Genomic DNA, 125,915 nt, shown 5'->3' with positions numbered 1-125,915 from the left:
GCATGACGATGACAATCTCCGTAACGTTCGATGTCCTCTTGGCTCCACGTCTTGTCGACGGGGTCTAAGACCCATTGGGCAAAATCGGCTAACGTGTTCGGTCCCCGAAAGATTTTTTCACGCCCTCCGGGAATCTTGCTGCAGTGAGGGCAATGACTGAAGATAGGTTCTTGAATGCACTTCTCGCACGCTCGATGAGCCACGCAGAAATTAGGAATGTGAATGCCGGTCTCTTGCATGCATTCGAAATCGAAAAAGATGAAATTGCCTTTCTTCTTGTGACCGTCCTCTTTCTCTGGTGGGGGTTGGTATTTTTGCACGTAGCATTCGTGTTCCAAGTCCACGATGTGGTGACAAATGTGACATTTTTTCTTTCCTCGACATACGTGTGCCTTGGTACTATTGGTACGTATGCCTTGTCCACAGGTAGGGCACATTCTCAGCAGTTGACAAGCACATTTCTTCTGTGAACCTTGTGTTTTCAAATGTTGTTGGTAACAGGTAGGACTGACAAACGTGCGCAAACAAGTTGAACAAGGCACTGGTTCTTCGCTCAGACAGGGTGGAGAGGCTAAACATCCTGGGCATTTCCATCCACAATGCTTGTGTTGCTCTCGATTGTTATAACCATAGTCACATTTCTCACAATAATAAACATATCCCAGGAATCCGGTGATACTGGTAATGGTATCGAAATGGTCATCGTGATGATAAAGGTGAATGTATTTTCCGTCCTTAAAATCTTGGCCTCGAAACAACAGAGACCCACGCATTTCTTGAGGGTGCACTTTCAAGGTGTAGCGTGGAGCTAGGGCATCTTGCAATTTCTGCATCTCAGGAATGCCACAGGGTGTGTCTTTGGACAGACCAGCTTGTTGCAACAGGAGTTCTGCTTCGTTTCGTTGTTTGGCTCGGTCCGATTGTCGAATAGTTTTCCAGGCTCTTTTCCATTCTGTCGTGTCGTTCTTGTTGGCATAGGTTCGTCCCACCACGATGGCTCGGGCTAAACACATCTGGTCATGAGGGTTGTTAATTCGGACGAGACTTGTTTTGGTGTTGCGAAGGTCGTCCACCAATAACATCTTTTTGCGTCCAGTCCCTTGAGGAAGAGAGACGTGAGCCATTTTCAGTGTGGCTTTACCATCGGTGATGTCAAACTGGTCATTAGATTGTTGTACGTGTTGAATCTTGTCCATGACTTTGGAAGGGGTTAGTTCTGCGGGTCTGCTAAACTCGATCCAAACAGGGGATTTCAAACCGTCGTGATCTATGGATAGTGTCAAGCGATCGTTTTCTTTGGGTTGACATTGTCGCTTGAGTGCGGTGAGCAAAGAATCCCACACCCCAGTGATGAACCCTTCTGCTTTCTCCAATGGTACGTCGGCCTTGAAATCTTTAAACTTCACCGTGTAGGTGTAAGCCGTGGTTCTAAATTTTCTAGAGGAGCGCTTTTCCGTCTCTCGAATGGAATAGTATTTTTCAGGGTTGACTAAGGGTGACGAACTTGGTTTAGAGGTTTCAAATTCTGGTTCACTCATGTCCTCTTCAAAATCACTGGCATGAATTTGTGCCAAGATTTCAGCTCTGGTACGAAGCGATAGATCACGTTTCTGCCTCTTACTTTCTTCTTCTTTCCTCTCGAATGAATGGGATCGTTTCATCTTGAGTGCAAAACGTCAAATGACTCAAGTGTAAACACCATAGACTAATTTATAGTCATGGCAGACCAGCGTATATAAAAGGGTGTGTGTCTTGTTCTTTCACTATTCATTTCACTCTCAAGCCGAGCACAACGATGGAAGAGACTACCCAGATGGAACGTTTCGTCAGAGCTTTGCGAGGGGTCATTAGAAAATTCTCTTCAGACCAGCCGACGGACTACTCTCCTTCCTTTCGAGATAAAAGTCAGGATACTTGCTATATCTGTCAGAAGAAAGAGCATTGGTCTTCAGAGTGTCCAGACGTTCAAAAAAAAAAAAAAAAACAGGGCTAAAAAAGATAAAAGTCAAGATACCTGTTATTATTGTAAAGAAAAAGGACATTGGTCTCCAGATTGCCCAAAAAAGAAACAAGAGGAGTCAGAAGAAAAGAAGGATTCTTCAGAAGAAGAAAGGGATTCTTCGAAAGAAGAGAGGGATTCTTCAGAGGAAGAAGAGGAAGAAAGAAGACAATTCTATTTAAAAGAAGCAAAGAAACAGGAGAAGAAAAGAAGAAGGGAAGAAAATGAGGAAAAAACGGTGAAGAAATTAAAAAAACAGACAGACTAAACAAGGAGAAAGAAGAAGTCAATGAACTTTTAATTAAAGTGTTATGTGGTGAATTGTGAATTGGATTGTAAAGAATGGATAAAAGAATACATGAATGATATAAGGTAAGTGTCTTTGAGTTTTGATTTTAAAATAAGAAGCTACACTCACGCACTCATACAAAAAAGACACGTACTATAAAATGGTTTGTTTTTTTTTTGTTTTTTTGTTGATTTTTGAGTTATTGGCAAATTGAAAGGCTATCTCTTTTCGAGAAATGTGGGTGGCCCTGAAAAGGGCCTTTTTATTTTGGTGTAGGGGTGAGTTTAACCAATCAACTTTAACTGCCTTAAGCCTTTGCCACGGCCGAGGCCTACTTCTGATGATTGGGTTGAAATCACTAAGGGTGGTACGATAGGCTTAGTCACAGGGTTGGCGTGTTTAGCTCGGGAAGGTCGTATTCTTTTCGGTCGTGATAAAGAAGTCTGATACATATTTTTCAGACTTCTTAACTCCGCTAAAATGTCCAACAGTACCGTAGCCGTTTGATTTTCACCCTCTTGTTTCTTTGCTGCTACTTCTTCTTGTTGTTTTTTTTCTTACCTCTTCTTGTTGCTGTTGCTGTTGCTGTAGGAGAAAAGCTTGTTCCGCTTCCTTTTGTCGTTGCATAAATTTCTCCAATTCTTCTTTCTGTCTCTGTCTAAAATTCTCCACTTGCGGTAATGAAGAAGGTAACGAAGGTTCCGGAACAAATTCTTGCGAGGTAAGAAAATCCACAAAATCCCAATGTACCTCTTCTGAAAGTAAGTCCGGGTTCCCTTGGGCAGTCTCCCCTGCTGGTGCACCCCAATGGATCGTTTTCTGAGTTTCCGTCATGTTGAATCACTGTCGCATAGATTGACTGCACACAAGCGCTAACGAATCTATATAGACCACGTGACGTCACAGACTGCTCTCTTCGGATTGGATGCGAGCTGACTGAATTTTGTAACGCGTGTTCGGATTGGTGAATGAATTCAATCCGTTTCAATCCTTCCTGTACCTATAAATAAGCGCAGTTCACTGCATTGATTCACCTATTCTCGTCGCTTCAAGATGTGGACCACAGTTGAGTCATCCACCCTTGTGTCTTCCATGATGTTTAGGACGGACATGCTCATGTATGTCAGGTCCAAGTGGACTGTTGTTGATAGGACAGATACTAGTCAATGGATGAGGAGAGTTTACATAGAAAGACAAGGATGTCTCAAGAGGGTACTTGTGTATGGACCGGCAGTTAGAAGGAGTTTAAGAAGAAGAAGAAGATGTGACAGATGCCATCTATGTTAATATTAATATTAACATAAACCCAAAGGCCCTTTTCAGGGCCAGCCATATTTCTCGAAAAGAGATAGCCTTTCAATTGCCTACCCCTTTTTTAAAAAAAATTTTCAAAAAAAGAATCCCATGTTCAATTTCCCTTGAGGCTAGAGTCACCCAAGACTTTTTTCCCATGTTCAATTCCCCTTGAGGCTAGAGTGACCCAAGACTTTTTCCCATGTTAAATTCCCCTTGAGCCTAGAGTGACCCACAATTTTTCTCTATGTTAAATTTCCATTGAGGCTAGAGTGACCCAGGGGTCTCTGTAATGCTAATTCCAATTGAGGCTAGGGTGACCCCATTTACTACTAACAGCTGTTTTAGTTAAATATACTTTTCTGGCCCTTCAAATGTATTAATTTCTCTCTCTCTCTCTCTCTCTCTCTCTCTCTCTCTCTCACACACACACACACACACACACACACAAATCTCATGGATATCTGAAGAAGGGAAAGCGATAGAACCTGCATGAGTGTTTCACTCACATTCATTCGAGTCCCAAAAAGATTATCTTTTTATTGTTTATGCTCAAACATTTATAATAAGCACAAGGTATTGTCGAGAGGAGAAGTTTATCTCTTGTATGTCAATGAGAAATTGTCATTTTTATATAAGTACCCGCTGGCCATGTATTACCGCTACTCACAAACAAGATGCCTATCCATCCACTACCTGTCTAACTATATACGTCTACTTACCCTTACTCTCTCTCTCTCTCTCTCTCTCTCTCTCTCTCTCTCTCTCTCTCTCTCTCTCTCTCTCCGGGATGTATACATCCATAAAAGAGAACATGCACGCGTATCTATTACATTGTTGTTTGTCACTACAAGTTAATATTTCCATTTGTCTCGATCACACAATCGTTCGCTTTGTCTCTGTTAGCTCAGGTTTGCCTTTCTCTGTGCCTCGAAGAGAGATAACGCACAGGCAATTATAATGGTCATGTCAGAATTGCCGAGTAGTAGCAGTCAGATTTTCCTGGCTTCGCTTCGAATACCACTTCTGACAAACCGTAAAATGCAAATGTAGTTAGTTAAATAATAATAATAATAATAATAATAATGAGGACTTTGTATAGCGCCTAATCTTTAGAAGCTCTAAGCGCTTTACAACTTTAGACAACACCTATAAGATAAAAAAACATATACTGTTATGCTTACAAAAACAAAAACCATGAAATTAGAAAACAATTAAAAACACATGCTGAGAATATTTAAGGTAGGAAACATTATTCAGTCTTTAAGTTTGTTCTTGCAGTCGAAATAAGTGAGTTTTGAGAGCCCTCTTGAATGTGATCACTGTGTCTTTGTGTCTAAGTTCAGTGGGCAATTCATTCCACCTTGTTTGGCCCTGGTATGCAAAAGAACGCTGTCTTATATGACATAAATTTCATTAGTGGGAATAATGAGTACACGATTGTCAGAAGAGAAGCGTACGCATCTTGCTGGTGTGTACACGTGGTTGACGTCGGATAAGTATGTTGGACTAGACTCCGACAGTGAAACGTAACACAGAGAACAAATTTGTCTCGATCACACAATCGTTCACTTTGTCTCTGTTAGATCAGGGTTGCCTTTCTCTGTAGTCGCAAGAGAGGCACTTCGGCCAGGACACAACCTTACACTCGCAAACCACGACCTGCCACGGCGGTGACTGCGTCTCCGGCAGCTTCACGTTTGTCCACTTCTCCGTTAATGACACCCAGAACTGAAGAGTACTTGGAGACGTTGATCACACCAAGAACTTCTCCGTTGATGACCCCCAAAAGAACTTCCCCAGTGGCAGGACCTTCCAATTTAGTGGCAGTGGCTGCTGCTCACAAAGTACCTTCTCCCAAAATCAAAGTTCAAGAAAGATCGGGCATGTTACAAAGTTTACTGGATTTGTCCAAGCAAGAACTGGCTCGATTTAGTCCGTTACGTACCCCTGCACGACGTGTCATGCCTGTCCTCAAACTAATACGACGTAAAGACAATCAGTGGCGACGCGTTCCAGTATAAAAAAGGCCTGTGACCAAGTCGGGTATCAGTGTTTTTTGGTGCTCCTGAAGACTCAAAGATGTCACCCTCCAGAAAACCCCAAGGAAAGAAAAGGAAAGGACTGCCACCACGTTTAGCCAAACATGGGGACATGTTATCTGTCCTGTCCAAAGCTTCTCCACCCCTACGAAAAAAACTCATTCAAACAGCCTCCAAAGAGGTCATCGATACCGTGTGCGAATGTTGTTTGAACGTTTTGAAAGGCACGATCCCTTTGTCCAAACACCAGAAACAATGCTTAGGCAAACATCGTCACGTTCTTCGCCAAATGGTTCAAAAGAAAATTCCCATTCGTCAAAAAAAGAAGATGTTAGTGCAACGTGGAGGTATTTTACCTCTCTTGTTAGGCCCCATACTGAAAGGAGTCTTGGGAACCATGTTGGGAGGACTGGTGGGAGCAAGATAAAAAGGCCTCGGAAGTTCCAAGATCTCAGAATCGACCCCTGACAACCCCATGGAAGGACGAAAACTAGCTTTAGTGCCTTACAAACGATGGATGGAATACCATCGGTGGCAAGAACAACACACCCCGCATTTACCTCCCAATCCCCATTTGAGCGAGATGTCCCAGTTACAACACGAATTGCAGTCTTTGATGGATCGCCAAGATTTGTCCGAAACAGAGAAATCGCAAAAGTACGGTCAACTCTTGCAACGACTGCAACTCTTTCACCAGAAAGCTTTAGACGAAACAGCTCTACCCACTCTGAAAGATTTTAAGACCTTGATGAAAAGTTCAGCACCATCACCAGTACCAGTACCAGTACCACCAGTACCCGTGACCAAGACAGAAAAAGGAGAAGAAGAGGAAGGGTTTCAAACTCCACCAGAAAAAGTACGCAAGTTAACAACACCACCTACCTCCAGAATTGGATGTATTAAAAAGATGATGGCCACCCCTTCTTCCTCACAAGAGAAAAAGAAAGTAAAGACAGAAGTGAAGACAGAAGTGAAACAAGAACCGATATCCCCCGCTCAGACATCCTTCTCCTCTTCGACACCTATTGCTGGCCGCACACGCAAAGCATTGCAATCCAAGAAAATACCCCAAGAGAAAAAGAGTAGCATCCTCCAAGAGTGGGTGTCTTATTAACACACCAACCAACACAAAAAAAAATGGAAAAAGTCTTAGCCAGCATTTACTACGATCCCTCCCATCCTGCAGGTTACGCAGGAGTTCAAAAATTGTATCGTGCTGCCAAAACGCGACTGAAAAGTCTCCGTTTACCTCAAGTGCAACGATGGTTACAAGAACAAGCTACCTACACTTTACACAAACCCATTCGACGCAAGTTTGCCAGAAGTCGCACCCGAGTGGAAGGCATCGATCATCAATGGCAAGCCGATTTAGCCGATGTCTCTCATTTGGCCAGCTACAATCGTGGCTACAAATATTTGTTTTGTGTCATCGACGTCTTTTCCAAATTTGCCTGGGTCGTACCCTTGACTTCCAAATCGAGCAGCGAGTTAGTGCGAGCCCTGCAACGGGTGTTGAAACAAAGCGGTCGTCACCCTCTTCGATGGCAAACGGACAAAGGCACCGAATTTCTGAACCAAGCTTTCCAAAAAGAATTAAAGAAACGTGACATTCATTTTTTTACCACCGAGAATCCTGAAACCAAAGCCAGCATCGTGGAACGTTTTCAACGCACTTTGAAAGAACGCATGTGGAAATATTTTACGCATCACCACACTCTGAAGTACATCGACATCTTACCGCACCTGGTGCAAGCGTACAACCAATCTTACCATCGAAGCATCGGACGTGCCCCGCAAGACGTGACTCCCGACAACGAAGTGTTGGTGTTTGACCGCCTGTTTGAGCAGCAGGGGGGGCGAATCGGACATTTTGTCCAATCGTTATTTTGCTTAATTATTACTTTCTGCACTCAACGATCTAGTGTCGTCAGCGCCTGGTAAAAAAAAAACGACGACGTCGTTGGGGGATCGTCCAATCGTCATTTGGTTTAATTAACACCTTCTGCGCGCCGATCCCCAGCGTCGTCAGCGTCCGGTAAGCACATCGACGACCGCGTCGATGTCATCGCCCCCCCTGCTGCTAAGTGGTTATTTACAATGAGGGTCTTTATGATCTTACAAACAGAGTGATCACTAACTCCTCCTCCTGTAGATCAATTAGGTTATTTGACTGATCGGTGAGTTTAAAATTAATTCTCGTTAAAAACCGATCATGGCATCGCATATAGACCGGATTAATCGGATTCTCAACGATTAAATATCCCGGAGGGGCTGTTGGTGAAAATGAATAAAGGATATATCCCTGTTGAGCTTGATTTGATTGATTGGTATCCACCTGGTAACTCCCTTCGATAGCATCACACACTAGATTAATTGCTATCACCGATGCGATATTTACGTTGTATGGAGCAATATGCCTACCATCATCTCCGTTATCGTGTCTGAGGATATGAGTTGATGAACTGATAAAATCATTAAGAGACTTTCTTAGTTCTGGCGCGTTGTATCCTGGAAACTTGAAATCAGGTAAATCGGCTTCTGTGATATTATACTCGGTTAGGAATTTTTGTTTATTATCATCGCTGCTATCGGATATTACTTTAAGGATTCGTTCATTGATATATTCCATGTCTGATATAAGTTGATTTAACACCTCAACGTGTTTTTGTGCTTTTGTCTCTCGTAGCTGTTCTAGTTGTAATTGGTAATAATGATTAATTTCGGCAAACATATCAGTGATATTCTTTAAACTAATTACGAATGTGGTGTGCAATTTAGGAGTTTCCCCATGCTGAAAATACCATTGCATGTTATTCCTGTCTTGAAATGCAAATATACTGGGTAATAACGCGTTTTTCATATTATACAATTTATTTTGATAATTGGGATTAATCTCATGATACGATTGCTTGTCCGCGGGGGTTTTATGAGGTGGATTCTCAGGCCATCCTAGTATGGTTCTTATTGAACTGTTATAAATATCAACCATATACCCCGGTGTGCTTATTTCAATCGTCGACGATAACGTCGGTTCATGAACCGTAATAGCGATTTTTGATTCCTTTCCTGTGATCGATTTTATCCTGCGTTGAAATTCTTTATTGATTTGTTCTATTTGGTATGACCCAGTTGGTATTGTAACCTCCTCCCAGTCTGGGGTCCCATCGGGTTTATTTGTCCGTGCAAAAACTAGCGAGTTATTAGGTTGTTGTCCGTTAAATGCGTCCGCTCGGATATTAGGCCAACTGTGATATACTCGCAATTTTGCCAGCGCTATTTCCTTCACTGGAACCGGCGATGGGAAGTTCACACTGAATTCGGGTTTCGTTGACGTTATTGATATCATATTTGTTTGTACCGGAGTGGTGTTCTCCGCGATCCGCTGAAGCAACTGAAACCCTTCGGGGTTCAGTGACATTATTATTATTCGTTGTCTTTAGTGTCTAATTTCAACAACCAGAGTCCATTAAAGTGGTTCCGGCTTCCAGTTGAAAATCCTCGATTTTTGACATCGCGGAGCTATACAACTGGACCATCGTGGAGAATTCAACATCGGATACGAACAAATTATCAATCGATAACGAGATCAACCCGGATAATTTCGAGTACGCGTCGGATACTATTTGATGTTTTACTGTATACTCGTTGAGTTTTTTCTGAAAACACGATGATATCTTCCTAGTGATTGCGTTGGCGACTCCAGCAATTGTTGTCATCGCGGAGACGGCGATTGGAACAGCGATCGGGGCTATTGTGGTCACCGTGGATAAAACGACGCCGGTACCGGCCACTATACCCGACACCGAGTACACGACCGCGTCGATGGTGGTTATTTTTCGGCGGTATTTTTTTATTTTTGCACGGTATTGTTCGGAAAGCGTTTTCAAGTTCGCGGAAAATTCTTTTGCGGTATCGAATCGATATTGATGTGACGTCGGTGATACCTCTGATTCAATTTCCTTGGTGGTCATTTTTATTTTAAAAGAGCTAGTGTTTTTAATTACTTAGATTCGCTACAAATTCCACATACCATGTAATGTTTGCCCCGGTTAGATTTCTATCAACGGCATAAATTGTAAACAGTTCAGTTGCGTTCTTGTCTATAATTGTTGATATTGTATTGTTAAACCCGGATGAACTCGACGATAATATATTAAACTGCATCATTGAAACCAGTGTCAGTCGATAAATACCCTTAACAGTTGCGGTGATATTTACTGTATTCTGTGTAGGAGTCCAATCGAATGATCCATGCCGAATTGTGTATACTGTGTTGATGATGTTCTCATGAGGGGTTTTTATTTTTTCGAGTTGCTCTACTACTCTCGGTAGCCCGTCTTTAATCGCTTCAACATCAGTTCTGATTATTCCTACTTCCCGCCAATGCGCGTCTATATTATTCTTGTTCGCTGCAACATTAGTTTTGATTGTTTCTATTTCCCGTGTATTCTCGGTTATACTTTTTTTGTTCGCTGCAACATCAAGTTTGATTGTTTCTATTTCATATGTATGCACGTCTATACCTTTTTTATTCGCTGCAACATCAGTTTTAATTAATCCTATTCCCCGCCAATACGCGTCTACATTTTTTTTGTTCGCTTCAATATCAGTTTTGATTGTTCCTATTTCCTGTGTATGCGCGTCCGCACTCTTTTTGTTCGCTTCAATATCAGTTTTGATTATTCCTATTTCCTGTGTATGCGCGTCCATATTATTTATGATCGTCGTAACATCAGTTTTGATTGTTTCTATTTTCCGTCCATGCGAGTCTACATTATTTATGATCGTTGCAACATTAGCGCCGATTATTTCTATTTCCCGTTCATGCGCGTCTACACTCCTTTTGTTTGTTGCAACATCAGTTTTGATTGTTTTTATTTCCTGTCCATACGCAGTGATATCATTTATAGTTATTGTAATCTCATCCGGCTTGGTATTTTTTTTACCAAAGAATTTATCAAAGTTGTCATCGATCCTGTTAACATTTTTTCGCAACGGGGGTAAATTGGCCGACATCGCCGTAAGCTCCGAAATAGCATTTTTTATTATTACAAGATTTGGTTCGTCTGCCGTCGGGGGTCCCCGAAAAAAACTATCGACAATGTATTTCACATCGGCGAAATGCGTTAGCGTCGACCTGAATCGTTCTTCATGCAAGTTAAATTCACTACGTAAACCTTTTAACGAATTTGACATGGTTATATAATTGTCGCCAAGTGTACTTATTTTTCCATTTATCGTCAAGATGGATTCACCCGGTTTGAGTCGTCCGTCGCTGGTATACAGCGCGATAGTGTTCTCGGCGGCATCACGCTGTCGTATTAAAACGTCATTCAGTGACACATTACCGGATTTCAATTTACCCTGGCGGTCTTGAAATACAACTATTTCGCCCGGGTCAACACTTGTTAGATTCAACATATCAGCGATTTCATCCTCAATTAGTTTTTTTATGTCGGCGGCGGCCGTTTCCGTGGATTCTTTCAGCGCCGAAACCGGTCGTCCCCAAATATCAATCATTATTATTGTAAATGTTATTCTCTAAAATCCGTTGAGCTTCTACGACCCCACTAGTGTATTCGTTTACAACCACATGAGGTGGTTTCCGCGATGATGAAATCGCCGCGAGTACGTTCAATACCTCACGGCCACATATCGGTGGGTCACTTAACTGCTGTGTTGGCAGCGTGGAATAAAAAACCCGGGCTGAACACGCCCGGATATACCGCATGAACTCTTTCGGCGGGGCTAACCCGTATGAATCAAAATAGACGATCGCACGCGGATCAATCGCGTACGCAACCCAATGAGTTCCCGCTCCGGAGGATCCATCGAGGTTAATTATGCCGGTTTCAATATTCCTTGGTGCCGCCGGTAATTGATCCCTCATAAAAACACCTCTGAAGTTTTTTATCGCTAGCGCGTTTGCGGCGTCTATTAAATCAAAATTAGACATTGGAGTCATAGACTCTTGCGTTAATTAACGGTTCCCGGTAGTCTTAGACCCTTTCCCGAGTACCATGAATACGGGGTTCCCGGTAGTCTTAGACCCTTTCCGGCCACGGGTCGTTTTTTTTGTAGCCTTTCCCCGTTGCCTTCTTTAATGCCATTCCCGCCGCGGTACCAACGGCTCCTAACGCCGCCGCCTTAGCCACTGCTGGTGCGGCCGCGGCAATCAATGCCGGAATCGCAGCTAACAGCGGAAATATCCCACCGGTCTTTTCCATGTTTTTAATTGCTGCGGCCGAGAAATGTATTTGAACACCCTTTTTATTCTTCATCGCATCATTGAAATGTTTTATTTGACGCGCCGTCAATGATATCTTATGATTACCACCTGCCATCTGTGACGGCTTCAGCGTTATTGTGGTTCCACATTGTTTAGCCGACTTTGATCGTAATTTCTTGACTTGACCATCAGTCAACTCTACACTGACGACACTATACGACATTTTATTGTAAACGCGTTTATGCTTTCAATTACATGTTTTCCACTGGCGCATCAACGATTCTCATTCGTCCACCAACACCTTCTAGCAGCATTGATTTATCGCTGAGAATGACAGCAACCGCTCTATAATTGGCACCAGCCGGGGCTATACGAGCTCGGAAGTGTATATCAACGACGGATTGTCTCGTTAAATCAAGATGTTCCAGCGAAAAATAATAAATCGGATACAGGTTTTTAAAATCAAGTTGTGATATTTGCAAACCAGTGTCGACGTTTTGATCACGACCCATATACGACAGTAATCGATGATACACACGTGCGATATGGTTGTCGCCGTAATTAAGCTGTATATCCTCGGATGGTTCCTGTTGTCCGTTTATTCTCAGCGAAACATCCCTGACTCCTAATTGATCAAATATCATATGGCTGCGTTCTTGACTGCCCAATCGTTCCCTATTCTGTAGCGCTATGAATATATGACGCGGGGCTGAAACACCCTGTTTTGATGCCAAGTGCCATGTAAACGTATCGGCGACGTTATCCTCTTTAGCATCAGTTGTTACCGCTAGCCAACTCAACAGCGATTTCCCTCCCTGTTCCATAAATGCTAACAATCGTGCTTCCGTGGTAACTGATGGAGTCAGCACCGGCATCCACAATGCCATTTTAGTTAAAACGACTTTACCGGCAGCGACGCCAGCAGCACGCCATATTGCATTGTTATCATCACCCCTTCGCGTCAGCGCGATTGTATGCTTAGCCCCATAGATAACCTTCCTGACATTTCTGCAGAATCCAAATATGTGATGGAGTGGAATCGCGCATGAAAACTTTCGGCGTGGTCCTTGCAACATTCCTACTCGTGCTGCGAATCCCATATTGTAATTATCGTTAAGACTTTTTATAATATTGAACTCAGCGTTTGGTCTTGCTCTGCGGTCTGGATTGGCTGCTTCAGCCTGTGTGTCAGTTGCGGTATCTCTTTCCACCAGCACGTTGATGTACTGAAGATGATCAGCGCTATTAGCGGTGTCCTTCGCAAACATCATAGATGGGCCCGCCGATCTTGTATAATCATCCGAGTATCTCGCCAACCCAATTATCGTCGTTGCAACATCAACCTCGCGTTCTATTGATTCAATTTCTCGCCCGTCAATAAGATATCTGGCGCTCTCAAATAACGCCATGATACCGTTGTTGACGAAGCCAACTCGAACACGATGGTCATCTGCGTATGGTGCATTATCGGCGGCATTTGTCACGAGTTCTCCCTCGATTTCGATAAACGCTTCACACGGCAGAAAGTATTTACTGGTATCTTGGACCTGAAGTTCAATTCGCGATCGTAGGTCAGGTTGCGCTGCATAATAAGAATAAAATTGATAATCACGGACAGAATCATCCCTGCGCACTGGGGCGTCCATATCAAACGCGGGGTCAGCGGTTCGCGCAAACATTTTATTATTATTCATGTCGGTGTTTTCAATTGAAATCCATCAACGTCGTTTTCGTCGTAGACCACTTCCCGCTATCGCGTTCATGAGCGCGTTGGTTGCCGCATCGGCGGATGGCGAAGTCGCCAACGACGGAGTCGTCGCCGCCAACGACTCTAATTTTTCTTCCACGGCGTTATTTATTACTTTACTGACATTTGCAGGCATCACTGTCGTTGATGGCATTACCGGTGGTTTCTGTTTTCTTTTTGAAAATCTCTTGGATTTCACCAATGACATTAGTTTGTCCCGCGCGGCTGAAAGCGTCTTTCCGGCAACATCTCCAATGGCACTAATACCCTTATCACGAATAACATCAATAGCCTTCATCCCTAATTGTTTGGCTAACGGCGCTACTTTTGGAGCCATTCTTGTAAATAACCCCGCAATGGTGCTACCGAGACCATCTCCATAGTACGCGCGGTAAACAGGCAATCGCGAGTTTACCACGTAGACGAGTACTGGTTTATCATGGTTGTAGTGTATGATCATCCTTATTAAAAACACCAGTTTTCCAATTAATCATCCACGAGCTCTTCTATGAGCGTTCGATATGCATTAATGTCCATGATACCGCCTGCAAATAAACGCTTGCAAATATCAGCGGCCTCATTGATTATTTCCGTAGAGTTATTTCCGGCTCGTTTTCCTCCAATTAGTACCTCTAGCCGTGATATATCACTGAGAACACTACCAGGACAGGTAACACTAGCGTTTTCAAATAGACCACTACCACTCGGATACCCCTCTCCGCTTGTTTTTTTAGAACCAGCTTTTTTTTGACGTTTATCTCGGACTTCTTCTTTTTGCTGTTGTAGTATTTCTTGTTGTTGTTGTTGTATATCATAATCATCAATTCCTTTTCTAAATTCTTTATATCCCAATTCTTTTGTATGCAAGCGATCAACCCCTTTATTCGTTTTATACAACCAATTAACCCAGTCATCTCGTTTTATATTACTGTTTTTATACTCGTCTTTTAAAAAGTCATTTCTTGAATAATAGCTTTGAGCGGCAAAATTACCAAAAATCCTATAATCGTCGAATTTCAGTAATTGAGGTCGTTTTATTTGTGTTATAGCCTCTTCAGTGAGTTTATCTATAAAGGGAACCCCTTTTTGAGTGGAAATTTTTTGAATTTCACCAACATCACCCTGTTCAGAATCATCAATATCAACTAATCGTTCATACTCTCGTTGGGTTTTTATATCACTGGAAAGTTGTTTTATCCGTTGCTGTGTTTGTTCTGTCTCTGCTGCTATCTTTTCAAGTACAGGAAGAAGAGACGCCTCTTTCCGTTCGCCCTCCTTAGGAATATCTCCATATATTGCTCGTTCTGTTGCCGCTGTAACATCCTTAGTCGCTTTAGTTACCGGGGCAAATAACTGTTCACTTCCAACAGCAAAATCAGTTTGCATTTGTTGCCGCGTTTGAAGTTTCTCTCTCACTCTATCTCGTAACGGTATAAACTTTATAAGCGCTGCTAGCCGCTCTCTGGCTAGCCGAGTAGTAAGTGATTCACCTACCATTATTGTAAATTGATCCGCAATTTCAAATAAAATTTTCCGCAGGGTCTTTCCATACATCACATATATATAATGTTACATTTGTATGCCGACTTCGTCACGCGACGTGGGCACAGGTAACTTCAAGCTGAGGCTCCCCACAGGGGTTTCGTCTATGATCCTCCTAATGTTTTTAATCTTACTAGAGATCTCGCGGCGTTTTTCATAAAGCTGCCCGAGTTTTTTCGTATTGTTTCAACGGCAGTGAATAACCCAATGAATACGCTTACGTCATTGCCATACAGGTTCTCATTAATTGTATGTTGTAATCGTTTTATAAAAGAATACTCGCGGGCTAGCGTAAAACGCCCTCGCTTCGATTGTTCGTTTATAGCCTCATAATCGGATAATATTTCCTCGCTGTTGAGCCTATCAGATAATACAATTCCTTGATTTTTTAATTTTGAAATCTCAGTTAATATATTATTGATGTCTTGGGAATCCATATTCTTATAAACATCTTATTTCTAATATCAAAAATTTTATTAAAATTTAAGTTTAAAGTTTAATAAAATTATTGGGGGTCAAAAATGACCCCGTTTTTGTATGGACAGTACAATGCCGTAAATCTCCACTCGAGTGTTGTGGCAGATTGCAGGCATACATGGACAGTACAATGCCGTAAATCTCCACTCGAGTGTTGTGGCAGATTGCAGGCATACATGGACAGTACAATGCCGTAAATCTCCACTCGAGTGTTGTGGCAGATTGCAGGCATATACATATACTTAATTATGGACAGTACAAACAATGACGGGGGCGTGGTTTGCACTCAACCGAACCAAAACGCAACCCATGAAAATCAATCATGGTTGCGTAGTTGGAAAAAGCCAACCGCGCACACTATGAATGATAGTGTGGGCTGCGTTTTGGTTCGTTTTGAACTTCAACGAAGGGGGCTTTATCCCCTCCCCCCCCCCAATTATATAGAAAAAAAAAACATCTGACCGTTTCCCGCCAGGCAATTGCCCGCTGCGAGGCGCGAACCCGTAAATTGTTGACTCGAGTTTCATAGTCAAACATGTTTGCATTGGACTACGGACCGCACCTAACAAATAACGAGTTTTTAAAAAATATAAGCACGTAATGCGTTCCAGGTGAACGCGCATAGGTAACTTATTTACATTGAAACAGACGACTATTTGCAAATCACGTGACAGCATAACTCTATCATGGTGACTTCGTCATACCCTCACGAGTTATCCCCCTTCAAATATGAAAATCGAATTCTATGTCCGTTTTTACTTGAGAAAGCTGTTTCATATACTCGTTCTGCAACAAATCGTACTGAGGCGCTACAAATGTCAAAATATTTTCCTGCCTCATTCATTGACTGAAATATTTTTTCCTCGTGCGTTGACGTATCAAATGATTTGACGCCCCTTGCTGCTTTCGAGTACTTACCAGTCTGGCCTTTTTTAATATTTTCACTCTGAGAGATAGCTTGCAGATTACACAGTCTGTTATTTTGATAATTAGAATCAATGTGATCAATAACGAGACTATCTTTGATCAATCCGTGGAAACATTCATAGATGATTCTGTGACAGAGATATTTTTTCCCTCCAGCAGTAAACATTAAATACCCGTGATTGTTTTTCCATCCAACCGGCTTCTTCAGTCTGCGGTTTCTAACAATACCGTCGCGAGATGCCTCGTAATTGACGAGCAGGGGATGCGGCTGAAATTCTTGGTCCATTTATATAATAATACTACTTGTCTAATTTATTATTTGGTTTAATTATAAATCTTTCAACATAGTCTTGGGGGGTTTTGATGACGGAGTCAGCGGTGGGGTCAATGACGGCGTTTTTAATTCGTTTGTCATAATAGCGTTTTAGTTCCCTGTATCGCTTTCCGCCACAATTAATACACAACTGCGATTTTCCTCTTACACCAACGTGACAAACCAAGCACGGGAGGGGGCCAAGAGAACCATTACGAACGCTTTGTAAATGATACCCGCAGAATTCACCTCTACATGATTTATTGCACGGGGTTATCGACCCAATCATCAACCATTTGCATTTATTCATTATACTATATTCTTTTATTTAAATACTTGTTTTAATTATATGGATGAGTTTGAGAGATTAGCAGTAATTAAGCCCTGGAAAAATATTAAGTTCAATCTCGATAGAGTCCTCAAGGACACACCAAAAGCGTTAATAAACGATAAAACCCTGTTGAGTAAAATACGCGATTGTATCAATGAATTCAAACGTGATGGTGCATCTCATAGTTGGTCAACATTTCGAATTGATGGTGTTGTTGATGCTACCATGAACGACAACCGCGCAGCAACGGTAATATCACAACTTGACGGTAAAAGGTATTTCTTCAGAGTAAAATTCATTGTCCGGGTGGAATCAGGCGATTGGATCATACGTGATAAATTTGAACCAGTTCTCAGCGACAAGAAAACAGTCACTGTCAGCCGCGACTCCAAGCCGGGGTTGTTAACCGGAATTGACAGACCATACTATGAACGAGCGTATCCTGAAACAGCAGTTGTTTATGGAATATACCCGTTAAATAAGAAACCTGATATCGGAAAACTGAAACCGATGAAACAGTCAACGGGGATAAATTGTGTAGCAGAACGAATAATAGAGCATTTTACAAATGCATGTCGAGGAAACAAATTGACTGATTTACGACGTAGCAAAATCAACCAGTGGGAACTAACCATAAAAGAGCGTGGAGCGACCATCAGCGACATAGCGAGATTAGAAACGTCGTTGAGATTTCCAATAACCGTTACAACGATAACCGGTGAAGTATTATACGAATCGAAGTATAAATCGAAGGGAGCCCCAATCAAAATTATTGATCATAACGAACACGCATGGACGCCCGCGATCACAATATTTCCACGGGATAGAACAGTAAAGTATATACCCGAAGAATTCTCCCGGGATGGTTTTCTCGCGGAGAGGAAACTATTTGATGCTATTGCCTACTTGTGTAAAAACGACCCTGTATCAGTGTGGTTACTTCGCAGCGCTGAAAACGATGCGGATACCTTTGATCAGTTTGTAAGACCAAACGGCGAATTATATCGCACTGAAGCATTTCACAACAGGATGAAAAAAACCGCCATGGAATTTGAAGAGCATGATGAACAACTGCTAACAAATTGTTTTACGATTCCATCGGTTGTAGCTCATGTTGCAGCAAGGAAAAATGCGTGGAGACCAACGCGCAAGGAATTTCTGCCGGATGTACAATCCAGTTGTTTGGAATACTATCACGGTGGACTATGGAACACTGAATACAGCCGCGACGCTATGATCTCGGTTGATATGGTTGCCTGTTATCCAGCGAGTTTTCTCGGGTATGGATCCGCCGCTGAGTACTTTAGACGATTTGGACACCCCAGTCATGAAATGACTCGTGTTGCTATTAATGGACCACTGCCTGATTTTGATTTAACCGGATTCGCTCGCATAGTATCATTTGAATTCGCGGCAGGACTCCATCGCTGTTGCTATATTTGGATCGGTAGACACATGGCTGAAAAGAAGTGGCTGCCAATAGCGCTGCTACGGTATATGATTGATTGTAGCATGCTAGTTTCGTTGATTGTCAGTGACGCGATTATATCATACCGAGCACAGACTGAAGTCTGGTTACCAGAACCGGAGCGTCTAGATAGCATAATTGACGAGTCCAGAAAAAACATTGATGCCGACGAGGAATATATCATCGAATGGTCCAGGAGGATATTTAACCAACGAAACCGCGAGGCAAAAGATCTCGGTAGAAGAATAATTGGTAAGTTCACACAAGGTGGAAAAAACCACGACTACAAACGATATTGCTCACGGCTGATTATAGATGACGCAGAATATGATTTCGTAATCAAGGACGCAGTGGCAAAAAATAGATACGTGAACTGCAAAACAGCTTTCTTGTCCAATGGAACGAGGTTGGGTACAGTTGTTACCTACAGCGATGGAGACAGCCCGGCGTATCCACATTTGAGGGCGTCTATGCTGGGTTATGCCGCTATCAATTTATTCTCGATGATAAATAGATTTCCCGATACCGCGGTTAGAGTAGCCGTTGATTCGTTTTATGTTGACGTAAAGTACAAGGAAAACGTAGCCGAGTTTACTAGTCCGGACGAGAGTTGGGGTATATGGAGAATTAAAAATGAAATACGACGCGATTATTCCCCGTCAGCAGATGTCACCGTTGAGAACAACTACTTACGCGGTGATAAATTGTCAGAATGGTCTAATGCACCATCGTGTTCTGATCCAATTTGTAGACATAAAACAGTTTATTTAAGCGGCTGTGGCGGGTCAGGAAAGACGACTCGGGCAATTGAATTATTTCGAACGCGGGCAAGTATAATCGTGCTTACACCGACCCATAGACTAGCGCGAGAGATAAAACAACGAAATGTTGACGCCGTTACTTATCACAGCTTTTTTCGATACAGCGGCGGTGAGTGGACTCCTGATCGAATGGGTGAAAAATTTATTCCTGAGGTTATCATCTGGGATGAGATATGTACTGTTTCGTTAGATACTTTACAAATGTTTCTTGAGTGGTTGCTGCGCGCGAATACAGCGGTGATCATGTGTGGCGACCATGGCCAACCACCACCATTTGTCGGCGAGGGTCCACATGATTGGTTAAGGGGTTTTGTGGACTATTATGAAGAAACCGATACTGATTACCGAGCACTTGATGAACAACTGCGCGAGGTTAAAAAATTAATCAGATTACAGCCGGATAGAGTTCAATGTGAAATAATCCGCGAGGTGATTCCGGAAACGCCGTTAAATGAATTCTGGGAAACATGGAGACCAAACGATTTGATTGTAGCGAGTAGAAAGATAGTCAGAGACACACTTCAGCGGAAGTTGTTTGCGTGGCATAAGGAAAAGTTTCCAACGCGTCCAGTGCCGTTGTGTTATAGACCCGCTGACACACGGCGGCAGAACATTGAAGTTGAAATCCCGGGCCTGACAGAAAAACAAATTCTCGTGCTGAATGATATCGTGCTCGTTGATATCAGCGTCGTCGAGGACGCGCTACGTGCTGATAAATCCCCGTGGACGTTAGGATACGCAACAACAATACATTCCTCGCAAGGATTGACTATCACGGATACAATTGTTTGGATGGTTGATAATCGCATCGAATGGTCGAATCTAGTCTATCTTGCAGTGTCCAGAGTACGGAGGATAAATCAGCTTCGAAGAATTGTTATTGACGAAGCCGGTGACGGAGTCACTGACGGAGTCACCGACAACGATGCTAGCGTCATTGATAGAAAACTCTCGGGTTACCGCCAACAGGATAAAAAAAAACAGCGGCGTTTTGATATTGATGCCGAATTAATAATTGCGTTACGACAACAACAGAATAATCACTGCGCGAGTTGCAATTGTGTAATGCGCTGGCGTTATTCGGATAAAGACGCTCGCCAATTTACCGTGGATAGGATCGATAACAGTTTCGGTCATGTCAAAAACAATGTGAGGTTAACTTGTCTTGAGTGTAATAGACGCAACGGCGCTAGTTAAGACCACGCGGGGGTAATTGAGTATCGTCAGGTATCACTTGTAGTTGCTCGCGAGTAAATCCGCGCTGAGGAGCAGTTGAATCCAGTCTGTAGATCGGTGGTCTACCAGTTGATCGTGTTATCGTTGATATGTTATGTGTGGTAACACTCCAAATAGGATCGGTAGCCCTTTTTTTACCGCCTTCAAGCTCTCCTGGTTCATATAGATATCTCACGGTGACATTGCCGAGAATCGGCTTGGAAACGCTATTTATTTTTGATTTTCCGGGTATATACTCGTATTTAATCGCGTCGCTGGGCTTCATGTTGATTGCTCGGGTAATCTCGTTATTTAACGCTGCAATTACGCCTAGCAACCTTTTGACCCATTCACGAGATCGTTTTTCTTGGATGAATTCCTTCGCGTATTGATATCCAAATAACCGTTCAGCGAGAGTCCGATTGAATCGTTCAACAATTGCCTGATCACGATGTAGCGCAGTATGACCTCGTCGTACCGCGACGCTATGATGTTTCAGCGTTGATAAAACAGCGCCGCGAAATTCACTACCGGGATCAACTTGTAATAGATTTGGCCAGCGCAGAGAACCTCTTTGATAAATTCTTTCAAACGCAGCGGCTACTTCAGTTGCTGACTTTGTTTTTAACGGCTCCGCTTGTTTGTATCGACTCGCAACATCAACTACGGTTAGCGCGTATTTGTAACCGTTGTCATGCGGCAAAAATAGTATATCAGCCTGATGAACTTCATTAGGTACGCTGACATCAAAGCGCGAGAAGTTGATTTGTTTAGGCGGTGGTAGATAAATTTGCCATATAGCCTGTTTGGATAACCAATTAGCCGCAGTGGCCTTTGTTACCTTTGCAGCGCTTGCAAGCTTACCAATTGCGGCCTTCCCCTTCCAGTATCCTCTCGGAGAATAATAGATGGATTCCATGTTGTTATTAATTACCAGCGCCCATCATTAATTTACCTTTCATAGCCGATTTTACCAACCATGAGGCCAATTTTTCTTTGACGGATTTATCAGGAATAGCATTTAACGCGTGAATTAATTTTACGTCCGCGATATGACGCTGTTGCAGATCGCTACTTTTGTAAGCAACATCATGAGCATGACACGCCTTATCGATAGCGTTTATTGGATACTCACCGGGTTTGGGCTGATTTTGATCATCGAGTCTGATATCTAATCGTGTTCCGGGGCCACAGTAGCTATATCCTGGGAGGTGCTTTTCTCCTGGATACTTTGCCCACGGTGTTCCGGGGAGTTTTGATAACCTGGCTGCAATATCACCTCCTCGCTTTTTTTAAAAACATCCCCGGGTTTAATAGAAATAAATCTAAATTTCTTTGTACCGCATTGTGCACACTTACCAGTAAGGGCCGATCTGTTATTTCTTGTTGTAGCGGTTGTCATATCATTTGTGCCAGTACGTACTCTACACTTCACACAATATAGATCCATAATTTATGTATAGAGATATGAATATAATTGATTTTTCGGCGACTAAAACAAGAGAACCAGTTAAGCATGTTGCAGCGTTACCAAACTCGATCCGGATGATTATCATCGGACCATCTGGATCCGGCAAGACGCAATTGTTACTCAATTTAATAATGAGATGGATGAAGTGGGATAAGTTGTATTTGGTTGCTCCTAGCGTAGATGATCAACGATGCTACGAGGTGTTGAAAGATTTCAACGAGAATGCATCAGCGATCGCTAAAAAAAATGTTATTGAGTTTATTACAGATATCAATGATGCACCAGGTATTGATGATATTGATGGCGACGTTAACAATCTAGTCGTGTACGATGATGTTATGTTAGACAATCAAAAAAACCCAGCTAGGATATTTTCCAGAGGCAGGCATAAAAACACTGACGTGATATATGTCACTCAACGGTATACTCAGATTCCAAAAGTAATCAGAGATAACTAATATTCTTGCTGTATTCAACGGCGTTGATACACACACGCTACGAAATATTTGGCAGACATGGTGCGGCGGTGACATGGACTTCAATGTTTTTCGAAACTTTTTTAGTCATGCTCAGTCGACCCCACATGGATTCGTAACGATAAATTTACATGATCCTCGGACACGATATCGTATCGGACTTGACCAAATATTCGGTTAGTTGTAAATAATTTTCATTGTAAATAACCACTTAGCAGCAGGGGGGGCGATGACATCGACGCGGTCGTCGATGTGCTTACCGGACGTTGACGACGCTGGGGATCGGCGCGCAGAAGGTGTTAATTAAACCAAATGACGATTGGACGATCCCCCAACGACGTCGTCGTTTTTTTTTTACCAGGCGCTGACGACACTAGATCGTTGAGTGCAGAAAGTAATAATTAAGCAAAATAACGATTAGACAAAATGTCCGATTCGCCCCCCCCCCCCTGCTGCTGTTTGGTACGTCCCCGACGAGGGCTGTCCCCGAGAAAAGTGGAGAGTTGGCCGCAGGAGATTGGGTGTGCATTGGCAAAACCAAACGCACTTTCGACAAAGGTTACTTACCTAACTGGACGACCGAATTGTTTCGCGTCACTGGACGAGTGCATGGCCGTCATCCTGCCGTCTATAAATTGGAAGACATGAACGGAGAAGTGCTCAAAGGAACGTTTTATTTGCCCGAGTTACAACGTGTCACCAAAAAAGAAGACGACGTGTACGACATCGAAAGCATTCTCGAACGCAGAACCCGTAAAGTGGGCAAACGACGTGTCAAAGAAGTCAAAGTACGTTGGAAAGGATATCCACCCAGTTTTGATTCTTGGATCGACGCTTCGCAAGTCATCGACTATAAAAAGAAGTGACCTTCATGCCCTTTCACACAGCAGAAGCAGCTACGTCGACCACTCCTCCTTCACCTAGTTCTTCTGTGCAAGATTTACAAAAACAACCCTTGTGGGTGTGGTGTGGAGAACGTGTGCCTAAAACGCAAATCGTCTTTTTCTGCCAAATCTTCGTGGTGTATTGTGTCATCGGGGCAGCCATCGCCAATTTGAGTTTGCAACAAGGAGACAAACAATTGTAGACCATTTTATTGAGCAGTTGCATCGGTTACCTGCGTCCTAATCCCTCCCTGAAATTCACCTCGAACGGGAACCCCGGGAACCTTGTGTCCAGTGCCAGTGCCAGTCACCACTTCAATCACAACCAGAACCCCATTTTAGACGGAGACACGCCTCTGACGTCCAGTAACCCCTCGGACAGCCACAGAACTCTGGAATTATGAGTCACCAAAACCAATTTTACTTAACTTTACCCAGTGACAGTTCCATGGAGGTGTTTCCCAAGAACACGTTGTGCTGTTACACGGCCAAATTACCTCAGGCCATCCAGTTAGATCACGAAGCCCATTGGGAAGTGGCTTTAGTAGAAATGATTCACCCGACCCAAGTCCTCAATGTCCTTCCCAATCAAAATTTTTTTGATGTGGAAGTTCATGACGAGCAAATGCAACAGTGGATGGATAGCAATGTCAAATATGACAAGAAAACCCGTACACAAAAGTACACCACCTATCACTTGTTCATTCCCCCAGGCTATTATTTTAGTGGTCAACATTTGGTCAGCACCATAACCTCCAGGTTTAATGTCGTGTTTCTGAAAGCTTTGGAGCATGTCAACAAAAATGTCACCATGGAGTACCACAAAACAGCTCGTCGCTTCTTGATGAAATTTGAACGGAGTAAAATCCTGTCCATTTTATTTTGTCCTGAATTGTATGACATGTTGGGCGGAGACATGGACATGAGAAAGACCATGATGAAGAAAAACGAATTACCCATCGTTTACGACAACGAGTCTTTTAGCAAGTTATTTCGTGCCCCGGTAGAACTGAACCAAGGACTGAATTTGATGTTCGTGTATTCCGATGTGGTGGAGTACAACGTGGTGGGACACACCTCCGTACCGTTACTGCGTGTCATTCCTTTCAAAGTGGATTCTGCCACGAACACTGACGAGGAAGGTGGAAACACTTACCACGTCCACCGCGAATTTGTCCATCCTCACTATTTGCCGGTCAGTAAGTCGTATTTGGACACGGTCAACATTGCTATAAAAGGAGATCTGGGACAAAATATTCCAAACATCAAAGGAAAAGTCACGGTGAAACTCCATTTTCGAAAACGGTTCTCTCACGACTCTTAAGTCATGTATCCAGTGTACCGAGGGTTGCTCGACAGCGAGGACACGGCTTAGGAGACATGTTAAAATCGGCCTTTCGTTCGGTGGTCCCGGTGTTGAAACCGATGGTGACACGCGGATTGCACGCCTTGAAAGATGCGGCACTGACGCAAGGCAAAGAATTTCTCCAAAATGTCATCATCGACAAAGAAAACCCTAAAGAAGCCTTCATGAGGGCAGGCAAAAATGTCTTGCTGCAAACGGGCAAAGACATTTTAGGCCAACGAGAAACACCTATAAATGCCCTGCACGCTACCGAGTCAGGCATTCAGCAAGGACAAGGCAGAAAGAGACGACGAAGAAAACACCCTTTCACCAGACTTCAAGCGAGAAAGGCCAAGAAAAGAAGAACCGTTCGAGACTTAGACGTTTTCGATTATTGAGAAAAGAGACAAAAAAAATGATGCACCGAGAATCTTGCGCTTGTTCCAAGACGGAACTGGATCTGTTTGCCATGCCCCCCACCATGATGACGATGCAAGAATCCCAGTGGGTGGAATTTCACCCCGTCTCCTCACTGACCGATTCCGCTCCCATCGAGTTTGAAATCAAAGGACAGCCCGAAGATTACATCGATCTGAATAGCAATTACTTGTACCTGAAAGTCAAAATTCTAGATAAGACTGGAGGTGCTATAGACGATGAAGCAGTAGCTCCAGTCAACAATTTCATGCATTCCTTGTTCAGTGGAGTGGACTTGTATTTGAATAACAAACTGGTCAGTAGCAGCATGGATACTTACCCTTATCGTGCCTACCTGGAAAATCTCTTGACGTACGGAATAGATGCCAAGAACACTCATCTCAATGCCAGTGTGGTATGGGAAGCTGACGAACCTACCAAGTTTGAAATATTGGAAACTGATGAAAAGAAAGACAACAATGTTGGATTTGTAGAACGAAGAAAGAGAATCACGGGAGCCGACACAAGTTTAGAACTGATGGATCGTTTGCATTTGGACATGTGGTTGCAAGAAAAGTATTTGCTGAACGGGGTGGATGTCCGCCTGAGACTGAATCGTAGCAGTGCCGCTTTCCATTTGATGGATGATAGTGACGGTTACAAAACCAAAATCCTAGAAGCTAGACTCTACGTACGCCGTGTGGAAGTGTTACCTAAAGTGGGAAACGACATCAGTCAGACGTTGAGCAGAACGACTGCCAAGTATCCCATACGACGCGTGGAAGTGAAAACCTTCACCATTCCCAAGGGACAGCGATCCATGATCGAAGATCATCTGTTCCAAGGACAGTTACCCAAACGTTTGATCGTTGGTATCGTCGAGAATACAGCCTTCAACGGAGCTGCCGAAAAAATCCTTTCTACTTTCAACACTTTGGCGTGTCCAAAATCGAAGTCAGTCGCGATGGCAAGACCTTGTGTACCCGACCTTTCGAACCTGACTTTACCAAGAAGAATTACTTGAGATCGTACTTGTCCCTGTACGAAGCCACCGGACAGTTAGGAACCAATACCAGTCACGGTATTACGTACGAGGATTATGCAGGAGGCTACGCTTTGTGGGCTTTCGATTTCACTCCAGACCAAGGCAGCGACGAGGGACATTTCCACCCTATAAAATCCGGTCAGATTCGTGTGGAAATTCAGTTTAAAGACCGAGACCCTGATGAAACGGTGAACGTCATCCTGTATGCAGAATTCGATAATACCATAGAAATCAACAGTTTGAGAGAAGTCATCCTAGATTACTAGAAACCATGGAAGACTGTTATCCCTCTTTACCTAGTGGAGAAACTTTAAAGATGGAATGTGATGAGAATGTGGAAAAAATGTTGTATTTTGAAAAAAATTGTTTGATGTTATGATGTTGGATTATTGTTAAAAATGTTAGAGTTGTTGTTTAGTGTTAAGTGATTTTTGAATAAAAAATGTTGTGTTTTGAAAAAATGCCTTTGTCTTTTGTTTAGCTATAAGAATGTTGGATTGATGCTCTTTCATTTCTTACTATCCCTCTCATGACACTCACTAAACGTTGCGACTCAAAAACCGTGTGGGGGATGTTTTCCTTCACGTCCGCGCTTTGACTTTAAGAACCGGGTTGTTTCCAGTCTAACCATCCATTGTCGACTCATCCTCCTAAGAAGATGTGCTCCAAACTAGCTAAACTCAACGAAGCCTACGTGAATTTGCATAGGGTCAGACACAGTCTGATACCGAAGCCAGAAGAAATAGAGAATATGAGAATGTTAAAAGTCACTGAAGACCTGATAGAAGAGCTCTTCAGAGAAGAAATGAACAGGGAGAAAGAAGAATGGACAGAGAAGTACAGACTTCAGAGACAGCAGCAACAGCAGCAACAACAGCAGCAACCTGAAGCTGACAGAGGCTTTGTCGATTGCCGTATCGACACCAAAGAGTTCTTCTTCTCTTTCCGAAGAAGCAGACCTATCGCCAGAAAGTCTATCCTCAGAGGACATCGCATTCTTAGAAACTAAAAAAGAATGCCATAGCAAACAAAAAAACAGCCCTTTTCAGGGCTACCCAAATACTCTAGAAAAGAAATAACGATCGATTTGCCAATGTGTGTAGGTAGAGTAGTGTGAATATAAACACTAACTCTTTATTGATAGTGAGAGTGTATGTGTTTGTGTGTTTGTAGTGCTCACGTACATTGGTGTGGATAGTAGATTAAAATGATGTCTTTATTTGGTGTTTGAGGTGTAGATTTGAGGTTAGATTGGATTGCTTTGCGTATGTGGATAGTCTATTGAAGTGATTTATAAAAAATTTTAAAATAGTGATGGGTAGCATAAAAAAGTGAGTGAGTGTTTCTTTTAGGTCCGCGCGTTGTTGTTTTTGGTCATGATGTAGGTAACATCAATTTTATGTTTTTTAGGGGGATGTTTTCCTTCACGTCCGCGCTTTCACTATAAATTGAAACTCGCTGGGCAGTCTAGCTACCCTTGTTGATTGATCAACACCAAAAATGAACACGAGACTGTCTAAACTGTTGGAACTTCATGTGCATTGTGGAGGAGGGAAGGATAAGAGAGGAGGAGGAAAGAAGAAAAAAAGAAGAGGAGGAGAGAAGATTATAAAGAAGAAGAAGAAGAGGAAAGAAGATACAAAGAGGAGGAGAGAAGAAACAAAGAAGAGGAGGAGGAAAAGAAGAGAAGAAGAATAAATTTCAGAATCCCAGAGAGCGAAAATTGGAATTCTGAAGCGACATATCCTGCCTCTGCTCTCTCCCCCAAAAAAGTAAAAAGTAACTGGGGGATAAGATGTGTATGTGGCGCCAGGCCTGGAAGGTGCCACCATTAACCAGGTGTCCATTAAAAAAAAAAAAAAAAAAAAAAAAAAAAAACCAGCCCTTTTCAGGGCTACCCAATACTCTAGAAAAGAAATAACCATCAATTTGCCAATGTGTAGGTAGAGTAGTGTGAATATAAACACTAACTCTTTTTTAAGATAGTGTGAGGGTATGTGTTTGTGTGTTTGTGTTTGTACCCGCTCACGTACGATTGTGTGAATAGTAGATTATGGATTTGTTTATTGTTCTTAGCGTATGTGAAGAGTATAGTTTGGGTTTTGTAAGCGCTCACGTACGATTGTGTGGATAGTAGATTATGGATTTTGTTTATTGTTTCTTAGCGTATGTGTTTGTGTGTTTGTGTTTGTGTGTTTGTGTTTGTACCCGCTCACGTACGATTGTGTCGATAGTAGATTATGGATTTGTTTATTGTTCTTAGCGTATGTGAAGAGTATAGTTTGGGTTTTTTAAGTGCTCACGTAAGATTGTGTGGATAGTAGATTATGGATTTTGTTTATTGTTTCTTAGCGTATGTGTTTGTGTGTTTGTGTTTGTGTGTTTGTGTTTGTACCCGCTCACGTACGATTGTGTGGATAGTAGATTATGGATTTGTTTATTGTTTCTTAGCGTATGTGGAGAGTATAGTTTGGGTTTTATTATATGAAATGAAAAAGTAGGGGATGTTTTCCTTCACGTCCGCGCGTTGTTTGGTCATGATCTAGGTAAGATCAATTTTACGTTTTAGGCGGATGTTTTCCTTCACGTACGCGCTTTAAGTATAAGAACCCACAGTATTCGTCGTTCAAACCATTCTGCAAAGAACAAAAAAAAAGAAGATGGCTTCTAACCAAATGGACAAAATACAAACATTACAAGACGTTTTAGACAACTTAGGAATGATGGAGCAGATGTTGATAAGACTGGTTGAAGACCATTATTCCTATAGTCCCCATCGTGTAAAGATGGAAATTAATAACTTAAAAAAGGTAAAGGACAAGATTAGTGGTGTCATGAAAGAGATAAAGGAGGAGAAGGAGGATGAAGAGGAAAGAATAATAATAAGCAAATGGAACGAAAAGATTGAAAAACAAGAAGAAAATGAGAAGAGGAAGAAAGAAGAGGAGGAAGAGAAGAAGAAAGAAGAGCAGGAGAAAAAAAGAAAGAAAAGAAGAGAAAGAGTGTTGGAGATAAAATAAGAACTTGGTGGAGAAAAAGAAGAAACTAGAAGCAGAAGAAAACCCAAAGGCCCTTTTCAGGGCCAGCCATATTTCTCGAAAAGAGATAGCCTTTCCATTGCCTAAATTTAAATTTAAATTTCAAAATTTTTTTTTAAAAAAAAAATCCCATATTCAATTCCCCTTTTCCCTAGACAAGCCCAAACTCTATTCCCATGTTAATTTCCCCTTGTCCCTAGACAGACCCAAACTCTGTGTTAAATTCCCATTGTCTCTAGAGTTGCCCACGATTTTTCTCCATGTTAAATTTCCATTGTCCCTAGAGTTGCCCAGGGGTCTTTTTAATGCTAAGTCCTTTTGTCCCTAGGGTGCCCCACTTAACTACTCCTATTACATTGATGTTTCTTCGTGTTCCTTAATATTTCAATTGTTCTCTATTACTTAACATTTGCATTTGTCTCTATCATTTAATGTTTCCTTTCCACTGTATTTCTAAGAGGGCAGAAAACTAATGGATATATCAGGATGGACAAGCGGTCTAAGGTGCTGCATTCAACTTGTATTAGAATCTCACCCTCATCGACTTCTCTGCAACGAAAAAACTGATAACTTTGTAGTTAATGTTATCATTATTAGAGGCACAATATACAAGTACAAAGATAAAAATATAGATGATGGGAGATTATCCTGTGCTGTTACAAAATCTTTGTTGTTACAAAATCTTACTATTTATTCAATTAGTCGATGATTCTAGGCCTCAACGAGTCCTATTCAGTATGCTGACCTATACGCCCTTCAATCTCTCTATGTGCACTCGGATCTTTGCAATGCATATGTCAGGATGGCCGAGCGGTCTAAGGCGCTGCGTTCAGGTCGCAGTCGGGTCTTCCCGGCGTGGGTTCGAATCCCACTTCTGACAAACTGTTCTTTTGTCATAGAGCAGTATCTTTTATGACTCTAAAATAGAAAACATCAATCTTTCAGCGTTCATGTATGCTGGCATATAACAGCTGTTTTAGCTAAATATTCTTTTCTGGCCCTTCAAATGTATTAATTTGTTATTCTCTCTCTCTCTCTCTCTCTCTCTCTCTCTCTCTCTCACACACACACACACACACATACACACACACATAGACACACACACACATACAAATCCCACGGATATCTACAGACGGGAAAGCGATACAAACTGCATGAGTGTTTCACTCACATTCATTCGAGTCCCAAAAAGGTTACCTTTTTATTGTTTATGCTCAAACAATTATAATAAGCACAAGGTATTATCGAGAGGAGAAGTTTATCTCTTGTATGTTAATGAGAAATTGTCATTTTTATATAAGTACCCGCTGGCGCTATATTCCCGCGATTCACAAACAAGATGCCCATCTATCCACTGCCTGTCTAATTATATACGTCCACCTACCCTTCCCCCCCACCGTCTCTCTCTCTCTCTCTCTCTCTCTCTCTCTCTCTCTCTTTATGGATGTATGCATACATAACATAACATTGTTCAATAACGCTCACCTGTTACATTGGAGTTTTTCACTGTTCCTTTATATTTCAATTGTTCTCTATTACTTAACATTTGCATTTGTCTCTATCATTTAATGTATCCTTTCCACTGTATTTCTAAGAGATAAGGTGCAGAAAACTAATGGATAGATCAGGATGGACAAGCGGTCTAAGATGATGCATTCAAATTACAGTAGAATCCCTCCCACATCGACTTCTCTGCAAGGAAAACATTAATAACTTTGTAGTTAATGTTATCATTTTTAGAGGCACAATATACAAGTACAAAGATAAAAATATAGATGATGGGAGATTATCCTGTGCTGTTACAAAATCTTTGTTGTTACAAAATCTTACTATTTATTCAGGGGCCCCGAGTGGCCGAGTGGTCTAAAGCGCTCTCCGTTACGGATCACTGCCATCTCACCTCTGTCTGCGTGGGTTCGAGTCCAGGATTCGGCCAATGTGGGTATGTGAGAAAGCTTGCCAGTAGCTTCTCGTGGGTCGGTGGTTCTTCCCGGGGGTTTCCCGGGTTCTTCCTCCACCATTAATACTGGCCGCCATACATAGCCTATCGTGTGCTGACAAATGGCGTTAAACCCTACAACAACAACTATTTATTCAATTAGTCGATGATTCTAGGCCTCAACGAGTCCTATTCAGTATGCTGACCTATACGCCCTTCAATCTCTCTATGTGCACTCGGATCTTTGCAATGCATATGTCAGGATGGCCGAGCGGTCTAAGGCGCTGCGTTCAGGTCGCAGTCGGGTCTTCCCGGCGTGGGTTCGAATCCCACTTCTGACAAACAGTTTTTATTTTCTATTTCCTTTAATAAAAATAAATATTTTTTTTGCAATATACAAGTCACATTAATACAATTGTAAATATAACCATAAACTAATATTACGTGTCAAATACATCTATGAACCAGTGCATACCTACCAAGTCTGAATGTATTAATGGAGCAATTTTGTTTATCTGCCAAATTAATCCATCGCATCTCATAACGGACATATCCGGATGGCTTAGTGATTCAAGGCACTGTAAAAAATACGGTAAGATTGTGTCGGCAGGCACAACTTTGTGCTGCACATGTCAGGATGGCCGAGCGGTCTAAGGCGCTGCGTTCAGGTCGCAGTCGGGTCTTCCCGGCGTGGGTTCGAATCCCACTTCTGACAAACTGTTCTTTTGTCATAGAGCAGTATCTCTTATGACTCTAAAATAGAAAACATCAATCTTACAGCGTTCATGTATGCTGGCATATAACAGCTGTTTTAGTTAAATATGATTTTCAGGCCCTTCAAATGTATTAATTTGTTATCCTCTCTCTCTCTCTCTCTCTCTCTCTCTCTCTCTCTCTCTTTCACACACACATACACACACACACACACACACATACAAATCTCACAAATATCTACAGACGGGAAAGCGATACAACCTGCATGAGTGTTTCACTCACATTCATTCGAGTCCCATAAAGGTTACCTTTTTATTCTTTATGCTCAAACATTTATAATAAGCACAAGGTATTATCGAGAGGAGAAGTTTATCTCTTGTATGTTAATGAGAAATTGTCATTTTTATATAAGTACCCGCTGGCGCTATATTCCCGCGATTCACAAACAAGATGCCCATCTATCCACTGCCTGTCTAACTATATACGTCTACCTACCCTTCCCCCCCTCCACCGTCTCTCTCTCTCTCTCTCTCTCTCTCTCTCTCTCTCTCTCTCTCTCCTGGATGTATACATCCATAAAAGTGATCATGCACGCGTATCTATTACATAGTTGTTTGTCACTACAACTTAATATTTCCATTTGTCTCGATCACACAATCGTTCACTTTGTCTCTGTTAGATCAGGTTTGCCTTTCTCTGTACCTCGAAGAGAGATAACGCACAGACAATTATGATGGTCATGTCAGGATGGCCGAGTAGTCGCAGTCACATTTTCCTGGCTTCGCTTCGAATACCACTTCTGACAAACCGTAAAATGCAAATGTAGTTAGTTAAATAATAATAATAATAATAATAATAATGAGGACTTTGTATAGCGCCTAATCTTTAGAAGCTCTGAGAGCTTTACAACTTTTGACAACACCTATAATATAAAAAAACATATACTGCTATGCTTGTAAAAACAAACACCATGAAATTAGAAATCATAAAAAACATGCTGAGAATATTTAAGGTAGGAAACATTATTCAGTTTTTAAGTTTGTTCTTGCAGTCGAAATAAGTGAGTTTTGAGAACCTTCTTGAATGTGATCACTGTGTCTTTGTTTCTACGTTAAGTGGGCAATTCATTCCAAATTGTTGGGACCTGGTATGCAAAAGAACGCTCTCCATATGACTTTGTTTCGTTAGTGGGAATAATGGGTATACGATTGTCAGAAGAGAAGCGTAAGTATCTTGCTGGTGTGTACACATCGGTGAGGTCGAATAAGTATGTTGGACTAGAGTCCGACAGTGAAACGTAGCACAGAGAACAAATTTTATGTTTGATTATGGATCAAATGCTGAGTATGTTACCAAGAAAAGATCTATGATATTAATTATTACGAAGAACTAAAAGATATACAATTCAGACGCTATGAAAGAAAACTTTCTTGGTGTGCTTATATTACGGCCGAAAGCCAGACGGGCAATTCAAACACATAAATCTTTCGTATTCCTACCTCTTATAATAAAAAAATGAGATCATTTGCCTGATTCCTGATGATGCTGTCATTATTTAAAATACAGATCAAATAATACGGTGCATGGATCAGTTTTATGTTGGAATGTATTCATTGGTCACTAATAATGAAAATCGGAAAGGTTCGATTTGAAATTTTGTGATTTCTTACGTATCTGATAATGATAAATATATGTGTGATGGTACAATAACTGGTGATGAACTATATACAGCTATAAAAGGGGTGTCTAGCAGTAAATAGTTTGATCTGGACGGACTGAGTGCTATTGTGTGTCTTGCAATAAATATCTTGATATAGACGGATTAAGCTGTTTTGGAAATTCTTTGATTGTATATACCTTTTGATCATATGGATCTTGACGAGACGTCAAGACCCGACAACAAAATGTGATCTAGTAATCACAATCGAATTACTATATTTATCATAATTTTTCTTCAACATTTCTAAAACCTGTTGCGAGAAAGAAACATCTAAATATATTTTTATTATATTTGTGTTGCATGTTCCTAAATTCCCTATATTCGAAACGAACAACAAAAGAAATTGCTTAGCCTTTTAGAAATGAACTTCGTCTTAAATCATAAATTGTATTACTTTTTCATCTGGTGACATGCGCATGAATATAAGTTTCTGAATGCAACACATACAACAAACAGTCTCATTCTTATAATTATTACTATCCAAAACACAAATCTTTTAAGCATACTTTCAGCAGACCCATACGTTTGATTTACAGAATTTTTGCATTTATCAGATATAGCATCACAAAATTGTCACGAGTCCGATAGCCGTTGAACTGTTTCAAATGGAACATTTTCATTGGCTCTGGTAAGAACATGGCGTTATTTTTGACAGCTATTTACAGCGGGATTGGACAAATTAGATTCAAATCAATATTCAGATGGGTTACAGAGAATGTTAGTCAGTTCTATTTACATGTCAAGTGAGGCTACGACATAGTTGTACACGCTTTGCCCACTTTAGACGTGCCTCTATTGGAACTAGGAAACCTCGGGGGAAAAAGTAGTTCCAGCCTCCTTTAAGAGTATGTTCACACAGGTTCACAGAACAGCTGGGTCGTTTTTCTACTTCTGGAAAAGCGACAGTAAAATTTGGGCTCTTTCTTGAATAAAAATGGATACTCATATGCAAAAAATTAAATGTTTGAATTTGGTAGCAAGTATATCATTTGCTTAAGATAGCTTTTCAAGCAACACTAAATTTCAGACGAATATAATAATAACGACTCTAACGTTGGGGGGGGGGCTGAAACTCTGCTGTCCGAAAAAACATTCCAGTAAACCACACTTTATCCCTTTTTCATATCCTTCTATTTCCTTTTCACTGTGTACTGAAACCACTTCTGATTCACTTTCAAAACCTAACATACCAATTTGGTAAAATAATTTTGTTCCTATATTTCAATCACTGACTTCTGACTTGGCCCCAATATCAATTACGATTGGTTTTCAAGCAACGTCTCAACAGTGTTCTATCACGCGTACCTATTACATTGATGTTTCTTCCTGTTCCTTTATATTTCAATTGTTCTCTATTACTTAACATTTGCATTTGTCTCTATCATTTAATGTTTCCTTTCCACTGTATTTCTAAGAGGGCAGAAAACTAATGGATATATCAGGATGGACAAGCGGTCTAAGGTGCTGCATTCAACTTGTATTAGAATCTCACCCTCATCGACTTCTCTGCAACGAAAAAACTGATAACTTTGTAGTTAATGTTATCATTATTACAGGCACAATATACAAGTACAAAGATAAAACCATAGATGATAGGAGATTATCCTGTGCTGTTACAAAATCTTTGTTGTTACAAAATCTTACTATTTATTCAATTAGTCGATGATTCTAGGCCTCAACGAGTCCTATTCAGTATGCTGACCTATACGCCCTTCAATCTCTCTACGTGCGCTCGGCACTTTGTAACGCATATGTCAGGACGGCCGAGCGGTCTAAGGCGCTGCGTTCAGGTCGCAGTCGGGTCTTCCCGGCGTGGGTTCGAATCCCACTTCTGACAAACAGTTTTTATTTTCTATCACATTTAACAGAAATAACTATTTTTTGAAATATACAAGTCATTTTAATACAATTGTAAATATAACCATAAAACAATATTACGTATCAACTGCCTGTATGAACCTGTACATACCTACCAGGTCTGACTATTAATGGGTCCATTTGTTGATCTAGAAAATTAAGCACAACATCTCATAACGGACATATCCGGATGACTTAGCGATTAAAGGCACTGCATGAATACCGTAAGATTGTATCGGCAGGCACTACTTTGTCCTGGATATATCAGGATGGCCGAGCGGTCTAAGGCGATGGGGCCTAGCTCAGTCGGTAGAGCAGAGAAGGAAAACACGTTTGATGATCGCTCCGTGAATTTTCAAGTTTTTTTCCTTTAATAGACATTTTTGCTGTTTTAATTTGTTACAGGTACGTTGATAAGATTTGTTTGATCGCATTCATATATAAGTGAGATATATTTTGAGTGTGTGGATAACTTTATCCACCACACAAAATATTATTTTCTGTGACAATGAATACAAAGCCTGGTCGTGCTGCACGTGCAGCACAAGGAGCTGACTCACACTCTAATGACACCAGTGGAATAGCTAACAATAAGAATGGCATGTCGAGTAACATCGATAGACAGACAGGAGCTTCTCGTCGTTTTGGGAAAGAATGTACCGTGGTGATTGATGTAAAGGATGTGAAGAAAATAAAGGCAAGTGATATTGTTAGAAGTGTAGAAGAATTAACCGGAGATATGTCGGTCTATGCAGTTGTGCCCAAAGGTGCAAATTTGTATGAGGTCACACTACCGAGTAAGGAAGTAGCATATAATACCTTGTGTGGAATTGATATTGGAAGTGAACACTTTGATTGTACTCTTTTATATTCAGACACTATTATTGTGTCAATTCTTCATTTACCAGCATACATCACAGATGATGATATAAGTATGAAGCTCGGTGAATACGGAGTAGAACTTCTTTCTCCCATTCAACGCAGATATTATCCTGGAACTAGTGTGGCTGATGGGACTCGTTATGTCAAATGTAAATTTCCACAGCAGGTAAAATCCTTGCCTTACAGTCTGAAATTTCAGACTGTCAATGGTCAACAATACTTTAGAGTATTACACAATAATCAAGTTAAGGTATGTTCTAGATGTCTTGATCCGGGACATGTTATAAAAGACTGCCCTGATTTTGTATGCTACAAGTGTGGGGAGCAAGGCCATGTAGCAAAAAATTGCACAAGGCAAAGATGTGAAAGTTGTGGAAGTTTTCCTCTTATGTGTACATGCAGGATATGCGACAAATGCCACAAAGAGGCGCAAACATGTATGTGTTACAGAGAGGCCATTACAGGCATTCATTCGCAAGTTGATGATGATATGAGGGAAGACATATTGGAGTTACAGAGTGACGAAGATGATAAAGAAGAAATTGAGAATGCAAAAAAAGATAATGAGAGTGGAGAAAGTGGGGAAGAAAAAGAAAGAATTGGAGTTGATATGACCAATGTAGAAATAGAATCTGAGGAAGTAAACAACAATCATACAATTGGAGATGGATCGGGGACAGATTCAGATGATGACAGGAAGATGGCTGCAGACGTTGTTGAAAGATCAAACGAATCACGTACATGTCAAGAAAACGGTACTAATATCGAAAATTTCAAAGTAGTACAAAGGAGAAGGAGAAGGTTTAATCCAGTACCTAATATGAAGATGAATAGCATGCGACGAACACCTATGAAGAAATGATCAAACACTCAACATTTTTTAATACTTTCAATACACTCATCATAATCATGGCTTTAAATATTGTATCTCTAAATGTAAATGGCTTGCGTAATTTGAATAAACTAAAGTCTGTTTTAGAAATATTTAAAGAGAAAAGAGGCCATATTTTATTATTGCAAGAAACCTTTTGGGATGATGAGTTTGTTGAAAGTATTAGAGAAAATGAGATTTGGAATGGTGACATATTTTATAGTAATGCTGACATTAGGAGGGCAGGTGTTGCTGTTTTAGTAGTGAGAGAATTGAGAAATCAGGTGACACAAGAAATGATTGAAAAGGGTAGGATTTTACATCTTAAAATAGCTATTGATGATAAAGTGATTGATTTAATCAATATTTATGCTCCAAATGTTGTGAAGGAAAAGTTTAACTTTTTCATGAAGCTAAATACATATTTACATAACAGTACTAGTGATAGCACTATCCTGGCTGGTGATTTTAATACAACTTTAGCAGGTATTGATCGACATAACAAAGCCTTACATATTGATGATGTAGCAATGCGTGAACTTTATAAAATTATTCATGATAGGAATATTACCGATTTATGGAGATCACGAAATCCTAGTACTCGTAGTTTCTCCAGAAAACAAGTTGTACTAGGCGAAATGAAGCAGAGTAGAATAGATTATTTTTTGATTTCCTCAAAATTGCACTCCAATGTGCAAAATATTTATTATGCAGATACATCCTTTAGTGATCATTCTTTTGTATACCTTAAACTAAATACCTGCAAAGTGGAAACAGGGCCCGGATTATGGATATTAAATAACAATGTTCTTTTTGAGGAAAAATATGTACAAAGAGTGAAATCAATTCTTACCGAGGGAAAAACTGACGAAATGTATTTCAGTGAACCACTCATTTGGTGGGATAATGTAAAATACAAAATTAAAAAATTTTCCCAAGTATACTGTACAAGAAGAAATAAGGAAAGATTACAAGAATACTTTACATTGCAAAATAAATTAAAATCATTTTCAGAAAAAGTCGCAAATAAAGAACCATATGACATTAACAAATATGAAGAACTAAAACATCAGCTAAGTGACTATGAAACTGATTTTTGTCGGGGGTGCTATATTGAGATCTAAGGCCAAATGGGCAATTGAAAGCGATAGAAATACTAAATATTTTCTAAATCTTGAGAAATATCGACACAACAAAAATGTAATCAATGAATTGATTGATGATGATGGTGTAATTATTTCAAATACAAGCGGAATCTTAGATGAAATACATCAGTTTTATAGTCATTTATATTCTTCGGTAACTGTTGATGATAATTGTACTGATTCACTTTTAAATTTTGTAAACTGTTCTGTATCTGATGAGGATAAAGATATGTGTGATGCCATAATAACAGTTGATGAAATACATACAGCTATAAAAGGGATGGCTAAAAATAAAAGCCCCGGCCCGGACGGATTGACAGTAGAGTGGTATTGTAAATTTTATGATTGTATATATGATATTCTGTTGCACATCTTTCAGAGTGTTAAGAATGACAATATTATGTCGAGATCAATGAGATTTGGGGTTATATCACTTATTTATAAAAATAAGGGGGATAATAGAAGATTGCAAAATTGGCGTCCTATCAGTTTACTTAATGTAGATTATAAAATTTTGGCAAGGATTTTGTCTACACGTTTAAAAATGGTATTACCCAAAATTATTTCTCAAACTCAGACATGTTGTATAGTTGGGAGAGATATTGCTGATACTATAGTCACTGTAAGAGATATTATAGATATGGTTGAGAGAGACAATCTTGAGGGATATATCTTAAAAATTGATCAAGAAAAAGCGTTTGACAGAGTTTGCCACTCATATTTGATTTCTGTGTTACGAAAGTTCGGTTTTGGTGACAATTTTATTCAGTGGATAAAGATATTTTATAATGAAATTAAAAGTAGTGTTAAATGCAATGGTCATCTAACGAAACCCTTTTTAATTAAAAATTCAGTCAGACAAGGTTGTCCTATATCAGCAATGTTATATGTATTAGCAGCAGAACCCTTAGGACTCGCTATCAAAGCAAATCCCACTATCAAAGGTATTCCACTCCCACTGTCTAGTAATACAAGTAAAGTTTTTCAACATGCAGATGATACAACCTTGACATTAGCGGACACACAATCCATTAATCAATCTTTTAATGTACTTGTATTGTAAAGGATCTGGTGCAAAGGTGAACAAGGAAAAGACAGAACTTCTGTGTATTGGATCTGGTAAACTTACTGATGATTATTGCAAACAATTACAAATTCAAATGTGTGATCAAGTCATCTTAATTTTGGGAGCTTATGTGGGAAAATGTGCAAAGTTATGTGAGCAACTGAACTGGAATGATAGATTGTCTAAAATTAAAAACTTATTGCAACTGTGGTCACAGAGATATTTGACAATACAAGGAAAAGTAACAGTTGTTAATAACTTATTAGTTTCTAGAGTATTGTACATAGTGTCAGTTCAGCCTCTTCCTGATATGATTGCTGATGAATTGAAGCAATTATTTCTCAGATTTATCTGGTCAGGAAAGTCCCATTTGGTTCACTATTATACAATAATTGGTGATAAGCGAAATGGCGGACTACAGTTAACTGATATAAAGATGAAAATGTATGCATTCAGACTAAAATTTTTAAAAAGATACTTTGATGTGAATTGCCATGCTATGTGGAAAAATACCTTTGATCACTTTTTATCTACTGTCCTGAACATGAGGTTGACCAAAGAGTTGTTTCTCATGTCTTTAAATAAGCAACAATTGAATACCCTACCTATATTTTACAGAGAAATGTTTCATGCATGGGAAAAACTTAGAAATAATATCGATACAAATATTGATGTGAGGAATGTTTTTGAACAACCTCTCTTTTTAAATCCTAATATTACATGTGCTGGTAAAACGTTGTTTTTCGCAGAATTTATAGAAGCAGGAATTGTTCGTGTTCAGGATATTACATATGAATTTGTACCTGGAATACTACCTTATAGAGCTATTCAAGAAATGATATACAAATCAAATTCTGAGATCAAAACAGATAAGATAAAAAAAGACTATAATTGCATAATAGAAAGTATACCATTAGGCTGGAGAAATATTGTTGCAACAGAGTCAAAACCCACTGTAACCAATGGGAGAAATAATATGTTTCTCAGAGTTGATACAAAATTATATGACCTCTGTTTATGTACAACACAACTATTTTACAAGCTTTTATGTACGTTGATTTTTCAAGAACCAGCTTCTGTTTCCTTTTGGAGTAAGATATTTAGTTTGGAAAAGCATAAATACTGGAAATTGATACACCTACCTTTCAAGACCCCAGATTGTATAGATTTGGATTATAGAATAATGTACAATCGAATATTTACAAAAGAGAGACTAAAATACTATGGCAAAATTGATAATGACTCATGTCCAGTGTGCCAGTTGGAAACAGAGGATTTATTTCACATGTTTTTGAAATGTCCTGAATTAAGCTCTTTTAAGAATTATATTGTATATATAGTTGAGATTCTTTTTAAAAATTGTAGAGTTGGTGTTCTCAATAGCACTTCTCTTGAACAAATGCTCATGATAGGATATAACAAAGAAACAAAATCAGTAAATAGTTATTTTTTGAACTACATTCTGAGCATTGCTCGATTGTGCATTTACAAAAGAAGAAACATTATGTCTTTATTAGGGAAACAAATAGACATCGAAAGATTGTTCCAATATTTGACTAGAAAATATATATTATATGCGTATCAACATTACAAAGACAAAAATCAGACTTTGATTACGAAGTATTTTGTAAAAGATAATCCTTTAATGAGAATAGAAGAGGATAAAGTGTTTATTACATTGTAGAATCATTGTTTTGTACTATAACATTACACAATAAAATTTTAGAATCATTGTTCTGTAATATAGCTTAACAAAATACTATTGTAGAATCATTGTTTTGTAATATAGCATTACAAAATACTATTGTAGAACCATTATTTTGTAATATAGCATTACAAACTACTATGTACATACTGACTGTATATTTTTAACTTTTATACTGTACAAAGCGTTTTTGAATAAAGAAAGAAAAAAAAAAAAAAGGCGATGCGTTCAGGTCGCAGTCGGGTCTTCCCGGCGTGGGTTCGAATCCCACTTCTGACAAACTGTTCTTTTGTCATAGAGCAGTATCTCTTATGACTCTAAAATAGAAAACATCAATCTTACAGCGTTCATGTATGCTGGCATATAACAGCTGTTTTAGTTAAATATGCTTTTCTGGCCCTTCAAATGTATTAACTTGTTATCCTCTCTCTCTCTCTCTCTCTCTCTCTCTCTCTCTCTCACACACACACACACACACACACACATATAGACACACACACACATACAAATCTCACGGATATCTACAGACGGGAAAGCGATACTACCTGCATGAGTGTTTCACTCACATTCATTCGAGTCCCAAAAAGGTTACCTTTTTATTCTTTATGCTCAAACAGTTATAATAAGCACAAGGTATTATCGAGAGGAGAAGTTTATCTCTTGTATGTTAATGAGAAATTGTCATTTTTATATAAGTACCCGCTGGCGCTATATTCCCGCGATTCACAAACAAGATGCCCATCTATCCACTGCCTGTCTAATTATATACGTCCACCTACCCTTCCCCCCCCCCCACACACACACACCATCTCTCTCTCTCTCTCTCTCTCTCTCTCTCTCTCTCTCTCTCTTTATGGATGTATGCATACATAATATAACATTGTTCAATAACGCTTACCTGTTACATTGGAGGTTTTCACTGTTCCTTCATATTTCAATTGTTCTCTATTACTTAACATTTGCATTTGTCTCTATCATTTAATGTATCCTTTCCACTGTATTTCTAAGAGATAAGGTGCAGAAAACTAATGGATAGATCAGGATGGACAAGCGGTCTAAGATGATGCATTCAAATTACAGTAGAATCCCTCCCTCATCGACTTCTCTGCAAGGAAAACATTAATAACTTTGTAGTTAATGTTATCATTATTAGAGGCACAATATACAAGTACAAAGATAAAAATATAGATGATTGGAGATTATCCTGTGCTGTTACAAAATCTTTGTTGTTACAAAATCTTACTATTTATTCAATTAGTCGATGATTCTAGGCCTCAACGAGTCCTATTCAGTATGCTGACCTATACGCCCTTCAATCTCTCTATGTGCACTCGGATCTTTGCAATGCATATGTCAGGATGGCCGAGCGGTCTAAGGCGCTGCGTTCAGGTCGCAGTCGGGTCTTCCCGGCGTGGGTTCGAATCCCACTTCTGACAAACTGTTCTTTTGTCATAGAGCAGTATCTTTTATGACTCTAAAATAGAGACTTCCGGTTATGACATCAGAAGGAAAACACGTTTGATGATCGCTCCGTGAATTTTCAAGTTTTTTTCCTTTAATAGACATTTTTGCTGTTTTAATTTGTTACAGGTACGTTGATAAGATTTGTTTGATCGCATTCATATATAAGTGAGATATATTTTGAGTGTGTGGATAACTTTATCCACCACACAAAAAATTTTTTTCTGTGACAATGAATACAAAGCCTGGTCGTGCTGCACGTGCAGCACAAGGAGCTGACTCACACTCTAATGACACCAGTGGAATAGCTAACAATAAGAATGGCATGTCGAGTAACATCGATAGACAGACAGGAGCTTCTCGTCGTTTTGGGAAAGAATGTACCGTGGTGATTGATGTAAAGGATGTGAAGAAAATAAAGGCAAGTGATATTGTTAGAAGTGTAGAAGAATTAACCGGAGATATGTCGGTCTATGCAGTTGTGCCCAAAGGTGCAAATTTGTATGAGGTCACACTACCGAGTAAGGAAGTAGCATATAATACCTTGTGTGGAATTGATATTGGAAGTGAACACTTTGATTGTACTCTTTTATATTCAGACACTATTATTGTGTCAATTCTTCATTTACCAGCATACATCACAGATGATGATATAAGTATGAAGCTCGGTGAATACGGAGTAGAACTTCTTTCTCCCATTCAACGCAGATATTATCCTGGAACTAGTGTGGCTGATGGGACTCGTTATGTCAAATGTAAATTTCCACAGCAGGTAAAATCCTTGCCTTACAGTCTGAAATTTCAGACTGTCAATGGTCAACAATACTTTAGAGTATTACACAATAATCAAGTTAAGGTATGTTCTAGATGTCTTGATCCGGGACATGTTATAAAAGACTGCCCTGATTTTGTATGCTACAAGTGTGGGGAGCAAGGCCATGTAGCAAAAAATTGCACAAGGCAAAGATGTGAAAGTTGTGGAAGTTTTCCTCTTATGTGTACATGCAGGATATGCGACAAATGCCACAAAGAGGCGCAAACATGTATGTGTTACAGAGAGGCCATTACAGGCATTCATTCGCAAGTTGATGATGATATGAGGGAAGACATATTGGAGTTACAGAGTGACGAAGATGATAAAGAAGAAATTGAGAATGCAAAAAAAGATAATGAGAGTGGAGAAAGTGGGGAAGAAAAAGAAAGAATTGGAGTTGATATGACCAATGTAGAAATAGAATCTGAGGAAGTAAACAACAATCATACAATTGGAGATGGATCGGGGACAGATTCAGATGATGACAGGAAGATGGCTGCAGACGTTGTTGAAAGATCAAACGAATCACGTACATGTCAAGAAAACGGTACTAATATCGAAAATTTCAAAGTAGTACAAAGGAGAAGGAGAAGGTTTAATCCAGTACCTAATATGAAGATGAATAGCATGCGACGAACACCTATGAAGAAATGATCAAACACTCAACATTTTTTAATACTTTCAATACACTCATCATAATCATGGCTTTAAATATTGTATCTCTAAATGTAAATGGCTTGCGTAATTTGAATAAACTAAAGTCTGTTTTAGAAATATTTAAAGAGAAAAGAGGCCATATTTTATTATTGCAAGAAACCTTTTGGGATGATGAGTTTGTTGAAAGTATTAGAGAAAATGAGATTTGGAATGGTGACATATTTTATAGTAATGCTGACATTAGGAGGGCAGGTGTTGCTGTTTTAGTAGTGAGAGAATTGAGAAATCAGGTGACACAAGAAATGATTGAAAAGGGTAGGATTTTACATCTTAAAATAGCTATGGATGATAAAGTGATTGATTTAATCAATATTTATGCTCCAAATGTTGTGAAGGAAAAGTTTAACTTTTTCATGAAGCTAAATACATATTTACATAACAGTACTAGTGATAGCACTATCCTGGCTGGTGATTTTAATACAACTTTAGCAGGTATTGATCGACATAACAAAGCCTTACATATTGATGATGTAGCAATGCGTGAACTTTATAAAATTATTCATGATAGGAATATTACCGATTTATGGAGATCACGAAATCCTAGTACTCGTAGTTTCTCCAGAAAACAAGTTGTACTAGGCGAAATGAAGCAGAGTAGAATAGATTATTTTTTGATTTCCTCAAAATTGCACTCCAATGTGCAAAATATTTATTATGCAGATACATCCTTTAGTGATCATTCTTTTGTATACCTTAAACTAAATACCTGCAAAGTGGAAACAGGGCCCGGATTATGGATATTAAATAACAATGTTCTTTTTGAGGAAAAATATGTACAAAGAGTGAAATCAATTCTTACCGAGGGAAAAACTGACGAAATGTATTTCAGTGAACCACTCATTTGGTGGGATAATGTAAAATACAAAATTAAAAAATTTTCCCAAGTATACTGTACAAGAAGAAATAAGGAAAGATTACAAGAATACTTTACATTGCAAAATAAATTAAAATCATTTTCAGAAAAAGTCGCAAATAAAGAACCATATGACATTAACAAATATGAAGAACTAAAACATCAGCTAAGTGACTATGAAACTGATTTTTGTCGGGGGTGCTATATTGAGATCTAAGGCCAAATGGGCAATTGAAAGCGATAGAAATACTAAATATTTTCTAAATCTTGAGAAATATCGACACAACAAAAATGTAATCAATGAATTGATTGATGATGATGGTGTAATTATTTCAAATACAAGCGGAATCTTAGATGAAATACATCAGTTTTATAGTCATTTATATTCTTCGGTAACTGTTGATGATAATTGTACTGATTCACTTTTAAATTTTGTAAACTGTTCTGTATCTGATGAGGATAAAGATATGTGTGATGCCATAATAACAGTTGATGAAATACATACAGCTATAAAAGGGATGGCTAAAAATAAAAGCCCCGGCCCGGACGGATTGACAGTAGAGTGGTATTGTAAATTTTATGATTGTATATATGATATTCTGTTGCACATCTTTCAGAGTGTTAAGAATGACAATATTATGTCGAGATCAATGAGATTTGGGGTTATATCACTTATTTATAAAAATAAGGGGGATAATAGAAGATTGCAAAATTGGCGTCCTATCAGTTTACTTAATGTAGATTATAAAATTTTGGCAAGGATTTTGTCTACACGTTTAAAAATGGTATTACCCAAAATTATTTCTCAAACTCAGACATGTTGTATAGTTGGGAGAGATATTGCTGATACTATAGTCACTGTAAGAGATATTATAGATATGGTTGAGAGAGACAATCTTGAGGGATATATCTTAAAAATTGATCAAGAAAAAGCGTTTGACAGAGTTTGCCACTCATATTTGATTTCTGTGTTACGAAAGTTCGGTTTTGGTGACAATTTTATTCAGTGGATAAAGATATTTTATAATGAAATTAAAAGTAGTGTTAAATGCAATGGTCATCTAACGAAACCCTTTTTAATTAAAAATTCAGTCAGACAAGGTTGTCCTATATCAGCAATGTTATATGTATTAGCAGCAGAACCCTTAGGACTCGCTATCAAAGCAAATCCCACTATCAAAGGTATTCCACTCCCACTGTCTAGTAATACAAGTAAAGTTTTTCAACATGCAGATGATACAACCTTGACATTAGCGGACACACAATCCATTAATCAATCTTTTAATGTACTTGTATTGTAAAGGATCTGGTGCAAAGGTGAACAAGGAAAAGACAGAACTTCTGTGTATTGGATCTGGTAAACTTACTGATGATTATTGCAAACAATTACAAATTCAAATGTGTGATCAAGTCATCTTAATTTTGGGAGCTTATGTGGGAAAATGTGCAAAGTTATGTGAGCAACTGAACTGGAATGATAGATTGTCTAAAATTAAAAACTTATTGCAACTGTGGTCACAGAGATATTTGACAATACAAGGAAAAGTAACAGTTGTTAATAACTTATTAGTTTCTAGAGTATTGTACATAGTGTCAGTTCAGCCTCTTCCTGATATGATTGCTGATGAATTGAAGCAATTATTTCTCAGATTTATCTGGTCAGGAAAGTCCCATTTGGTTCACTATTATACAATAATTGGTGATAAGCGAAATGGCGGACTACAGTTAACTGATATAAAGATGAAAATGTATGCATTCAGACTAAAATTTTTAAAAAGATACTTTGATGTGAATTGCCATGCTATGTGGAAAAATACCTTTGATCACTTTTTATCTACTGTCCTGAACATGAGGTTGACCAAAGAGTTGTTTCTCATGTCTTTAAATAAGCAACAATTGAATACCCTACCTATATTTTACAGAGAAATGTTTCATGCATGGGAAAAACTTAGAAATAATATCGATACAAATATTGATGTGAGGAATGTTTTTGAACAACCTCTCTTTTTAAATCCTAATATTACATGTGCTGGTAAAACGTTGTTTTTCGCAGAATTTATAGAAGCAGGAATTGTTCGTGTTCAGGATATTACATATGAATTTGTACCTGGAATACTACCTTATAGAGCTATTCAAGAAATGATATACAAATCAAATTCTGAGATCAAAACAGATAAGATAAAAAAAGACTATAATTGCATAATAGAAAGTATACCATTAGGCTGGAGAAATATTGTTGCAACAGAGTCAAAACCCACTGTAACCAATGGGAGAAATAATATGTTTCTCAGAGTTGATACAAAATTATATGACCTCTGTTTATGTACAACACAACTATTTTACAAGCTTTTATGTACGTTGATTTTTCAAGAACCAGCTTCTGTTTCCTTTTGGAGTAAGATATTTAGTTTGGAAAAGCATAAATACTGGAAATTGATACACCTACCTTTCAAGACCCCAGATTGTATAGATTTGGATTATAGAATAATGTACAATCGAATATTTACAAAAGAGAGACTAAAATACTATGGCAAAATTGATAATGACTCATGTCCAGTGTGCCAGTTGGAAACAGAGGATTTATTTCACATGTTTTTGAAATGTCCTGAATTAAGCTCTTTTAAGAATTATATTGTATATATAGTTGAGATTCTTTTTAAAAATTGTAGAGTTGGTGTTCTCAATAGCACTTCTCTTGAACAAATGCTCATGATAGGATATAACAAAGAAACAAAATCAGTAAATAGTTATTTTTTGAACTACATTCTGAGCATTGCTCGATTGTGCATTTACAAAAGAAGAAACATTATGTCTTTATTAGGGAAACAAATAGACATCGAAAGATTGTTCCAATATTTGACTAGAAAATATATATTATATGCGTATCAACATTACAAAGACAAAAATCAGACTTTGATTACGAAGTATTTTGTAAAAGATAATCCTTTAATGAGAATAGAAGAGGATAAAGTGTTTATTACATTGTAGAATCATTGTTTTGTACTATAACATTACACAATAAAATTTTAGAATCATTGTTCTGTAATATAGCTTAACAAAATACTATTGTAGAATCATTGTTTTGTAATATAGCATTACAAAATACTATTGTAGAACCATTATTTTGTAATATAGCATTACAAACTACTATGTACATACTGACTGTATATTTTTAACTTTTATACTGTACAAAGCGTTTTTGAATAAAGAAAGAAAAAAAAAAAAAAGGCGATGCGTTCAGGTCGCAGTCGGGTCTTCCCGGCGTGGGTTCGAATCCCACTTCTGACAAACTGTTCTTTTGTCATAGAGCAGTATCTCTTATGACTCTAAAATAGAAAACATCAATCTTACAGCGTTCATGTATGCTGGCATATAACAGCTGTTTTAGTTAAATATGCTTTTCTGGCCCTTCAAATGTATTAACTTGTTATCCTCTCTCTCTCTCTCTCTCTCTCTCTCTCTCTCTCTCACACACACACACACACACACACACATATAGACACACACACACATACAAATCTCACGGATATCTACAGACGGGAAAGCGATACTACCTGCATGAGTGTTTCACTCACATTCATTCGAGTCCCAAAAAGGTTACCTTTTTATTCTTTATGCTCAAACAGTTATAATAAGCACAAGGTATTATCGAGAGGAGAAGTTTATCTCTTGTATGTTAATGAGAAATTGTCATTTTTATATAAGTACCCGCTGGCGCTATATTCCCGCGATTCACAAACAAGATGCCCATCTATCCACTGCCTGTCTAATTATATACGTCCACCTACCCTTCCCCCCCCCCCACACACACACACCATCTCTCTCTCTCTCTCTCTCTCTCTCTCTCTCTCTCTCTCTCTTTATGGATGTATGCATACATAATATAACATTGTTCAATAACGCTTACCTGTTACATTGGAGGTTTTCACTGTTCCTTCATATTTCAATTGTTCTCTATTACTTAACATTTGCATTTGTCTCTATCATTTAATGTATCCTTTCCACTGTATTTCTAAGAGATAAGGTGCAGAAAACTAATGGATAGATCAGGATGGACAAGCGGTCTAAGATGATGCATTCAAATTACAGTAGAATCCCTCCCTCATCGACTTCTCTGCAAGGAAAACATTAATAACTTTGTAGTTAATGTTATCATTATTAGAGGCACAATATACAAGTACAAAGATAAAAATATAGATGATTGGAGATTATCCTGTGCTGTTACAAAATCTTTGTTGTTACAAAATCTTACTATTTATTCAATTAGTCGATGATTCTAGGCCTCAACGAGTCCTATTCAGTATGCTGACCTATACGCCCTTCAATCTCTCTATGTGCACTCGGATCTTTGCAATGCATATGTCAGGATGGCCGAGCGGTCTAAGGCGCTGCGTTCAGGTCGCAGTCGGGTCTTCCCGGCGTGGGTTCGAATCCCACTTCTGACAAACTGTTCTTTTGTCATAGAGCAGTATCTTTTATGACTCTAAAATAGAGACTTCCGGTTATGACATCAGAAGGAAAACACGTTTGATGATCGCTCCGTGAATTTTCAAGTTTTTTTCCTTTAATAGACATTTTTGCTGTTTTAATTTGTTACAGGTACGTTGATAAGATTTGTTTGATCGCATTCATATATAAGTGAGATATATTTTGAGTGTGTGGATAACTTTATCCACCACACAAAAAATTTTTTTCTGTGACAATGAATACAAAGCCTGGTCGTGCTGCACGTGCAGCACAAGGAGCTGACTCACACTCTAATGACACCAGTGGAATAGCTAACAATAAGAATGGCATGTCGAGTAACATCGATAGACAGACAGGAGCTTCTCGTCGTTTTGGGAAAGAATGTACCGTGGTGATTGATGTAAAGGATGTGAAGAAAATAAAGGCAAGTGATATTGTTAGAAGTGTAGAAGAATTAACCGGAGATATGTCGGTCTATGCAGTTGTGCCCAAAGGTGCAAATTTGTATGAGGTCACACTACCGAGTAAGGAAGTAGCATATAATACCTTGTGTGGAATTGATATTGGAAGTGAACACTTTGATTGTACTCTTTTATATTCAGACACTATTATTGTGTCAATTCTTCATTTACCAGCATACATCACAGATGATGATATAAGTATGAAGCTCGGTGAATACGGAGTAGAACTTCTTTCTCCCATTCAACGCAGATATTATCCTGGAACTAGTGTGGCTGATGGGACTCGTTATGTCAAATGTAAATTTCCACAGCAGGTAAAATCCTTGCCTTACAGTCTGAAATTTCAGACTGTCAATGGTCAACAATACTTTAGAGTATTACACAATAATCAAGTTAAGGTATGTTCTAGATGTCTTGATCCGGGACATGTTATAAAAGACTGCCCTGATTTTGTATGCTACAAGTGTGGGGAGCAAGGCCATGTAGCAAAAAATTGCACAAGGCAAAGATGTGAAAGTTGTGGAAGTTTTCCTCTTATGTGTACATGCAGGATATGCGACAAATGCCACAAAGAGGCGCAAACATGTATGTGTTACAGAGAGGCCATTACAGGCATTCATTCGCAAGTTGATGATGATATGAGGGAAGACATATTGGAGTTACAGAGTGACGAAGATGATAAAGAAGAAATTGAGAATGCAAAAAAAGATAATGAGAGTGGAGAAAGTGGGGAAGAAAAAGAAAGAATTGGAGTTGATATGACCAATGTAGAAATAGAATCTGAGGAAGTAAACAACAATCATACAATTGGAGATGGATCGGGGACAGATTCAGATGATGACAGGAAGATGGCTGCAGACGTTGTTGAAAGATCAAACGAATCACGTACATGTCAAGAAAACGGTACTAATATCGAAAATTTCAAAGTAGTACAAAGGAGAAGGAGAAGGTTTAATCCAGTACCTAATATGAAGATGAATAGCATGCGACGAACACCTATGAAGAAATGATCAAACACTCAACATTTTTTAATACTTTCAATACACTCATCATAATCATGGCTTTAAATATTGTATCTCTAAATGTAAATGGCTTGCGTAATTTGAATAAACTAAAGTCTGTTTTAGAAATATTTAAAGAGAAAAGAGGCCATATTTTATTATTGCAAGAAACCTTTTGGGATGATGAGTTTGTTGAAAGTATTAGAGAAAATGAGATTTGGAATGGTGACATATTTTATAGTAATGCTGACATTAGGAGGACAGGTGTTGCTGTTTTAGTAGTGAGAGAATTGAGAAATCAGGTGACACAAGAAATGATTGAAAAGGGTAGGATTTTACATCTTAAAATAGCTATGGATGATAAAGTGATTGATTTAATCAATATTTATGCTCCAAATGTTGTGAAGGAAAAGTTTAACTTTTTCATGAAGCTAAATACATATTTACATAACAGTACTAGTGATAGCACTATCCTGGCTGGTGATTTTAATACAACTTTAGCAGGTATTGATCGACATAACAAAGCCTTACATATTGATGATGTAGCAATGCGTGAACTTTATAAAATTATTCATGATAGGAATATTACCGATTTATGGAGATCACGAAATCCTAGTACTCGTAGTTTCTCCAGAAAACAAGTTGTACTAGGCGAAATGAAGCAGAGTAGAATAGATTATTTTTTGATTTCCTCAAAATTGCACTCCAATGTGCAAAATATTTATTATGCAGATACATCCTTTAGTGATCATTCTTTTGTATACCTTAAACTAAATACCTGCAAAGTGGAAACAGGGCCCGGATTATGGATATTAAATAACAATGTTCTTTTTGAGGAAAAATATGTACAAAGAGTGAAATCAATTCTTACCGAGGGAAAAACTGACGAAATGTATTTCAGTGAACCACTCATTTGGTGGGATAATGTAAAATACAAAATTAAAAAATTTTCCCAAGTATACTGTACAAGAAGAAATAAGGAAAGATTACAAGAATACTTTACATTGCAAAATAAATTAAAATCATTTTCAGAAAAAGTCGCAAATAAAGAACCATATGACATTAACAAATATGAAGAACTAAAACATCAGCTAAGTGACTATGAAACTGATTTTTGTCGGGGGTGCTATATTGAGATCTAAGGCCAAATGGGCAATTGAAAGCGATAGAAATACTAAATATTTTCTAAATCTTGAGAAATATCGACACAACAAAAATGTAATCAATGAATTGATTGATGATGATGGTGTAATTATTTCAAATACAAGCGGAATCTTAGATGAAATACATCAGTTTTATAGTCATTTATATTCTTCGGTAACTGTTGATGATAATTGTACTGATTCACTTTTAAATTTTGTAAACTGTTCTGTATCTGATGAGGATAAAGATATGTGTGATGCCATAATAACAGTTGATGAAATACATACAGCTATAAAAGGGATGGCTAAAAATAAAAGCCCCGGCCCGGACGGATTGACAGTAGAGTGGTATTGTAAATTTTATGATTGTATATATGATATTCTGTTGCACATCTTTCAGAGTGTTAAGAATGACAATATTATGTCGAGATCAATGAGATTTGGGGTTATATCACTTATTTATAAAAATAAGGGGGATAATAGAAGATTGCAAAATTGGCGTCCTATCAGTTTACTTAATGTAGATTATAAAATTTTGGCAAGGATTTTGTCTACACGTTTAAAAATGGTATTACCCAAAATTATTTCTCAAACTCAGACATGTTGTATAGTTGGGAGAGATATTGCTGATACTATAGTCACTGTAAGAGATATTATAGATATGGTTGAGAGAGACAATCTTGAGGGATATATCTTAAAAATTGATCAAGAAAAAGCGTTTGACAGAGTTTGCCACTCATATTTGATTTCTGTGTTACGAAAGTTCGGTTTTGGTGACAATTTTATTCAGTGGATAAAGATATTTTATAATGAAATTAAAAGTAGTGTTAAATGCAATGGTCATCTAACGAAACCCTTTTTAATTAAAAATTCAGTCAGACAAGGTTGTCCTATATCAGCAATGTTATATGTATTAGCAGCAGAACCCTTAGGACTCGCTATCAAAGCAAATCCCACTATCAAAGGTATTCCACTCCCACTGTCTAGTAATACAAGTAAAGTTTTTCAACATGCAGATGATACAACCTTGACATTAGCGGACACACAATCCATTAATCAATCTTTTAATGTACTTGACTTGTATTGTAAAGGATCTGGTGCAAAGGTGAACAAGGAAAAGACAGAACTTCTGTGTATTGGATCTGGTAAACTTACTGATGATTATTGCAAACAATTACAAATTCAAATGTGTGATCAAGTCATCTTAATTTTGGGAGCTTATGTGGGAAAATGTGCAAAGTTATGTGAGCAACTGAACTGGAATGATAGATTGTCTAAAATTAAAAACTTATTGCAACTGTGGTCACAGAGATATTTGACAATACAAGGAAAAGTAACAGTTGTTAATAACTTATTAGTTTCTAGAGTATTGTACATAGTGTCAGTTCAGCCTCTTCCTGATATGATTGCTGATGAATTGAAGCAATTATTTCTCAGATTTATCTGGTCAGGAAAGTCCCATTTGGTTCACTATTATACAATAATTGGTGATAAGCGAAATGGCGGACTACAGTTAACTGATATAAAGATGAAAATGTATGCATTCAGACTAAAATTTTTAAAAAGATACTTTGATGTGAATTGCCATGCTATGTGGAAAAATACCTTTGATCACTTTTTATCTACTGTCCTGAACATGAGGTTGACCAAAGAGTTGTTTCTCATGTCTTTAAATAAGCAACAATTGAATACCCTACCTATATTTTACAGAGAAATGTTTCATGCATGGGAAAAACTTAGAAATAATATCGATACAAATATTGATGTGAGGAATGTTTTTGAACAACCTCTCTTTTTAAATCCTAATATTACATGTGCTGGTAAAACGTTGTTTTTCGCAGAATTTATAGAAGCAGGAATTGTTCGTGTTCAGGATATTACATATGAATTTGTACCTGGAATACTACCTTATAGAGCTATTCCAGAAATGATATACAAATCAAATTCTGAGATCAAAACAGATAAGATAAAAAAAGACTATAATTGCATAATAGAAAGTATACCATTAGGCTGGAGAAATATTGTTGCAACAGAGTCAAAACCCACTGTAACCAATGGGAGAAATAATATGTTTCTCAGAGTTGATACAAAATTATATGACCTCTGTTTATGTACAACACAACTATTTTACAAGCTTTTATGTACGTTGATTTTTCAAGAACCAGCTTCTGTTTCCTTTTGGAGTAAGATATTTAGTTTGGAAAAGCATAAATACTGGAAATTGATACACCTACCTTTCAAGACCCCAGATTGTATAGATTTGGATTATAGAATAATGCACAATCGAATATTTACAAAAGAGAGACTAAAATACTATGGCAAAATTGATAATGACTCATGTCCAGTGTGCCAGTTGGAAACAGAGGATTTATTTCACATGTTTTTGAAATGTCCTGAATTAAGCTCTTTTAAGAATTATATTGTATATATAGTTGAGATTCTTTTTAAAAATTGTAGAGTTGGTGTTCTCAATAGCACTTCTCTTGAACAAATGCTCATGATAGGATATAACAAAGAAACAAAATCAGTAAATAGTTATTTTTTGAACTACATTCTGAGCATTGCTCGATTGTGCATTTACAAAAGAAGAAACATTATGTCTTTATTAGGGAAACAAATAGACATCGAAAGATTGTTCCAATATTTGACTAGAAAATATATATTATATGCGTATCAACATTACAAAGACAAAAATCAGACTTTGATTACGAAGTATTTTGTAAAAGATAATCCTTTAATGAGAATAGAAGAGGATAAAGTGTTTATTACATTGTAGAATCATTGTTTTGTACTATAACATTACACAATAAAATTTTAGAATCATTGTTCTGTAATATAGCTTAACAAAATACTATTGTAGAATCATTGTTTTGTAATATAGCATTACAAAATACTATTGTAGAACCATTATTTTGTAATATAGCATTACAAACTACTATGTACATACTGACTGTATATTTTTAACTTTTATACTGTACAAAGCGTTTTTGAATAAAGAAAGAAAAAAAAAAAAAAGGCGATGCGTTCAGGTCGCAGTCGGGTCTTCCCGGCGTGGGTTCGAATCCCACTTCTGACAAACTGTTCTTTTGTCATAGAGCAGTATCTCTTATGACTCTAAAATAGAAAACATCAATCTTACAGCGTTCATGTATGCTGGCATATAACAGCTGTTTTAGTTAAATATGCTTTTCTGGCCCTTCAAATGTATTAACTTGTTATTATCTCTCTCTCTCTCTCTCTCTCTCTCTCTCTCTCTCTCTCTCTCTAACACACACACACACACACACATATAGACACACACACACATACAAATCTCACGGATATCTACAGACGGGAAAGCGATACTACCTGCATGAGTGTTTCACTCACATTCATTCGAGTCCCAAAAAGGTTACCTTTTTATTCTTTATGCTCAAACAGTTATAATAAGCACAAGGTATTATCGAGAGGAGAAGTTTATCTCTTGTATGTTAATGAGAAATTGTCATTTTTATATAAGTACCCGCTGGCGCTATATTCCCGCGATTCACAAACAAGATGCCCATCTATCCACTGCCTGTCTAATTATATACGTCCACCTACCCTTCCCCCCCCCCCCACACACACACACACACCATCTCTCTCTCTCTCTCTCTCTCTCTCTCTCTCTCTCTCTCTCTCTCTCTCTTTATGGATGTATGCATACATAATATAACATTGTTCAATAACGCTTACCTGTTACATTGGAGGTTTTCACTGTTCCTTCATATTTCAATTGTTCTCTATTACTTAACATTTGCATTTGTCTCTATCATTTAATGTATCCTTTCCACTGTATTTCTAAGAGATAAGGTGCAGAAAACTAATGGATAGATCAGGATGGACAAGCGGTCTAAGATGATGCATTCAAATTACAGTAGAATCCCTCCCTCATCGACTTCTCTGCAAGGAAAACATTAATAACTTTGTAGTTAATGTTATCATTATTAGAGGCACAATATACAAGTACAAAGATAAAAATATAGATGATTGGAGATTATCCTGTGCTGTTACAAAATCTTTGTTGTTACAAAATCTTACTATTTATTCAATTAGTCGATGATTCTAGGCCTCAACGAGTCCTATTCAGTATGCTGACCTATACGCCCTTCAATCTCTCTATGTGCACTCGGATCTTTGCAATGCATATGTCAGGATGGCCGAGCGGTCTAAGGCGCTGCGTTCAGGTCGCAGTCGGGTCTTCCCGGCGTGGGTTCGAATCCCACTTCTGACAAACTGTTCTTTTGTCATAGAGCAGTATCTTTTATGACTCTAAAATAGAGACTTCCGGTTATGACATCAGAAGGAAAACACGTTTGATGATCGCTCCGTGAATTTTCAAGTTTTTTTCCTTTAATAGACATTTTTGCTGTTTTAATTTGTTACAGGTACGTTGATAAGATTTGTTTGATCGCATTCATATATAAGTGAGATATATTTTGAGTGTGTGGATAACTTTATCCACCACACAAAAAATTTTTTTCTGTGACAATGAATACAAAACCTGGTCGTGCTGCACGTGCAGCACAAGGAGCTGACTCACACTCTAATGACACCAGTGGAATAGCTAACAATAAGAATGGCATGTCGAGTAACATCGATAGACAGACAGGAGCTTCTCGTCGTTTTGGGAAAGAATGTACCGTGGTGATTGATGTAAAGGATGTGAAGAAAATAAAGGCAAGTGATATTGTTAGAAGTGTAGAAGAATTAACCGGAGATATGTCGGTCTATGCAGTTGTGCCCAAAGGTGCAAATTTGTATGAGGTCACACTACCGAGTAAGGAAGTAGCATATAATACCTTGTGTGGAATTGATATTGGAAGTGAACACTTTGATTGTACTCTTTTATATTCAGACACTATTATTGTGTCAATTCTTCATTTACCAGCATACATCACAGATGATGATATAAGTATGAAGCTCGGTGAATACGGAGTAGAACTTCTTTCTCCCATTCAACGCAGATATTATCCTGGAACTAGTGTGGCTGATGGGACTCGTTATGTCAAATGTAAATTTCCACAGCAGGTAAAATCCTTGCCTTACAGTCTGAAATTTCAGACTGTCAATGGTCAACAATACTTTAGAGTATTACACAATAATCAAGTTAAGGTATGTTCTAGATGTCTTGATCCGGGACATGTTATAAAAGACTGCCCTGATTTTGTATGCTACAAGTGTGGGGAGCAAGGCCATGTAGCAAAAAATTGCACAAGGCAAAGATGTGAAAGTTGTGGAAGTTTTCCTCTTATGTGTACATGCAGGATATGCGACAAATGCCACAAAGAGGCGCAAACATGTATGTGTTACAGAGAGGCCATTACAGGCATTCATTCGCAAGTTGATGATGATATGAGGGAAGACATATTGGAGTTACAGAGTGACGAAGATGATAAAGAAGAAATTGAGAATGCAAAAAAAGATAATGAGAGTGGAGAAAGTGGGGAAGAAAAAGAAAGAATTGGAGTTGATATGACCAATGTAGAAATAGAATCTGAGGAAGTAAACAACAATCATACAATTGGAGATGGATCGGGGACAGATTCAGATGATGACAGGAAGATGGCTGCAGACGTTGTTGAAAGATCAAACGAATCACGTACATGTCAAGAAAACGGTACTAATATCGAAAATTTCAAAGTAGTACAAAGGAGAAGGAGAAGGTTTAATCCAGTACCTAATATGAAGATGAATAGCATGCGACGAACACCTATGAAGAAATGATCAAACACTCAACATTTTTTAATACTTTCAATACACTCATCATAATCATGGCTTTAAATATTGTATCTCTAAATGTAAATGGCTTGCGTAATTTGAATAAACTAAAGTCTGTTTTAGAAATATTTAAAGAGAAAAGAGGCCATATTTTATTATTGCAAGAAACCTTTTGGGATGATGAGTTTGTTGAAAGTATTAGAGAAAATGAGATTTGGAATGGTGACATATTTTATAGTAATGCTGACATTAGGAGGGCAGGTGTTGCTGTTTTAGTAGTGAGAGAATTGAGAAATCAGGTGACACAAGAAATGATTGAAAAGGGTAGGATTTTACATCTTAAAATAGCTATGGATGATAAAGTGATTGATTTAATCAATATTTATGCTCCAAATGTTGTGAAGGAAAAGTTTAACTTTTTCATGAAGCTAAATACATATTTACATAACAGTACTAGTGATAGCACTATCCTGGCTGGTGATTTTAATACAACTTTAGCAGGTATTGATCGACATAACAAAGCCTTACATATTGATGATGTAGCAATGCGTGAACTTTATAAAATTATTCATGATAGGAATATTACCGATTTATGGAGATCACGAAATCCTAGTACTCGTAGTTTCTCCAGAAAACAAGTTGTACTAGGCGAAATGAAGCAGAGTAGAATAGATTATTTTTTGATTTCCTCAAAATTGCACTCCAATGTGCAAAATATTTATTATGCAGATACATCCTTTAGTGATCATTCTTTTGTATACCTTAAACTAAATACCTGCAAAGTGGAAACAGGGCCCGGATTATGGATATTAAATAACAATGTTCTTTTTGAGGAAAAATATGTACAAAGAGTGAAATCAATTCTTACCGAGGGAAAAACTGACGAAATGTATTTCAGTGAACCACTCATTTGGTGGGATAATGTAAAATACAAAATTAAAAAATTTTCCCAAGTATACTGTACAAGAAGAAATAAGGAAATATTACAAGAATACTTTACATTGCAAAATAAATTAAAATCATTTTCAGAAAAAGTCGCAAATAAAGAACCATATGACATTAACAAATATGAAGAACTAAAACATCAGCTAAGTGACTATGAAACTGATTTTTGTCGGGGGTGCTATATTGAGATCTAAGGCCAAATGGGCAATTGAAAGCGATAGAAATACTAAATATTTTCTAAATCTTGAGAAATATCGACACAACAAAAATGTAATCAATGAATTGATTGATGATGATGGTGTAATTATTTCAAATACAAGCGGAATCTTAGATGAAATACATCAGTTTTATAGTCATTTATATTCTTCGGTAACTGTTGATGATAATTGTACTGATTCACTTTTAAATTTTGTAAACTGTTCTGTATCTGATGAGGATAAAGATATGTGTGATGCCATAATAACAGTTGATGAAATACATACAGCTATAAAAGGGATGGCTAAAAATAAAAGCCCCGGCCCGGACGGATTGACAGTAGAGTGGTATTGTAAATTTTATGATTGTATATATGATATTCTGTTGCACATCTTTCAGAGTGTTAAGAATGACAATATTATGTCGAGATCAATGAGATTTGGGGTTATATCACTTATTTATAAAAATAAGGGGGATAATAGAAGATTGCAAAATTGGCGTCCTATCAGTTTACTTAATGTAGATTATAAAATTTTGGCAAGGATTTTGTCTACACGTTTAAAAATGGTATTACCCAAAATTATTTCTCAAACTCAGACATGTTGTATAGTTGGGAGAGATATTGCTGATACTATAGTCACTGTAAGAGATATTATAGATATGGTTGAGAGAGACAATCTTGAGGGATATATCTTAAAAATTGATCAAGAAAAAGCGTTTGACAGAGTTTGCCACTCATATTTGATTTCTGTGTTACGAAAGTTCGGTTTTGGTGACAATTTTATTCAGTGGATAAAGATATTTTATAATGAAATTAAAAGTAGTGTTAAATGCAATGGTCATCTAACGAAACCCTTTTTAATTAAAAATTCAGTCAGACAAGGTTGTCCTATATCAGCAATGTTATATGTATTAGCAGCAGAACCCTTAGGACTCGCTATCAAAGCAAATCCCACTATCAAAGGTATTCCACTCCCACTGTCTAGTAATACAAGTAAAGTTTTTCAACATGCAGATGATACAACCTTGACATTAGCGGACACACAATCCATTAATCAATCTTTTAATGTACTTGACTTGTATTGTAAAGGATCTGGTGCAAAGGTGAACAAGGAAAAGACAGAACTTCTGTGTATTGGATCTGGTAAACTTACTGATGATTATTGCAAACAATTACAAATTCAAATGTGTGATCAAGTCATCTTAATTTTGGGAGCTTATGTGGGAAAATGTGCAAAGTTATGTGAGCAACTGAACTGGAATGATAGATTGTCTAAAATTAAAAACTTATTGCAACTGTGGTCACAGAGATATTTGACAATACAAGGAAAAGTAACAGTTGTTAATAACTTATTAGTTTCTAGAGTATTGTACATAGTGTCAGTTCAGCCTCTTCCTGATATGATTGCTGATGAATTGAAGCAATTATTTCTCAGATTTATCTGGTCAGGAAAGTCCCATTTGGTTCACTATTATACAATAATTGGTGATAAGCGAAATGGCGGACTACAGTTAACTGATATAAAGATGAAAATGTATGCATTCAGACTAAAATTTTTAAAAAGATACTTTGATGTGAATTGCCATGCTATGTGGAAAAATACCTTTGATCACTTTTTATCTACTGTCCTGAACATGAGGTTGACCAAAGAGTTGTTTCTCATGTCTTTAAATAAGCAACAATTGAATACCCTACCTATATTTCACAGAGAAATGTTTCATGCATGGGAAAAACTTAGAAATAATATCGATACAAATATTGATGTGAGGAATGTTTTTGAACAACCTCTCTTTTTAAATCCTAATATTACATGTGCTGGTAAAACGTTGTTTTTCGCAGAATTTATAGAAGCAGGAATTGTTCGTGTTCAGGATATTACATATGAATTTGTACCTGGAATACTACCTTATAGAGCTATTCAAGAAATGATATACAAATCAAATTCTGAGATCAAAACAGATAAGATAAAAAAGACTATAATTGCATAATAGAAAGTATACCATTAGGCTGGAGAAATATTGTTGCAACAGAGTCAAAACCCACTGTAACCAATGGGAGAAATAATATGTTTCTCAGAGTTGATACAAAATTATATGACCTCTGTTTATGTACAACACAACTATTTTACAAGCTTTTATGTACGTTGATTTTTCAAGAACCAGCTTCTGTTTCCTTTTGGAGTAAGATATTTAGTTTGGAAAAGCATAAATACTGGAAATTGATACACCTACCTTTCAAGACCCCAGATTGTATAGATTTGGATTATAGAATAATGTACAATCGAATATTTACAAAAGAGAGACTAAAATACTATGGCAAAATTGATAATGACTCATGTCCAGTGTGCCAGTTGGAAACAGAGGATTTATTTCACATGTTTTTGAAATGTCCTGAATTAAGCTCTTTTAAGAATTATATTGTATATATAGTTGAGATTCTTTTTAAAAATTGTAGAGTTGGTGTTCTCAATAGCACTTCTCTTGAACAAATGCTCATGATAGGATATAACAAAGAAACAAAATCAGTAAATAGTTATTTTTTGAACTACATTCTGAGCATTGCTCGATTGTGCATTTACAAAAGAAGAAACATTATGTCTTTATTAGGGAAACAAATAGACATCGAAAGATTGTTCCAATATTTGACTAGAAAATATATATTATATGCGTATCAACATTACAAAGACAAAAATCAGACTTTGATTACGAAGTATTTTGTAAAAGATAATCCTTTAATGAGAATAGAAGAGGATAAAGTGTTTATTACATTGTAGAATCATTGTTTTGTACTATAACATTACACAATAAAATTTTAGAATCATTGTTCTGTAATATAGCTTAACAAAATACTATTGTAGAATCATTGTTTTGTAATATAGCATTACAAAATACTATTGTAGAACCATTATTTTGTAATATAGCATTACAAACTACTATGTACATACTGACTGTATATTTTTAACTTTTATACTGTACAAAGCGTTTTTGAATAAAGAAAGAAAAAAAAAAAAAAGGCGATGCGTTCAGGTCGCAGTCGGGTCTTCCCGGCGTGGGTTCGAATCCCACTTCTGACAAACTGTTCTTTTGTCATAGAGCAGTATCTCTTATGACTCTAAAATAGAAAACATCAATCTTACAGCGTTCATGTATGCTGGCATATAACAGCTGTTTTAGTTAAATATGCTTTTCTGGCCCTTCAAATGTATTAACTTGTTATCCTCTCTCTCTCTCTCTCTCTCTCTCTCTCTCTCTCACACACACACACACACACACATACAAATCTCACGGATATCTACAGACGGGAAAGCGATACTACCTGCATGAGTGTTTCACTCACATTCATTCGAGTCCCAAAAAGGTTACCTTTTTATTCTTTATGCTCAAACAGTTATAATAAGCACAAGGTATTATCGAGAGGAGAAGTTTATCTCTTGTATGTTAATGAGAAATTGTCATTTTTATATAAGTACCCGCTGGCGCTATATTCCCGCGATTCACAAACAAGATGCCCATCTATCCACTGCCTGTCTAATTATATACGTCCACCTACCCTTCCCCCCCCACACACACACACACCATCTCTCTCTCTCTCTCTCTCTCTCTCTCTCTCTCTTTATGGATGTATGCATACATAATATAACATTGTTCAATAACGCTTACCTGTTACATTGGAGGTTTTCACTGTTCCTTCATATTTCAATTGTTCTCTATTACTTAACATTTGCATTTGTCTCTATCATTTAATGTATCCTTTCCACTGTATTTCTAAGAGATAAGGTGCAGAAAACTAATGGATAGATCAGGATGGACAAGCGGTCTAAGATGATGCATTCAAATTACAGTAGAATCCCTCCCTCATCGACTTCTCTGCAAGGAAAACATTAATAACTTTGTAGTTAATGTTATCATTATTAGAGGCACAATATACAAGTACAAAGATAAAAATATAGATGATTGGAGATTATCCTGTGCTGTTACAAAATCTTTGTTGTTACAAAATCATACTATTTATTCAATTAGTCGATGATTCTAGGCCTCAACGAGTCCTATTCAGTATGCTGACCTATACGCCCTTCAATCTCTCTATGTGCACTCGGATCTTTGCAATGCATATGTCAGGATGGCCGAGCGGTCTAAGGCGCTGCGTTCAGGTCGCAGTCGGGTCTTCCCGGCGTGGGTTCGAATCCCACTTCTGACAAACTGTTCTTTTGTCATAGAGCAGTATCTTTTATGACTCTAAAATAGAGACTTCCGGTTATGACATCAGAAGGAAAACACGTTTGATGATCGCTCCGTGAATTTTCAAGTTTTTTTCCTTTAATAGACATTTTTGCTGTTTTAATTTGTTACAGGTACGTTGATAAGATTTGTTTGATCGCATTCATATATAAGTGAGATATATTTTGAGTGTGTGGATAACTTTATCCACCACACAAAAAATTTTTTTCTGTGACAATGAATACAAAACCTGGTCGTGCTGCACGTGCAGCACAAGGAGCTGACTCACACTCTAATGACACCAGTGGAATAGCTAACAATAAGAATGGCATGTCGAGTAACATCGATAGACAGACAGGAGCTTCTCGTCGTTTTGGGAAAGAATGTACCGTGGTGATTGATGTAAAGGATGTGAAGAAAATAAAGGCAAGTGATATTGTTAGAAGTGTAGAAGAATTAACCGGAGATATGTCGGTCTATGCAGTTGTGCCCAAAGGTGCAAATTTGTATGAGGTCACACTACCGAGTAAGGAAGTAGCATATAATACCTTGTGTGGAATTGATATTGGAAGTGAACACTTTGATTGTACTCTTTTATATTCAGACACTATTATTGTGTCAATTCTTCATTTACCAGCATACATCACAGATGATGATATAAGTATGAAGCTCGGTGAATACGGAGTAGAACTTCTTTCTCCCATTCAACGCAGATATTATCCTGGAACTAGTGTGGCTGATGGGACTCGTTATGTCAAATGTAAATTTCCACAGCAGGTAAAATCCTTGCCTTACAGTCTGAAATTTCAGACTGTCAATGGTCAACAATACTTTAGAGTATTACACAATAATCAAGTTAAGGTATGTTCTAGATGTCTTGATCCGGGACATGTTATAAAAGACTGCCCTGATTTTGTATGCTACAAGTGTGGGGAGCAAGGCCATGTAGCAAAAAATTGCACAAGGCAAAGATGTGAAAGTTGTGGAAGTTTTCCTCTTATGTGTACATGCAGGATATGCGACAAATGCCACAAAGAGGCGCAAACATGTATGTGTTACAGAGAGGCCATTACAGGCATTCATTCGCAAGTTGATGATGATATGAGGGAAGACATATTGGAGTTACAGAGTGACGAAGATGATAAAGAAGAAATTGAGAATGCAAAAAAAGATAATGAGAGTGGAGAAAGTGGGGAAGAAAAAGAAAGAATTGGAGTTGATATGACCAATGTAGAAATAGAATCTGAGGAAGTAAACAACAATCATACAATTGGAGATGGATCGGGGACAGATTCAGATGATGACAGGAAGATGGCTGCAGACGTTGTTGAAAGATCAAACGAATCACGTACATGTCAAGAAAACGGTACTAATATCGAAAATTTCAAAGTAGTACAAAGGAGAAGGAGAAGGTTTAATCCAGTACCTAATATGAAGATGAATAGCATGCGACGAACACCTATGAAGAAATGATCAAACACTCAACATTTTTTAATACTTTCAATACACTCATCATAATCATGGCTTTAAATATTGTATCTCTAAATGTAAATGGCTTGCGTAATTTGAATAAACTAAAGTCTGTTTTAGAAATATTTAAAGAGAAAAGAGGCCATATTTTATTATTGCAAGAAACCTTTTGGGATGATGAGTTTGTTGAAAGTATTAGAGAAAATGAGATTTGGAATGGTGACATATTTTATAGTAATGCTGACATTAGGAGGACAGGTGTTGCTGTTTTAGTAGTGAGAGAATTGAGAAATCAGGTGACACAAGAAATGATTGAAAAGGGTAGGATTTTACATCTTAAAATAGCTATGGATGATAAAGTGATTGATTTAATCAATATTTATGCTCCAAATGTTGTGAAGGAAAAGTTTAACTTTTTCATGAAGCTAAATACATATTTGCATAACAGTACTAGTGATAGCACTATCCTGGCTGGTGATTTTAATACAACTTTAGCAGGTATTGATCGACATAACAAAGCCTTACATATTGATGATGTAGCAATGCGTGAACTTTATAAAATTATTCATGATAGGAATATTACCGATTTATGGAGATCACGAAATCCTAGTACTCGTAGTTTCTCCAGAAAACAAGTTGTACTAGGCGAAATGAAGCAGAGTAGAATAGATTATTTTTTGATTTCCTCAAAATTGCACTCCAATGTGCAAAATATTTATTATGCAGATACATCCTTTAGTGATCATTCTTTTGTATACCTTAAACTAAATACCTGCAAAGTGGAAACAGGGCCCGGATTATGGATATTAAATAACAATGTTCTTTTTGAGGAAAAATATGTACAAAGAGTGAAATCAATTCTTACCGAGGGAAAAACTGACGAAATGTATTTCAGTGAACCACTCATTTGGTGGGATAATGTAAAATACAAAATTAAAAAATTTTCCCAAGTATACTGTACAAGAAGAAATAAGGAAAGATTACAAGAATACTTTACATTGCAAAATAAATTAAAATCATTTTCAGAAAAAGTCGCAAATAAAGAACCATATGACATTAACAAATATGAAGAACTAAAACATCAGCTAAGTGACTATGAAACTGATTTTTGTCGGGGGTGCTATATTGAGATCTAAGGCCAAATGGGCAATTGAAAGCGATAGAAATACTAAATATTTTCTAAATCTTGAGAAATATCGACACAACAAAAATGTAATCAATGAATTGATTGATGATGATGGTGTAATTATTTCAAATACAAGCGGAATCTTAGATGAAATACATCAGTTTTATAGTCATTTATATTCTTCGGTAACTGTTGATGATAATTGTACTGATTCACTTTTAAATTTTGTAAACTGTTCTGTATCTGATGAGGATAAAGATATGTGTGATGCCATAATAACAGTTGATGAAATACATACAGCTATAAAAGGGATGGCTAAAAATAAAAGCCCCGGCCCGGACGGATTGACAGTAGAGTGGTATTGTAAATTTTATGATTGTATATATGATATTCTGTTGCACATCTTTCAGAGTGTTAAGAATGACAATATTATGTCGAGATCAATGAGATTTGGGGTTATATCACTTATTTATAAAAATAAGGGGGATAATAGAAGATTGCAAAATTGGCGTCCTATCAGTTTACTTAATGTAGATTATAAAATTTTGGCAAGGATTTTGTCTACACGTTTAAAAATGGTATTACCCAAAATTATTTCTCAAACTCAGACATGTTGTATAGTTGGGAGAGATATTGCTGATACTATAGTCACTGTAAGAGATATTATAGATATGGTTGAGAGAGACAATCTTGAGGGATATATCTTAAAAATTGATCAAGAAAAAGCGTTTGACAGAGTTTGCCACTCATATTTGATTTCTGTGTTACGAAAGTTCGGTTTTGGTGACAATTTTATTCAGTGGATAAAGATATTTTATAATGAAATTAAAAGTAGTGTTAAATGCAATGGTCATCTAACGAAACCCTTTTTAATTAAAAATTCAGTCAGACAAGGTTGTCCTATATCAGCAATGTTATATGTATTAGCAGCAGAACCCTTAGGACTCGCTATCAAAGCAAATCCCACTATCAAAGGTATTCCACTCCCACTGTCTAGTAATACAAGTAAAGTTTTTCAACATGCAGATGATACAACCTTGACATTAGCGGACACACAATCCATTAATCAATCTTTTAATGTACTTGACTTGTATTGTAAAGGATCTGGTGCAAAGGTGAACAAGGAAAAGACAGAACTTCTGTGTATTGGATCTGGTAAACTTACTGATGATTATTGCAAACAATTACAAATTCAAATGTGTGATCAAGTCATCTTAATTTTGGGAGCTTATGTGGGAAAATGTGCAAAGTTATGTGAGCAACTGAACTGGAATGATAGATTGTCTAAAATTAAAAACTTATTGCAACTGTGGTCACAGAGATATTTGACAATACAAGGAAAAGTAACAGTTGTTAATAACTTATTAGTTTCTAGAGTATTGTACATAGTGTCAGTTCAGCCTCTTCCTGATATGATTGCTGATGAATTGAAGCAATTATTTCTCAGATTTATCTGGTCAGGAAAGTCCCATTTGGTTCACTATTATACAATAATTGGTGATAAGCGAAATGGCGGACTACAGTTAACTGATATAAAGATGAAAATGTATGCATTCAGACTAAAATTTTTAAAAAGATACTTTGATGTGAATTGCCATGCTATGTGGAAAAATACCTTTGATCACTTTTTATCTACTGTCCTGAACATGAGGTTGACCAAAGAGTTGTTTCTCATGTCTTTAAATAAGCAACAATTGAATACCCTACCTATATTTTACAGAGAAATGTTTCATGCATGGGAAAAACTTAGAAATAATATCGATACAAATATTGATGTGAGGAATGTTTTTGAACAACCTCTCTTTTTAAATCCTAATATTACATGTGCTGGTAAAACGTTGTTTTTCGCAGAATTTATAGAAGCAGGAATTGTTCGTGTTCAGGATATTACATATGAATTTGTACCTGGAATACTACCTTATAGAGCTATTCCAGAAATGATATACAAATCAAATTCTGAGATCAAAACAGATAAGATAAAAAAAGACTATAATTGCATAATAGAAAGTATACCATTAGGCTGGAGAAATATTGTTGCAACAGAGTCAAAACCCACTGTAACCAATGGGAGAAATAATATGTTTCTCAGAGTTGATACAAAATTATATGACCTCTGTTTATGTACAACACAACTATTTTACAAGCTTTTATGTACGTTGATTTTTCAAGAACCAGCTTCTGTTTCCTTTTGGAGTAAGATATTTAGTTTGGAAAAGCATAAATACTGGAAATTGATACACCTACCTTTCAAGACCCCAGATTGTATAGATTTGGATTATAGAATAATGCACAATCGAATATTTACAAAAGAGAGACTAAAATACTATGGCAAAATTGATAATGACTCATGTCCAGTGTGCCAGTTGGAAACAGAGGATTTATTTCACATGTTTTTGAAATGTCCTGAATTAAGCTCTTTTAAGAATTATATTGTATATATAGTTGAGATTCTTTTTAAAAATTGTAGAGTTGGTGTTCTCAATAGCACTTCTCTTGAACAAATGCTCATGATAGGATATAACAAAGAAACAAAATCAGTAAATAGTTATTTTTTGAACTACATTCTGAGCATTGCTCGATTGTGCATTTACAAAAGAAGAAACATTATGTCTTTATTAGGGAAACAAATAGACATCGAAAGATTGTTCCAATATTTGACTAGAAAATATATATTATATGCGTATCAACATTACAAAGACAAAAATCAGACTTTGATTACGAAGTATTTTGTAAAAGATAATCCTTTAATGAGAATAGAAGAGGATAAAGTGTTTATTACATTGTAGAATCATTGTTTTGTACTATAACATTACACAATAAAATTTTAGAATCATTGTTCTGTAATATAGCTTAACAAAATACTATTGTAGAATCATTGTTTTGTAATATAGCATTACAAAATACTATTGTAGAACCATTATTTTGTAATATAGCATTACAAACTACTATGTACATACTGACTGTATATTTTTAACTTTTATACTGTACAAAGCGTTTTTGAATAAAGAAAGAAAAAAAAAAAAAAGGCGATGCGTTCAGGTCGCAGTCGGGTCTTCCCGGCGTGGGTTCGAATCCCACTTCTGACAAACTGTTCTTTTGTCATAGAGCAGTATCTCTTATGACTCTAAAATAGAAAACATCAATCTTACAGCGTTCATGTATGCTGGCATATAACAGCTGTTTTAGTTAAATATGCTTTTCTGGCCCTTCAAATGTATTAACTTGTTATCCTCTCTCTCTCTCTCTCTCTCTCTCTCTCTCTCTCTCACACACACACACACACACACACACATATAGACACACACACACATACAAATCTCACGGATATCTACAGACGGGAAAGCGATACTACCTGCATGAGTGTTTCACTCACATTCATTCGAGTCCCAAAAAGGTTACCTTTTTATTCTTTATGCTCAAACAGTTATAATAAGCACAAGGTATTATCGAGAGGAGAAGTTTATCTCTTGTATGTTAATGAGAAATTGTCATTTTTATATAAGTACCCGCTGGCGCTATATTCCCGCGATTCACAAACAAGATGCCCATCTATCCACTGCCTGTCTAATTATATACGTCCACCTACCCTTCCCCCCCCCCACACACACACACCATCTCTCTCTCTCTCTCTCTCTCTCTCTCTCTCTCTCTCTCTCTCTCTCTTTATGGATGTATGCATACATAATATAACATTGTTCAATAACGCTTACCTGTTACATTGGAGGTTTTCACTGTTCCTTCATATTTCAATTGTTCTCTATTACTTAACATTTGCATTTGTCTCTATCATTTAATGTATCCTTTCCACTGTATTTCTAAGAGATAAGGTGCAGAAAACTAATGGATAGATCAGGATGGACAAGCGGTCTAAGATGATGCATTCAAATTACAGTAGAATCCCTCCCTCATCGACTTCTCTGCAAGGAAAACATTAATAACTTTGTAGTTAATGTTATCATTATTAGAGGCACAATATACAAGTACAAAGATAAAAATATAGATGATGGGAGATTATCCTGTGCTGTTACAAAATCTTTGTTGTTACAAAATCTTACTATTTATTCAATTAGTCGATGATTCTAGGCCTCAACGAGTCCTATTCAGTATGCTGACCTATACGCCCTTCAATCTCTCTATGTGCACTCGGATCTTTGCAATGCATATGTCAGGATGGCCGAGCGGTCTAAGGCGCTGCGTTCAGGTCGCAGTCGGGTCTTCCCGGCGTGGGTTCGAATCCCACTTCTGACAAACTGTTCTTTTGTCATAGAGCAGTATCTTTTATGACTCTAAAATAGAGACTTCCGGTTATGACATCAGAAGGAAAACACGTTTGATGATCGCTCCGTGAATTTTCAAGTTTTTTTCCTTTAATAGACATTTTTGCTGTTTTAATTTGTTACAGGTACGTTGATAAGATTTGTTTGATCGCATTCATATATAAGTGAGATATATTTTGAGTGTGTGGATAACTTTATCCACCACACAAAAAATTTTTTTCTGTGACAATGAATACAAAGCCTGGTCGTGCTGCACGTGCAGCACAAGGAGCTGACTCACACTCTAATGACACCAGTGGAATAGCTAACAATAAGAATGGCATGTCGAGTAACATCGATAGACAGACAGGAGCTTCTCGTCGTTTTGGGAAAGAATGTACCGTGGTGATTGATGTAAAGGATGTGAAGAAAATAAAGGCAAGTGATATTGTTAGAAGTGTAGAAGAATTAACCGGAGATATGTCGGTCTATGCAGTTGTGCCCAAAGGTGCAAATTTGTATGAGGTCACACTACCGAGTAAGGAAGTAGCATATAATACCTTGTGTGGAATTGATATTGGAAGTGAACACTTTGATTGTACTCTTTTATATTCAGACACTATTATTGTGTCAATTCTTCATTTACCAGCATACATCACAGATGATGATATAAGTATGAAGCTCGGTGAATACGGAGTAGAACTTCTTTCTCCCATTCAACGCAGATATTATCCTGGAACTAGTGTGGCTGATGGGACTCGTTATGTCAAATGTAAATTTCCACAGCAGGTAAAATCCTTGCCTTACAGTCTGAAATTTCAGACTGTCAATGGTCAACAATACTTTAGAGTATTACACAATAATCAAGTTAAGGTATGTTCTAGATGTCTTGATCCGGGACATGTTATAAAAGACTGCCCTGATTTTGTATGCTACAAGTGTGGGGAGCAAGGCCATGTAGCAAAAAATTGCACAAGGCAAAGATGTGAAAGTTGTGGAAGTTTTCCTCTTATGTGTACATGCAGGATATGCGACAAATGCCACAAAGAGGCGCAAACATGTATGTGTTACAGAGAGGCCATTACAGGCATTCATTCGCAAGTTGATGATGATATGAGGGAAGACATATTGGAGTTACAGAGTGACGAAGATGATAAAGAAGAAATTGAGAATGCAAAAAAAGATAATGAGAGTGGAGAAAGTGGGGAAGAAAAAGAAAGAATTGGAGTTGATATGACCAATGTAGAAATAGAATCTGAGGAAGTAAACAACAATCATACAATTGGAGATGGATCGGGGACAGATTCAGATGATGACAGGAAGATGGCTGCAGACGTTGTTGAAAGATCAAACGAATCACGTACATGTCAAGAAAACGGTACTAATATCGAAAATTTCAAAGTAGTACAAAGGAGAAGGAGAAGGTTTAATCCAGTACCTAATATGAAGATGAATAGCATGCGACGAACACCTATGAAGAAATGATCAAACACTCAACATTTTTTAATACTTTCAATACACTCATCATAATCATGGCTTTAAATATTGTATCTCTAAATGTAAATGGCTTGCGTAATTTGAATAAACTAAAGTCTGTTTTAGAAATATTTAAAGAGAAAAGAGGCCATATTTTATTATTGCAAGAAACCTTTTGGGATGATGAGTTTGTTGAAAGTATTAGAGAAAATGAGATTTGGAATGGTGACATATTTTATAGTAATGCTGACATTAGGAGGACAGGTGTTGCTGTTTTAGTAGTGAGAGAATTGAGAAATCAGGTGACACAAGAAATGATTGAAAAGGGTAGGATTTTACATCTTAAAATAGCTATGGATGATAAAGTGATTGATTTAATCAATATTTATGCTCCAAATGTTGTGAAGGAAAAGTTTAACTTTTTCATGAAGCTAAATACATATTTACATAACAGTACTAGTGATAGCACTATCCTGGCTGGTGATTTTACTACAACTTTAGCAGGTATTGATCGACATAACAAAGCCTTACATATTGATGATGTAGCAATGCGTGAACTTTATAAAATTATTCATGATAGGAATATTACCGATTTATGGAGATCACGAAATCCTAGTACTCGTAGTTTCTCCAGAAAACAAGTTGTACTAGGCGAAATGAAGCAGAGTAGAATAGATTATTTTTTGATTTCCTCAAAATTGCACTCCAATGTGCAAAATATTTATTATGCAGATACATCCTTTAGTGATCATTCTTTTGTATACCTTAAACTAAATACCTGCAAAGTGGAAACAGGGCCCGGATTATGGATATTAAATAACAATGTTCTTTTTGAGGAAAAATATGTACAAAGAGTGAAATCAATTCTTACCGAGGGAAAAACTGACGAAATGTATTTCAGTGAACCACTCATTTGGTGGGATAATGTAAAATACAAAATTAAAAAATTTTCCCAAGTATACTGTACAAGAAGAAATAAGGAAAGATTACAAGAATACTTTACATTGCAAAATAAATTAAAATCATTTTCAGAAAAAGTCGCAAATAAAGAACCATATGACATTAACAAATATGAAGAACTAAAACATCAGCTAAGTGACTATGAAACTGATTTTTGTCGGGGGTGCTATATTGAGATCTAAGGCCAAATGGGCAATTGAAAGCGATAGAAATACTAAATATTTTCTAAATCTTGAGAAATATCGACACAACAAAAATGTAATCAATGAATTGATTGATGATGATGGTGTAATTATTTCAAATACAAGCGGAATCTTAGATGAAATACATCAGTTTTATAGTCATTTATATTCTTCGGTAACTGTTGATGATAATTGTACTGATTCACTTTTAAATTTTGTAAACTGTTCTGTATCTGATGAGGATAAAGATATGTGTGATGCCATAATAACAGTTGATGAAATACATACAGCTATAAAAGGGATGGCTAAAAATAAAAGCCCCGGCCCGGACGGATTGACAGTAGAGTGGTATTGTAAATTTTATGATTGTATATATGATATTCTGTTGCACATCTTTCAGAGTGTTAAGAATGACAATATTATGTCGAGATCAATGAGATTTGGGGTTATATCACTTATTTATAAAAATAAGGGGGATAATAGAAGATTGCAAAATTGGCGTCCTATCAGTTTACTTAATGTAGATTATAAAATTTTGGCAAGGATTTTGTCTACACGTTTAAAAATGGTATTACCCAAAATTATTTCTCAAACTCAGACATGTTGTATAGTTGGGAGAGATATTGCTGATACTATAGTCACTGTAAGAGATATTATAGATATGGTTGAGAGAGACAATCTTGAGGGATATATCTTAAAAATTGATCAAGAAAAAGCGTTTGACAGAGTTTGCCACTCATATTTGATTTCTGTGTTACGAAAGTTCGGTTTTGGTGACAATTTTATTCAGTGGATAAAGATATTTTATAATGAAATTAAAAGTAGTGTTAAATGCAATGGTCATCTAACGAAACCCTTTTTAATTAAAAATTCAGTCAGACAAGGTTGTCCTATATCAGCAATGTTATATGTATTAGCAGCAGAACCCTTAGGACTCGCTATCAAAGCAAATCCCACTATCAAAGGTATTCCACTCCCACTGTCTAGTAATACAAGTAAAGTTTTTCAACATGCAGATGATACAACCTTGACATTAGCGGACACACAATCCATTAATCAATCTTTTAATGTACTTGACTTGTATTGTAAAGGATCTGGTGCAAAGGTGAACAAGGAAAAGACAGAACTTCTGTGTATTGGATCTGGTAAACTTACTGATGATTATTGCAAACAATTACAAATTCAAATGTGTGATCAAGTCATCTTAATTTTGGGAGCTTATGTGGGAAAATGTGCAAAGTTATGTGAGCAACTGAACTGGAATGATAGATTGTCTAAAATTAAAAACTTATTGCAACTGTGGTCACAGAGATATTTGACAATACAAGGAAAAGTAACAGTTGTTAATAACTTATTAGTTTCTAGAGTATTGTACATAGTGTCAGTTCAGCCTCTTCCTGATATGATTGCTGATGAATTGAAGCAATTATTTCTCAGATTTATCTGGTCAGGAAAGTCCCATTTGGTTCACTATTATACAATAATTGGTGATAAGCGAAATGGCGGACTACAGTTAACTGATATAAAGATGAAAATGTATGCATTCAGACTAAAATTTTTAAAAAGATACTTTGATGTGAATTGCCATGCTATGTGGAAAAATACCTTTGATCACTTTTTATCTACTGTCCTGAACATGAGGTTGACCAAAGAGTTGTTTCTCATGTCTTTAAATAAGCAACAATTGAATACCCTACCTATATTTTACAGAGAAATGTTTCATGCATGGGAAAAACTTAGAAATAATATCGATACAAATATTGATGTGAGGAATGTTTTTGAACAACCTCTCTTTTTAAATCCTAATATTACATGTGCTGGTAAAACGTTGTTTTTCGCAGAATTTATAGAAGCAGGAATTGTTCGTGTTCAGGATATTACATATGAATTTGTACCTGGAATACTACCTTATAGAGCTATTCCAGAAATGATATACAAATCAAATTCTGAGATCAAAACAGATAAGATAAAAAAAGACTATAATTGCATAATAGAAAGTATACCATTAGGCTGGAGAAATATTGTTGCAACAGAGTCAAAACCCACTGTAACCAATGGGAGAAATAATATGTTTCTCAGAGTTGATACAAAATTATATGACCTCTGTTTATGTACAACACAACTATTTTACAAGCTTTTATGTACGTTGATTTTTCAAGAACCAGCTTCTGTTTCCTTTTGGAGTAAGATATTTAGTTTGGAAAAGCATAAATACTGGAAATTGATACACCTACCTTTCAAGACCCCAGATTGTATAGATTTGGATTATAGAATAATGCACAATCGAATATTTACAAAAGAGAGACTAAAATACTATGGCAAAATTGATAATGACTCATGTCCAGTGTGCCAGTTGGAAACAGAGGATTTATTTCACATGTTTTTGAAATGTCCTGAATTAAGCTCTTTTAAGAATTATATTGTATATATAGTTGAGATTCTTTTTAAAAATTGTAGAGTTGGTGTTCTCAATAGCACTTCTCTTGAACAAATGCTCATGATAGGATATAACAAAGAAACAAAATCAGTAAATAGTTATTTTTTGAACTACATTCTGAGCATTGCTCGATTGTGCATTTACAAAAGAAGAAACATTATGTCTTTATTAGGGAAACAAATAGACATCGAAAGATTGTTCCAATATTTGACTAGAAAATATATATTATATGCGTACCAACATTACAAAGACAAAAATCAGACTTTGATTACGAAGTATTTTGTAAAAGATAATCCTTTAATGAGAATAGAAGAGGATAAAGTGTTTATTACATTGTAGAATCATTGTTTTGTACTATAACATTACACAATAAAATTTTAGAATCATTGTTCTGTAATATAGCTTAACAAAATACTATTGTAGAATCATTGTTTTGTAATATAGCATTACAAAATACTATTGTAGAACCATTATTTTGTAATATAGCATTACAAACTACTATGTACATACTGACTGTATATTTTTAACTTTTATACTGTACAAAGCGTTTTTGAATAAAGAAAGAAAAAAAAAAAAAAGGCGATGCGTTCAGGTCGCAGTCGGGTCTTCCCGGCGTGGGTTCGAATCCCACTTCTGACAAACTGTTCTTTTGTCATAGAGCAGTATCTCTTATGACTCTAAAATAGAAAACATCAATCTTACAGCGTTCATGTATGCTGGCATATAACAGCTGTTTTAGTTAAATATGCTTTTCTGGCCCTTCAAATGTATTAACTTGTTATCCTCTCTCTCTCTCTCTCTCTCTCTCTCTCTCTCTCTCTCTCTCTAACACACACACACACACACACACATATAGACACACACACACATACAAATCTCACGGATATCTACAGACGGGAAAGCGATACTACCTGCATGAGTGTTTCACTCACATTCATTCGAGTCCCAAAAAGGTTACCTTTTTATTCTTTATGCTCAAACAGTTATAATAAGCACAAGGTATTATCGAGAGGAGAAGTTTATCTCTTGTATGTTAATGAGAAATTGTCATTTTTATATAAGTACCCGCTGGCGCTATATTCCCGCGATTCACAAACAAGATGCCCATCTATCCACTGCCTGTCTAATTATATACGTCCACCTACCCTTCCCCCCCACACACACACACACCATCTCTCTCTCTCTCTCTCTCTCTCTCTCTCTCTTTATGGATGTATGCATACATAATATAACATTGTTCAATAACGCTTACCTGTTACATTGGAGGTTTTCACTGTTCCTTCATATTTCAATTGTTCTCTATTACTTAACATTTGCATTTGTCTCTATCATTTAATGTATCCTTTCCACTGTATTTCTAAGAGATAAGGTGCAGAAAACTAATGGATAGATCAGGATGGACAAGCGGTCTAAGATGATGCATTCAAATTACAGTAGAATCCCTCCCTCATCGACTTCTCTGCAAGGAAAACATTAATAACTTTGTAGTTAATGTTATCATTATTAGAGGCACAATATACAAGTACAAAGATAAAAATATAGATGATGGGAGATTATCCTGTGCTGTTACAAAATCTTTGTTGTTACAAAATCTTACTATTTATTCAATTAGTCGATGATTCTAGGCCTCAACGAGTCCTATTCAGTATGCTGACCTATACGCCCTTCAATCTCTCTATGTGCACTCGGATCTTTGCAATGCATATGTCAGGATGGCCGAGCGGTCTAAGGCGCTGCGTTCAGGTCGCAGTCGGGTCTTCCCGGCGTGGGTTCGAATCCCACTTCTGACAAACTGTTCTTTTGTCATAGAGCAGTATCTTTTATGACTCTAAAATAGAGACTTCCGGTTATGACATCAGAAGGAAAACACGTTTGATGATCGCTCCGTGAATTTTCAAGTTTTTTTCCTTTAATAGACATTTTTGCTGTTTTAATTTGTTACAGGTACGTTGATAAGATTTGTTTGATCGCATTCATATATAAGTGAGATATATTTTGAGTGTGTGGATAACTTTATCCACCACACAAAAAATTTTTTTCTGTGACAATGAATACAAAGCCTGGTCGTGCTGCACGTGCAGCACAAGGAGCTGACTCACACTCTAATGACACCAGTGGAATAGCTAACAATAAGAATGGCATGTCGAGTAACATCGATAGACAGACAGGAGCTTCTCGTCGTTTTGGGAAAGAATGTACCGTGGTGATTGATGTAAAGGATGTGAAGAAAATAAAGGCAAGTGATATTGTTAGAAGTGTAGAAGAATTAACCGGAGATATGTCGGTCTATGCAGTTGTGCCCAAAGGTGCAAATTTGTATGAGGTCACACTACCGAGTAAGGAAGTAGCATATAATACCTTGTGTGGAATTGATATTGGAAGTGAACACTTTGATTGTACTCTTTTATATTCAGACACTATTATTGTGTCAATTCTTCATTTACCAGCATACATCACAGATGATGATATAAGTATGAAGCTCGGTGAATACGGAGTAGAACTTCTTTCTCCCATTCAACGCAGATATTATCCTGGAACTAGTGTGGCTGATGGGACTCGTTATGTCAAATGTAAATTTCCACAGCAGGTAAAATCCTTGCCTTACAGTCTGAAATTTCAGACTGTCAATGGTCAACAATACTTTAGAGTATTACACAATAATCAAGTTAAGGTATGTTCTAGATGTCTTGATCCGGGACATGTTATAAAAGACTGCCCTGATTTTGTATGCTACAAGTGTGGGGAGCAAGGCCATGTAGCAAAAAATTGCACAAGGCAAAGATGTGAAAGTTGTGGAAGTTTTCCTCTTATGTGTACATGCAGGATATGCGACAAATGCCACAAAGAGGCGCAAACATGTATGTGTTACAGAGAGGCCATTACAGGCATTCATTCGCAAGTTGATGATGATATGAGGGAAGACATATTGGAGTTACAGAGTGACGAAGATGATAAAGAAGAAATTGAGAATGCAAAAAAAGATAATGAGAGTGGAGAAAGTGGGGAAGAAAAAGAAAGAATTGGAGTTGATATGACCAATGTAGAAATAGAATCTGAGGAAGTAAACAACAATCATACAATTGGAGATGGATCGGGGACAGATTCAGATGATGACAGGAAGATGGCTGCAGACGTTGTTGAAAGATCAAACGAATCACGTACATGTCAAGAAAACGGTACTAATATCGAAAATTTCAAAGTAGTACAAAGGAGAAGGAGAAGGTTTAATCCAGTACCTAATATGAAGATGAATAGCATGCGACGAACACCTATGAAGAAATGATCAAACACTCAACATTTTTTAATACTTTCAATACACTCATCATAATCATGGCTTTAAATATTGTATCTCTAAATGTAAATGGCTTGCGTAATTTGAATAAACTAAAGTCTGTTTTAGAAATATTTAAAGAGAAAAGAGGCCATATTTTATTATTGCAAGAAACCTTTTGGGATGATGAGTTTGTTGAAAGTATTAGAGAAAATGAGATTTGGAATGGTGACATATTTTATAGTAATGCTGACATTAGGAGGACAGGTGTTGCTGTTTTAGTAGTGAGAGAATTGAGAAATCAGGTGACACAAGAAATGATTGAAAAGGGTAGGATTTTACATCTTAAAATAGCTATGGATGATAAAGTGATTGATTTAATCAATATTTATGCTCCAAATGTTGTGAAGGAAAAGTTTAACTTTTTCATGAAGCTAAATACATATTTACATAACAGTACTAGTGATAGCACTATCCTGGCTGGTGATTTTACTACAACTTTAGCAGGTATTGATCGACATAACAAAGCCTTACATATTGATGATGTAGCAATGCGTGAACTTTATAAAATTATTCATGATAGGAATATTACCGATTTATGGAGATCACGAAATCCTAGTACTCGTAGTTTCTCCAGAAAACAAGTTGTACTAGGCGAAATGAAGCAGAGTAGAATAGATTATTTTTTGATTTCCTCAAAATTGCACTCCAATGTGCAAAATATTTATTATGCAGATACATCCTTTAGTGATCATTCTTTTGTATACCTTAAACTAAATACCTGCAAAGTGGAAACAGGGCCCGGATTATGGATATTAAATAACAATGTTCTTTTTGAGGAAAAATATGTACAAAGAGTGAAATCAATTCTTACCGAGGGAAAAACTGACGAAATGTATTTCAGTGAACCACTCATTTGGTGGGATAATGTAAAATACAAAATTAAAAAATTTTCCCAAGTATACTGTACAAGAAGAAATAAGGAAAGATTACAAGAATACTTTACATTGCAAAATAAATTAAAATCATTTTCAGAAAAAGTCGCAAATAAAGAACCATATGACATTAACAAATATGAAGAACTAAAACATCAGCTAAGTGACTATGAAACTGATTTTTGTCGGGGGTGCTATATTGAGATCTAAGGCCAAATGGGCAATTGAAAGCGATAGAAATACTAAATATTTTCTAAATCTTGAGAAATATCGACACAACAAAAATGTAATCAATGAATTGATTGATGATGATGGTGTAATTATTTCAAATACAAGCGGAATCTTAGATGAAATACATCAGTTTTATAGTCATTTATATTCTTCGGTAACTGTTGATGATAATTGTACTGATTCACTTTTAAATTTTGTAAACTGTTCTGTATCTGATGAGGATAAAGATATGTGTGATGCCATAATAACAGTTGATGAAATACATACAGCTATAAAAGGGATGGCTAAAAATAAAAGCCCCGGCCCGGACGGATTGACAGTAGAGTGGTATTGTAAATTTTATGATTGTATATATGATATTCTGTTGCACATCTTTCAGAGTGTTAAGAATGACAATATTATGTCGAGATCAATGAGATTTGGGGTTATATCACTTATTTATAAAAATAAGGGGGATAATAGAAGATTGCAAAATTGGCGTCCTATCAGTTTACTTAATGTAGATTATAAAATTTTGGCAAGGATTTTGTCTACACGTTTAAAAATGGTATTACCCAAAATTATTTCTCAAACTCAGACATGTTGTATAGTTGGGAGAGATATTGCTGATACTATAGTCACTGTAAGAGATATTATAGATATGGTTGAGAGAGACAATCTTGAGGGATATATCTTAAAAATTGATCAAGAAAAAGCGTTTGACAGAGTTTGCCACTCATATTTGATTTCTGTGTTACGAAAGTTCGGTTTTGGTGACAATTTTATTCAGTGGATAAAGATATTTTATAATGAAATTAAAAGTAGTGTTAAATGCAATGGTCATCTAACGAAACCCTTTTTAATTAAAAATTCAGTCAGACAAGGTTGTCCTATATCAGCAATGTTATATGTATTAGCAGCAGAACCCTTAGGACTCGCTATCAAAGCAAATCCCACTATCAAAGGTATTCCACTCCCACTGTCTAGTAATACAAGTAAAGTTTTTCAACATGCAGATGATACAACCTTGACATTAGCGGACACACAATCCATTAATCAATCTTTTAATGTACTTGACTTGTATTGTAAAGGATCTGGTGCAAAGGTGAACAAGGAAAAGACAGAACTTCTGTGTATTGGATCTGGTAAACTTACTGATGATTATTGCAAACAATTACAAATTCAAATGTGTGATCAAGTCATCTTAATTTTGGGAGCTTATGTGGGAAAATGTGCAAAGTTATGTGAGCAACTGAACTGGAATGATAGATTGTCTAAAATTAAAAACTTATTGCAACTGTGGTCACAGAGATATTTGACAATACAAGGAAAAGTAACAGTTGTTAATAATTTATTAGTTTCTAGAGTATTGTACATAGTGTCAGTTCAGCCTCTTCCTGATATGATTGCTGATGAATTGAAGCAATTATTTCTCAGATTTATCTGGTCAGGAAAGTCCCATTTGGTTCACTATTATACAATAATTGGTGATAAGCGAAATGGCGGACTACAGTTAACTGATATAAAGATGAAAATGTATGCATTCAGACTAAAATTTTTAAAAAGATACTTTGATGTGAATTGCCATGCTATGTGGAAAAATACCTTTGATCACTTTTTATCTACTGTCCTGAACATGAGGTTGACCAAAGAGTTGTTTCTCATGTCTTTAAATAAGCAACAATTGAATACCCTACCTATATTTTACAGAGGAATGTTTCATGCATGGGAAAAACTTAGAAATAATATCGATACAAATATTGATGTGAGGAATGTTTTTGAACAACCTCTCTTTTTAAATCCTAATATTACATGTGCTGGTAAAACGTTGTTTTTCGCAGAATTTATAGAAGCAGGAATTGTTCGTGTTCAGGATATTACATATGAATTTGTACCTGGAATACTACCTTATAGAGCTATTCCAGAAATGATATACAAATCAAATTCTGAGATCAAAACAGATAAGATAAAAATAGACTATAATTGCATAATAGAAAGTATACCATTAGGCTGGAGAAATATTGTTGCAACAGAGTCAAAACCCACTGTAACCAATGGGAGAAATAATATGTTTCTCAGAGTTGATACAAAATTATATGACCTCTGTTTATGTACAACACAACTATTTTACAAGCTTTTATGTACGTTGATTTTTCAAGAACCAGCTTCTGTTTCCTTTTGGAGTAAGATATTTAGTTTGGAAAAGCATAAATACTGGAAATTGATACACCTACCTTTCAAGACCCCAGATTGTATAGATTTGGATTATAGAATAATGCACAATCGAATATTTACAAAAGAGAGACTAAAATACTATGGCAAAATTGATAATGACTCATGTCCAGTGTGCCAGTTGGAAACAGAGGATTTATTTCACATGTTTTTGAAATGTCCTGAATTAAGCTCTTTTAAGAATTATATTGTATATATAGTTGAGATTCTTTTTAAAAATTGTAGAGTTGGTGTTCTCAATAGCACTTCTCTTGAACAAATGCTCATGATAGGATATAACAAAGAAACAAAATCAGTAAATAGTTATTTTTTGAACTACATTCTGAGCATTGCTCGATTGTGCATTTACAAAAGAAGAAACATTATGTCTTTATTAGGGAAACAAATAGACATCGAAAGATTGTTCCAATATTTGACTAGAAAATATATATTATATGCGTATCAACATTACAAAGACAAAAATCAGACTTTGATTACGAAGTATTTTGTAAAAGATAATCCTTTAATGAGAATAGAAGAGGATAAAGTGTTTATTACATTGTAGAATCATTGTTTTGTACTATAACATTACACAATAAAATTTTAGAATCATTGTTCTGTAATATAGCTTAACAAAATACTATTGTAGAATCATTGTTTTGTAATATAGCATTACAAAATACTATTGTAGAACCATTATTTTGTAATATAGCATTACAAACTACTATGTACATACTGACTGTATATTTTTAACTTTTATACTGTACAAAGCGTTTTTGAATAAAGAAAGAAAAAAAAAAAAAAAGGCGATGCGTTCAGGTCGCAGTCGGGTCTTCCCGGCGTGGGTTCGAATCCCACTTCTGACAAACTGTTCTTTTGTCATAGAGCAGTATCTCTTATGACTCTAAAATAGAAAACATCAATCTTACAGCGTTCATGTATGCTGGCATATAACAGCTGTTTTAGTTAAATATGCTTTTCTGGCCCTTCAAATGTATTAACTTGTTATCCTCTCTCTCTCTCTCTCTCTCTCTCTCTCTCTAACACACACACACACACACACACATATAGACACACACACACATACAAATCTCACGGATATCTACAGACGGGAAAGCGATACTACCTGCATGAGTGTTTCACTCACATTCATTCGAGTCCCAAAAAGGTTACCTTTTTATTCTTTATGCTCAAACAGTTATAATAAGCACAAGGTATTATCGAGAGGAGAAGTTTATCTCTTGTATGTTAATGAGAAATTGTCATTTTTATATAAGTACCCGCTGGCGCTATATTCCCGCGATTCACAAACAAGATGCCCATCTATCCACTGCCTGTCTAATTATATACGTCCACCTACCCTTCCCCCCCCCCCCACACACACACACCATCTCTCTCTCTCTCTCTCTCTCTCTCTCTCTCTCTCTCTCTCTCTCTCTTTATGGATGTATGCATACATAATATAACATTGTTCAATAACGCTTACCTGTTACATTGGAGGTTTTCACTGTTCCTTCATATTTCAATTGTTCTCTATTACTTAACATTTGCATTTGTCTCTATCATTTAATGTATCCTTTCCACTGTATTTCTAAGAGATAAGGTGCAGAAAACTAATGGATAGATCAGGATGGACAAGCGGTCTAAGATGATGCATTCAAATTACAGTAGAATCCCTCCCTCATCGACTTCTCTGCAAGGAAAACATTAATAACTTTGTAGTTAATGTTATCATTATTAGAGGCACAATATACAAGTACAAAGATAAAAATATAGATGATGGGAGATTATCCTGTGCTGTTACAAAATCTTTGTTGTTACAAAATCTTACTATTTATTCAATTAGTCGATGATTCTAGGCCTCAACGAGTCCTATTCAGTATGCTGACCTATACGCCCTTCAATCTCTCTATGTGCACTCGGATCTTTGCAATGCATATGTCAGGATGGCCGAGCGGTCTAAGGCGCTGCGTTCAGGTCGCAGTCGGGTCTTCCCGGCGTGGGTTCGAATCCCACTTCTGACAAACTGTTCTTTTGTCATAGAGCAGTATCTTTTATGACTCTAAAATAGAGACTTCCGGTTATGACATCAGAAGGAAAACACGTTTGATGATCGCTCCGTGAATTTTCAAGTTTTTTTCCTTTAATAGACATTTTTGCTGTTTTAATTTGTTACAGGTACGTTGATAAGATTTGTTTGATCGCATTCATATATAAGTGAGATATATTTTGAGTGTGTGGATAACTTTATCCACCACACAAAAAATTTTTTTCTGTGACAATGAATACAAAGCCTGGTCGTGCTGCACGTGCAGCACAAGGAGCTGACTCACACTCTAATGACACCAGTGGAATAGCTAACAATAAGAATGGCATGTCGAGTAACATCGATAGACAGACAGGAGCTTCTCGTCGTTTTGGGAAAGAATGTACCGTGGTGATTGATGTAAAGGATGTGAAGAAAATAAAGGCAAGTGATATTGTTAGAAGTGTAGAAGAATTAACCGGAGATATGTCGGTCTATGCAGTTGTGCCCAAAGGTGCAAATTTGTATGAGGTCACACTACCGAGTAAGGAAGTAGCATATAATACCTTGTGTGGAATTGATATTGGAAGTGAACACTTTGATTGTACTCTTTTATATTCAGACACTATTATTGTGTCAATTCTTCATTTACCAGCATACATCACAGATGATGATATAAGTATGAAGCTCGGTGAATACGGAGTAGAACTTCTTTCTCCCATTCAACGCAGATATTATCCTGGAACTAGTGTGGCTGATGGGACTCGTTATGTCAAATGTAAATTTCCACAGCAGGTAAAATCCTTGCCTTACAGTCTGAAATTTCAGACTGTCAATGGTCAACAATACTTTAGAGTATTACACAATAATCAAGTTAAGGTATGTTCTAGATGTCTTGATCCGGGACATGTTATAAAAGACTGCCCTGATTTTGTATGCTACAAGTGTGGGGAGCAAGGCCATGTAGCAAAAAATTGCACAAGGCAAAGATGTGAAAGTTGTGGAAGTTTTCCTCTTATGTGTACATGCAGGATATGCGACAAATGCCACAAAGAGGCGCAAACATGTATGTGTTACAGAGAGGCCATTACAGGCATTCATTCGCAAGTTGATGATGATATGAGGGAAGACATATTGGAGTTACAGAGTGACGAAGATGATAAAGAAGAAATTGAGAATGCAAAAAAAGATAATGAGAGTGGAGAAAGTGGGGAAGAAAAAGAAAGAATTGGAGTTGATATGACCAATGTAGAAATAGAATCTGAGGAAGTAAACAACAATCATACAATTGGAGATGGATCGGGGACAGATTCAGATGATGACAGGAAGATGGCTGCAGACGTTGTTGAAAGATCAAACGAATCACGTACATGTCAAGAAAACGGTACTAATATCGAAAATTTCAAAGTAGTACAAAGGAGAAGGAGAAGGTTTAATCCAGTACCTAATATGAAGATGAATAGCATGCGACGAACACCTATGAAGAAATGATCAAACACTCAACATTTTTTAATACTTTCAATACACTCATCATAATCATGGCTTTAAATATTGTATCTCTAAATGTAAATGGCTTGCGTAATTTGAATAAACTAAAGTCTGTTTTAGAAATATTTAAAGAGAAAAGAGGCCATATTTTATTATTGCAAGAAACCTTTTGGGATGATGAGTTTGTTGAAAGTATTAGAGAAAATGAGATTTGGAATGGTGACATATTTTATAGTAATGCTGACATTAGGAGGGCAGGTGTTGCTGTTTTAGTAGTGAGAGAATTGAGAAATCAGGTGACACAAGAAATGATTGAAAAGGGTAGGATTTTACATCTTAAAATAGCTATGGATGATAAAGTGATTGATTTAATCAATATTTATGCTCCAAATGTTGTGAAGGAAAAGTTTAACTTTTTCATGAAGCTAAATACATATTTACATAACAGTACTAGTGATAGCACTATCCTGGCTGGTGATTTTAATACAACTTTAGCAGGTATTGATCGACATAACAAAGCCTTACATATTGATGATGTAGCAATGCGTGAACTTTATAAAATTATTCATGATAGGAATATTACCGATTTATGGAGATCACGAAATCCTAGTACTCGTAGTTTCTCCAGAAAACAAGTTGTACTAGGCGAAATGAAGCAGAGTAGAATAGATTATTTTTTGATTTCCTCAAAATTGCACTCCAATGTGCAAAATATTTATTATGCAGATACATCCTTTAGTGATCATTCTTTTGTATACCTTAAACTAAATACCTGCAAAGTGGAAACAGGGCCCGGATTATGGATATTAAATAACAATGTTCTTTTTGAGGAAAAATATGTACAAAGAGTGAAATCAATTCTTACCGAGGGAAAAACTGACGAAATGTATTTCAGTGAACCACTCATTTGGTGGGATAATGTAAAATACAAAATTAAAAAATTTTCCCAAGTATACTGTACAAGAAGAAATAAGGAAAGATTACAAGAATACTTTACATTGCAAAATAAATTAAAATCATTTTCAGAAAAAGTCGCAAATAAAGAACCATATGACATTAACAAATATGAAGAACTAAAACATCAGCTAAGTGACTATGAAACTGATTTTTGTCGGGGGTGCTATATTGAGATCTAAGGCCAAATGGGCAATTGAAAGCGATAGAAATACTAAATATTTTCTAAATCTTGAGAAATATCGACACAACAAAAATGTAATCAATGAATTGATTGATGATGATGGTGTAATTATTTCAAATACAAGCGGAATCTTAGATGAAATACATCAGTTTTATAGTCATTTATATTCTTCGGTAACTGTTGATGATAATTGTACTGATTCACTTTTAAATTTTGTAAACTGTTCTGTATCTGATGAGGATAAAGATATGTGTGATGCCATAATAACAGTTGATGAAATACATACAGCTATAAAAGGGATGGCTAAAAATAAAAGCCCCGGCCCGGACGGATTGACAGTAGAGTGGTATTGTAAATTTTATGATTGTATATATGATATTCTGTTGCACATCTTTCAGAGTGTTAAGAATGACAATATTATGTCGAGATCAATGAGATTTGGGGTTATATCACTTATTTATAAAAATAAGGGGGATAATAGAAGATTGCAAAATTGGCGTCCTATCAGTTTACTTAATGTAGATTATAAAATTTTGGCAAGGATTTTGTCTACACGTTTAAAAATGGTATTACCCAAAATTATTTCTCAAACTCAGACATGTTGTATAGTTGGGAGAGATATTGCTGATACTATAGTCACTGTAAGAGATATTATAGATATGGTTGAGAGAGACAATCTTGAGGGATATATCTTAAAAATTGATCAAGAAAAAGCGTTTGACAGAGTTTGCCACTCATATTTGATTTCTGTGTTACGAAAGTTCGGTTTTGGTGACAATTTTATTCAGTGGATAAAGATATTTTATAATGAAATTAAAAGTAGTGTTAAATGCAATGGTCATCTAACGAAACCCTTTTTAATTAAAAATTCAGTCAGACAAGGTTGTCCTATATCAGCAATGTTATATGTATTAGCAGCAGAACCCTTAGGACTCGCTATCAAAGCAAATCCCACTATCAAAGGTATTCCACTCCCACTGTCTAGTAATACAAGTAAAGTTTTTCAACATGCAGATGATACAACCTTGACATTAGCGGACACACAATCCATTAATCAATCTTTTAATGTACTTGACTTGTATTGTAAAGGATCTGGTGCAAAGGTGAACAAGGAAAAGACAGAACTTCTGTGTATTGGATCTGGTAAACTTACTGATGATTATTGCAAACAATTACAAATTCAAATGTGTGATCAAGTCATCTTAATTTTGGGAGCTTATGTGGGAAAATGTGCAAAGTTATGTGAGCAACTGAACTGGAATGATAGATTGTCTAAAATTAAAAACTTATTGCAACTGTGGTCACAGAGATATTTGACAATACAAGGAAAAGTAACAGTTGTTAATAACTTATTAGTTTCTAGAGTATTGTACATAGTGTCAGTTCAGCCTCTTCCTGATATGATTGCTGATGAATTGAAGCAATTATTTCTCAGATTTATCTGGTCAGGAAAGTCCCATTTGGTTCACTATTATACAATAATTGGTGATAAGCGAAATGGCGGACTACAGTTAACTGATATAAAGATGAAAATGTATGCATTCAGACTAAAATTTTTAAAAAGATACTTTGATGTGAATTGCCATGCTATGTGGAAAAATACCTTTGATCACTTTTTATCTACTGTCCTGAACATGAGGTTGACCAAAGAGTTGTTTCTCATGTCTTTAAATAAGCAACAATTGAATACCCTACCTATATTTTACAGAGAAATGTTTCATGCATGGGAAAAACTTAGAAATAATATCGATACAAATATTGATGTGAGGAATGTTTTTGAACAACCTCTCTTTTTAAATCCTAATATTACATGTGCTGGTAAAACGTTGTTTTTCGCAGAATTTATAGAAGCAGGAATTGTTCGTGTTCAGGATATTACATATGAATTTGTACCTGGAATACTACCTTATAGAGCTATTCCAGAAATGATATACAAATCAAATTCTGAGATCAAAACAGATAAGATAAAAAAAGACTATAATTGCATAATAGAAAGTATACCATTAGGCTGGAGAAATATTGTTGCAACAGAGTCAAAACCCACTGTAACCAATGGGAGAAATAATATGTTTCTCAGAGTTGATACAAAATTATATGACCTCTGTTTATGTACAACACAACTATTTTACAAGCTTTTATGTACGTTGATTTTTCAAGAACCAGCTTCTGTTTCCTTTTGGAGTAAGATATTTAGTTTGGAAAAGCATAAATACTGGAAATTGATACACCTACCTTTCAAGACCCCAGATTGTATAGATTTGGATTATAGAATAATGCACAATCGAATATTTACAAAAGAGAGACTAAAATACTATGGCAAAATTGATAATGACTCATGTCCAGTGTGCCAGTTGGAAACAGAGGATTTATTTCACATGTTTTTGAAATGTCCTGAATTAAGCTCTTTTAAGAATTATATTGTATATATAGTTGAGATTCTTTTTAAAAATTGTAGAGTTGGTGTTCTCAATAGCACTTCTCTTGAACAAATGCTCATGATAGGATATAACAAAGAAACAAAATCAGTAAATAGTTATTTTTTGAACTACATTCTGAGCATTGCTCGATTGTGCATTTACAAAAGAAGAAACATTATGTCTTTATTAGGGAAACAAATAGACATCGAAAGATTGTTCCAATATTTGACTAGAAAATATATATTATATGCGTATCAACATTACAAAGACAAAAATCAGACTTTGATTACGAAGTATTTTGTAAAAGATAATCCTTTAATGAGAATAGAAGAGGATAAAGTGTTTATTACATTGTAGAATCATTGTTTTGTACTATAACATTACACAATAAAATTTTAGAATCATTGTTCTGTAATATAGCTTAACAAAATACTATTGTAGAATCATTGTTTTGTAATATAGCATTACAAAATACTATTGTAGAACCATTATTTTGTAATATAGCATTACAAACTACTATGTACATACTGACTGTATATTTTTAACTTTTATACTGTACAAAGCGTTTTTGAATAAAGAAAGAAAAAAAAAAAAAAGGCGATGCGTTCAGGTCGCAGTCGGGTCTTCCCGGCGTGGGTTCGAATCCCACTTCTGACAAACTGTTCTTTTGTCATAGAGCAGTATCTCTTATGACTCTAAAATAGAAAACATCAATCTTACAGCGTTCATGTATGCTGGCATATAACAGCTGTTTTAGTTAAATATGCTTTTCTGGCCCTTCAAATGTATTAACTTGTTATTATCTCTCTCTCTCTCTCTCTCTCTCTCTCTCTCTCTCTCTCTCTCTCTAACACACACACACACACACACATATAGACACACACACACATACAAATCTCACGGATATCTACAGACGGGAAAGCGATACTACCTGCATGAGTGTTTCACTCACATTCATTCGAGTCCCAAAAAGGTTACCTTTTTATTCTTTATGCTCAAACAGTTATAATAAGCACAAGGTATTATCGAGAGGAGAAGTTTATCTCTTGTATGTTAATGAGAAATTGTCATTTTTATATAAGTACCCGCTGGCGCTATATTCCCGCGATTCACAAACAAGATGCCCATCTATCCACTGCCTGTCTAATTATATACGTCCACCTACCCTTCCCCCCCCCCACACACACACACCATCTCTCTCTCTCTCTCTCTCTCTCTCTCTCTCTCTCTCTCTCCCTCTCTCTCTCTCTCTCTTTATGGATGTATGCATACATAATATAACATTGTTCAATAACGCTTACCTGTTACATTGGAGGTTTTCACTGTTCCTTCATATTTCAATTGTTCTCTATTACTTAACATTTGCATTTGTCTCTATCATTTAATGTATCCTTTCCACTGTATTTCTAAGAGATAAGGTGCAGAAAACTAATGGATAGATCAGGATGGACAAGCGGTCTAAGATGATGCATTCAAATTACAGTAGAATCCCTCCCTCATCGACTTCTCTGCAAGGAAAACATTAATAACTTTGTAGTTAATGTTATCATTATTAGAGGCACAATATACAAGTACAAAGATAAAAATATAGATGATTGGAGATTATCCTGTGCTGTTACAAAATCTTTGTTGTTACAAAATCTTACTATTTATTCAATTAGTCGATGATTCTAGGCCTCAACGAGTCCTATTCAGTATGCTGACCTATACGCCCTTCAATCTCTCTATGTGCACTCGGATCTTTGCAATGCATATGTCAGGATGGCCGAGCGGTCTAAGGCGCTGCGTTCAGGTCGCAGTCGGGTCTTCCCGGCGTGGGTTCGAATCCCACTTCTGACAAACTGTTCTTTTGTCATAGAGCAGTATCTTTTATGACTCTAAAATAGAGACTTCCGGTTATGACATCAGAAGGAAAACACGTTTGATGATCGCTCCGTGAATTTTCAAGTTTTTTTCCTTTAATAGACATTTTTGCTGTTTTAATTTGTTACAGGTACGTTGATAAGATTTGTTTGATCGCATTCATATATAAGTGAGATATATTTTGAGTGTGTGGATAACTTTATCCACCACACAAAAAATTTTTTTCTGTGACAATGAATACAAAACCTGGTCGTGCTGCACGTGCAGCACAAGGAGCTGACTCACACTCTAATGACACCAGTGGAATAGCTAACAATAAGAATGGCATGTCGAGTAACATCGATAGACAGACAGGAGCTTCTCGTCGTTTTGGGAAAGAATGTACCGTGGTGATTGATGTAAAGGATGTGAAGAAAATAAAGGCAAGTGATATTGTTAGAAGTGTAGAAGAATTAACCGGAGATATGTCGGTCTATGCAGTTGTGCCCAAAGGTGCAAATTTGTATGAGGTCACACTACCGAGTAAGGAAGTAGCATATAATACCTTGTGTGGAATTGATATTGGAAGTGAACACTTTGATTGTACTCTTTTATATTCAGACACTATTATTGTGTCAATTCTTCATTTACCAGCATACATCACAGATGATGATATAAGTATGAAGCTCGGTGAATACGGAGTAGAACTTCTTTCTCCCATTCAACGCAGATATTATCCTGGAACTAGTGTGGCTGATGGGACTCGTTATGTCAAATGTAAATTTCCACAGCAGGTAAAATCCTTGCCTTACAGTCTGAAATTTCAGACTGTCAATGGTCAACAATACTTTAGAGTATTACACAATAATCAAGTTAAGGTATGTTCTAGATGTCTTGATCCGGGACATGTTATAAAAGACTGCCCTGATTTTGTATGCTACAAGTGTGGGGAGCAAGGCCATGTAGCAAAAAATTGCACAAGGCAAAGATGTGAAAGTTGTGGAAGTTTTCCTCTTATGTGTACATGCAGGATATGCGACAAATGCCACAAAGAGGCGCAAACATGTATGTGTTACAGAGAGGCCATTACAGGCATTCATTCGCAAGTTGATGATGATATGAGGGAAGACATATTGGAGTTACAGAGTGACGAAGATGATAAAGAAGAAATTGAGAATGCAAAAAAAGATAATGAGAGTGGAGAAAGTGGGGAAGAAAAAGAAAGAATTGGAGTTGATATGACCAATGTAGAAATAGAATCTGAGGAAGTAAACAACAATCATACAATTGGAGATGGATCGGGGACAGATTCAGATGATGACAGGAAGATGGCTGCAGACGTTGTTGAAAGATCAAACGAATCACGTACATGTCAAGAAAACGGTACTAATATCGAAAATTTCAAAGTAGTACAAAGGAGAAGGAGAAGGTTTAATCCAGTACCTAATATGAAGATGAATAGCATGCGACGAACACCTATGAAGAAATGATCAAACACTCAACATTTTTTAATACTTTCAATACACTCATCATAATCATGGCTTTAAATATTGTATCTCTAAATGTAAATGGCTTGCGTAATTTGAATAAACTAAAGTCTGTTTTAGAAATATTTAAAGAGAAAAGAGGCCATATTTTATTATTGCAAGAAACCTTTTGGGATGATGAGTTTGTTGAAAGTATTAGAGAAAATGAGATTTGGAATGGTGACATATTTTATAGTAATGCTGACATTAGGAGGACAGGTGTTGCTGTTTTAGTAGTGAGAGAATTGAGAAATCAGGTGACACAAGAAATGATTGAAAAGGGTAGGATTTTACATCTTAAAATAGCTATGGATGATAAAGTGATTGATTTAATCAATATTTATGCTCCAAATGTTGTGAAGGAAAAGTTTAACTTTTTCATGAAGCTAAATACATATTTACATAACAGTACTAGTGATAGCACTATCCTGGCTGGTGATTTTAATACAACTTTAGCAGGTATTGATCGACATAACAAAGCCTTACATATTGATGATGTAGCAATGCGTGAACTTTATAAAATTATTCATGATAGGAATATTACCGATTTATGGAGATCACGAAATCCTAGTACTCGTAGTTTCTCCAGAAAACAAGTTGTACTAGGCGAAATGAAGCAGAGTAGAATAGATTATTTTTTGATTTCCTCAAAATTGCACTCCAATGTGCAAAATATTTATTATGCAGATACATCCTTTAGTGATCATTCTTTTGTATACCTTAAACTAAATACCTGCAAAGTGGAAACAGGGCCCGGATTATGGATATTAAATAACAATGTTCTTTTTGAGGAAAAATATGTACAAAGAGTGAAATAAATTCTTACCGAGGGAAAAACTGACGAAATGTATTTCAGTGAACCACTCATTTGGTGGGATAATGTAAAATACAAAATTAAAAAATTTTCCCAAGTATACTGTACAAGAAGAAATAAGGAAAGATTACAAGAATACTTTACATTGCAAAATAAATTAAAATCATTTTCAGAAAAAGTCGCAAATAAAGAACCATATGACATTAACAAATATGAAGAACTAAAACATCAGCTAAGTGACTATGAAACTGATTTTTGTCGGGGGTGCTATATTGAGATCTAAGGCCAAATGGGCAATTGAAAGCGATAGAAATACTAAATATTTTCTAAATCTTGAGAAATATCGACACAACAAAAATGTAATCAATGAATTGATTGATGATGATGGTGTAATTATTTCAAATACAAGCGGAATCTTAGATGAAATACATCAGTTTTATAGTCATTTATATTCTTCGGTAACTGTTGATGATAATTGTACTGATTCACTTTTAAATTTTGTAAACTGTTCTGTATCTGATGAGGATAAAGATATGTGTGATGCCATAATAACAGTTGATGAAATACATACAGCTATAAAAGGGATGGCTAAAAATAAAAGCCCCGGCCCGGACGGATTGACAGTAGAGTGGTATTGTAAATTTTATGATTGTATATATGATATTCTGTTGCACATCTTTCAGAGTGTTAAGAATGACAATATTATGTCGAGATCAATGAGATTTGGGGTTATATCACTTATTTATAAAAATAAGGGGGATAATAGAAGATTGCAAAATTGGCGTCCTATCAGTTTACTTAATGTAGATTATAAAATTTTGGCAAGGATTTTGTCTACACGTTTAAAAATGGTATTACCCAAAATTATTTCTCAAACTCAGACATGTTGTATAGTTGGGAGAGATATTGCTGATACTATAGTCACTGTAAGAGATATTATAGATATGGTTGAGAGAGACAATCTTGAGGGATATATCTTAAAAATTGATCAAGAAAAAGCGTTTGACAGAGTTTGCCACTCATATTTGATTTCTGTGTTACGAAAGTTCGGTTTTGGTGACAATTTTATTCAGTGGATAAAGATATTTTATAATGAAATTAAAAGTAGTGTTAAATGCAATGGTCATCTAACGAAACCCTTTTTAATTAAAAATTCAGTCAGACAAGGTTGTCCTATATCAGCAATGTTATATGTATTAGCAGCAGAACCCTTAGGACTCGCTATCAAAGCAAATCCCACTATCAAAGGTATTCCACTCCCACTGTCTAGTAATACAAGTAAAGTTTTTCAACATGCAGATGATACAACCTTGACATTAGCGGACACACAATCCATTAATCAATCTTTTAATGTACTTGACTTGTATTGTAAAGGATCTGGTGCAAAGGTGAACAAGGAAAAGACAGAACTTCTGTGTATTGGATCTGGTAAACTTACTGATGATTATTGCAAACAATTACAAATTCAAATGTGTGATCAAGTCATCTTAATTTTGGGAGCTTATGTGGGAAAATGTGCAAAGTTATGTGAGCAACTGAACTGGAATGATAGATTGTCTAAAATTAAAAACTTATTGCAACTGTGGTCACAGAGATATTTGACAATACAAGGAAAAGTAACAGTTGTTAATAACTTATTAGTTTCTAGAGTATTGTACATAGTGTCAGTTCAGCCTCTTCCTGATATGATTGCTGATGAATTGAAGCAATTATTTCTCAGATTTATCTGGTCAGGAAAGTCCCATTTGGTTCACTATTATACAATAATTGGTGATAAGCGAAATGGCGGACTACAGTTAACTGATATAAAGATGAAAATGTATGCATTCAGACTAAAATTTTTAAAAAGATACTTTGATGTGAATTGCCATGCTATGTGGAAAAATACCTTTGATCACTTTTTATCTACTGTCCTGAACATGAGGTTGACCAAAGAGTTGTTTCTCATGTCTTTAAATAAGCAACAATTGAATACCCTACCTATATTTTACAGAGAAATGTTTCATGCATGGGAAAAACTTAGAAATAATATCGATACAAATATTGATGTGAGGAATGTTTTTGAACAACCTCTCTTTTTAAATCCTAATATTACATGTGCTGGTAAAACGTTGTTTTTCGCAGAATTTATAGAAGCAGGAATTGTTCGTGTTCAGGATATTACATATGAATTTGTACCTGGAATACTACCTTATAGAGCTATTCCAGAAATGATATACAAATCAAATTCTGAGATCAAAACAGATAAGATAAAAAAAGACTATAATTGCATAATAGAAAGTATACCATTAGGCTGGAGAAATATTGTTGCAACAGAGTCAAAACCCACTGTAACCAATGGGAGAAATAATATGTTTCTCAGAGTTGATACAAAATTATATGACCTCTGTTTATGTACAACACAACTATTTTACAAGCTTTTATGTACGTTGATTTTTCAAGAACCAGCTTCTGTTTCCTTTTGGAGTAAGATATTTAGTTTGGAAAAGCATAAATACTGGAAATTGATACACCTACCTTTCAAGACCCCAGATTGTATAGATTTGGATTATAGAATAATGCACAATCGAATATTTACAAAAGAGAGACTAAAATACTATGGCAAAATTGATAATGACTCATGTCCAGTGTGCCAGTTGGAAACAGAGGATTTATTTCACATGTTTTTGAAATGTCCTGAATTAAGCTCTTTTAAGAATTATATTGTATATATAGTTGAGATTCTTTTTAAAAATTGTAGAGTTGGTGTTCTCAATAGCACTTCTCTTGAACAAATGCTCATGATAGGATATAACAAAGAAACAAAATCAGTAAATAGTTATTTTTTGAACTACATTCTGAGCATTGCTCGATTGTGCATTTACAAAAGAAGAAACATTATGTCTTTATTAGGGAAACAAATAGACATCGAAAGATTGTTCCAATATTTGACTAGAAAATATATATTATATGCGTATCAACATTACAAAGACAAAAATCAGACTTTGATTACGAAGTATTTTGTAAAAGATAATCCTTTAATGAGAATAGAAGAGGATAAAGTGTTTATTACATTGTAGAATCATTGTTTTGTACTATAACATTACACAATAAAATTTTAGAATCATTGTTCTGTAATATAGCTTAACAAAATACTATTGTAGAATCATTGTTTTGTAATATAGCATTACAAAATACTATTGTAGAACCATTATTTTGTAATATAGCATTACAAACTACTATGTACATACTGACTGTATATTTTTAACTTTTATACTGTACAAAGCGTTTTTGAATAAAGAAAGAAAAAAAAAAAAAAAGGCGATGCGTTCAGGTCGCAGTCGGGTCTTCCCGGCGTGGGTTCGAATCCCACTTCTGACAAACTGTTCTTTTGTCATAGAGCAGTATCTCTTATGACTCTAAAATAGAAAACATCAATCTTACAGCGTTCATGTATGCTGGCATATAACAGCTGTATTAGTTAAATATGCTTTTCTGGCCCTTCAAATGTATTAACTTGTTATCCTCTCTCTCTCTCTCTCTCTCTCTCTCTCTCTCTCTCTCTCTCTCTCTCTCTAACACACACACACACACATATAGACACACACACACATACAAATCTCACGGATATCTACAGACGGGAAAGCGATACTACCTGCATGAGTGTTTCACTCACATTCATTCGAGTCCCAAAAAGGTTACCTTTTTATTCTTTATGCTCAAACAGTTATAATAAGCACAAGGTATTATCGAGAGGAGAAGTTTATCTCTTGTATGTTAATGAGAAATTGTCATTTTTATATAAGTACCCGCTGGCGCTATATTCCCGCGATTCACAAACAAGATGCCCATCTATCCACTGCCTGTCTAATTATATACGTCCACCTACCCTCCCCCCCCCACACACACACACACACCATCTCTCTCTCTCTCTCTCTCTCTCTCTCTCTCTCTCTTTATGGATGTATGCATACATAATATAACATTGTTCAATAACGCTTACCTGTTACATTGGAGGTTTTCACTGTTCCTTCATATTTCAATTGTTCTCTATTACTTAACATTTGCATTTGTCTCTATCATTTAATGTATCCTTTCCACTGTATTTCTAAGAGATAAGGTGCAGAAAACTAATGGATAGATCAGGATGGACAAGCGGTCTAAGATGATGCATTCAAATTACAGTAGAATCCCTCCCTCATCGACTTCTCTGCAAGGAAAACATTAATAACTTTGTAGTTAATGTTATCATTATTAGAGGCACAATATACAAGTACAAAGATAAAAATATAGATGATGGGAGATTATCCTGTGCTGTTACAAAATCTTTGTTGTTACAAAATCTTACTATTTATTCAATTAGTCGATGATTCTAGGCCTCAACGAGTCCTATTCAGTATGCTGACCTATACGCCCTTCAATCTCTCTATGTGCACTCGGATCTTTGCAATGCATATGTCAGGATGGCCGAGCGGTCTAAGGCGCTGCGTTCAGGTCGCAGTCGGGTCTTCCCGGCGTGGGTTCGAATCCCACTTCTGACAAACTGTTCTTTTGTCATAGAGCAGTATCTTTTATGACTCTAAAATAGAGACTTCCGGTTATGACATCAGAAGGAAAACACGTTTGATGATCGCTCCGTGAATTTTCAAGTTTTTTTCCTTTAATAGACATTTTTGCTGTTTTAATTTGTTACAGGTACGTTGATAAGATTTGTTTGATCGCATTCATATATAAGTGAGATATATTTTGAGTGTGTGGATAACTTTATCCACCACACAAAAAATTTTTTTCTGTGACAATGAATACAAAGCCTGGTCGTGCTGCACGTGCAGCACAAGGAGCTGACTCACACTCTAATGACACCAGTGGAATAGCTAACAATAAGAATGGCATGTCGAGTAACATCGATAGACAGACAGGAGCTTCTCGTCGTTTTGGGAAAGAATGTACCGTGGTGATTGATGTAAAGGATGTGAAGAAAATAAAGGCAAGTGATATTGTTAGAAGTGTAGAAGAATTAACCGGAGATATGTCGGTCTATGCAGTTGTGCCCAAAGGTGCAAATTTGTATGAGGTCACACTACCGAGTAAGGAAGTAGCATATAATACCTTGTGTGGAATTGATATTGGAAGTGAACACTTTGATTGTACTCTTTTATATTCAGACACTATTATTGTGTCAATTCTTCATTTACCAGCATACATCACAGATGATGATATAAGTATGAAGCTCGGTGAATACGGAGTAGAACTTCTTTCTCCCATTCAACGCAGATATTATCCTGGAACTAGTGTGGCTGATGGGACTCGTTATGTCAAATGTAAATTTCCACAGCAGGTAAAATCCTTGCCTTACAGTCTGAAATTTCAGACTGTCAATGGTCAACAATACTTTAGAGTATTACACAATAATCAAGTTAAGGTATGTTCTAGATGTCTTGATCCGGGACATGTTATAAAAGACTGCCCTGATTTTGTATGCTACAAGTGTGGGGAGCAAGGCCATGTAGCAAAAAATTGCACAAGGCAAAGATGTGAAAGTTGTGGAAGTTTTCCTCTTATGTGTACATGCAGGATATGCGACAAATGCCACAAAGAGGCGCAAACATGTATGTGTTACAGAGAGGCCATTACAGGCATTCATTCGCAAGTTGATGATGATATGAGGGAAGACATATTGGAGTTACAGAGTGACGAAGATGATAAAGAAGAAATTGAGAATGCAAAAAAAGATAATGAGAGTGGAGAAAGTGGGGAAGAAAAAGAAAGAATTGGAGTTGATATGACCAATGTAGAAATAGAATCTGAGGAAGTAAACAACAATCATACAATTGGAGATGGATCGGGGACAGATTCAGATGATGACAGGAAGATGGCTGCAGACGTTGTTGAAAGATCAAACGAATCACGTACATGTCAAGAAAACGGTACTAATATCGAAAATTTCAAAGTAGTACAAAGGAGAAGGAGAAGGTTTAATCCAGTACCTAATATGAAGATGAATAGCATGCGACGAACACCTATGAAGAAATGATCAAACACTCAACATTTTTTAATACTTTCAATACACTCATCATAATCATGGCTTTAAATATTGTATCTCTAAATGTAAATGGCTTGCGTAATTTGAATAAACTAAAGTCTGTTTTAGAAATATTTAAAGAGAAAAGAGGCCATATTTTATTATTGCAAGAAACCTTTTGGGATGATGAGTTTGTTGAAAGTATTAGAGAAAATGAGATTTGGAATGGTGACATATTTTATAGTAATGCTGACATTAGGAGGACAGGTGTTGCTGTTTTAGTAGTGAGAGAATTGAGAAATCAGGTGACACAAGAAATGATTGAAAAGGGTAGGATTTTACATCTTAAAATAGCTATGGATGATAAAGTGATTGATTTAATCAATATTTATGCTCCAAATGTTGTGAAGGAAAAGTTTAACTTTTTCATGAAGCTAAATACATATTTACATAACAGTACTAGTGATAGCACTATCCTGGCTGGTGATTTTAATACAACTTTAGCAGGTATTGATCGACATAACAAAGCCTTACATATTGATGATGTAGCAATGCGTGAACTTTATAAAATTATTCATGATAGGAATATTACCGATTTATGGAGATCACGAAATCCTAGTACTCGTAGTTTCTCCAGAAAACAAGTTGTACTAGGCGAAATGAAGCAGAGTAGAATAGATTATTTTTTGATTTCCTCAAAATTGCACTCCAATGTGCAAAATATTTATTATGCAGATACATCCTTTAGTGATCATTCTTTTGTATACCTTAAACTAAATACCTGCAAAGTGGAAACAGGGCCCGGATTATGGATATTAAATAACAATGTTCTTTTTGAGGAAAAATATGTACAAAGAGTGAAATAAATTCTTACCGAGGGAAAAACTGACGAAATGTATTTCAGTGAACCACTCATTTGGTGGGATAATGTAAAATACAAAATTAAAAAATTTTCCCAAGTATACTGTACAAGAAGAAATAAGGAAAGATTACAAGAATACTTTACATTGCAAAATAAATTAAAATCATTTTCAGAAAAAGTCGCAAATAAAGAACCATATGACATTAACAAATATGAAGAACTAAAACATCAGCTAAGTGACTATGAAACTGATTTTTGTCGGGGGTGCTATATTGAGATCTAAGGCCAAATGGGCAATTGAAAGCGATAGAAATACTAAATATTTTCTAAATCTTGAGAAATATCGACACAACAAAAATGTAATCAATGAATTGATTGATGATGATGGTGTAATTATTTCAAATACAAGCGGAATCTTAGATGAAATACATCAGTTTTATAGTCATTTATATTCTTCGGTAACTGTTGATGATAATTGTACTGATTCACTTTTAAATTTTGTAAACTGTTCTGTATCTGATGAGGATAAAGATATGTGTGATGCCATAATAACAGTTGATGAAATACATACAGCTATAAAAGGGATGGCTAAAAATAAAAGCCCCGGCCCGGACGGATTGACAGTAGAGTGGTATTGTAAATTTTATGATTGTATATATGATATTCTGTTGCACATCTTTCAGAGTGTTAAGAATGACAATATTATGTCGAGATCAATGAGATTTGGGGTTATATCACTTATTTATAAAAATAAGGGGGATAATAGAAGATTGCAAAATTGGCGTCCTATCAGTTTACTTAATGTAGATTATAAAATTTTGGCAAGGATTTTGTCTACACGTTTAAAAATGGTATTACCCAAAATTATTTCTCAAACTCAGACATGTTGTATAGTTGGGAGAGATATTGCTGATACTATAGTCACTGTAAGAGATATTATAGATATGGTTGAGAGAGACAATCTTGAGGGATATATCTTAAAAATTGATCAAGAAAAAGCGTTTGACAGAGTTTGCCACTCATATTTGATTTCTGTGTTACGAAAGTTCGGTTTTGGTGACAATTTTATTCAGTGGATAAAGATATTTTATAATGAAATTAAAAGTAGTGTTAAATGCAATGGTCATCTAACGAAACCCTTTTTAATTAAAAATTCAGTCAGACAAGGTTGTCCTATATCAGCAATGTTATATGTATTAGCAGCAGAACCCTTAGGACTCGCTATCAAAGCAAATCCCACTATCAAAGGTATTCCACTCCCACTGTCTAGTAATACAAGTAAAGTTTTTCAACATGCAGATGATACAACCTTGACATTAGCGGACACACAATCCATTAATCAATCTTTTAATGTACTTGACTTGTATTGTAAAGGATCTGGTGCAAAGGTGAACAAGGAAAAGACAGAACTTCTGTGTATTGGATCTGGTAAACTTACTGATGATTATTGCAAACAATTACAAATTCAAATGTGTGATCAAGTCATCTTAATTTTGGGAGCTTATGTGGGAAAATGTGCAAAGTTATGTGAGCAACTGAACTGGAATGATAGATTGTCTAAAATTAAAAACTTATTGCAACTGTGGTCACAGAAATATTTGACAATACAAGGAAAAGTAACAGTTGTTAATAACTTATTAGTTTCTAGAGTATTGTACATAGTGTCAGTTCAGCCTCTTCCTGATATGATTGCTGATGAATTGAAGCAATTATTTCTCAGATTTATCTGGTCAGGAAAGTCCCATTTGGTTCACTATTATACAATAATTGGTGATAAGCGAAATGGCGGACTACAGTTAACTGATATAAAGATGAAAATGTATGCATTCAGACTAAAATTTTTAAAAAGATACTTTGATGTGAATTGCCATGCTATGTGGAAAAATACCTTTGATCACTTTTTATCTACTGTCCTGAACATGAGGTTGACCAAAGAGTTGTTTCTCATGTCTTTAAATAAGCAACAATTGAATACCCTACCTATATTTTACAGAGGAATGTTTCATGCATGGGAAAAACTTAGAAATAATATCGATACAAATATTGATGTGAGGAATGTTTTTGAACAACCTCTCTTTTTAAATCCTAATATTACATGTGCTGGTAAAACGTTGTTTTTCGCAGAATTTATAGAAGCAGGAATTGTTCGTGTTCAGGATATTACATATGAATTTGTACCTGGAATACTACCTTATAGAGCTATTCCAGAAATGATATACAAATCAAATTCTGAGATCAAAACAGATAAGATAAAAATAGACTATAATTGCATAATAGAAAGTATACCATTAGGCTGGAGAAATATTGTTGCAACAGAGTCAAAACCCACTGTAACCAATGGGAGAAATAATATGTTTCTCAGAGTTGATACAAAATTATATGACCTCTGTTTATGTACAACACAACTATTTTACAAGCTTTTATGTACGTTGATTTTTCAAGAACCAGCTTCTGTTTCCTTTTGGAGTAAGATATTTAGTTTGGAAAAGCATAAATACTGGAAATTGATACACCTACCTTTCAAGACCCCAGATTGTATAGATTTGGATTATAGAATAATGCACAATCGAATATTTACAAAAGAGAGACTAAAATACTATGGCAAAATTGATAATGACTCATGTCCAGTGTGCCAGTTGGAAACAGAGGATTTATTTCACATGTTTTTGAAATGTCCTGAATTAAGCTCTTTTAAGAATTATATTGTATATATAGTTGAGATTCTTTTTAAAAATTGTAGAGTTGGTGTTCTCAATAGCACTTCTCTTGAACAAATGCTCATGATAGGATATAACAAAGAAACAAAATCAGTAAATAGTTATTTTTTGAACTACATTCTGAGCATTGCTCGATTGTGCATTTACAAAAGAAGAAACATTATGTCTTTATTAGGGAAACAAATAGACATCGAAAGATTGTTCCAATATTTGACTAGAAAATATATATTATATGCGTATCAACATTACAAAGACAAAAATCAGACTTTGATTACGAAGTATTTTGTAAAAGATAATCCTTTAATGAGAATAGAAGAGGATAAAGTGTTTATTACATTGTAGAATCATTGTTTTGTACTATAACATTACACAATAAAATTTTAGAATCATTGTTCTGTAATATAGCTTAACAAAATACTATTGTAGAATCATTGTTTTGTAATATAGCATTACAAAATACTATTGTAGAACCATTATTTTGTAATATAGCATTACAAACTACTATGTACATACTGACTGTATATTTTTAACTTTTATACTGTACAAAGCGTTTTTGAATAAAGAAAGAAAAAAAAAAAAAAAGGCGATGCGTTCAGGTCGCAGTCGGGTCTTCCCGGCGTGGGTTCGAATCCCACTTCTGACAAACTGTTCTTTTGTCATAGAGCAGTATCTCTTATGACTCTAAAATAGAAAACATCAATCTTACAGCGTTCATGTATGCTGGCATATAACAGCTGTTTTAGTTAAATATGCTTTTCTGGCCCTTCAAATGTATTAACTTGTTATCCTCTCTCTCTCTCTCTCTCTCTCTCTCTCTCTCTAACACACACACACACACACACACATATAGACACACACACACATACAAATCTCACGGATATCTACAGACGGGAAAGCGATACTACCTGCATGAGTGTTTCACTCACATTCATTCGAGTCCCAAAAAGGTTACCTTTTTATTCTTTATGCTCAAACAGTTATAATAAGCACAAGGTATTATCGAGAGGAGAAGTTTATCTCTTGTATGTTAATGAGAAATTGTCATTTTTATATAAGTACCCGCTGGCGCTATATTCCCGCGATTCACAAACAAGATGCCCATCTATCCACTGCCTGTCTAATTATATACGTCACCTACCCTTCCCCCCCCCCCCACACACACACACCATCTCTCTCTCTCTCTCTCTCTCTCTCTCTCTCTCTCTCTCTATGGATGTATGCATACATAATATAACATTGTTCAATAACGCTTACCTGTTACATTGGAGGTTTTCACTGTTCCTTCATATTTCAATTGTTCTCTATTACTTAACATTTGCATTTGTCTCTATCATTTAATGTATCCTTTCCACTGTATTTCTAAGAGATAAGGTGCAGAAAACTAATGGATAGATCAGGATGGACAAGCGGTCTAAGATGATGCATTCAAATTACAGTAGAATCCCTCCCTCATCGACTTCTCTGCAAGGAAAACATTAATAACTTTGTAGTTAATGTTATCATTATTAGAGGCACAATATACAAGTACAAAGATAAAAATATAGATGATGGGAGATTATCCTGTGCTGTTACAAAATCTTTGTTGTTACAAAATCTTACTATTTATTCAATTAGTCGATGATTCTAGGCCTCAACGAGTCCTATTCAGTATGCTGACCTATACGCCCTTCAATCTCTCTATGTGCACTCGGATCTTTGCAATGCATATGTCAGGATGGCCGAGCGGTCTAAGGCGCTGCGTTCAGGTCGCAGTCGGGTCTTCCCGGCGTGGGTTCGAATCCCACTTCTGACAAACTGTTCTTTTGTCATAGAGCAGTATCTTTTATGACTCTAAAATAGAGACTTCCGGTTATGACATCAGAAGGAAAACACGTTTGATGATCGCTCCGTGAATTTTCAAGTTTTTTTCCTTTAATAGACATTTTTGCTGTTTTAATTTGTTACAGGTACGTTGATAAGATTTGTTTGATCGCATTCATATATAAGTGAGATATATTTTGAGTGTGTGGATAACTTTATCCACCACACAAAATATTATTTTCTGTGACAATGAATACAAAGCCTGGTCGTGCTGCACGTGCAGCACAAGGAGCTGACTCACACTCTAATGACACCAGTGGAATAGCTAACAATAAGAATGGCATGTCGAGTAACATCGATAGACAGACAGGAGCTTCTCGTCGTTTTGGGAAAGAATGTACCGTGGTGATTGATGTAAAGGATGTGAAGAAAATAAAGGCAAGTGATATTGTTAGAAGTGTAGAAGAATTAACCGGAGATATGTCGGTCTATGCAGTTGTGCCCAAAGGTGCAAATTTGTATGAGGTCACACTACCGAGTAAGGAAGTAGCATATAATACCTTGTGTGGAATTGATATTGGAAGTGAACACTTTGATTGTACTCTTTTATATTCAGACACTATTATTGTGTCAATTCTTCATTTACCAGCATACATCACAGATGATGATATAAGTATGAAGCTCGGTGAATACGGAGTAGAACTTCTTTCTCCCATTCAACGCAGATATTATCCTGGAACTAGTGTGGCTGATGGGACTCGTTATGTCAAATGTAAATTTCCACAGCAGGTAAAATCCTTGCCTTACAGTCTGAAATTTCAGACTGTCAATGGTCAACAATACTTTAGAGTATTACACAATAATCAAGTTAAGGTATGTTCTAGATGTCTTGATCCGGGACATGTTATAAAAGACTGCCCTGATTTTGTATGCTACAAGTGTGGGGAGCAAGGCCATGTAGCAAAAAATTGCACAAGGCAAAGATGTGAAAGTTGTGGAAGTTTTCCTCTTATGTGTACATGCAGGATATGCGACAAATGCCACAAAGAGGCGCAAACATGTATGTGTTACAGAGAGGCCATTACAGGCATTCATTCGCAAGTTGATGATGATATGAGGGAAGACATATTGGAGTTACAGAGTGACGAAGATGATAAAGAAGAAATTGAGAATGCAAAAAAAGATAATGAGAGTGGAGAAAGTGGGGAAGAAAAAGAAAGAATTGGAGTTGATATGACCAATGTAGAAATAGAATCTGAGGAAGTAAACAACAATCATACAATTGGAGATGGATCGGGGACAGATTCAGATGATGACAGGAAGATGGCTGCAGACGTTGTTGAAAGATCAAACGAATCACGTACATGTCAAGAAAACGGTACTAATATCGAAAATTTCAAAGTAGTACAAAGGAGAAGGAGAAGGTTTAATCCAGTACCTAATATGAAGATGAATAGCATGCGACGAACACCTATGAAGAAATGATCAAACACTCAACATTTTTTAATACTTTCAATACACTCATCATAATCATGGCTTTAAATATTGTATCTCTAAATGTAAATGGCTTGCGTAATTTGAATAAACTAAAGTCTGTTTTAGAAATATTTAAAGAGAAAAGAGGCCATATTTTATTATTGCAAGAAACCTTTTGGGATGATGAGTTTGTTGAAAGTATTAGAGAAAATGAGATTTGGAATGGTGACATATTTTATAGTAATGCTGACATTAGGAGGACAGGTGTTGCTGTTTTAGTAGTGAGAGAATTGAGAAATCAGGTGACACAAGAAATGATTGAAAAGGGTAGGATTTTACATCTTAAAATAGCTATGGATGATAAAGTGATTGATTTAATCAATATTTATGCTCCAAATGTTGTGAAGGAAAAGTTTAACTTTTTCATGAAGCTAAATACATATTTACATAACAGTACTAGTGATAGCACTATCCTGGCTGGTGATTTTAATACAACTTTAGCAGGTATTGATCGACATAACAAAGCCTTACATATTGATGATGTAGCAATGCGTGAACTTTATAAAATTATTCATGATAGGAATATTACCGATTTATGGAGATCACGAAATCCTAGTACTCGTAGTTTCTCCAGAAAACAAGTTGTACTAGGCGAAATGAAGCAGAGTAGAATAGATTATTTTTTGATTTCCTCAAAATTGCACTCCAATGTGCAAAATATTTATTATGCAGATACATCCTTTAGTGATCATTCTTTTGTATACCTTAAACTAAATACCTGCAAAGTGGAAACAGGGCCCGGATTATGGATATTAAATAACAATGTTCTTTTTGAGGAAAAATATGTACAAAGAGTGAAATAAATTCTTACCGAGGGAAAAACTGACGAAATGTATTTCAGTGAACCACTCATTTGGTGGGATAATGTAAAATACAAAATTAAAAAATTTTCCCAAGTATACTGTACAAGAAGAAATAAGGAAAGATTACAAGAATACTTTACATTGCAAAATAAATTAAAATCATTTTCAGAAAAAGTCGCAAATAAAGAACCATATGACATTAACAAATATGAAGAACTAAAACATCAGCTAAGTGACTATGAAACTGATTTTTGTCGGGGGTGCTATATTGAGATCTAAGGCCAAATGGGCAATTGAAAGCGATAGAAATACTAAATATTTTCTAAATCTTGAGAAATATCGACACAACAAAAATGTAATCAATGAATTGATTGATGATGATGGTGTAATTATTTCAAATACAAGCGGAATCTTAGATGAAATACATCAGTTTTATAGTCATTTATATTCTTCGGTAACTGTTGATGATAATTGTACTGATTCACTTTTAAATTTTGTAAACTGTTCTGTATCTGATGAGGATAAAGATATGTGTGATGCCATAATAACAGTTGATGAAATACATACAGCTATAAAAGGGATGGCTAAAAATAAAAGCCCCGGCCCGGACGGATTGACAGTAGAGTGGTATTGTAAATTTTATGATTGTATATATGATATTCTGTTGCACATCTTTCAGAGTGTTAAGAATGACAATATTATGTCGAGATCAATGAGATTTGGGGTTATATCACTTATTTATAAAAATAAGGGGGATAATAGAAGATTGCAAAATTGGCGTCCTATCAGTTTACTTAATGTAGATTATAAAATTTTGGCAAGGATTTTGTCTACACGTTTAAAAATGGTATTACCCAAAATTATTTCTCAAACTCAGACATGTTGTATAGTTGGGAGAGATATTGCTGATACTATAGTCACTGTAAGAGATATTATAGATATGGTTGAGAGAGACAATCTTGAGGGATATATCTTAAAAATTGATCAAGAAAAAGCGTTTGACAGAGTTTGCCACTCATATTTGATTTCTGTGTTACGAAAGTTCGGTTTTGGTGACAATTTTATTCAGTGGATAAAGATATTTTATAATGAAATTAAAAGTAGTGTTAAATGCAATGGTCATCTAACGAAACCCTTTTTAATTAAAAATTCAGTCAGACAAGGTTGTCCTATATCAGCAATGTTATATGTATTAGCAGCAGAACCCTTAGGACTCGCTATCAAAGCAAATCCCACTATCAAAGGTATTCCACTCCCACTGTCTAGTAATACAAGTAAAGTTTTTCAACATGCAGATGATACAACCTTGACATTAGCGGACACACAATCCATTAATCAATCTTTTAATGTACTTGACTTGTATTGTAAAGGATCTGGTGCAAAGGTGAACAAGGAAAAGACAGAACTTCTGTGTATTGGATCTGGTAAACTTACTGATGATTATTGCAAACAATTACAAATTCAAATGTGTGATCAAGTCATCTTAATTTTGGGAGCTTATGTGGGAAAATGTGCAAAGTTATGTGAGCAACTGAACTGGAATGATAGATTGTCTAAAATTAAAAACTTATTGCAACTGTGGTCACAGAAATATTTGACAATACAAGGAAAAGTAACAGTTGTTAATAACTTATTAGTTTCTAGAGTATTGTACATAGTGTCAGTTCAGCCTCTTCCTGATATGATTGCTGATGAATTGAAGCAATTATTTCTCAGATTTATCTGGTCAGGAAAGTCCCATTTGGTTCACTATTATACAATAATTGGTGATAAGCGAAATGGCGGACTACAGTTAACTGATATAAAGATGAAAATGTATGCATTCAGACTAAAATTTTTAAAAAGATACTTTGATGTGAATTGCCATGCTATGTGGAAAAATACCTTTGATCACTTTTTATCTACTGTCCTGAACATGAGGTTGACCAAAGAGTTGTTTCTCATGTCTTTAAATAAGCAACAATTGAATACCCTACCTATATTTTACAGAGGAATGTTTCATGCATGGGAAAAACTTAGAAATAATATCGATACAAATATTGATGTGAGGAATGTTTTTGAACAACCTCTCTTTTTAAATCCTAATATTACATGTGCTGGTAAAACGTTGTTTTTCGCAGAATTTATAGAAGCAGGAATTGTTCGTGTTCAGGATATTACATATGAATTTGTACCTGGAATACTACCTTATAGAGCTATTCCAGAAATGATATACAAATCAAATTCTGAGATCAAAACAGATAAGATAAAAATAGACTATAATTGCATAATAGAAAGTATACCATTAGGCTGGAGAAATATTGTTGCAACAGAGTCAAAACCCACTGTAACCAATGGGAGAAATAATATGTTTCTCAGAGTTGATACAAAATTATATGACCTCTGTTTATGTACAACACAACTATTTTACAAGCTTTTATGTACGTTGATTTTTCAAGAACCAGCTTCTGTTTCCTTTTGGAGTAAGATATTTAGTTTGGAAAAGCATAAATACTGGAAATTGATACACCTACCTTTCAAGACCCCAGATTGTATAGATTTGGATTATAGAATAATGCACAATCGAATATTTACAAAAGAGAGACTAAAATACTATGGCAAAATTGATAATGACTCATGTCCAGTGTGCCAGTTGGAAACAGAGGATTTATTTCACATGTTTTTGAAATGTCCTGAATTAAGCTCTTTTAAGAATTATATTGTATATATAGTTGAGATTCTTTTTAAAAATTGTAGAGTTGGTGTTCTCAATAGCACTTCTCTTGAACAAATGCTCATGATAGGATATAACAAAGAAACAAAATCAGTAAATAGTTATTTTTTGAACTACATTCTGAGCATTGCTCGATTGTGCATTTACAAAAGAAGAAACATTATGTCTTTATTAGGGAAACAAATAGACATCGAAAGATTGTTCCAATATTTGACTAGAAAATATATATTATATGCGTATCAACATTACAAAGACAAAAATCAGACTTTGATTACGAAGTATTTTGTAAAAGATAATCCTTTAATGAGAATAGAAGAGGATAAAGTGTTTATTACATTGTAGAATCATTGTTTTGTACTATAACATTACACAATAAAATTTTAGAATCATTGTTCTGTAATATAGCTTAACAAAATACTATTGTAGAATCATTGTTTTGTAATATAGCATTACAAAATACTATTGTAGAACCATTATTTTGTAATATAGCATTACAAACTACTATGTACATACTGACTGTATATTTTTAACTTTTATACTGTACAAAGCGTTTTTGAATAAAGAAAGAAAAAAAAAAAAAAAGGCGATGCGTTCAGGTCGCAGTCGGGTCTTCCCGGCGTGGGTTCGAATCCCACTTCTGACAAACTGTTCTTTTGTCATAGAGCAGTATCTCTTATGACTCTAAAATAGAAAACATCAATCTTACAGCGTTCATGTATGCTGGCATATAACAGCTGTTTTAGTTAAATATGCTTTTCTGGCCCTTCAAATGTATTAACTTGTTATCCTCTCTCTCTCTCTCTCTCTCTCTCTCTCTCTCTAACACACACACACACACACACACATATAGACACACACACACATACAAATCTCACGGATATCTACAGACGGGAAAGCGATACTACCTGCATGAGTGTTTCACTCACATTCATTCGAGTCCCAAAAAGGTTACCTTTTTATTCTTTATGCTCAAACAGTTATAATAAGCACAAGGTATTATCGAGAGGAGAAGTTTATCTCTTGTATGTTAATGAGAAATTGTCATTTTTATATAAGTACCCGCTGGCGCTATATTCCCGCGATTCACAAACAAGATGCCCATCTATCCACTGCCTGTCTAATTATATACGTCACCTACCCTTCCCCCCCCCCCCACACACACACACCATCTCTCTCTCTCTCTCTCTCTCTCTCTCTCTCTCTCTCTCTATGGATGTATGCATACATAATATAACATTGTTCAATAACGCTTACCTGTTACATTGGAGGTTTTCACTGTTCCTTCATATTTCAATTGTTCTCTATTACTTAACATTTGCATTTGTCTCTATCATTTAATGTATCCTTTCCACTGTATTTCTAAGAGATAAGGTGCAGAAAACTAATGGATAGATCAGGATGGACAAGCGGTCTAAGATGATGCATTCAAATTACAGTAGAATCCCTCCCTCATCGACTTCTCTGCAAGGAAAACATTAATAACTTTGTAGTTAATGTTATCATTATTAGAGGCACAATATACAAGTACAAAGATAAAAATATAGATGATGGGAGATTATCCTGTGCTGTTACAAAATCTTTGTTGTTACAAAATCTTACTATTTATTCAATTAGTCGATGATTCTAGGCCTCAACGAGTCCTATTCAGTATGCTGACCTATACGCCCTTCAATCTCTCTATGTGCACTCGGATCTTTGCAATGCATATGTCAGGATGGCCGAGCGGTCTAAGGCGCTGCGTTCAGGTCGCAGTCGGGTCTTCCCGGCGTGGGTTCGAATCCCACTTCTGACAAACTGTTCTTTTGTCATAGAGCAGTATCTTTTATGACTCTAAAATAGAGACTTCCGGTTATGACATCAGAAGGAAAACACGTTTGATGATCGCTCCGTGAATTTTCAAGTTTTTTTCCTTTAATAGACATTTTTGCTGTTTTAATTTGTTACAGGTACGTTGATAAGATTTGTTTGATCGCATTCATATATAAGTGAGATATATTTTGAGTGTGTGGATAACTTTATCCACCACACAAAATATTATTTTCTGTGACAATGAATACAAAGCCTGGTCGTGCTGCACGTGCAGCACAAGGAGCTGACTCACACTCTAATGACACCAGTGGAATAGCTAACAATAAGAATGGCATGTCGAGTAACATCGATAGACAGACAGGAGCTTCTCGTCGTTTTGGGAAAGAATGTACCGTGGTGATTGATGTAAAGGATGTGAAGAAAATAAAGGCAAGTGATATTGTTAGAAGTGTAGAAGAATTAACCGGAGATATGTCGGTCTATGCAGTTGTGCCCAAAGGTGCAAATTTGTATGAGGTCACACTACCGAGTAAGGAAGTAGCATATAATACCTTGTGTGGAATTGATATTGGAAGTGAACACTTTGATTGTACTCTTTTATATTCAGACACTATTATTGTGTCAATTCTTCATTTACCAGCATACATCACAGATGATGATATAAGTATGAAGCTCGGTGAATACGGAGTAGAACTTCTTTCTCCCATTCAACGCAGATATTATCCTGGAACTAGTGTGGCTGATGGGACTCGTTATGTCAAATGTAAATTTCCACAGCAGGTAAAATCCTTGCCTTACAGTCTGAAATTTCAGACTGTCAATGGTCAACAATACTTTAGAGTATTACACAATAATCAAGTTAAGGTATGTTCTAGATGTCTTGATCCGGGACATGTTATAAAAGACTGCCCTGATTTTGTATGCTACAAGTGTGGGGAGCAAGGCCATGTAGCAAAAAATTGCACAAGGCAAAGATGTGAAAGTTGTGGAAGTTTTCCTCTTATGTGTACATGCAGGATATGCGACAAATGCCACAAAGAGGCGCAAACATGTATGTGTTACAGAGAGGCCATTACAGGCATTCATTCGCAAGTTGATGATGATATGAGGGAAGACATATTGGAGTTACAGAGTGACGAAGATGATAAAGAAGAAATTGAGAATGCAAAAAAAGATAATGAGAGTGGAGAAAGTGGGGAAGAAAAAGAAAGAATTGGAGTTGATATGACCAATGTAGAAATAGAATCTGAGGAAGTAAACAACAATCATACAATTGGAGATGGATCGGGGACAGATTCAGATGATGACAGGAAGATGGCTGCAGACGTTGTTGAAAGATCAAACGAATCACGTACATGTCAAGAAAACGGTACTAATATCGAAAATTTCAAAGTAGTACAAAGGAGAAGGAGAAGGTTTAATCCAGTACCTAATATGAAGATGAATAGCATGCGACGAACACCTATGAAGAAATGATCAAACACTCAACATTTTTTAATACTTTCAATACACTCATCATAATCATGGCTTTAAATATTGTATCTCTAAATGTAAATGGCTTGCGTAATTTGAATAAACTAAAGTCTGTTTTAGAAATATTTAAAGAGAAAAGAGGCCATATTTTATTATTGCAAGAAACCTTTTGGGATGATGAGTTTGTTGAAAGTATTAGAGAAAATGAGATTTGGAATGGTGACATATTTTATAGTAATGCTGACATTAGGAGGGCAGGTGTTGCTGTTTTAGTAGTGAGAGAATTGAGAAATCAGGTGACACAAGAAATGATTGAAAAGGGTAGGATTTTACATCTTAAAATAGCTATGGATGATAAAGTGATTGATTTAATCAATATTTATGCTCCAAATGTTGTGAAGGAAAAGTTTAACTTTTTCATGAAGCTAAATACATATTTACATAACAGTACTAGTGATAGCACTATCCTGGCTGGTGATTTTAATACAACTTTAGCAGGTATTGATCGACATAACAAAGCCTTACATATTGATGATGTAGCAATGCGTGAACTTTATAAAATTATTCATGATAGGAATATTACCGATTTATGGAGATCACGAAATCCTAGTACTCGTAGTTTCTCCAGAAAACAAGTTGTACTAGGCGAAATGAAGCAGAGTAGAATAGATTATTTTTTGATTTCCTCAAAATTGCACTCCAATGTGCAAAATATTTATTATGCAGATACATCCTTTAGTGATCATTCTTTTGTATACCTTAAACTAAATACCTGCAAAGTGGAAACAGGGCCCGGATTATGGATATTAAATAACAATGTTCTTTTTGAGGAAAAATATGTACAAAGAGTGAAATCAATTCTTACCGAGGGAAAAACTGACGAAATGTATTTCAGTGAACCACTCATTTGGTGGGATAATGTAAAATACAAAATTAAAAAATTTTCCCAAGTATACTGTACAAGAAGAAATAAGGAAAGATTACAAGAATACTTTACATTGCAAAATAAATTAAAATCATTTTCAGAAAAAGTCGCAAATAAAGAACCATATGACATTAACAAATATGAAGAACTAAAACATCAGCTAAGTGACTATGAAACTGATTTTTGTCGGGGGTGCTATATTGAGATCTAAGGCCAAATGGGCAATTGAAAGCGATAGAAATACTAAATATTTTCTAAATCTTGAGAAATATCGACACAACAAAAATGTAATCAATGAATTGATTGATGATGATGGTGTAATTATTTCAAATACAAGCGGAATCTTAGATGAAATACATCAGTTTTATAGTCATTTATATTCTTCGGTAACTGTTGATGATAATTGTACTGATTCACTTTTAAATTTTGTAAACTGTTCTGTATCTGATGAGGATAAAGATATGTGTGATGCCATAATAACAGTTGATGAAATACATACAGCTATAAAAGGGATGGCTAAAAATAAAAGCCCCGGCCCGGACGGATTGACAGTAGAGTGGTATTGTAAATTTTATGATTGTATATATGATATTCTGTTGCACATCTTTCAGAGTGTTAAGAATGACAATATTATGTCGAGATCAATGAGATTTGGGGTTATATCACTTATTTATAAAAATAAGGGGGATAATAGAAGATTGCAAAATTGGCGTCCTATCAGTTTACTTAATGTAGATTATAAAATTTTGGCAAGGATTTTGTCTACACGTTTAAAAATGGTATTACCCAAAATTATTTCTCAAACTCAGACATGTTGTATAGTTGGGAGAGATATTGTTGATACTATAGTCACTGTAAGAGATATTATAGATATGGTTGAGAGAGACAATCTTGAGGGATATATATTAAAAATTGATCAAGAAAAAGCGTTTGACAGAGTTTGCCACTCATATTTGATTTCTGTGTTACGAAAGTTCGGTTTTGGTGACAATTTTATTCAGTGGATAAAGATATTTTATAATGAAATTAAAAGTAGTGTTAAATGCAATGGTCATCTAACGAAACCCTTTTTAATTAAAAATTCAGTCAGACAAGGTTGTCCTATATCAGCAATGTTATATGTATTAGCAGCAGAACCCTTAGGACTCGCTATCAAAGCAAATCCCACTATCAAAGGTATTCCACTCCCACTGTCTAGTAATACAAGTAAAGTTTTTCAACATGCAGATGATACAACCTTGACATTAGCGGACACACAATCCATTAATCAATCTTTTAATGTACTTGACTTGTATTGTAAAGGATCTGGTGCAAAGGTGAACAAGGAAAAGACAGAACTTCTGTGTATTGGATCTGGTAAACTTACTGATGATTATTGCAAACAATTACAAATTCAAATGTGTGATCAAGTCATCTTAATTTTGGGAGCTTATGTGGGAAAATGTGCAAAGTTATGTGAGCAACTGAACTGGAATGATAGATTGTCTAAAATTAAAAACTTATTGCAACTGTGGTCACAGAGATATTTGACAATACAAGGAAAAGTAACAGTTGTTAATAACTTATTAGTTTCTAGAGTATTGTACATAGTGTCAGTTCAGCCTCTTCCTGATATGATTGCTGATGAATTGAAGCAATTATTTCTCAGATTTATCTGGTCAGGAAAGTCCCATTTGGTTCACTATTATACAATAATTGGTGATAAGCGAAATGGCGGACTACAGTTAACTGATATAAAGATGAAAATGTATGCATTCAGACTAAAATTTTTAAAAAGATACTTTGATGTGAATTGCCATGCTATGTGGAAAAATACCTTTGATCACTTTTTATCTACTGTCCTGAACATGAGGTTGACCAAAGAGTTGTTTCTCATGTCTTTAAATAAGCAACAATTGAATACCCTACCTATATTTTACAGAGGAATGTTTCATGCATGGGAAAAACTTAGAAATAATATCGATACAAATATTGATGTGAGGAATGTTTTTGAACAACCTCTCTTTTTAAATCCTAATATTACATGTGCTGGTAAAACGTTGTTTTTCGCAGAATTTATAGAAGCAGGAATTGTTCGTGTTCAGGATATTACATATGAATTTGTACCTGGAATACTACCTTATAGAGCTATTCCAGAAATGATATACAAATCAAATTCTGAGATCAAAACAGATAAGATAAAAAAAGACTATAATTGCATAATAGAAAGTATACCATTAGGCTGGAGAAATATTGTTGCAACAGAGTCAAAACCCACTGTAACCAATGGGAGAAATAATATGTTTCTCAGAGTTGATACAAAATTATATGACCTCTGTTTATGTACAACACAACTATTTTACAAGCTTTTATGTACGTTGATTTTTCAAGAACCAGCTTCTGTTTCCTTTTGGAGTAAGATATTTAGTTTGGAAAAGCATAAATACTGGAAATTGATACACCTACCTTTCAAGACCCCAGATTGTATAGATTTGGATTATAGAATAATGCACAATCGAATATTTACAAAAGAGAGACTAAAATACTATGGCAAAATTGATAATGACTCATGTCCAGTGTGCCAGTTGGAAACAGAGGATTTATTTCACATGTTTTTGAAATGTCCTGAATTAAGCTCTTTTAAGAATTATATTGTATATATAGTTGAGATTCTTTTTAAAAATTGTAGAGTTGGTGTTCTCAATAGCACTTCTCTTGAACAAATGCTCATGATAGGATATAACAAAGAAACAAAATCAGTAAATAGTTATTTTTTGAACTACATTCTGAGCATTGCTCGATTGTGCATTTACAAAAGAAGAAACATTATGTCTTTATTAGGGAAACAAATAGACATCGAAAGATTGTTCCAATATTTGACTAGAAAATATATATTATATGCGTATCAACATTACAAAGACAAAAATCAGACTTTGATTACGAAGTATTTTGTAAAAGATAATCCTTTAATGAGAATAGAAGAGGATAAAGTGTTTATTACATTGTAGAATCATTGTTTTGTACTATAACATTACACAATAAAATTTTAGAATCATTGTTCTGTAATATAGCTTAACAAAATACTATTGTAGAATCATTGTTTTGTAATATAGCATTACAAAATACTATTGTAGAACCATTATTTTGTAATATAGCATTACAAACTACTATGTACATACTGACTGTATATTTTTAACTTTTATACTGTACAAAGCGTTTTTGAATAAAGAAAGAAAAAAAAAAAAAAGGCGATGCGTTCAGGTCGCAGTCGGGTCTTCCCGGCGTGGGTTCGAATCCCACTTCTGACAAACTGTTCTTTTGTCATAGAGCAGTATCTCTTATGACTCTAAAATAGAAAACATCAATCTTACAGCGTTCATGTATGCTGGCATATAACAGCTGTTTTAGTTAAATATGCTTTTCTGGCCCTTCAAATGTATTAACTTGTTATCCTCTCTCTCTCTCTCTCTCTCTCTCTCTCTCTCTCTCTCTCTCTCTCTCACACACACACACACACACACACACATATAGACACACACACACATACAAATCTCACGGATATCTACAGACGGGAAAGCGATACTACCTGCATGAGTGTTTCACTCACATTCATTCGAGTCCCAAAAAGGTTACCTTTTTATTCTTTATGCTCAAACAGTTATAATAAGCACAAGGTATTATCGAGAGGAGAAGTTTATCTCTTGTATGTTAATGAGAAATTGTCATTTTTATATAAGTACCCGCTGGCGCTATATTCCCGCGATTCACAAACAAGATGCCCATCTATCCACTGCCTGTCTAATTATATACGTCCACCTACCCTTCCCCCCCACACACACACACACACACCATCTCTCTCTCTCTCTCTCTCTCTCTCTCTCTCTCTCTCTCTCTCTCTCTCTCTCTCTCTGGATGTATGCATACATAATATAACATTGTTCAATAACGCTTACCTGTTACATTGGAGGTTTTCACTGTTCCTTCATATTTCAATTGTTCTCTATTACTTAACATTTGCATTTGTCTCTATCATTTAATGTATCCTTTCCACTGTATTTCTAAGAGATAAGGTGCAGAAAACTAATGGATAGATCAGGATGGACAAGCGGTCTAAGATGATGCATTCAAATTACAGTAGAATCCCTCCCTCATCGACTTCTCTGCAAGGAAAACATTAATAACTTTGTAGTTAATGTTATCATTATTAGAGGCACAATATACAAGTACAAAGATAAAAATATAGATGATGGGAGATTATCCTGTGCTGTTACAAAATCTTTGTTGTTACAAAATCTTACTATTTATTCAATTAGTCGATGATTCTAGGCCTCAACGAGTCCTATTCAGTATGCTGACCTATACGCCCTTCAGTCTCTCTATGTGCACTCGGATCTTTGCAATGCATATGTCAGGATGGCCGAGCGGTCTAAGGCGCTGCGTTCAGGTCGCAGTCGGGTCTTCCCGGCGTGGGTTCGAATCCCACTTCTGACAAACTGTTCTTTTGTCATAGAGCAGTATCTTTTATGACTCTAAAATAGAGACTTCCGGTTATGACATCAGAAGGAAAACACGTTTGATGATCGCTCCGTGAATTTTCAAGTTTTTTTCCTTTAATAGACATTTTTGCTGTTTTAATTTGTTACAGGTACGTTGATAAGATTTGTTTGATCGCATTCATATATAAGTGAGATATATTTTGAGTGTGTGGATAACTTTATCCACCACACAAAAAAATTTTTTCTGTGACAATGAATACAAAGCCTGGTCGTGCTGCACGTGCAGCACAAGGAGCTGACTCACACTCTAATGACACCAGTGGAATAGCTAACAATAAGAATGGCATGTCGAGTAACATCGATAGACAGACAGGAGCTTCTCGTCGTTTTGGGAAAGAATGTACCGTGGTGATTGATGTAAAGGATGTGAAGAAAATAAAGGCAAGTGATATTGTTAGAAGTGTAGAAGAATTAACCGGAGATATGTCGGTCTATGCAGTTGTGCCCAAAGGTGCAAATTTGTATGAGGTCACACTACCGAGTAAGGAAGTAGCATATAATACCTTGTGTGGAATTGATATTGGAAGTGAACACTTTGATTGTACTCTTTTATATTCAGACACTATTATTGTGTCAATTCTTCATTTACCAGCATACATCACAGATGATGATATAAGTATGAAGCTCGGTGAATACGGAGTAGAACTTCTTTCTCCCATTCAACGCAGATATTATCCTGGAACTAGTGTGGCTGATGGGACTCGTTATGTCAAATGTAAATTTCCACAGCAGGTAAAATCCTTGCCTTACAGTCTGAAATTTCAGACTGTCAATGGTCAACAATACTTTAGAGTATTACACAATAATCAAGTTAAGGTATGTTCTAGATGTCTTGATCCGGGACATGTTATAAAAGACTGCCCTGATTTTGTATGCTACAAGTGTGGGGAGCAAGGCCATGTAGCAAAAAATTGCACAAGGCAAAGATGTGAAAGTTGTGGAAGTTTTCCTCTTATGTGTACATGCAGGATATGCGACAAATGCCACAAAGAGGCGCAAACATGTATGTGTTACAGAGAGGCCATTACAGGCATTCATTCGCAAGTTGATGATGATATGAGGGAAGACATATTGGAGTTACAGAGTGACGAAGATGATAAAGAAGAAATTGAGAATGCAAAAAAAGATAATGAGAGTGGAGAAAGTGGGGAAGAAAAAGAAAGAATTGGAGTTGATATGACCAATGTAGAAATAGAATCTGAGGAAGTAAACAACAATCATACAATTGGAGATGGATCGGGGACAGATTCAGATGATGACAGGAAGATGGCTGCAGACGTTGTTGAAAGATCAAACGAATCACGTACATGTCAAGAAAACGGTACTAATATCGAAAATTTCAAAGTAGTACAAAGGAGAAGGAGAAGGTTTAATCCAGTACCTAATATGAAGATGAATAGCATGCGACGAACACCTATGAAGAAATGATCAAACACTCAACATTTTTTAATACTTTCAATACACTCATCATAATCATGGCTTTAAATATTGTATCTCTAAATGTAAATGGCTTGCGTAATTTGAATAAACTAAAGTCTGTTTTAGAAATATTTAAAGAGAAAAGAGGCCATATTTTATTATTGCAAGAAACCTTTTGGGATGATGAGTTTGTTGAAAGTATTAGAGAAAATGAGATTTGGAATGGTGACATATTTTATAGTAATGCTGACATTAGGAGGGCAGGTGTTGCTGTTTTAGTAGTGAGAGAATTGAGAAATCAGGTGACACAAGAAATGATTGAAAAGGGTAGGATTTTACATCTTAAAATAGCTATGGATGATAAAGTGATTGATTTAATCAATATTTATGCTCCAAATGTTGTGAAGGAAAAGTTTAACTTTTTCATGAAGCTAAATACATATTTACATAACAGTACTAGTGATAGCACTATCCTGGCTGGTGATTTTAATACAACTTTAGCAGGTATTGATCGACATAACAAAGCCTTACATATTGATGATGTAGCAATGCGTGAACTTTATAAAATTATTCATGATAGGAATATTACCGATTTATGGAGATCACGAAATCCTAGTACTCGTAGTTTCTCCAGAAAACAAGTTGTACTAGGCGAAATGAAGCAGAGTAGAATAGATTATTTTTTGATTTCCTCAAAATTGCACTCCAATGTGCAAAATATTTATTATGCAGATACATCCTTTAGTGATCATTCTTTTGTATACCTTAAACTAAATACCTGCAAAGTGGAAACAGGGCCCGGATTATGGATATTAAATAACAATGTTCTTTTTGAGGAAAAATATGTACAAAGAGTGAAATCAATTCTTACCGAGGGAAAAACTGACGAAATGTATTTCAGTGAACCACTCATTTGGTGGGATAATGTAAAATACAAAATTAAAAAATTTTCCCAAGTATACTGTACAAGAAGAAATAAGGAAAGATTACAAGAATACTTTACATTGCAAAATAAATTAAAATCATTTTCAGAAAAAGTCGCAAATAAAGAACCATATGACATTAACAAATATGAAGAACTAAAACATCAGCTAAGTGACTATGAAACTGATTTTTGTCGGGGGTGCTATATTGAGATCTAAGGCCAAATGGGCAATTGAAAGCGATAGAAATACTAAATATTTTCTAAATCTTGAGAAATATCGACACAACAAAAATGTAATCAATGAATTGATTGATGATGATGGTGTAATTATTTCAAATACAAGCGGAATCTTAGATGAAATACATCAGTTTTATAGTCATTTATATTCTTCGGTAACTGTTGATGATAATTGTACTGATTCACTTTTAAATTTTGTAAACTGTTCTGTATCTGATGAGGATAAAGATATGTGTGATGCCATAATAACAGTTGATGAAATACATACAGCTATAAAAGGGATGGCTAAAAATAAAAGCCCCGGCCCGGACGGATTGACAGTAGAGTGGTATTGTAAATTTTATGATTGTATATATGATATTCTGTTGCACATCTTTCAGAGTGTTAAGAATGACAATATTATGTCGAGATCAATGAGATTTGGGGTTATATCACTTATTTATAAAAATAAGGGGGATAATAGAAGATTGCAAAATTGGCGTCCTATCAGTTTACTTAATGTAGATTATAAAATTTTGGCAAGGATTTTGTCTACACGTTTAAAAATGGTATTACCCAAAATTATTTCTCAAACTCAGACATGTTGTATAGTTGGGAGAGATATTGTTGATACTATAGTCACTGTAAGAGATATTATAGATATGGTTGAGAGAGACAATCTTGAGGGATATATATTAAAAATTGATCAAGAAAAAGCGTTTGACAGAGTTTGCCACTCATATTTGATTTCTGTGTTACGAAAGTTCGGTTTTGGTGACAATTTTATTCAGTGGATAAAGATATTTTATAATGAAATTAAAAGTAGTGTTAAATGCAATGGTCATCTAACGAAACCCTTTTTAATTAAAAATTCAGTCAGACAAGGTTGTCCTATATCAGCAATGTTATATGTATTAGCAGCAGAACCCTTAGGACTCGCTATCAAAGCAAATCCCACTATCAAAGGTATTCCACTCCCACTGTCTAGTAATACAAGTAAAGTTTTTCAACATGCAGATGATACAACCTTGACATTAGCGGACACACAATCCATTAATCAATCTTTTAATGTACTTGACTTGTATTGTAAAGGATCTGGTGCAAAGGTGAACAAGGAAAAGACAGAACTTCTGTGTATTGGATCTGGTAAACTTACTGATGATTATTGCAAACAATTACAAATTCAAATGTGTGATCAAGTCATCTTAATTTTGGGAGCTTATGTGGGAAAATGTGCAAAGTTATGTGAGCAACTGAACTGGAATGATAGATTGTCTAAAATTAAAAACTTATTGCAACTGTGGTCACAGAGATATTTGACAATACAAGGAAAAGTAACAGTTGTTAATAACTTATTAGTTTCTAGAGTATTGTACATAGTGTCAGTTCAGCCTCTTCCTGATATGATTGCTGATGAATTGAAGCAATTATTTCTCAGATTTATCTGGTCAGGAAAGTCCCATTTGGTTCACTATTATACAATAATTGGTGATAAGCGAAATGGCGGACTACAGTTAACTGATATAAAGATGAAAATGTATGCATTCAGACTAAAATTTTTAAAAAGATACTTTGATGTGAATTGCCATGCTATGTGGAAAAATACCTTTGATCACTTTTTATCTACTGTCCTGAACATGAGGTTGACCAAAGAGTTGTTTCTCATGTCTTTAAATAAGCAACAATTGAATACCCTACCTATATTTTACAGAGGAATGTTTCATGCATGGGAAAAACTTAGAAATAATATCGATACAAATATTGATGTGAGGAATGTTTTTGAACAACCTCTCTTTTTAAATCCTAATATTACATGTGCTGGTAAAACGTTGTTTTTCGCAGAATTTATAGAAGCAGGAATTGTTCGTGTTCAGGATATTACATATGAATTTGTACCTGGAATACTACCTTATAGAGCTATTCCAGAAATGATATACAAATCAAATTCTGAGATCAAAACAGATAAGATAAAAATAGACTATAATTGCATAATAGAAAGTATACCATTAGGCTGGAGAAATATTGTTGCAACAGAGTCAAAACCCACTGTAACCAATGGGAGAAATAATATGTTTCTCAGAGTTGATACAAAATTATATGACCTCTGTTTATGTACAACACAACTATTTTACAAGCTTTTATGTACGTTGATTTTTCAAGAACCAGCTTCTGTTTCCTTTTGGAGTAAGATATTTAGTTTGGAAAAGCATAAATACTGGAAATTGATACACCTACCTTTCAAGACCCCAGATTGTATAGATTTGGATTATAGAATAATGCACAATCGAATATTTACAAAAGAGAGACTAAAATACTATGGCAAAATTGATAATGACTCATGTCCAGTGTGCCAGTTGGAAACAGAGGATTTATTTCACATGTTTTTGAAATGTCCTGAATTAAGCTCTTTTAAGAATTATATTGTATATATAGTTGAGATTCTTTTTAAAAATTGTAGAGTTGGTGTTCTCAATAGCACTTCTCTTGAACAAATGCTCATGATAGGATATAACAAAGAAACAAAATCAGTAAATAGTTATTTTTTGAACTACATTCTGAGCATTGCTCGATTGTGCATTTACAAAAGAAGAAACATTATGTCTTTATTAGGGAAACAAATAGACATCGAAAGATTGTTCCAATATTTGACTAGAAAATATATATTATATGCGTATCAACATTACAAAGACAAAAATCAGACTTTGATTACGAAGTATTTTGTAAAAGATAATCCTTTAATGAGAATAGAAGAGGATAAAGTGTTTATTACATTGTAGAATCATTGTTTTGTACTATAACATTACACAATAAAATTTTAGAATCATTGTTCTGTAATATAGCTTAACAAAATACTATTGTAGAATTATTGTTTTGTAATATAGCATTACAAAATACTATTGTAGAACCATTATTTTGTAATATAGCATTACAAACTACTATGTACATACTGACTGTATATTTTTAACTTTTATACTGTACAAAGCGTTTTTGAATAAAGAAAGAAAAAAAAAAAAAGGCGATGCGTTCAGGTCGCAGTCGGGTCTTCCCGGCGTGGGTTCGAATCCCACTTCTGACAAACTGTTCTTTTGTCATAGAGCAGTATCTCTTATGACTCTAAAATAGAAAACATCAATCTTACAGCGTTCATGTATGCTGGCATATAACAGCTGTTTTAGTTAAATATGCTTTTCTGGCCCTTCAAATGTATTAACTTGTTATCCTCTCTCTCTCTCTCTCTCTCTCTCTCTCTCTCTCTCTCTCTCTCTCACACACACACACACACACACACACACACATATAGACACACACACACATACAAATCTCACGGATATCTACAGACGGGAAAGCGATACTACCTGCATGAGTGTTTCACTCACATTCATTCGAGTCCCAAAAAGGTTACCTTTTTATTCTTTATGCTCAAACAGTTATAATAAGCACAAGGTATTATCGAGAGGAGAAGTTTATCTCTTGTATGTTAATGAGAAATTGTCATTTTTATATAAGTACCCGCTGGCGCTATATTCCCGCGATTCACAAACAAGATGCCCATCTATCCACTGCCTGTCTAATTATATACGTCCACCTACCCTTCCCCCCCCCCACACACACACACACACCATCTCTCTCTCTCTCTCTCTCTCTCTCTCTCTCTCTCTCTCTCTCTCTCTCTCTATGGATGTATGCATACATAATATAACATTGTTCAATAACGCTTACCTGTTACATTGGAGGTTTTCACTGTTCCTTCATATTTCAATTGTTCTCTATTACTTAACATTTGCATTTGTCTCTATCATTTAATGTATCCTTTCCACTGTATTTCTAAGAGATAAGGTGCAGAAAACTAATGGATAGATCAGGATGGACAAGCGGTCTAAGATGATGCATTCAAATTACAGTAGAATCCCTCCCTCATCGACTTCTCTGCAAGGAAAACATTAATAACTTTGTAGTTAATGTTATCATTATTAGAGGCACAATATACAAGTACAAAGATAAAAATATAGATGATGGGAGATTATCCTGTGCTGTTACAAAATCTTTGTTGTTACAAAATCTTACTATTTATTCAATTAGTCGATGATTCTAGGCCTCAACGAGTCCTATTCAGTATGCTGACCTATACGCCCTTCAGTCTCTCTATGTGCACTCGGATCTTTGCAATGCATATGTCAGGATGGCCGAGCGGTCTAAGGCGCTGCGTTCAGGTCGCAGTCGGGTCTTCCCGGCGTGGGTTCGAATCCCACTTCTGACAAACTGTTCTTTTGTCATAGAGCAGTATCTTTTATGACTCTAAAATAGAGACTTCCGGTTATGACATCAGAAGGAAAACACGTTTGATGATCGCTCCGTGAATTTTCAAGTTTTTTTCCTTTAATAGACATTTTTGCTGTTTTAATTTGTTACAGGTACGTTGATAAGATTTGTTTGATCGCATTCATATATAAGTGAGATATATTTTGAGTGTGTGGATAACTTTATCCACCACACAAAAAATTTTTTTCTGTGACAATGAATACAAAGCCTGGTCGTGCTGCACGTGCAGCACAAGGAGCTGACTCACACTCTAATGACACCAGTGGAATAGCTAACAATAAGAATGGCATGTCGAGTAACATCGATAGACAGACAGGAGCTTCTCGTCGTTTTGGGAAAGAATGTACCGTGGTGATTGATGTAAAGGATGTGAAGAAAATAAAGGCAAGTGATATTGTTAGAAGTGTAGAAGAATTAACCGGAGATATGTCGGTCTATGCAGTTGTGCCCAAAGGTGCAAATTTGTATGAGGTCACACTACCGAGTAAGGAAGTAGCATATAATACCTTGTGTGGAATTGATATTGGAAGTGAACACTTTGATTGTACTCTTTTATATTCAGACACTATTATTGTGTCAATTCTTCATTTACCAGCATACATCACAGATGATGATATAAGTATGAAGCTCGGTGAATACGGAGTAGAACTTCTTTCTCCCATTCAACGCAGATATTATCCTGGAACTAGTGTGGCTGATGGGACTCGTTATGTCAAATGTAAATTTCCACAGCAGGTAAAATCCTTGCCTTACAGTCTGAAATTTCAGACTGTCAATGGTCAACAATACTTTAGA

The 125,915-nt window shown here is 36.1% G+C and overlaps 17 non-coding genes across 17 annotated transcripts; all 17 read left to right on the top strand.

Moving 5' to 3' along the window:
• The first annotated feature begins 30,165 nt into the window (after positions 1 to 30,165).
• On the top strand, positions 30,166 to 30,249 carry Trnal-cag (transfer RNA leucine (anticodon CAG)). The gene has a single exon. It is a non-coding gene; the product is annotated as a tRNA-Leu (tRNA).
• A 1,316-nt stretch (positions 30,250 to 31,565) lies between these two features.
• On the top strand, positions 31,566 to 31,649 carry Trnal-cag (transfer RNA leucine (anticodon CAG)). Its single transcript has one exon. It is a non-coding gene; the product is annotated as a tRNA-Leu (tRNA).
• Positions 31,650 to 31,939: 290 nt separating this feature from the next.
• Trnal-cag (transfer RNA leucine (anticodon CAG)) lies at positions 31,940 to 32,023 on the top strand. Its single transcript has one exon. It is a non-coding gene; the product is annotated as a tRNA-Leu (tRNA).
• A 3,472-nt stretch (positions 32,024 to 35,495) lies between these two features.
• Positions 35,496 to 35,579, top strand: Trnal-cag (transfer RNA leucine (anticodon CAG)). The gene has a single exon. It is a non-coding gene; the product is annotated as a tRNA-Leu (tRNA).
• A 7,041-nt stretch (positions 35,580 to 42,620) lies between these two features.
• Positions 42,621 to 42,704, top strand: Trnal-cag (transfer RNA leucine (anticodon CAG)). The gene has a single exon. It is a non-coding gene; the product is annotated as a tRNA-Leu (tRNA).
• A 6,770-nt stretch (positions 42,705 to 49,474) lies between these two features.
• On the top strand, positions 49,475 to 49,558 carry Trnal-cag (transfer RNA leucine (anticodon CAG)). Its single transcript has one exon. It is a non-coding gene; the product is annotated as a tRNA-Leu (tRNA).
• A 6,794-nt stretch (positions 49,559 to 56,352) lies between these two features.
• On the top strand, positions 56,353 to 56,436 carry Trnal-cag (transfer RNA leucine (anticodon CAG)). The gene has a single exon. It is a non-coding gene; the product is annotated as a tRNA-Leu (tRNA).
• A 6,741-nt stretch (positions 56,437 to 63,177) lies between these two features.
• Trnal-cag (transfer RNA leucine (anticodon CAG)) lies at positions 63,178 to 63,261 on the top strand. The gene has a single exon. It is a non-coding gene; the product is annotated as a tRNA-Leu (tRNA).
• Positions 63,262 to 70,041: 6,780 nt separating this feature from the next.
• Trnal-cag (transfer RNA leucine (anticodon CAG)) lies at positions 70,042 to 70,125 on the top strand. Its single transcript has one exon. It is a non-coding gene; the product is annotated as a tRNA-Leu (tRNA).
• A 6,769-nt stretch (positions 70,126 to 76,894) lies between these two features.
• On the top strand, positions 76,895 to 76,978 carry Trnal-cag (transfer RNA leucine (anticodon CAG)). The gene has a single exon. It is a non-coding gene; the product is annotated as a tRNA-Leu (tRNA).
• Positions 76,979 to 83,755: 6,777 nt separating this feature from the next.
• Positions 83,756 to 83,839, top strand: Trnal-cag (transfer RNA leucine (anticodon CAG)). Its single transcript has one exon. It is a non-coding gene; the product is annotated as a tRNA-Leu (tRNA).
• Positions 83,840 to 90,639: 6,800 nt separating this feature from the next.
• Trnal-cag (transfer RNA leucine (anticodon CAG)) lies at positions 90,640 to 90,723 on the top strand. The gene has a single exon. It is a non-coding gene; the product is annotated as a tRNA-Leu (tRNA).
• Positions 90,724 to 97,502: 6,779 nt separating this feature from the next.
• On the top strand, positions 97,503 to 97,586 carry Trnal-cag (transfer RNA leucine (anticodon CAG)). The gene has a single exon. It is a non-coding gene; the product is annotated as a tRNA-Leu (tRNA).
• A 6,768-nt stretch (positions 97,587 to 104,354) lies between these two features.
• Positions 104,355 to 104,438, top strand: Trnal-cag (transfer RNA leucine (anticodon CAG)). The gene has a single exon. It is a non-coding gene; the product is annotated as a tRNA-Leu (tRNA).
• A 6,768-nt stretch (positions 104,439 to 111,206) lies between these two features.
• On the top strand, positions 111,207 to 111,290 carry Trnal-cag (transfer RNA leucine (anticodon CAG)). The gene has a single exon. It is a non-coding gene; the product is annotated as a tRNA-Leu (tRNA).
• A 6,801-nt stretch (positions 111,291 to 118,091) lies between these two features.
• On the top strand, positions 118,092 to 118,175 carry Trnal-cag (transfer RNA leucine (anticodon CAG)). The gene has a single exon. It is a non-coding gene; the product is annotated as a tRNA-Leu (tRNA).
• Positions 118,176 to 124,974: 6,799 nt separating this feature from the next.
• Positions 124,975 to 125,058, top strand: Trnal-cag (transfer RNA leucine (anticodon CAG)). The gene has a single exon. It is a non-coding gene; the product is annotated as a tRNA-Leu (tRNA).
• The last annotated feature ends 857 nt before the right edge of the window (positions 125,059 to 125,915 follow it).

This window comes from Sinohyriopsis cumingii, unplaced genomic scaffold (genome assembly GCF_028554795.1).
Source record: "Sinohyriopsis cumingii isolate HCF-2022 unplaced genomic scaffold, ASM2855479v2 utg000066l, whole genome shotgun sequence".
Taxonomy (NCBI): Eukaryota; Metazoa; Mollusca; class Bivalvia; order Unionida; family Unionidae; genus Sinohyriopsis; species Sinohyriopsis cumingii.
Note: the sequence above shows the minus strand (reverse complement) of the source record. Positions and strands in the feature narration are given on the sequence as shown.